Here is a 144,179-nt window from a genome sequence, read left to right as displayed (position 1 = left end):
ATCTAAAGCAATAGAAAGCAGATTAGCGGTTGTCTAAGAATAGAGATGGAGACAGGATGGATTGAAAAGACCTGAGGAAATACTAGAGGCTGATGGAAATATTTGGTACCTTGATTATGCTGCATGTACACAGTATGTAAACTAATCAAATAGTTCCTTTTATATATGTGGTGCTTTTTTGTTTTGAAGATAGACTTAATTTCCTTTTATTCTTTTTATTGTTTTTTAGTTAAATTCCAGTGAGTTAACATATAGTGTAATATTAGTTTCAGATATATAATATAGTGATTCAGCATTTCCATACAATACTTGGTATTTATCACAAAAAGTGTTTCTTAACTGGACTATTCATTTTAGGAATGTTGAGTTTTATAAGTACTGTATAGATTTTGGATACTAACCCTTTATCAGGTATGTCATTTGCAAATATCTTCTCCCACTCCATAGGCTACCTTTCAGTTTTGTTGATGATTTCCTTCATTGTTGCAGAAGTTTCTTATCTTTTTTTTTTTTAAGATTTTATTCATTTATTCATGACAGACACACAGAAAGAGAGAGAGAGAGGCAGAGACACAGGCAGAGGGAGAAGCAGGCTCCATGCAGGGAGCCCGACATGGGACTCGACCCCGGGTCTCCAGGATCAGGCCCTAGGCGGAAGGTGGCGCTAAACCACTGAGCCACCCAGGCTGCCCAGAAGTTTTTATCTTGTTGACGTCAGAGTAGTTTATTTTTGCTTTTGTTTTCCTTGCCTCAGGAGGCATACCTAGAAAGTTCCTATGGCCAATATCAAAGAGGTCACTGCCAGTGTTCTCCTCTAGGATTTTTATGGTTTCAGGTCTCACATTTAGATCTGTAATCCATTTTGAATTTACTTTTGTGTATAGTGTAAGAAAATGGTCCAGTTTCATTCTCTTGCATGTGGCTGTCCAGTTTTCCCAACACCATTTGTTGAAGAGACTGTCTTTTTCCCATTGGATATTCTTTCTGGCTTTGTTGAAGATTAATTGGCCATATAGTTTCAGGTTCATTTCTGGGTTTTCTATTTGTTCCATTGATCTATGTGTCTATTCTTTTTTTTTTTTTAAGATTTTCTTTATTTATTTGTGAGAGACACACAGAGAGGCAGAAACACAGGCAGAGAGACAAGCAGGCCTGATGTGGGGCTCGATCTCGGATCCTGGGATCACGCCCTGAGCCGAAGGCAGATGCTCAACTGCTGAGCCACCCAGGCATCCCTATGTGTCTATTCTTGTGAGTACCATACTATTTTGATCACTACAGCTTTGTAATATAATGTGAAGTCCAGAATCGTGATGCCTCCAGCTTTGCTTTGCTTTTTCAAGATTGCTTTGACTACTTAGATTCTTTTTGTGGTTCCATACAAATTTTAGGATTATTTATTCTAGCGCTGTGAAAAATGCTGTTGGTATTTTGATAGGGATTGCATTAAATCTGTAGATTGCTCTGGGTACTATAGACATTTTAACAATATTTGTTCTTCCCAGTCCATGAGTATGAAATGTCTAATGGAGTTTGTGACACTAAACCAGCCCTGCAAGAAATATTAAAGGGAACTCTTTGAGTGGAAAAGAAAGATCTAAAGTGAGAAAGATAAAAAGGGATCAGAGAAAATATCCAAACAATGACAAAACAAGTAATAAAATGGTAAAAATATATATCTATCACTAATTACTCTGAATCAAAAGACATAAGGTGTCAGAATGGGAAAGAAAAAAAAAACAAGACCCATCTAAATTCTGCCTAGAAGAGACTCAATTTTTTTCTACTTTTTTGAAAATATTTTATTTATTTATTCATGAGAAACACAGAGAAAGAGAGACAGAAGCATACACAGAGGGAGAGGCAGGCTCCATGCCGGAAGCCCAATGTGGGACTTGATCCCGGGACTCTGAGATCATGTCCTAAGCTGAAGGCTCAACCACTGATCCACCCAGGCATCCCTAAGAGAATCATTTTAGACCAAAGTCATCAGCAGGTTGAAAGTGAGGGTACGGGGAAACATTTATCATTCAAATGGATGTCAAAAGAAAGCCAGAGTAGTGATACTTACATCAGAAAAACTAGAGTTTAAAACAAAGACTGTAATGAGATAAAGAAGGGCAGTATATCATAATAAAGGGAAAAAAACAATAAGAAGATCTAAGAGTTGTAAATATGCACCCAACAAAGGAGTACGCAAATATATAAAAAGATTCATAACAAACATAAAGGAACTAAGTGATAATAATACAATAATAGTATGGGACTTTAAAACCTCACTCACAGCAATGGATAAATAGAAAACAAGGATACAGTGGCTTTGAATGACACACTGGACCAGATGGACTGAACAGATATATTCAGAGCATTCCCTCCTAAAACACCAGAATACACATTCCTTTCAAATGCACATGGACATTCTCCAGAACAGATCACATGTTAGGTCACAAATCAGGCCTGAACAAATACAAAAAGACTGAAATTATACCATGCATCTTTTCTGACCACAACGTTATAAAACTTAAAGTCAAGAAAAAATTTGGAAAGACCACAAATACATGCAGGTTAAACAATGAATGGGTCAACCAAGAAATAAAAGAAGAAAAATTTTTAAAAATACCTGGAAACAAATGAAAATGAAAACACAACAGCCCAAAACCTTTGGGATGCAGCAAAAGCAGTCCTAAGAGGGAAGTAGGTAGCAATGCAGTCCTACCTTAAGAAGCAAGAAAAATCTCAAATAAAAAACCTAACCTTACACCTAAAAGAGCTAGAAAAGAAATGCCAAATGAAGCCTAAAACCAGCAGCAGGAAGGAAATAACAATGATTAAAGCAGAAATAAATGATAGGGAATAAAAAAAAAACCACAATAGAACAGATCAATAATATATAATATATATTATGCAAATTTTATATATTGTACTCTGAAAACCATAGAACAATGATGAAATAAATTGAAGATGACACAAAGAAATGAGAGACATTTCGTGCTCATAGATTGGAAGGACAAATAGTGTTCAAATGCAGCTTATTATACATAACATGTCGATAAAGTTGTAAAAAAATATGCATTTGAGATCAAGGAGATACAAAATTTTTCTCATCAGTTAATGCAGAATTAAGATCCTTCACTCACCTCATGCCAACTCCAGCATCTGTCAGACTCCTTAAACAACATTAATACTCCTTAATTTACTAGTGGCTGACATTGGCTCTTGGTGGTATAAGTTCATCACCTGTCCTCTAGAGGTCAGCCTTGTTCCAGAAAAATAACTCAAACTGGTAAACATACTAGCTCACCTGGACTGTGGGAAGTAGCCTTAAGATGTATTGGAGGAAGTGTGTGTATGTGTATTTAGTCTTGCATCAAATAAAAAACTGGTGTGTTTTGGTATGACAGCCTCCTGCCCCACCACTGTCCAAAGAAAGCGTACCCCTATAGTGAGTAAGTTGACAGACATTCAATGGGAGGAGAACTCTTTAGGGAAGCCTAAAAGGGATCTTAAATTAGGAACTTTTGGTTTCATGCAGATGTTAAGCCAGAAGTACCTTGGAGAAAACAGGCACATCTAGCTATTTGGGTTATTTTCTGCCAGAAGGGATGTTGGAACAATTTAGTAAAGAACAAGTATTCATTGAAGGTTGACTGTGTACCTGGAACAATGGTAAGTACTTTTATATGTGCCACCATATTAATCTTTACAACAACACTCTGAAGCTGGTGCTAGTCTTCCTATTTTTACTGGGGAAGCAGAGGGCCAGAGAGGCAAAGTAAGTCTCCAAATTCCCATGGCAGTGGAGCCTGGCTTCAGGCCCTGGTCTTGCTACCTTCAAAGCTTAATTATCACTGAAAGATACTACATTTTTGTTATTTTTTTCTTTTTTATTTAAGTTCAATTAGCCAACATAAAGCACACACTTAGTTTCAGATGTAGTGGTCCTCTCAGGCCTTAACCCAAAGGTAAGGCCCTAGCAGATTTGTTCAGTAATATAAGCAATTTCAGGCTATGGCTGATGTTTTGGCATATCCCACTAAGGGGGCACACAGTGTCATTGAATATGTTATTGAAAGGCTTTATCAAAAGTAGTGATGACAAGTTGTTTGAATTTGCAGATGGCAAGAATCTAAGAAGAATAGTTTGGAAAATACATTCAAGTATATATCAAGTCCACAAATATAAAATTTAATAGGGATAGATTAAAAAAAAAACCTTGCAGACATTTGCAAGAGCATTATAGAAAGAGGATTTCAGCATTTGAAAATGAGGCAATATTTTTGAGGGTGTGGGTCCATGATTACCACATCCTACAGGAGACTGATGGACCAGACTAGAAAGGGCTCCCAGTCAGGCTATTTGGAGGAAGCAGGAAAAGGGGTAATACAAAACAAAAATTCTTTGATTTCCATCGTACAGAAATTAGAACATCCAAGACAAGGGAAGGAATTTGGAACCAACTGAGACCCTGATCAACCAATTGAGATCCACATCAACACAGATGGCCTATCAAGAATGGTATTGTAGGGCTCCAGATTGTCAAAGCAATTGACTCTTTATTTTCAGCTCAAGTCTGATCTCAGAATTGTGAGATCGAGTCCTGCATCAGGCTCTGCTCTCTGCTTGAGTTTCCCTTTCCCTCTCCCTTTGCCCTCTCCCCTCCACTTGCTCTCTCTCTCTCTTTCTCAAATAAATGAATCTTTAAAAAAAAATGACAGAACTCTGGAATGCTCACTTCTTAGTTCTTCATGGAGCCAAGATGATGCTAAAGTGCTGGTCCACTTCAGAAATCTGCTAGGGCCACAAGATTGTTAAAATGACACATAATATTTCCTATAGCTTAGGATCATAGTGGTCAGGGAATCTGGCTGTATAGTCTAATTCTTCCCAGGTCAATCTGGCTGATAGTATGTTCTAGTCAAGAAGAGCCCCTTCTTGGATCAGGCAAGCCTCTAAAATCCTGATTCCTCAGTTGAGAGCTTTGCCCTGAATGATCTGAATCTCTTTATTCCTTTTTTTAAAAAAAATCCACAAACTTGGCAGCACTTCTATTTCCTTTCTGCGGCAAAGATGGTGTTGTGGTTAAAGAGAAACTTAGGGACAGTCGGGACGTTAGTAATGTCTGGAGACATTTGTGACATTTGTGACTGTCACAGCTTGGGAGAAAGTGGTGCTACTCTCATCGAGTTGGCAGAGACAATGGATGCCACCAAATCTATATATCTCTCAATGTACAGGACGATCGACCACAACAAAGAATCATCTGGCAGAAAATTCCATTCATGTTGAGGTGTGAAAACCTGAGTCAGACCAGGCAACTCCTTCCTGGAAAACCATTTGAAAAGTACAGATGCAGTGAAGAAAACACTAGGGGTCAGTAAAAACTCATGAAATGTCACTTCCTAGGCAATTGTCGCCTTGTTAAAAAGAGTCCCAAACTGTTTCTAAAACAATTTCTGTATGGATTTTAGGAAGTAAGTAAATATATTGCAGTTTCTGAGAAGCAGGTCTTTCACTCTGGGAGAATGATTCACAAATAGGCAAAGTGAGGGAAAACCCTGCAGGGTTGGATTTGACTTTGATACATGGCTACCAGAGGGAATGCATGAACATATTGTATTGTATTATATTATATATCATAGCATATATCATATTATATCATATCATGTTAAATGTTTTTTGCCTACCTAAATGTCTTAGAAATGAAGATGCTCATAAAGCAAGGAGTACACCTGGCACCCAAATCTAGTTCTCTAAATACCACTCTTTACTTAAAGGAATTAGAGATTCTCAAAGAACTGGCTGATTTCAGGAACAGGACAGGGAAAGTACAGGATAATCCTGAGATACCTTATTGGACTAAACAGTAAGGAAGTACTCAAAGTGGGATGAGGACATGTCAAAATAACCTGGTGTTGGCCATCTTCCAATGGCCAGATTTAGGGCAATTTGTGCATGATAAAGAATAACAAGCTAATGGATAAAATATCTTAGGCTAATTTAAACAAGGGACAAATTAATGAGAGAAAATATATTATTATAGATATATAGTAGCTACATTCCAGCAAGAATCATAAAAGTACATTAAAACCACTAGTTGAAATGAAAAGTTATGGAGAAGAGCATATTCACTATCTCAAAGGATCAAAGGATCATCCCATAGACATATATAACTTTTTTCTAGATTGTATAGTAGATTTTAAAAAGGCAATATTTCACAAAGATTATTATAATATTCAGTTGCTTTGCCACCTGGATGGATTCAAGAAGCACTAATAAAGAGAAAGCTACATACACCAGCACTTCTTAGCCTGGGATCCATGTACAACTTTAGAGGTCTGGGAAATTGTGTGAAACGTTTTGTGTGAATGATGCAAGTGTGTCATTTTATGAGTAAAGATCAATAGCTTTTATCAGGGCAGCCCTGGTGGCCCAGCAGTTTAGCGCTGTCTTCAGCCCAGGGCCTGATCCTGGAGACCCGGGATCGAGTTCCACGTCGGGCTCCCTGCATGGAGTCTGCTTCTCCCTCTGCCTGTGTCTCTGCCTCTCTGTGTCTCTCTCTGTGTGTGTCTCTCATGAATAAATAAATTAAATCTTTTAAAAAATAGCTTTTATAAAATTCTAAAAGGATTCCATAACTTTAAAAAGTCCTGTTAAATAGAGGACATCCCACTCACATATAGCTAATGTGTATTTATCACACATTTATGGGAAAGGTGTGTTTGCCAGTTAAAGCACTTTGCTTGATGAATGCATGGTATGCAACATTTCATTCATGGAAACTCTTAAAACATATTGCTTTCCATTAAAATTAAGCCATTGTGTCTTTTTCCCCCACCAGAAAAAAATTTTTTTGAATTTTCTTCTGTATTCATATTTCTGCCCACCACCTTATAGATGGGAGTTTTTTAATGATTTGGTCATTTTGAAGAATCCTCTTAAGAAGGCAGTCTTGGAGTTCAAGGGCTCTCTCTACCAGTTTGTTCTTAGAGCCTAAGACCATTAAAAACAACCACAGCAATAACTACATTTCCATTTCTATCATTTTCCAGTTATGAAATACAGAAAACTCAAAGTTTTTATCCAACTGAACTACTACTGTGCTAAACAGAGGGAAAATAATTTATGAGTATGATGAATTTTTGTGTTGTTTCTACACATGAAAATGAAAGTCTGTATACATTTTGGTTTAAATCAACAGGTTCTTTTTGCTACTCTTTCCTTTCTGCATGTGGGAGGAGGTAGGTAGGTTCCTGACAAGATACTTTACACAGAAGCAGTTTTCTCTTATTCTCACCTGGAGGCTACAATAATACTTTAGTAAAGGGAAATCCAGTCTTTATTCAGTGTTCTTGATCATTTTTCCTAAACTTCCCAAGTCTTGTCTGATTCCAGATTATGTTGATGGGTGGCTGTACCCACTTCATACTCCTGGATGATAAATATTTGGTTATTATGTGATAGCTATAATTAGAACAGGACAACATTTAAAGCTTCAACATATTATATGTGTGAAAATTCTCTTTCTTATCCCAATCCCTGTATTTTCTAAAACTAGCATATAAATCGTAACTGAAATGAATTTTTACCAAATGGCCTCAGCTGAAGTGGAATATTACAAGGCGGTAAACAGCCTAAGTAAAGTCTAGATGGAAAATGCTTTAAGAATGAGTTTTCCCCACTGCTTCTTCTTATTTATATACCTAAGTAGTCCAACCCAATTCCCTAACTAGCATGGCAAAATATTTGACAATAAAAATAAAATGTAAGATATATAACATACATATTAAATAAGAAGTTTGTAATATAACAATATATAATAATATAACAAGACTAAGAATGTGGATTCTTATTTACATATTCTACTAGAGTCTGTTGCAAAAAAAGAGAACTATACACAAAATAAATTCTGAGTTATCTTTAAAATCTGTGTGCTAAGTAAGGTATTAATATATGGTAGCTTCAAACATCTTTCCTCACTTTATTAACTAGTACTCTATTAAATTCAAGTCATTTGCCTCATGTCAGCCTTCTTATTTTATGTCTTCTCTGTGTCTTCATAGATCAAAAGCCCTACCCAATTTCAGAAATATGACTGCCAGCCTCCGACCTAAGCAAATCATGACCCAGATAAAATTATTACTTAAAACTGGAAGCAAATAAATGCTTTTCCTCTTATTTTTGTTTAAATTATCATCATTATCATTACTATTAGTATTATAACTTACTCCTACAGTTTTGTTGTTTCTATTAAAATTGCTCATCAGTATTATGGTAGAGTATATGGCATGGATTGTTAAAATTTTGTAGAATACCCACAGAAGTAGAGGGAGGGCTCTTTTCTAGAAAATTATATATGTTTCAATAGGAAACAATAAAATAGCATATGAATTATAGTCCATAGCTTTTTTGGTTTTCTGTTTTAGAAAAAAATCCTAAATAGAATATTTGCTTCTAAACAACAATTCACAAAAACATTTAAATTTTATTTCTCAAACGATATTATTCCCCATATGGAAATATACAGTTCTCTGCTCTGAAATTGTAATTACTCCCATAAAATTAGTTACAAGTGTTTACTCCCGATCCTTTGGCATAGATGTCTTGGTCTTAGATAGAATCAGGTGAAGCTATTTTAAGTGTTCAACTTAATGATTTATTCATTATTTTGACATGTATGTTCCCTTCATTCCTTGTTCGCAATTTTTGAATGTCAAGATCAAAGAGATTAATTCATGAGATACTTCATTTCAAATCTTGTTTTTAGTCTTATGCCAAATTTTTCTTAAAATGGCAGCATATACCTGCTACAACAGAGTTGCACAGAGAACAGCCCTCAGGCATTCTGCCCTAGAAGAATAGCTGTGTGAGGGAGCTGAGGTTTTCTGGTGCAATGGAATCTCCTTGTTGCTATGTTGAAGGTGGAGAGAGAAATCTTTGGGTGGCACCATGTTCCATATGGATGTTCATGCAATGGGTGATGGCTGTCTTATTGACTAACTTCATTAGTACTTTCAATTCATGGATAGACCCAAGTATAGGTGTATATTGAGGGACTGAATAAGCTATATACAAGGTGAGGCATATAAAGATGTAAAGTCTAATGAATAGAAATGAAATATTTTTATCAAGTATGAAGTAAGGAATTTCTTTGAACCTATGGTTCATGCCATTATGGAACTACATGGTCACTTTTGCTTTTCTATGTATATTACACACACATTTCAGACTCTTTTAAAACATATCTTCCTTATTTGAGGTAAAGACATTTTTCTTTAATCCATCTTATCTACTAGAAACCAGTTTTTAAAAGCATTTATTTTCAAAATAAATGTTTTTTAAAAGTAGTACTAAACAATATTTAGATTCCTAATTTTTAAAAAGATTTACTTATTTGAGAGAGAGAGAGAGCTCTCATGCATGCTCGCACATGCATGAGCAGGGAATGGGGCAGAGGGAGAGGGAGAGAGAGAATCTCAAGCAGACTCCCGGCTGAGTGTGGTGCCCCATGCAGGGCTCTATCTCACAACTCTAAGATCATGACTTGAGCTGAAATCAAGAGTCGGACGCTTAACTGACTGAGCCACTCAGGTGTTCCCTTAGATTTCTATTTTAAAAAATTTAGTTATGGATTTTTAGATGTATTCCTTTTTTCTTTTACACAGGTATTATCTCTCTCTTAATGGGCAAATATTTTTCTGTTTTATTTTGACTTGTCCTCATTAGGTGAAATTCACATAATTCTATTTACAATTTCTGTCTTTGGATGTTAGGAAATTTAATGTATTTATGGGTGGTAGTTAATTTATGTGACTTTTTGGTGTGTCCTGTATGCAACATGCTTATCTATACCTGTTTTCAGGAAATAGAACTTGTGATCTAATTTTGATTGCATGTATTTCCTTCTATCAAATGGATTGTATGCTGTTTAAAACAAAATATATTAATCAAAGGTGTCAAACTACTTATACATTCAGTAAAGATTTTATGATTAATCTTAACCTGTCACGCATTATAGTGAAAAGAAAATGTTTATTCTTACATGTTTGGCATCATTTAGTATCAGTTTGAGGAGGGAGTTAAGTCTATAAGGGAATTAGTCATATTCTAGTAGACCCAGAAAAATTTACTTCCCCGAGGGAAAAGCAGAAAGAAACATGGCTAACAGAATAAAAATGAAAGAGTAGAAAATGACAGAAAAATCTCATGAGACAGAGTATGGAAATGTGCATTGTGAGGGGTGAAGTGATGCAATTCGGAGGGAGAAGGCAGAGGAATTTGAGGAATAAAATAATGAATGTACAGTAAAGACACAACTACAGTCCCACACTATCCAGTCAGTATTGAAATGCAAGAATATGAAAAAAAAAGTCAAAATATTTTGAATTTTTGAAGAGAAAAAAATACTAATGCAGCAGGGCACCTGCTCAGGTAACTGATGATATAACCCAATGTAGAATTCAGAAAATACAATCAATGAAATCATTTGAGGACATATCCATGCAGTTAGCAAATTCATTTATGAAATTAATACTAAAATTATTTAGATATCTCTTCTTTTTTATCAATAACACTTTTTTTCATGAGTGAAACCAGTCACCGTATTAAAACAACAACAAAAAATTCTACTTGGGAGAGCAAGGGTTGGCATTCCATAATCCAAGGGCTCCCTCCAGCAAAGTTGGCTTCCACATCTTCGAGAAGCATGTCCCTGCAAGAAAAGGCTTTGGAGTTTTATTTACACTAGAGATACAATAGTTTAGTACTTAGCCTCTATACATTCTGTTTGAACTAAAGATGAGACTCTTAGAATGTTATTTTTTTTTTAGAAAACATTTCACAGAACTGTGTGAGTCCCACTTTCCCCAATTATACTTTTTTCCCTTTTCTTTCTTTTCTTTTTTTCTTTTTCCTGCATAATCGATTATAGGCATGGACATACAACTTTTAAAAAGAAGAAAAATCTCAACATTACAATGAAAAAAAAAAACCCTATAGTTAAATTGTTGCTCTATGTTACTATATACCTTGTCCTTCCTCCCCACCTTTTATTTATTACTTCCTTGGCTTGTCCACCATTAATTGTCTTCTCATACATCTTTGGCTGCTTCTGACAGTACTTCATTTGGAAACTATGATGACTCAAATGTCTGCTTAGACAATGGAAGGTATTTACAACAAATTCTGGGAATGTGTTATTAGGGTGCACCAACCACAGAGGGTGTGCAAAGTGACTCGATGGAAAACACTCTAAGCAACTAATAAATTCTTAATAGTACAACATCACCAATATTTCCTCAGTGGTTACACATTACAGAATTTTTATTCAGTCCTGTCAAAATAATTGCTATATCTAACCTAAAGCAATTAAAATCTAAATTGGGAGGTAGTGGAGATTGAGAAGCAATTTCATTACAATGTATCAGCATCACTGGAATGATTCACCTGATATGAGTTTCCAATTAAATGGATTAAGGGAAGTGTTTAATATTAGGTTTATTATATCAATAAATTTAAATTCAAATGGTAAAGCTAAAAAAACAATGCTCTGACATGAGCAAAGGGATTGAAGGAGTTGTCCCCAACTCACTTAAAAGGAGAGATACAATTCAAATTTTAAAAATCCAAGAAAAGTGTTCAAAACCATTTCTCTGAATCGTTCCCATCAGATAAAAACTAGAAATGCAGAATGCCTGCAAAATGACACCACAGAGGTAAGGAAGGGATTGGCATTAGATAATCAAGCCTGCAGATAACATGAAGAAGGAGCAAAATTAAGAGGGAGGAAGCAGAGGGACACAACACAGGAAGGGAGGCCCTAAAGAGCATTCTTTGTGCAGGGCTCCCAGACAGCTGTGCAATTTTGGCAGCATGTAATTGTATTATTTTTAAAGATCTATTTATTTATTTCAGCGAAAAAGAGGGAGTGCACAAGCATGGGGAGGGGCAGAGGGAAAGAGAATGAGAAAGAGAATCCTCAAGCAGACTTCTCACTGAGCATGAAGCCTGACACTGGGCTCGATCCCAGGACCCTGAGATCGTGACCTGAGCCAAAAATCACGAGTTGGATTACTTAATCACTTAACCTACTGAACACCCAGGCACTTCTATAATTTTAAAGTTAACAATTTATCAAGCCCTTACTTGTGTGTTAACTTGTGAGTCTCCCAGCAGCCTACTGAAGGAGACAGACTTGGAAAGTCCATTCTGCATAGGAAGGAGATTGAGCTCCAAGTGGTGGGGGCCTCCCCCAAACCCTGTTGGCTTCTCGATGCCCAGTTGGAATCTCCGACATGGAATCCTGGGCTCTTTCCATTCCATTCTCAGGGTTCCCTGGTGAGGGACCTGAGATGATGAGCACCTAAAAGCCAGAAGAATGAAGAGTGTGATGAAGAGAAGTGGAAGCTATGTGGAGACAAACACAGGAAAGAGAATGAGCACACTTGCCTATGCAATGATTTCAAGTATGAAACTTCTTTGTCAACTTGAAAATCCTCTATAAATGTTATTTCTAAATTGTACCCATGCCCACAAGAAAGGAAAGGAAGGAAATGCCTCCTTTCTGTTCCTCTCTGCTTCATTTTCCACCACAGAGGCCCTGACTCTGAGTCTCACAACACAAACCAGTAAATAAGTCTGGGTGGATTGTGGTCAAGGTCTGGGGTCTCATGTCAGACTTTCTGGGTTTGAAAATCCAGTCTGTCACTTTTTATTTCTGTGTTGAGTTACTAAGCCTAAGCTTCAGTTTCGCATCTTTAAAATGGAGGAAACAGTAAGTCCTGCTTCTTAGGGGTTTGATGAGAATTACATGAAGTCACACGTGTGAGTGCCTGGCACATGCCCAAATAAATCATCGTAGGGCATTTCTACTTTCTTCCTTTTATGACCCCTCTATAAATAGTACAACATGTATTATAACTGCACACTATATGTAAGTTCCTACCCTTTTCTCTCATCCACATTAAAAAGACTCCTTTGGAACATGACATCCTCTGATTTTGATGACATAAATTATAATTCTAGCCTGACCAACTTACTTTTCTACCTCGACTCAAACCAACATTCTTATTAGGCATCCATAGAGATCAACGCAACATCTGCAAATGATTAGAATCAAATAATCTTACATTTGAAAGAGATCTCCGAGGAGGGTGTCTCACAGCATTGGCAACACCAATAAGCACCCACTTGAGAAGCTCTGTGTCAGTGCACCTCTTTATGAAACAGCCAGGCTCATGGTTGCCCAGCTAAGCTTGCAAGAAAGGCCCTTCCCATTTGACCATAAATCTCCTTCCCTGTAATTCCCACCTATTCATTTTTGTTCTCACTCGGGGAGCTACACAACATTATCCACTCGTTCTTCACAGGGCCACAAAATATTGTAGGACAACCAACACACTCCCTAATGCAGGGCCTCTTTCCTCATTTGCTTTTCACAGGGCACCTTCTCTGGCTTCTCCTCATTCCAGTTGTCCTTGCGGGGAGGAGATTTAAGTGTTTTTGTAGCTCATTAGATTTGAGGGGATGGAATCTATCAGGAAGTAGGCTGACCAGACATCAATCAATGCCATCTCTAGCAGTAAAAAAAAAAAAAAAAAAAAATTGTTTTGCATGGAATTGACATCCACCATATACTGCCTCCAATCAAACTCATTTACGAAACCAGGAATGACTGTCTTCATGCACAGAGATGAATTAATGTGAGGTATCATTATAGGAAAAAATTGGTTGACCATGAAGACCTACTAATTCCACCCTTTCCCTCTTTAAGATCATTTTATCCAACTATGATTGTACTTCAGAATCTGCTTACTTCTCAGAGATCTTAACATTACTCTATATGTTCCAATTTTATGACGCATACTAAGGATATTGAAGCACACCACAAGGTACTGACAATGTAATCATGTAGCTTATAGTAGATGGATGCCATTTCACTGAACTTTCATAAGATTATCAAATTTGAGAGCTGAAAGGAACCATAGGAATCATTTACCGTAACGTCTTCATAGTGTGTATAAAGTGAGGTTTGGAGATATTAACTGCTGAACCCACAGCCCTGTAGTGAGTTTGTGGCAAAAACCATGGTCAGATTTCAATGTCACCACCTATAGACTCGGCATTCATGCACTGTCTAACCATGGGAAAGGAAGTCTGTAAAAATAAATCTATCTAGCATTAATAATTTTAATTAGCTGTAACTCAAACCTCATTTATCAGAAAGGTTTTATTTTGTCTGTCTTATTTTTCTTCACAGCTCATAGCAATCACATTTCTTATGTTGAAATATATTTTTATATAAGGACTGAGATTTTGATTTTCACCCATATTCATGGTGCGTCTGAACAACTTAAACATCAAGCCAGAAGAGGCTGAGAGGCCAGGGAACTGGGCTATCATGGCATCATAGACATGAGTTGCTATGAAATACTGAGCAAATCATGGCTTGGTCTCCGCGTTTCCTCCCCCTGATGGGCTGCCAGTGTCTGAGGATCCTTGCCACCAGGGATGAAGAAATGTTGAAGGTGAGGATGAGAAGTCTGTAGCCAGAGAGAAACAGGTAGGGACAATGTGAACTTGGAAGATGCATAAAATGCAGAAGAAAAGGAAGAAAGAGAGGAATTTAAAGAAAGCTACAGGGGAGAGATCCTTTCAATGCTGGGAGCAAGAACACACCAGCACAGTGCGGTGCAAAACATCCAGGTGGGGCTCAGGGGAAAGTACCTGAGAAGGAAGCGCAGGGAAAAGCCTAAGCATTGAGTTTGTGCATTTAGGCCTCGGATGTTGGTGAAAATCAATTTAGTTGGTTGGCAGCAGGGCCAAAAGAGATGTCAGTGCGTAGTATTTTTTTTAAAAAATACACATAAACCGATGACCAGCTGTGAGGGATGAAAGAGGAAATGTGCATGGCTGCTTTGAAAGCCTAAAACTTATACAAGTGGAAGCGGCAAATCCCAGTGCAAGGGCATGTACTTACTTCATTTGGGGCCTCTGCTTATTTTTTTAAGTGGACATCGCACTGCATTAAGTAGTTGTGCAGGTGCTCATTTTAAAGCCCCAAGCCTTCGGCATGGAATCCTCAAGCAGTGCCTTTTCTTGTGGCTCTGGCTGCGAAGGCCGATGGTTCCCCTGTCCCAGGCTGATATCCTCACTGCAGAGCACGACGACCATGCTCAGGTGGCCCTTGGTGGCGGTGGGCATTGCGAGGACCTGTGCCCAAGGCTCCCTTACAGAGCCAGGTCTGAAGTGTTGTTGTGGCTGCATTTTCTGCTCTGCTTTGCTCTGGGGCTGTAGAAGGAAAAACCAGGAAAATGACAAAGCCAATTTCTTCTCGCTGTTCCATTTCAGGCATGGGAAATTCAGGCTCATAGTCATCCTCCATCACTGCCCATGTTGCGTGACCAAAACGAAATCTGTTCATCTTTCCGCAGAAATATCTGAGTGATCACTGTCGCAATGATTTGAAAGGAGGAGTCCTCTCAACAAAGCAGGCCCTGAAGTACAGAGTGTTTGTCTCTCAATATGTTATTTTCACTCAACTGTATGTGTTTGATGCCCAGAAGCAGTTAATTCACTTCAAAGAGCCAGGGAAAATGCACCAAAAGATCTTATCGGTAAAATTTTTTAAAAGTCAAATAGGCCCTTTCAAGAACAGAACTTAGAAATCTTTCCAGATCAAGTAAAATGTGACTAATCTGGACTAATCTGTAGCATCAAGTTGCATGGTACAAAGCAGTCCAAAACAGCTAAGAATGTAGTGAAGTGCTAGGTGAGTTGCATATAATGAAGCTCCTTTAAGGAAATTTAGTTAAGACCCCAACCATATTTTATGTTTGTCTGTATGACAGACTAGGTAACATGACATAAAGATACCTGCATTGTGTATGTAAATCAAATGGACCAGATTTTACTGAGAAATTAAAGATTCCAATTGCCTAATTCTTTCCTATGGTAGACGCACCCCCTTTTGGGTATATTTACCCCTCAAATATCTCTCTATGAATCCTGCTAAAATCTCCACTGCATTTTCCTTATTCTGGGGTCCCCCAACTGGGCTGATCCTTGGAATGACCTACAGGGGCTATTTAAAAATGCAAATGCTCAAGCACTTCTTGCAAATCAGAATCATCAGGAAGGTGTCACTGGATTCTGCATTAAAAAAACCCATCAGCAATAAAAAGGAACATAATTTCACTCTATGTCTTATGACCCCAATATGTGCTGACAATATTCTTTAGAAAGAGAATACTAGATACTTCCAGATGTGACTACTCTGGCTTGAAGGTTATTTTCTTTTCCTTAAAGTCATTCACTATTTCTTTTGCATAAAAATGTTTTATTCAGAACTATAAACCCTCTTTATTTTTATAGTTGACTATAACAAAATTTAAATTGACCAGTAATTTCAGGCATTTGTTGCTAGTACATTTGAGAGAATAAACACATTTGATACTTTAGGGACTGAGTTATGCAAATCCATTATTTCTTATTAAATAACATGTCTTATTTTGGTTGCAGCCTGATATCTTGGACACCTGTGGGACACTAAGAAAAAAAACTGAAGAATAGACTGGAGGTAGGAGCAAGACGACATCTGAAACCTTTTTTTGTGATTGTGAATTGTTCAACAGTTTGGCTTTACTGAAGATCACACCCATTTTCCAAATGACCTGCCCATTAGTTCTGAAAGTGTTAATTCCTTGTTATCACCTACTTCATTTCCAGTTGGCAATAAGTGAATTGTTTAGTAATGATTTAAGTTTACCCCAAAGCCCAAACCTGCTTTAAACCTTCTCGAGGGATCCCTGGGTGGCGCAGCGGTTTGGCGCCTGCCTTTGGCCTAGGGCGCGATTCTGGAGACCCTGGATGGAATCCCACGTCGGGCTCCCGGTATGGAGCCTGCTTCTCCCTCTGCCTGTGTCTCTGCCTCTCTCTCTCTCTGTGTGTGTGTGTGTGTGTGTGTGTGTGTGTGTGTGTGTGACTATCATAAAATAAATAAAAAAATAAAAATTTAAAAAAATTTAAACCTTCTCGAGGTCTATATGTTATACTTCTTAATTTTACAACTTGTCATGCCAAAAAAAAAATAGTGTTTGTATTTTCAGGTAGGGTAAAAAAAAATATGGAGAATTTAGAAGAAAGGTTTAATAGCAAAAGCAACATTTTGTAAATTAACTCTGCTCTTGTTTGAGTATGCAGTTAGAATAGTTGCTTGCAAATTAATTACATGCCTAAAGCCAGAAACAATTCAACATATTTTAAGGCCAAAATTGTTGAGGATTACCTTGAAGAGTAAAATAAAGACATGAGACTACCTCATCCAACCTGAAAGCCACTGCTTTAGTGTGGTCTCTCTGAAAGGCACAGCTATGGGTTAACCAGCACTTGATGATGGGACGCTGTGAGGCTATTGGGTGACAAGAGGATCTGCATTTCACCTTTACAGAGAGAAACATGACTGATCAGTCATAGGATAGGAATTCTTCCCACTGGAATTAGATGAGATAGTAGATGTTATAAATGTGAAGACTCAGAACAGTCTGTGATGTAGATGAAGTATCCTTAAGAGTATTCACCAGCACCACCATTTAACAGATAGGAAAGGGATTTTAAAAGTTAGGAATCCTGTTGAAGTTAAAAAATTGAATTAATTCATATGATGATTGAGATACCCAGGAAAGAGATGGTGTAGAGATACTAACACATTAACCATTCAGCTTTGGGTTTCCTGTGACATTTCTCCTCCTCTTCTGTTGAAAACATGAATGTCACAGTAGGTGGTTTTATGGATCACCACTGTCATCTGACAATGACTTTCTGCTCAAATCAAGCAAAAGAGATCACTGGGAAATTGCAGAAGAAAGATTTTATGCTTTTTATGCCTCCTCGCTTCTCAATAGTAAAATTAATAAGTAACTGTCATGGGTTTTCATTTTATGAAAGGAAAAATGTCTTTAGATTATCAACAAATGATTTTGAAACAACCAGTTATTCACATGGAAAAAAGAAAGAGCCTTTACCCTTATTTCACCTCCTACATAAAAGTCAATTTGAGATGCATCATAAACCTGAATGTAAACACTAAAACAATTAATGGAAAAGAAAAAGTGAATACCTTTGTGACCGTAGGATAAGCAAAACTGTCTTAGAGAGTATACAGAAAGCACAAGCCGTAAGAGAAAAATAATGATAAATTGGACTTCATTAAAATTAAAAACTTCTGTTCATCAAAAAAACAGTTAAGAAAATAAATGCACAAGACACAGACTAAGAGACAATATTAGCAATATATGCATCTGACAAAATTATTTGTCTCCAAATAATTGTTAGTAAAGAGTTCCCACAGCTCAACAATCAAAAGAAAACAAGCTAATTGAAAAATCTTAATAAGGAAAGACATTAAGGGCTAAGAGACATATGAAAAATGATAGTCGATGTCATTAGTTATCAGAGAAATGTGAATTAAGGTCACAATGAGATACTACTATAGCCTACTGAAATAGTTAAATGAAACAGATTTATAACACTAAAATTGGAGAGGATTTGGAGCAACTGGAACTTTCATACAGTGCTAGTGAGAATGTAAATTGGTTCAATCTGGCAGTCCGGGTGGCTCAGCGGTTTAGCGCCGCCTTCCGCCCAGGGCCTAATCCTGGAGACCCAGGAACAAGTCCCACGTCGGGCTCCCTGCATGGAGCCTGCTTCTCCCTCTGCCTGTGTCTCTGCCTCTCTCTCTCTCATTCTCTCTCTCTCTCTCTCTCTCTCTCTCTCTCTCTCTCTCCTCTGTGTGTGTGTGTGTGTCTCTCATGAATGAATAAAAAGAAATCTTGAAAAAGAAATAAAATGGTTCAATCACTTTGAGAAACTGTCAGTTGTTAAAAAGTTAAACAACTAGACTAAGACCTAGCAATTCTACTACAAAGTACACAAGAGAAATTAAAGGATACATACACAAAATGTATTTAACAAAAATGTTCACAGCAACATTATTCACCATAACCCCAAACCAGAAACAATTCAAATGTCAATCACCAGGAGAATGGATAAACAAACTGTGGTATATTCGTACAAAGAATTCTACTTAGCAATAAAAAGCTGCTAACCATTAATATATCTAAAAATCTGAATGGATCTCAAAAATAATATGCTAGGGCAGCCCCGGGTGGCTCTGAGGTTTAGCGCCGCCTTCAGTCCAGGGCGTGAGCCTGCAGACCCGGGATCGAGTCCCAAGTCGGGCTCCCTGCATGGAGCCTGCTTCTCCCTCGCCGGTCTCTCTCTCTCTCTCTCTCTCCTTCTGTGTGTCTCTCATGAATAAATAAATAAAATATTTAAAAAATATATGCTAAAAGAAAAAAGCAGTTCACAAAAAGTGCATACTCTATTTTTGCATTTATTTAAAACTTTAGAACAGACAAAACTAACCTCTGACAATACAATCAAATCAGTGGTTGCTTGGTGGCATGAAGGAACTTTCAGGACGATGGGCATGTTTTGTGTCTTCACGTGCATTTGCCAGAACTGTCCAAGTGTACTTTTTTAAATTGGAGCATTTCACTGAATGTAAATTTTTCCTAAAAGAAGAAGGGAAGGAGAAGATAAAGAGGGAGAAGTCTTAGGTCTCTTTTGTCTTATTTTCAATCCGTGAGTTAATCTGCATCATGGCTTCTTCTAAATTATTTTTGAAATCCAAATTTTCAGGTTTTTGTTTATATAATTTTTCAGTATAGTCTAAATAATCCTATAAAGTGAGCAAAAGAAGAGACATAGCAAATAAATCATGATTTTAATACATTTACCCCATACATAGTAAAAATCATACGTTAATAAAGGCAGAAATATATAAAATGCAAGTATGCAGGACTAAGCACAACTAATAAAAATATATACATTTGTCATATTTGAGGCATATAATGAAGTAAAACTAACATTATTATAGGATGTTATTTCAATGACAAAGACACTTCTCTTTCTTTTCAGCTTCTGAGGGTACACAACATAATTAGGATAATCTGACAAGAGAATGAGTGTCCTCAGCAATTAGTGTCAGATATCTTAGGTTCTAAAATGTTAATTCCTTTTTTATTACCAATATCAAAATTTTGTCAGGGTTGTTGTTTTTAATTATAAACTATGTATCTGGGCTTATCTGAAAGATGATTAAACATGTCACAAATTAGCATCTGAAAATTAGAATGTTAACCCTTCTATATGAAATAAACACATCTATGAAATATATTGTATGTTCTTTATATAGCAATATCTATCTCAATATATATCTTTTTTATTTTCCTGCAGTTTTGAAAACACAAAGAGTGCTAGAATAAATTAAAGGAAAGAAGCAAAGGCTTCTACCTTACTTATGGAAACATGTTTTAACTCCCCAGGAGGAATGGATGGGCTGCTTCTGCAAGCATCCCACTTGCCATGTGGACTTGACTGGACGTATTGATTTCCAAGGGAAGTGCTTGAATGTGTGAAAGGATCTTTGTTTCTTGTTCACACTATGATGAAGTTAGAAAATACATGAACAGGACCCTTGGTATCACCCATTTATTTAGGTATCAGCTGAGGTTATTCAAGAGGATCTTGCATTTGCATTAAGACATGCAATTCCAGAAAAAAATGCAATCAAAGTCTACTAGTTCCACTATTTGGACATATTGGAATTTTTGCTTTTCACTGACTGTGTTGTCTTACAATGAGACCATGCTTGGAGAGCACGTGCCACGATGTGTCACCATCACCTCATGGGCATGAGGGACAACGTTCACTGAGCAGAGCTTGCCTGTCTTCTCCACAAGATCGCCCAGGGCACACATTCATATGGACATATTAATTTTAGTACAGCTGGCATCAGAGAAAATATTTTTGCTATATTTTGTAATAAATAAGAATTCTGGGCAATGAAATTTTATCTTAGTAGCCCACCATAGATAATAATGGGAATGTCACATCAAAAAACCTATAGATCCCCTTACATAAATGAAGGAATACATTACTTTGTTTTTTTAGAAATTACTAATGTTGAAAAGCATTTAACAATAAAACTTATAAAGATAAGCCATCTTTAGTTACCTTTCCAAAAAATAATATATTTATATATTTTGAGCACTCTCTATGACCCAGGCACTTCTACTGTCTGGGTAGCTTTTGGGTTCCATTATGAAGTCGCTCTGATTCTAAACTCCCTTCTGCACTTATTGTTCAAGGAAAGGAATAACCCTTCTTAGACTGTCTCTCCTTCAATGTTTTGACAATGTCATCATCTTTTGTTTCCAAAACTCAAAATGATAGTTTTAACACTGCATGTGCAGGAGTTTGACTATATGCGTCTATATTCTAGACTCAAAGGATATGTGGAATAAATAACCTGCTTTAACCTTATTTAACCTTAAACCTTATTTAACCTATTTAACCTTAAACCTTTATTCCTCATAGACTAAAGATAAACTACCACAAGAGAAACGAAAACAGAAATAGGAAATATACATACCATTGTGTTTAAAGAATTTGCAGTTCTTGTTAATTCATTCAAGTGAAGCACCTACAATGGGAAACAAAGAATTATTCTCAAAGGCTATTCAAATGCTACTACAAGAGACCACATGGTGCCATAGGAAATCAATGTCTTGCCATGAATGGTAAGCTGTTTACCTTTTATGAACTTTCTGTAATTCATTGCACCTTTCTCTTATCTGTTTCTCATTAAAGAAAGGTATTATTTCAAAGAGGAAAGGTGAGTTTGAAAACCAAAATCTTTCATCTGCTCTTAAGCAGGAGTCTGGGTGTTACAGCGTGAGGGATGGGGTGCAGGCACTAGGTGTGTATGTGTTTGAATATATATTTACCTTTATAATCACTGTGATAGAATGCAAGTTGAAGGTTTAAAAAAGATATTTAAGAATAATTCAGAATTGGGCACCTGGCTGGCTCAGTTGGTTAAGAGTCTGCCTTCAGCTCAGGTTATGATGTTGGGGTACTGGAATCGAGCCCCACATTGGGCTCCCTGGTCAGTGAGGAACCTGCTTCTCCCTCTTCTTCTGCCCCTCTCCCTGCTCATGCTCTCTGTCACTATCTCTGTCTTTCTCAAATAAATAAATAAAATCTTTAAAAAAATAATAATAATAATACAAGTTTATTCATTTGTGTTTTCACTTCATTTTGTTCATCCCTACATTGTCAGTTGTGAAACATAGTAGGAAGGCCATAAGTATTTGTTGAATGAAGAATGAATGTGTGGATTAATGACTGATCTTAACATCATTTGCACAGTTAAAACTGCTAGTTACTCACAAGCATGCAAAGATAATGATTAAATTCATATAACAGGTAATTACTGTCAAGTTATATTCACAAATAGTATCTGATTTGATGTTCACAGTATCCCTTTGAGATTCCAGTAGCTTCTATCATTTTCTCCACAAAGAGTTAATAAGCCTCCAAAAGTCCTATTGACTAACCCAAGGTGTAACCATAGTTTCTTAAAACCTTTATCAGAGAACAACTGAAATAAAGCATTGCAACTCTCTTCAAATATTTAAAGGGTGAGTACATGTAACCTGCTTTGTAGAAATGGGATAAAGAAGTAGCTGATACCGAGGAGGTATTTCAACTTTCTTAAAATACACGTGCAAGAGGACATAGTTTTTATGTATGTCTCTTAAGAAGATGAAAGGAGCAATGGTTATGGAGACGTAGACTTTAGCTCAAGGTTAGGAAGAACTTTCTACAATGTCGAACTTTCTAAATGTTTGAAAAAAGGCTTCTAGTAGGACTTTGAAGAACTGAGCAGCCTGCTGGTTTCCAGTGGAGATGGAAGCGTAGAGTGGAGAGTGAGCCCTTGCTGCTCTGAGCTGACCTGGCAGTTTCCCGTATCACAGGTCAGGGCTGTTCCACAATCCGTGGGCTCTACATGAGTGGCGCCCTCTGCTGTAGCTTCAGTGGCCCGCCTCCTCTTCACCAAAAGAGCAGCAACTGTGAGCATCTGGCTGAGTGTCTGAATGTTATAAGGGAGAATCATTAAGGGGATGAAAATATAAGGGATTTTTCTCCATTTTTGTAGGGCAAGCAGCAAGGAAAAATTTTGAATTCTTTGGTTCTTTGCTAACTCAGGCCGCTTGGCTGCCAGAAGGGACAATGAATGATTTCTGCTCCAGACTGTCTGACTTGTGCCCTCAGCAGTGGGCAAGGCCATCCCTCTTGTGGCAAAACCTGAAGCAAGCACCAGTGTAGATGGACCCCCCTCCTCCTGCCAGCAGGTCATCTCTCATTTTGATGGAGCGGTGACAGGAAGAGGTGACTCTGTACGTACTCTTCTCACAACATGTAAAGAGCCCTCAGCATCCTCCTGCTCTACTGTTTCTCCTCCTCCACAAACAAGGATTTATTGAGCACCTACTGTGGGTAAGACACTTCGGGACCTAGTCTCCCAATTCACGGAAATAGGATAAAATTGAACACAAGAGCTTTTACATTTAATTTTTCTTGAGTTTAAATATATCATTAAATTCAGAGTTTGACTCCAGCTTTTCAAATTCATTTCCACTTTAAATCCTGACTGGAGAGAAGCCTTATTCCACTAGTTAATCATTTCTTCTATAATAAGCAGAGAGACAATTAGGCATGTTGACAGAGGCCTACTAAGAAATATTTCTTCCAGTCACCCAGAATTATTGGCTGAATTAAAGCACTCATGATCTCTTTGAAAATGTAATTGTAGAGATTATAAATCCTTGAAAATATTCCTAATGGGACCCATAAGAGGAAGGCCCTGGGAGGATGCATATTAGTGAGGATGGAGGTGGGGACTCCCACTTTTGCTGTTGGTCAGGTTTGCCTCGCTGCGTGCCTCCCCTGTTTGGCCTCTGCTGTGTTCACTTTTCCCTTGCCCCTCAGAAGAGAGCTATGGGAAATCTTACCTTTTGAACCCTTTTTGAAAGAGCCAATTTGATAGGGAACCTAAAGTGAAAGTGGACATTTTACATTTACAGAGTTAAGCATCTATGGGCAATGTCTTCACAAGATAATCGGGTGATTGTCTTCCTGATGTGGCTGCAAGTATGACATACCTTTTCCATCTGAGATGCACTGTGGCCTCTGGTCCCAAAGTCAAGGGAGAAAAGTTCTCAGTGGTGTGGTCATAGCTCTTTTCGTTAAAAACAGCAAAGCAGAACTGTGCATTTGCTGCACTGAGTGAGCTCATTCTTTACCTGGGTTCTAAGATAGAAACGAACAGCATGTACAAAAATGTACATCAAACCACCACCGCATAGTGGTTTATTTCACTTTAGGGAAATAGTTACTTACATTTTATGAAATCAAAATGCTCTAAGAGAGTTTTATGGGAGCCAAAAGAACACAGATGTTGGAACAAAATGCATTTCCATCTCCACCACCTTCTAGCTTTATGACCCTGGGAGAGTTCAGCTCTTCCGGTAGCTATGTTCTCTCCAGTGCTGGCTAAGTAACAGCTTTCTTACAGGACTCATATGAGGATTACATCATGTAATATCGGTAAAATACTCAGGACTGTGGCTGCATAGAGCAGAAGGTCAGATATGTCAGTGAATATTGTCATTATTGTTCCTGTTAGTTTAGTTCACTTGGTCAGAGTAATGACAGGTCAAGGTTATAGCTTTGATCCCAGTAGACACATGACCTCACTGAGTCTTTCAAGAGTGCACAAAAGAGGCTTACTCGGTGAGAGAGTAAGGACACACGAGCCAAAATCCATTCACATCACTGGAGAAACATCTCAAAGTGCACACCCTCCCCCCATGGTGGGTTGGCAGTTCCATCAACATATGTAAGGAGAGTACTATTTTATATATGTTTTAAGAGCAGAAGAAATTTAAGTAAGCACATTAGAGTCCTAGAGAATTATTATTCCACTTTCTTCTCTAAAGCCTTCGTCAAATATTTATCAAGAAAGACAAAGCTCCCTGTTCTAGGGTCTGTGAGGATGACACAGCTTACTTGGCTTGACATCTTCAGGTGGCTGCTCATAACCAAACAAGGGGTTAGAAGCTCTGAATATTTCCAAGGCACCTGTGCAAAGTCCAGTAAACAGAGCATTCCTGGAAGAAGGACAGTCTACCATTCCTTCTTCATTCACTAAATTCTCCCTTGCCTTGAGCAGTGTCTAGAGGAATGAAGTTAGAGAACAATGGAGAGCTCTCATCAGCATTTTTGCTTCTACCTGGTGTTTGGTAGAACCAGATAATGGGACCTCGTATACTATAGAACCATGTTCTGCATTTCTGTGCCCTGTGTGGGCTACTTTGAAGAACCACCTGGAATCTATAACCTCTTGGGATCCATGTTGGGACTAGGATGAGGGAAGATCCTAGGGTGCAAAATTTAAGGATGTACTCACCTAATTGTGTTGACCTTCTGCTCATGTGGCTTGTCCCTGGCAGCGAGCACCACATTAAGAATGACCCACTCACTGAGCCAAATTTCAGAAAGCACTGTACACTCGGAGTCACACGGACACAGAGCTGGCTCCTAAGAATGAGTGCCTCCTTAAATTTTGCTCCTTTGGGAACCTGGCTTGCCTGTCCCTGCTCCTGGGCCTGCTTGGGATGCCAGGTCAGGGTTTTGAATACAGGAGGCTGCAGGTCTACATTTCTGGGGGCTGGGCTGTTTTATTGTACTGTAGACATCTTTAGGGGCTTCCATTAAGATTCACATCAGAGTGAAATTCTCCCTTCGTCTGTTGTTCATGTAAATGGAGTATCTCAGTCGAGGAAAGTCCAAATGTTTTAGGAAGATGCTTTCTTCATCCGTACATTTTAAAAGGGTAAAGAACCCAATGTGGTACATTCCCTTTAAAAGCACCTGAAAAGGGGGGGATCCCTGGGTGGCTCAGCAGTTTAACGCAGCCCTTGGTTCAGGACATGATCCTGGAGTCCCAGGATTGAGTCCTGGGATCAAGTCCTGCATCGGACTCCCTGCATGGAGCCTGCTTCTCCCTCTGCCTGTGTCTCTGCCTCTCTCTCTCTCTCTCTCTCTCTCTCTCTCTCTCTCGAATAAATAAATAAATCATTAAAAAAATAAAAATAAAAAATAAAAGCAACTGAAAAGGAAAACATGTAGTTGCTGAGTTTGAGTGAGGATACAAATAGAAAAGTCATCATTTTTTTTTCTGCTGAAGTATTTAACTTTACAATGTCTTGCCAATATCCGGAGGCCCAGAAGCAACTTTCCCAGCCCAGGGGTGTGGTTCCAATAAAACAGCCTCAATAGTTCCTACACAGAGACAATCAAGTTTAAATAATTTGGCTTGCTAGACAGCTGACATTTCATAGGGACCAGAAGTGTTACCACTTACTTAAAGCTACCACTCTCTTCCCATCAACATGGAAGTAAAGTCCTCTAAGACACCAGTGTATTTCTGTATGTTCTGGAAATGGAATATTCTGTGTATTCTAGAGAAAAATATGAGTCAGATGCGGTTCAAGTGCACAAGAAATTAGAATTAAGATTCACAAACTCAGATCTGTTCCTCAGAGTTTGCTAGATGCTGACCCATTGGGGTTTTTTTGCCTCCTCTCTCTACTGTTTGCGAAGTCTACCTCCTGGTAACCCACACAGACAATCTACAATCAAAAACTATGCTCTGGCTATACCAGTTAATCCTAATTGATTCCAAAGAATCTGAAAAATAGGATTATTCTGCTGAGGGGACAATTCGTTGAAATGGCCAATCATGGGTCTTGATAACAGAGAACCTTTAAATCTGACAAGCTTGAAATTTACCCTCTGCTACACATGTGAGTAACTTACTTGACTTCTCTGAACCTATCTATAAAATAGATCTCCTGTTATAAAATAGGAGTCATCTGACAAGGTGTTCGTGGGTGTGAAATGTGATAATACATAAAACGCCTCTAACTAGGAACATTATTCAATACTATCATCTTCTTGCCCCCTTCTAGGGATTATGGATTTAATTGAAGGAAGAGTCATAGATTTGAGAAGGAAAGCATTGGGTCCCAAAATTAATTCTACAGATGGGGAAACTGAAGTGAGCCTAGAAGGGTGACAGGGCTTACTCAAGTCCACACAGCTGGAAAACACCCAATTCACAGTGAACATCCTGTTTTCCTAACTCGAAGTCCAGTATCTCGTTTACCAGACAATAACACAACCTAGGAAAAGAGGATCTAAATGTGGCACCACATAGCATAGTTTCCTCTTAGGTATTGTAGCCATTTACCAGCAAATCTCTCATTCGGCCTCAGTTCAGGCATCATAAAGGTCCTCACCTTAACCTGGGAATAAAGATTGGTGACAGGAATGGCTCTCACCACTATTGGAAACCATGACATCAAAAGGCTCCTTCAGTGAGTATGAATAGGAGAAAAGAGAACCGCACTGCCTGGTTTTACATTCCTGCCCCCCTACCATGGTTCCCCAAACCATAGCACATCACGCTGCCCTTTTTCTTTGATTACAAGTAAATATTTTCTCCTATACTTTCTGAGACAAGCTATCAGTAGTTATAAAAATAATGTCAAAGAAGGTACAATGATTTAGAGTTGGCATTTTTACCTTGTCTTCAGGTTGGCTGAAATTCTGCTCTGTGAGCCCACGGCTGTGTTTGCAACACATGGATGCACAGAGTACTCAGCGCACAGAGTTTGCTCCTCTCATCTTCTCAGAATTTGGTTACACAAGTCATTTCTCCTTGCAATGTGAAGTGATTTAAAGTTTTTATATCAAGGGTAGAGAATGCGCCACCTGATATATGCAATATAAAATACACTGCTTCTCTGGTCAATGTAGTGACCCAAGAGATGTGGAAAAACTTAAACATTTAATACCGTAGATTTTATACAATAAATTGAGTGCTATTTCATAATCACAAAATATATTAGATGTTAAAAAAAACTAATTTTCCTGTATGTAATACACATACTCTCTACCTATGACAACAAATTATCAGTGTTTAAAAGGCAGAGAGGAGGCATTGTTGTCTGGGGACCTGGAAGTGGGTTTCTTCCCTTGACTCCTAAGATGATGAAATGTTGTTCTGTCTGGAATAGAGGCATCCAGGGATGGAGCAACCCAGGTTGAGTAAGGATTTCAAACATCTCAAGGCAAAGGTAGGCAGGATTCCCATGGGAAGCAAGTCACAGATCAGCTGCAGCTTAAACTCAGACAGAGACCCATCTGGTGTACTAGAGTCTGAGAGGCGGAGGAGACTTAGAGAGCATCTCTTCAGAGACTTTTAACCCCAACAATAAAGTACTGTTTACACTGTACTCCGGACTTCATATTCAAAATGGAAACGTGAGTTTTGCAAAAAATACTTCCCCTTGGGGTTAATGACGCATTCTGATATTTCCTATTTTCTCATTTTTCATGTTTTAAAAACTGGCAGCAATTCACTAAATTGTTTTTACGACCCACTATTTGGTTCTACCCTATGGCTGGAAAATGCTGATCTAGCCCAACTCTCTCATCTAGCAAAAGAGGAATCTAAGCCCTAGATAAGTTTAATATAACTAAAGGTCCACCTAGCACAGTGAAGAGACTAGAATGGATTAGTGTTTTCAAGTTATTTACTACCAAAAAGTAACTCATATAAAAGATAATTCTGGATATTTGTGTTCAACCATAGATTTCATCCGTATATTGATACTAGGCCTCCTGGTTGAGTTCATCTTCATCTGAATTCCCTAAGCATTTTTTATTTTAATTTTACCATTAAATTACTATGCTATAAAAGTATTTTTTGCTAAAAATAAAGGTACATATTTTTGCCTTTTTCATAAAGAATGCCCCCAATAATTATCTGGCATTAATTGGGTTCAATTAAAGTCAGATCCAGCCATTTGTAGTAATTCCTCTTATCAAACCACACACACACACATATATATACATAAAAAGCTTCTACTTTTAAAAAATGATATCAAACTACAAATATGTCCAAAGGAAAAAGAGGTTAATTAATGGAAGAAGAGGATCCAAGGCAACGAAAATGAGAGGGCAGGGGGGAAGGCAGGACTTAGGTCCTTTGTTTTTCCATTAAGTGACCACTGATTTGTATAGGTAACATAAAAACAGACACCAAATACAGTTACTACAGGACACAAATCCAAGAGTTCCCTTTATAAAACTTTATAATGAATTTTATAAAATCATTGGACACACTGGAATAAAAACTAGGATTAGGGTCTTTACAAAACAGAACTGTCAAATGCCCACCGTAACAGACCATTTGGCCGTGTTCGGCTTCACTTGGAGTGTGTAAAGGCAATGGTGCACAAGAAATGCCCCTTCGTTCCACTGGGTTATCAGATTCTCAGAAGGTAAAGGGAAGAAATGATATAACTTAATCACTTCTAACATGAGCAAGAAGCGTCCTGGATGCTCAGACCATATTCTCAAGAGTCAGCTCACCTCCAGGTTGCAATCCTCACTTCTGGGTAAAGATCTAAAAGGGATGCAGGAGACCTGGTGTTACTTGTTGAGGAGTGTAAGACCTGCGTAGGGACTCTGGAGCAAGGAATAGGGTCAGTGTTCTTTATGCTCTGGATAGAAATGAACTTTTAAATGACTCTTAAAATCTTCTTATACTCTCAAAGAAACACACCTTGAATCATTTTGCCCACCAATATAGAGAACTTCACTTCTCTCATATACAGTCCTCACGAGGATTTGGATTCAAGGAGGAGGAAGGGTTCACAATGAAAAAAAAAATTCTATCACCCTCACAGGACTTCATCTATAGATAGATGCTGTTCCCCTCAAGAGATCCAAGGAACAGATACTTTTAAAAAAGTTAATAATTCACTGGTTGGCTACTAACAGAACCAGGAGGTTATTTGCAGAGATGGCTGAGCATGTTCGATACTTCTATGGTATTATTACCTAAAAATGTAGTTAACAAAAAGAACATTTACTGGCTTCTCTTGCATATTAAGCCTTGTCTCTATAAAGACTCTGATGAACAGATGAGAGAGCGTGTGTGTTCTTATTGTCCTAGATGTTTAAATGGACCAATCACTGTATATGGTCACCCCTGGAACCCTAATTCCACAGAAATTGTACCCATCTAGTGGACCATGGCTCTTGTAGTTTTCTTTGTGTTACAGTGGATGGCTTCCACCCTGACTGCACTAACTTAGGTATATATAACAATGATTTTTAATCTAGCAGATCTATGGATGAGATTTAAGAGGTCTTTGAACTTAAATATGTATATGTAAGTTCTTATACATGTGCGTGTTTTGATACTTTGATTCTCAAAGGGAGCATTTACTTCAAAAAAGTCAAGGATCATGACAGTCAAGGCTCCCAGTGGCCTCACGCCAGGCACCCTGACACTTCAGCCTTCCGTTTCTCTGATGTCGACCCTCTCTGCTCTGTTGAATGTCACCACTAGACTGAATCTTGGGAAGTCCTTATATTTTGCCCTCAAATTCATTGTCACAAAGCCCTGACCCCACATTCATTCAAAGGCCACCTCCTAAATCTGTCGGCTTCATTCCCATGTGTCTACTCTATGACCTGCATTGTGGTCCAGACCATTGTCACTTCCCTGGTGGAACACTGCCTAGTTCTGCCCATTAACAGTCTAGTAGCACTCTAGCTCAGTACCCACACAGCAAACACAATCCTTCAAAATGCAAATTTGAAAGCGTCACTTCCCTCCTCAAAGCTCTTCCTGCCTAGGCACAAAACTTAGAACAAGGCAAACTCCACATAGTGGTGCCAGGGCCAGCGCCTGCTCCCCACTCCTCTCTGCCCACCTTTCACAGCCCTGCCCTCTGCATCCTGTGGCTGTCCCTGCAGCTCGCAGAGGAGCCCGTGGTCTTTCATCTGTGGGCTTTGGAACATTCTGGTGCTTCTACTGGACCCCTCCTCCCCTCTCCTCCCAGTCCCTTTACCTCTTCATTCCTACTGATTTGAGCTACAACAGTCCTTCCTCCAGGAAGTCTTCCTATCCTTCCAGGACTGGTTTAGAAGCCCCTTTCTTCATGCTTCCACAGCATCTCTGCCCTCGTTCATAGAACTTATCACACTGCTACGATTTGCAAAATTTGTGATAGTTCCATCCAGCCTACGACTCAAACACTTAACAGCATTGACAAGTCTTGTCTGAAGAGACACATGGTGGAGAGAAATTTTACTTTTAAAAATGGAATGTTTTAAAAATATCTAGAAAACATTTCTCCCCGTCTTCTCTTCCCCCTGCATGCTTTCCATTCTGCTCCCTTTTTTTTCTGCCTCCCAACGCACTGAATATATCAAGGTATATTATTTTGCTTTGTTCAAATTACAAGTCAGTAATAAAATTCAATACTTATAAAAGATTAGTCACTTTGGTTTCACTAAAGATTTTTCATGTTCCAAGTTCAGTGGTATTCTTGTTTTGGTTCACAACGCCACAGGCATGAGACAAGGAGAAGAAAAGAGTATTAAACGAATATCTCAGGACACAATTAAGTTCTGATAACCAGCACTTTGCCACTTTTAAGTAAGCTCACTGTGGCCTTCTCTTCTTCAAGATGCTGCGGGTATCTAAAGGAAAGATTATGCTTACAAATGCTGTTCTAGTCCTGGGTCTTTACAAATACCCAGATGTCTGTAAGGACAGAAATGAAATATTAGTGTCAAAAGATAGCCAGATCAGTATTGATCTGATCACATCAATACAGACACATATGCTGCTTTTCTCTGCTGTTGAGTAGAACCTATCAGTCAGTGAAGGGGTATGCAATGTGTTGGAGAGAAATTACAAAGTGAGCAGAAGATAACCATCCCTTGTTTCAGAGAATTTGTACTTAGGAGAGTTTATGGTTAAAAGAGTTTGTACCATCATTATCATTCCTATATAAACTCTCAAAAAGTTTATTAGGCCAAATAGTGTGTGGTCAAATTAAATCACCTAAATCATAAAAAGCATAAATGACCCAAATTGAAGCATATAGAGTCATGTAATTATGGATTTGCCCAAATTTATAAGAGGTGTGGTGTTTCAGGAAAGCCTGAGCTCATCAGAGACAGGTGGCGTCAGCAAGCAAGCATAGCAAAGAAGAGGTGAGCCATGTGAGGCATTGGAGCACAAGATGAGAGAACCCTGAGCAGAGCCAGGGCATAAGTGAGATTTGTGAGGTTCAAGGCAGCATGTTAGGATGGAAAGAGCACACATGATCTTAGGCAATTGCCCAACTCGCTGGCCCTAATTTTCCTTATGAAATGAAAATAACACTAATAGTCGTAATAGTTTCCATCTTACAGGATTGTAAGGAGAATTGAGATGAAGTCTGTGAAAACATTTTGTAAATGATAAATCAGTGGTGGTATTGAAGAAGATGATGACACTGCTCTTCTTCTTCCCTGAAAAATGAGTGAAAATGAGAGAAAAAAAAAGTTTCTTCCTGTTCCTGAAGAGACAGAAGATCCAACAATGCTCTTTCACTCACCTTAGAGATCTTGCTTTTTTATAGGCTTTGGCATGTGACTGGTGGAAAACATCATGCTCTCAAGGAGGGGCTGATGGGAGTGGGAACTGGTGCTGGCCAGAGTCTCTGCACTATGCTCTCTGGTTGTTTTGGTTTTTTTTTTTTCCTTTCTTGGAACCTAAAGGGAATCTATTTATTTAAAATAAGGACAGGATACCCACCATATGTCTGCCCTTAAAGAGCTTATAATCTAGCAAGCCATGAGCACACCCACACGCACATGTGTGCACATATAAACAGAATGTAGCAAGAAATTTGAGCATAGCTCTTGTAAAAGGATACCCAGTGTGTTTTATGAGTCCACTTGAATGGAGATCTTCCCAGGGAACATGAATGTGGTCAGCTGCTTGAATAATTCAATGGGTATTAAGCAAAGATGGAGAGAATGTGCCACTCAGAGAGGACAGGTTGAACAGCATGAAATAGTGGATTTGGTTGTCAATTAGTCCAAGATATGTTGAGCTCAGTCTTTGGCAGAGAGTGGCAAAACCAGGTGGAGGGGAGGATGTGGAAAATTGTCGAAGGCCTGAAGGGCCATGCTGGAGTTTAGACTCTGTCCTTAGGTGGTAAAGAACCATTGGTGTTTTATAAGAAAGTGACTTGCTCTGATCCTTGTTTCAGGAAGATAACTTGCATATATAGATGAAAATATGGAAAGCCTTATCACTTTGGGCTTAAGCGTGAGAGGGAAATACAAGTCACAAAAGGCAGAGAGAATAGATAAGATACAAACTACAGATGTGAACAGTCTAAACTCGAGCAGTACTGATGGGAAGAAAGAAAAGGAGATAAATTCAAGAGACGTTTTAGTGGTAACTCCAGTGAAGAGTCCCAGTGTGAAAAAGAAGAATTATATAAAGATAACCTTGATGTTTTGAGATGAGAGTTTTAGACAATATTTGTCCTTAATGAGAAGTGGGTCCCCAAGAAGATCATGCGGAAGATGGTGATGTGTTTTAGCTTGAGACATGTTTAGCTTTACTCCAGGACATTTAGGTGGACTTTTCAGGGGGAAGTCATGAATTTGGATGAAATTAAGCATTAAGCTAAGTGTCATCAGCTATTACAGAAGCCATGTGTTCAGACGGGATCATATATAGTGAGAATTTTGAGTAAGAGAAGAATTTTGGAAATACCTATTGTTAAAATAAGCAGATTGAAACACACATGATCCTAAAAGATAAAAAGTCATCTATGTATGAAAGGAAATTGATTTCAAGCTCAATGGCTTGATTTTCTACTGAAGTGGTCACTGAGGTTTCATTTCCACCCCAAGTCACACCCTTAGGGCCACCCGCTACATTTACTCTAAAGACACACTGAGTGCCTACCATACATTAAGTATTGTTCTAGGGATGTTGGGATACTAAACCAATCTTGCCCCCAAGAAGCCTGAAGCCCAATACTAAGAGAAGTTCAACAGATGTCTCTTTTGCTGTCACCAAGCCTCAGATATATTCACAATGTTCATGGGAAGCAAAAGTGCTTCCACAACAGCCCCAGTTTCAGAAGCTGTTCAGGCTTCTGGAAGTAACACCAAACTAAGCCTAGATCACGACTAGACAAGGTAGCCCTTCTCCGCATGAGCTGGGGCCCTTAACCATGGGGTGGACATATGGGCAGACCAAACAACTGAAGTTGTAGGGAAAGCTCACACCAATTTTTCCACACTACTTCCTCACTGACCAAACTCTCATTCTCCGTGTTGCTTGCTTCAAGCCTCAGCAGCTGTGAATTCTGCCAAGGCTGTCCAGAAAACGCTATCAGCAGTGAAGAGTGTCCATGCTTCTGAACAGCATGGTTACCATCAGAATGCATGCTCCTGTACCCTCTTCTTGTATCTTAAAAGTATGTCATTTTTGAATGGCAATAGGTGCGAATGGTTAATCAGAAAAATCAGTCCCTCAAACACACACCCACCCACCCCCCCACACACACACACCACTGCATACCAGTTAAATTTCACTGCCCCCCACCATAAATGTCTCTGAAAGGCACAATAGTTATTTCAGGTGTGGCAGGTTAGCAATTATTTTGGTCAGAAACTTCTACATCTCTCAAATCATGTCACATTAACTCATTCATACCATATTCACGCATCCCACATTTGTTGAAAATCTAGTACCTGCCAGGTCTAATATTATGCACCACAGGGCCATGTTATAGACTACTCCAGGTTTATTCAGTTCTTATTCAAGTGAAAGTCTTTTGTGATAAAAACATAATCCAATAGGCTGCTACTGTTTCTAAAATCCTGAGTGAGTTCAGGTTGGCCTATTGATTCTCTATTTTTTTTATTCTCTACTTTTGATCTGTCTTACAAAGTTACTTACACCTTACTACAAATTTTCATATATGCAAATCCTTTCCCTAATGAACTTAAATTTTAGTACTTAAAATTACCTTATGAGTCTACGTATCTGTTAAAGTAACTTTCATGTGTAACAAATTAGCAACATTGAACCAGATCAGATTTATATTTAAAAAATATTCTTTTTATTCATTGCTGATTTGTTTGGCCTAGCAAATAAAGGCTGGTGCCCTCACAATTGGTCAGAGAAAACAATCACACGGTACAGCCGTGTTGTATTTATTTATTCTGATAAACAGAGAACAAACTACACAGCTCATGAAATATATACCATAAATAACAAATGGCAGTAGTTCAAAGATACATAATATTTGAAAAACTATGTACATGTTAAGTCTCTACCAAGGGAAAAAAAAAGTCTATATCAAGGAAAGATGGAAAGACATGAACTTGAAATTATTAATGAAATATTTTAGTTGTCCCCCAAACCCAAATCTATATTTTTTGGCATCTAAATTCAACACTGATCTCAAATCGGGTGTGTGAAAGGAAGCTTTCTAATGTCTTTCTAGGTCAGCAGGGAAAGAATATCCCTCACACCTACATCCAGCAGCTGGACTTCCTTCGAAGCTCATCTATGATGAAACTGAGTAACCAGGATAACTATAGAGTTTCTGACAAATCTTTAGGGCTGCTTTGTCATCACCAACTGTTCCCAGACATGATGCTCAGCTCTGGGTCCAAGGGGCTATAGGGGCGGGGGAGGGGAGGGTGGCAAGATGGTAGGAATGAGTTGGGGCAAAAAGAGAAAGAACTTAGAGATGAGTGAGGCACATGGTAGTAGAAAGGTTCAAGCAGGGTCAGGACAACCAACCAGGTGTCCATAAAGGGTCAAGTTTCCAAAGTCATCCGCTGATCAATATGAGAAGAAAGTAAACACAAAGGAAATACCACGTGCTTCCATTACATTCAAATCTATTCTCCTGTGGTGGTTCCTTGACATGGGAAGGACTGCTATAATAGAAACCAACTGGATTTTCAAGGGCAAGAGACTTTGCCACTAAACAAGATGATGTCATTCTTCCTGATGATGAAGAGGAATGGGTGATCAGCTCTGAATACCCTGGACTCGGGGAGCTGCTTTTCTACGATGTTACTTCCTGTAGCAGCAGTGGCCTCTGTACCCTCCTCAGTGACCTCTATGTAGGACTTGTGCACCATTTTGGACACATACAGACGGCCTCCTGCAGCTATACCAGACAGATCAGCTCTGGATTCATCAAAGATGTCTTTCAGCCCCAGGGCTCTTAAATGGTGTTTGATTTCATAATTCTTCTCTATCTTGAATTGAGGAAGAAACACCTCAACATACTGAGAGCTCATTTTTCTTGGATTGGTCCACTCCATTAGATTCTGAAAGGTCAGCCTGTTTTCAATCTGCAGGAATATTGAAAAAGCAATTCAGAACCATACGCTTAAGAGACAGATAAAACACCAACCACAAAGATAGATGGTTTTCCGTAATTATCCTCTCCTGGATATTTGCATGTAAGAATGTCAATGGGTTCAGGGGAATCTGAAAATGGGAAATTATTAACACAGTTAAAGCACTCTTTAACAAATCATGTTTAATTCACTCTGCTATGACAAGGTGTGGCTTACTTGTATTTCGAGGCATTTCTGTTCTAGTCTGCATATGAACAAATATAGCCAAAGTGGAACAGTGGGCAGGTGAAGGAATTAGGGTAGCAAGGATCATCAGAGGGAGAAAGGAGCTCAGTGGTCATTTAAGCCAGTGTTTCTTGACCATTTTCCATCATGAAAGTAATAGGAAATGGTATTGTTTACATAGCTTGCAGGAATAGCCAGTGGAACCCCAGGGGGCCCAAGGCAAGGAGCCCAGAGGTCTAGCCTCCAGGGTTTATTTAGGTGATCTGTACCTTCCAGTACAATTACCTACACCATCTGGGGGGCTTGGGTCCAAGTCAACTCTCCTACTCAACACATGCAACAAGGGAAGCTCAAGACACTGTAAGGAAATGTGATGAATTGCCTGGCTGGGCACCTCAGTTACACAGCTATGAGCCCATGGCTCTCTTTCCAGAACCACTGCTGCCCCAAACAATTCACAAGTGGAGCTCACCAACTCCTGAATACTGACAATTGATCAGAGAGACTAGTCCAGACTTATACAGGGAAGATTTTTCATGCACATTATTTACAAATCTTATAGGTAGATATCTGTTCTCAAATTCAGTCTCACTAGAATCCTAAAGAGCTTTTCAGAGCTATCCTTATCAAGGATCTAAATTTATATAATCAAATTTTGTCTAATTTAAATTTTATGCATGTAAGTGATCCAGTTTATAGTTAATCTATAACAATTTCTCATTCTGAATTTGAATTTTTCCTCATTTAGCTCACCATAAAGCCAAATCCCCATTATTTAGTTACATAGGGTTATATAGGTCTGTAGGATAATGTAGGAATATAGATTTATACTAAACTGACCCAAACATCTTTAAGAAAATCTATTATGGAAAAGAAAAAAGTAGACAATGAGTAAAAGAACAAATCTATCTTTTGAGTTATCTGCTGTTTGTTTTATATGGGCTACTTTTTTCTACTACTGTAGATTATTTGGAATCAAAATCTAATTGTGATAAAGATTATCAAGTGAATTATTTTTTTAAGATTTTATTTATTTATTCATGAGAGACACAAAGAAAGAGGCAGAGACATAGGCAGAGGGAGAAGCAGGCTCCCTGTGGGGAGCCCGATGAGGGACTCAATCCCAGGAACCCCAGATCCTGCCCTGAGCCGAAAGTAGACACTCAACCACTGAGCCACCCAGGCGTCCCTCAAACGAATTATTGACCTAATATGAGTACCAATATTTTATATTGTTACTTTAGATTTATCAATAGCAACGTTATGACATTCCTCTTGCTGTTCATGTCAAAAAACACAATTACAATGAAACTAAATGAAAATCGTAATGCAAGAATTCTTACAACCTGAAATTTTTAAGTGGATGCATACAAACACAATCAATAACATCCTAAAAATCTTCTAATTCCCCAGTGGTGAAAGTGGTAGTAGCAACTTACTTGGGATAGGTCATTCTCAGGCAGCATTATGTACATGCTTATGCCACCATGATACTTGAGCTCAAGAACCTGCATGGGTGGGTCTCTAATGACAGACAAATTGAACTTCCGTTCTTGATGCATCATGGAGACTGCTTTCCCAGGACACTGAAAGTCAAGTTGCAAAAAAACTTTTATAAGCCCTCCTTATTTCATTTATACAATGAAAATGATGCTTCAATTTTTGGTTGTTCCTATAGATTTTTCCTGACCTGCTGCCAAGCAGTGGTTCACAGTTCAGACTTTGAGATTAACTGCCTGAGTTTAAAACTCCCAGCTGTGTAACTTTGGGCAAGTTACTTCACTTCTCTGTGCCTCTATTTCTTCACCAGTATAATGAGGGTAAAACTAATCTCTACTGCATAGAACTGTTGAAAAGATTACATGAGTTAATATACCTAGCACTTGGTACACTGCTTTGCACTTAGTGTTTTACCTGAAAATGTTTATATAATAAGTAATGAATAATCATTAAATCCCATTATAATTTAAAATGACCACCATAGATTTTTTTTTATAAGACTTCATTCTTAAATTTTGTGATTTGGATAGTACTGTCTGTATTTTACTTTTGATGAAAGAAAAATATCGAGAGTATTCATAGTAATATTTATCACTCATTCAGTGATCTTTTATTTCCACCAGCTCTCAGTACTCCTACGTCTCAAATTTCTGATGTGGAAAAATGCAGGAAGAATATTTCAATAAATAAAACTAATTTTAAGTTAACCTGAGTTTCTCTGCCTCAAAAGGCTGAGTGATTGAAAGAAACTTTTGAGATCAATTAGTGGAATCGCCTCATTTGTGAGGATAAGAAGGTCTATAGTGCTTGAGTTAACTTGACTCCAAAGCCTTTGATGTTTCTACTATTAGATTACTGTGTACAAATTGGTAACCACACAAACACACACACACACACACACGCACACACACAAGAATATATGTTTTATAAAAGTTGGTTAAGACTGACACTTGGAAATGTGTAACTTTACTAAATATAACTTCTTCCTTTGTAAAAAGACACACATCCTTGCTTTGCCTCAGGAAAATCATTGATATTAAATGACTAGAACTATCCACCCCACAGTTAGAATTACAAAAAACTAAAAGCACACTTTTGTCATATTTTCAAGTTGATGACATAGGCATCCAAATATTAGAATACTTTTAAATGAATCCATACTTTATTACTTTTCTAAAATTTGAATGTATTTTAAGAAATATTGACTTACGGGACACTTCCAGTCATGTACCATAAACTGCATTATCAGGAAAATAAGTTGTATTATAAGCAATTCACCATAAAGCACTGGTAAGCAGTAGAAGAAATAAGTAAAGAAATGAGGAATCCTTCATTTGTCTATATAAATACCATAATTTCTGCAAAGGAATACTATTGGCAAAAAAAAACTTCTTAAATTAAAAATATTTCCATACCTTGGGAGATTTGAAATGACAATTTAAGGTTTCATTCTTGCTGAAGGCCAACTCCCACTTGCCTTTGAAGTACACGGCATTCACCAGCACCATTACAGCAGAGGAGCTTATGCCATCTTCTTGAAAGACATTCCTGATTTTACCTTTGGACAAATAAATGGAGAAAAAAATGTTAATTTTTAATGTAATTTTTATTTTTTATATTTTTAGACTTATTTATTTGAGAGAGAGGCAGAGCAGGGGGAGGGGTAGAGGCAGAGGGAAAGAATCTCAAACAGACTCCTCACTGAGCATGGATCTCACCACTCCGAGATCACAACCTGAGCCAAAATCAACAAGCAGATGCTCCATTGACTAAGCCACCCAGGCACCCCATTAATGTAATTTAAAAAAAAAGACAAGCTGAACATGATATTTTCCTTATGACATAATTCTAATAATAAATGATATTAGTAATAATCTACGAACAATCACTCCATCCAGTACTCTCTGAACACTTTATGTACAGTATTTGGTTTAATCCTCACAAAATCTCTATGAGGCAGGCACTATTATTGTTTTCACTTCCTGTTGAAGAAGATGGAACACAGAGAGATGGAATAATTTATACAACATCATACAACAAGAAAGTTACGGCAAAAGGATTCCAACCCAGAAAGACAATTCCCCAAGGGCCCTCCTTGCTTGTAAGCACCAAACTACTTTACTGCCCCAATGAGATCACAGCCCTCCAAATATAATTCAACTCCATTCTGTTGGGCTAATTACTTCTTTCATTCTACATTAAGATTTTTGCTGGATGTCAAACCTACTCTTGATACTTGAATCATAACCATGAAAGGCACCGTCCTTGTCCTCATTGGGTTCACGGTCCAGCACAGGGGAGGCAACAACCAAACAGAGCCATACACATTGGTACTGCAGCCATGTGCTCAGGGTGCTGTAGGAGCACAGATTAGGGGCTCTCATCTCTGGCTTGACCTTCTGCTGGAGCTGAGGGCCAAGGGGAGGCAGAGAGAAGCTGCATATAGTAGAGGCTGTCTATTTAAACACACGGAAGCCTGGAAGAGCACAGCATATTTGGGAAAATCCTAACTCATTCTGATGTATTAGGGAAAGTAGTGGTTGGAAAGGTTACAGTCAGTGACCAAATAATGAAGAGCCTACATGTCTGGTGGTAACTTTGGATTATCCTGAAAGCAATGGAAAATGATTATTCAGTATTCATTGTAAGATAAGAAAGAACACCGTCATGATGGGTCAGATTTCTCTTTCAAAAGGACTGCCCTGGTATGTGTGGAGGATGGGGAAGGGGTGATAAGACCTGGGTGGGTTTGTTGGTATGTTGGCAGCATTTTGAAGTGTTCCCCCCAAATGAGTATTGAGAACAAATGCTTATCAAACTAAGAATAATTTTAACATATATTTGCATGAAAAAAGAAGGAAAAGAAATAAATAACTGGTCCAGACGGAAAAAGGTGTTATCAATCTGATACCCTTAAAAAATACACACTAAATAGAATTCCATTCAGTTATTGGGAAAAGCAATGGCACAGTGTTAGTTTGTGAATAGTGTATTTGAAACTTGTGGTGGCTAATGGTCAAAGTAATCCTCTACTGAGGTAATGATGAATGAACAAAAGGAAATTGAGACACTGTATTCTTGTTCCCAGTTGTAGTATGTTGAATGTTTACCTTTTAAGAATGCAAGTCACATGTTTCATATATTTGAGACAGAACCAGACTCAGCAAATACAGGTATATTGTTCTGAGTATAAATCCGGGTCAAGCCTTAAGTAAAGAAATGACCAGGCTTATAATCAGTTGATTATAAAATACCATATTTGTTTTGACTCAACCAGAACATCAGCTGGAAATCGGTTTTTAGATGTATGAAAGACACTTACCAATAAAGCAATGTATTTTTTCTGAAAGGTACTACCATTGCCACAAATATTATTTTGATAAATGAAGAGGCTTTTAAAATGAAAGATAAAGTATGCATCTTTTAGAAGAAGCAATGATATAAAAATATATTTCACATATAGTAGGATGTCATAAGTTCAATAAGCTTCTTTAAGAAAAAACAGCAAGATACTGGATTGATCATTATAATGAAATATTATGTTGTGGTCACTGAAAATAATGTTCTATAGTCTTCTAGTCTTTGTTCACTACACAGGTATAAGATATTGAGGATAACTGAGTAAATTAGTTCAGCTTGTCACTAATGGATGAAATGGTCATAATGAAGTCAATATTTGTTTCATAGGTTTGTTTCCCAATCCAATGAGATAATGTAATAGATAAGATTTCTGAAAAGTATAAAGCATGCAGATTATTAAGATACTCAGAACCACATTGTGGACAAATATGAAAGCAATTCTTTTTTATTTAATAATATATTTTATTTAACCAATACATCCCAAATCATTCCACCATATAATATATATAAAAAGCTACTGAGGATATGTTTACATTCTTTATTTCATACTTGTTCTTTGCAATTAGATAGTCATGAAAATTGCAAAGTAGTCTGTAAAAATGTGGGAGATAGAGTATGAAGAAAAAAATCTAGACATAGATGTGAACATAGGCTACAAACATAACTAGGTCAACTTATGTGCATGAGGCCAAGGACTAAAATAGATAATGGGAAAAGGGGGAATCCCTGGGTGGCTCAGCGGTTTCACGCCTGCCTTTGGCCCAGGTGTGATCCTGGAGACCCGCGATCGAGTCCCACGTCGGGCTCCTGGCATGGAGCGTGCTTCTCCCTCTCCTCTGCCTGTGTCTCTGCCTCTCTCTCTCTCTCTCTCTCTCTCTCTCTCTCCTCTCTCTCTATGTCTATCATAAATAAATAAATTTAAAAAAAAGAAAATGGGAAAAGGAAACTGTGATTTACTGAGGTGCTAAAATTGTGAGGAATTTTTGCTTCCCATTTTTCAATGTGATTAAAAAACATACAGCATCATATTTACCATCTTAACAGGTCAGTTGTATTAACTATATATGCCTTGCTGTGCATCACACCTTCAGAACTTACTTCATCTCGAAAAACTGAAACTCTAAATGCATCGGACAACTCTCCTTCATGCACCAGCCCCAGACCCTGATAACTGCCACTCTATTTTTTTTAGTTGAAGTACAGTTAGCATACACTATTATATTAGTTTTAGGTGTACAACATAATGATCCAACAGTTCCATACATTACTCAGTGGTTATCGAAGTAAGTGTACTGTTAATCCCCTTCACCTATTTCATCTCCCCCCCACCTCCCCTTTGATAACAACCACCTGTTTTCTCTGCATTTAAGTCAGTTTTTTGTTTGTATCTTTTTTCTTTGTTTTGTTTCTTAAATTCCATGTATGAATGAAATCATAATATCTGTGTTTCTCTGTCTTATTTCACTTAGCATTATACCTTCTAGGTCTGTCCATGTTGCTGCAAATGGTAAGATTTCATTCTTTTTATGGCTTAGTAATATTCCTTTCTATCTATCTATCTATCTATATCTTGATATATATATATATCAACATATATATATATATCTTCTTTATCCACTAATCTACTAATAAACATATGGTTGCTTCTACATCTTGGCTACTGGAAATAATGGGGCAATAGCCACAGGCATATATATATATTTTTTCAAATAAATGTTTTCATTTTCTTTGGATAAATATCCAGTAGTGGAATTCCTGGAGCATATTGATAATTCTGTTTTTAATTTTCTGAAGAACCTCCATACTGTTTTCCATAGTGGCTGCACCAATGTGTCTTCCCACCAACAGTGCTTGAGCAATATTCAATAACAGCAACTATTACTTTGGATTAGGAGGAACTGTTCCTTGCATATCTTACAAAAGACTTCCACCTGTATTTTTTAAAGATTTTTTATCTATTTATTTGAGAGAAAGACAGCAAGTGGAAGGGAACAGGAGCAGGTGGGGAGGGGCAGAGAGAGAGGGGGAAGCAGGCGCCCCCCTGAGCAGGGAGTAGGACTTGCGGCTCTATGCCAGGACCCTGGGATCATGACCTGAGCCAAAGACAGACACTTGACAGACTGAGCCACCTAGGTGCCCCAAAACTTCCAGCTTTAAACTTGACTATTGTTAGTATTCACATATCACTGACAAATCTTATAGAAAAATAGGGTTGCACTCACCATGTGTCTCATTTTCAACCCATTTATTAATTTTATATCTGGTATCTTCTACATCATTTGTAAAGTCAACTCGTTCCACTTTGGCATTGTATAATTTTTCAGCACACTCAATATAGTCCTATAAATATAAATAATTACAGTTCTATAAGTAATACACAGTTCTTATAGTCATAAATCACCATCAACTAAGCATATAAGAAATCTGTTTTTGAACTCATCTCTTCATTTCCACCATCTAACTCAAAGACTCATTCCTCACTCAAAAATGAGGAAATATGGCTAGAAATATGAGAACATGGCTAAGACAGGAGCTGGAGAACCTGAAACTGAATTTGCACAGCAAGCATGCTATTTGAACTTATGTTTATTAGGGAGAGGCTGATTAGGATTACATCTAAAGACCACTCCCTTGGCTTTACCACTGCTTTCTCACTATAAATACTTCAACAGTGTCTTAGCTTATCTTTCTTGCTTTTGTCACCCCCTTCCTACTGAAAACATTAAGAAGGCTTTCAGGCTACTTCTTGTACTTAAAAAAGGAAGCTCAAGCCCCTGGACTTTGCCTGCACTTGAAAGAAAGAAAAAAAAAAAGAAGAAAAGAAGTCAAGTTGATGAGAACAAGCAGAAAAGGTGAGCACTCCAAGCAATAGTACCCTCAGAGGAGTAGGAGGATCTTTGGACACTCAGAAGACCAACAGGAATTTGTGCTGATGGAAGCATGTGTAGAAGATGGAAATGGAGCCAGGGCAGAGGAAGAGCGTGAGTGTCTTGTTGCCCTTGACAAGGAGCTTTCATTTTATTTTAGAGTAAGTTATTTAAAGCATTTAAACAGAGGAATAATATTTAAATGTACATTTCATAAAGGGGACTCTGAAATCAGCACAGAAAATAAAACTGATTGGAAATAGAAGGACTTGTTAAAGTGTCCTAATAGTTTATCCTGAAGGATGTAAAGAGGTCCTGAACCGAGGCACTAGCAATTTCCAGGGTCATGGGGAAGACAAGACAAATGTTAGAAATGCACTAGAAGGTGGAACTAGCTCTTTTCTTATCCCCTACCCTTCCATTTCCTTCTTGAACCATTCAGACTCAAAGCCATAAGGAGGGGCGAATCTAGGTAGGTATACATCTCAGGATGGGGAGGACCACTGTGGCAGGGCTGGATGGCATAGCCCCATCACAGTGAGGAGCCATTCAGCACAAAGTTTGAGTGGCCAAAGCAGATGAAGAACACATTGCCTTGTCAGGGAAGCCCAGCTCTGGAATTCAAGTTCAGGCAAAGTCCTGAGGCATCCCTGAGGAGGGGAGTCCTTATGCAGATACTAGATCTTAAATAGTGTGAGATGGGCATCCATGTGGGGTGTCAAAGCACAAAAAAGTGGGAGTGACATCTCTGTGGTAGGCAGCTCACCATGGGGTGTGGGGGACTAAGTGGAGGGAGGAAGTATTCTCGTGGAGAAACAGCCTAACATGGAGGGGCAGATCTCTCATGGGATGAAGAAGGTGTTTTCACACTGGGAGGGGCAACAGCATCAGTGATAGGAGATTGGTTACATAGAAGGAGGTGGATCAAACAAGTAAATATATAAGAATAATGTCAGCCAGACTTCTCACTATTAGAGAAGAGAGATAAACAAACATAGGAAGACAGAAAACAAAAAAATGAACCCTGTGGTGTATTAATGGAAATTGGAGATACCAATAGGAACTCATGAGTTTCATTAGATACAAGTAAAGAGATGAACACGCATTTAATATATGCATGTATCTTCCTTAAAAAGAACTAGGGCTCCTGGAGAAATGGCTGATTCTAGGACTAAAACAGGAAAAGAAGATGAGATTGGAACATCTCATGGTGCCAGAGAGTGCTCAAATGAAGGGGGCCTATCAAAAAAAACACAGATGCCAATAGAAGAAATAATTTGAGCATGAAAATAATATGATGGATTATAACCTTTTGGCTAAAACAAAAGACACCATGGGTCCATATTGCTATAAATAAACAAACAAATAAATAAATACGTTTTCTCAAGAATGAGATATTTACACAGCCTGAAAGCAGTTCCCTACAAAATACTTAACAACAGGGGAAAAGGAGGAACTTCACAACAGTGAAACCCAGCATATCTGTGTAATCACATAATCAAAGATGGCAGGACAAGCAATGGGATAAATCAGAATCCTGCTGGTGTGCAATAGGGATAACACAATAAAACAAAACACTGGATGTTTCCATCAAATCTGGTGCAAGTGTTAGCTAATGTTATGGCAATAATCCTCGCACAATATATAAGTGTATCAAATCAACATGCCATACGCTTTAAACTTATACAATATTACATATCAATATCAATCATATTTCAGTCAAACTGGGGAAAAATGGAACTCTAATTATGAAGAAACATCAAACAAACCCACACTGAAGGGCATTCTAAAATATACCTGGCCTAAAACTGGACACTGTGAATATCATCAAAATTGTCAAGATCATGAAAGTCAAAACAGGCTATGAAATGTTCCAAATTGAAGGAGACTAAGACTAAAAGTGAGTCAACAACAGAATATAGTGCATGACTCTGACTAAATCCTTTGCTATGAGGGGATGATGTTGGGCTGACTGGTAAAACTCAAAAGGTTTGAAAGATAAGCTGATAAGCTGATACTAATGTAAATTGTTAACTTCCTGATCTTGATGGTTGTATCATGATTATTTAGAAGAATATCATTTTTTGTAGGAATTACATGAAACTATTCAAATATGATAAAGCATCTCAAATGGTCCAGGGGGGGAATGTTCTTTCTACAATACTTGCAACTTCTATGTGAGTTTGAAATTATTTCAAGGGACGCCTGGGTGGCTAAGTGATTGAGCATCTCACTCTGAGCCTTTTGCTCAGAGTGTGATCCGGGGATCTGGGATCGAGTCCCACTTCAGGGTCCCTGCATGGACCCTCTCCCTCTCCCTGTGTCTCTGCCTCTCCTCTCTGTGTGTCTCTCATGAATAAATAAAATCTTTTTTAAAAAAGAAATTATTTCAAAATAACTTTTCTTTTGAAAGTAGAAGGAAAACCTCTTAGGTCTTCTTTTCTGATGCACTATGAAGCTCCAGGAAAGGGATAAGTCAGAGTTGATCAAAATACTTGGTAAGTCATTCACTGAAAGAGAACCCAGGGGTTGGAGAATATGTGGGGACAGGAGAGATGGTGTGCTGAAGAATCCATAGACCCTGAGGATTTGTAGTAGGCAGGTAGAGAGATGAGCATAGCACTCTGGGTGAGGAATGATTCATCATACAGCCACAGAGAACTGTGGAGTTATGGAGGACAGAGTCAAGGAACTACACACTTTCAAGTTGATCACCTCTTCCCGGGTAAAAGAGTAGACTCAAAGTGTTAGAGGTCTGATAGCAGAACCCTAACGAACACCAGTATTTCAGAGATAAGTGAAGGAATAAAGATAAACAAAGGAAAATGAGATGAAGAAGAAGGTAGAAAACCAGGAGAAATCAATGCCATAGAAACTATGAGAGGGGAAAGTTTCAGGGAGCTCCAATAGTGTTGAATACTAAAGAGGCAGGTAAGACCAAAACTGCGAGGTGCCCATAGCTTGGTGTCCATAGCTTGGTGTCCATTGGAAGCCATCAGTCACCTTGGTAAGAGCAGCTTCAGGAGAATGTAGAAGGTAGAAGCTAGTGTGCAATAGCTAGAGTAGTGAGAGAGGGTGAAAAAAATGGATCCTGCCTAGATTTACCACTCTGAAGAAATTTGATTTTTCAAGTTTAGATTGTCAGACTGAGAAACACAAAAATGAGAAGAGAATCATGGGGTAACTTTAAAAAAAAAAAGAAGAGAAAAATTTAGAAGATTTGTCTCTGGAGCACATTTATATGCGAAGACAGTAGAGTGACGGAAGTTCAGGAAAAATACTGACGGAAACATATCACCAAGAAACTTGGGTGGGGAGTGAGGTGGCAAGAAGAAATGGAAAAATTATCCATTAAACAGTGTTCCCTCTGAAAATGAAGGGAAAGAGGAAAGGGAGCCGGGTGTGAGTCGGTGATATGGATCACCCATGATGGTCTCTGTTTTCTTTGTCAAGTAGAAGACAAGTGGAGATGGGAATTTATTGCTTAAATAAGAAAATACATTATTCTGTGGTGAATGTGCTTCTACCTGTAGAAGAGAAGCTGGAATACAAAACAACACAAGTCTAGGTTTTTTCTCTATATACAGTCTGTTCCGCAAACTTCTATCATATGTTCATCGTTAAGAAAGAGCCACACTGTGTCTCTTGAAAATTCTTCCATTAATTTTAAGATCAAATTGCCTATCCAGAACTAAAATATTTATCCTATGTATATTACAACATGTATTTTCACTTAAGTACTAAAGTAAATTCCTATTTTAAAAAGGGGGGGGAGCAGCCCAGGCGGCTCAGGGGTTTAGCGCCGCCTACAGCCTGGGGCCTGATCCTGGAGACCAGGGATCGAATCCCATGTCAAGCTCCCTGCATGGAGCCTGCTTCTCCCTCTGCCTGTGTCTTTGCTGCTCTCTCTCTCTCATTAATAAATAAATAAAATCTTAAAAAAAAAGTTTGAAATTTAAAGGTGCTTGTGCCAAGTATGGAAAGTCTATTTTTGAGGTGAAGACGACAAACGATTGTAAAATTAGGACCGAGTCAAGTGTTTGATCTTGGCCAGGCAGACAGCAGTGGGTGTGCGGGTGGTCCCTTCCGCTGGCTAGTCACCCATGGAGCCCAGAGCAGCAGTTCTGAGGAGCACAGGGGTGTCACCCTGAGGTCTCGGGCTATCCCAGATGACCCAGACATCCACCCACACACCGGAAGGCCATGGTTGACACCCTGTTGCTGTCGTAATTCTGATGACCAGGGGAGACAGGATGTGTGCTGAAGAAAACCCAGGGACATTTCCACCAAATCCCATGGCTCCTGGTCCTCACCTGGGCACCCATAGCCCTGGGCCCTTCTCCTGCCCCAGGACCAACTGGATGGATCTAACGTATCAGAGATCTAGAGCTCATGGCACAGAACTAGTTGAAACTGAGGGTGGCCACAAGGGTTTGTTGGGAAACTGAGAGAGGCAGAAGAGCTTTCAGTAAGTGTTGGGAGGAATGAGAGAAAGAAATTACTGAGCACCCAGCTGACTGCTGGGCAGCACAGAGAACACCTAGCAGGGCTGGGAGCCAGTGGCATCATGCTGGTGACCACACACAGACACACACACAGCACAAGTGTCGGGTAGTGGGTGGCCAAGGAACAGCTGCTGGGGGAAGTCATGGGACTGATCCGGATGGGGCTTTGCTGGGGGAAAGAGAGAGCTGATACGTTGAGAGACGACAGAGAGATTAAAAAAATTGCATAACTCACTGCAGCTGAAGAACAGGTAGGGTGGGGCTGAAATAACGAAAGAACAAGAAGCATGGAATGATGTGGCCACTGACAGGCAACTCCAGTTGTAGATTTCAGGAGTGCAACAGTTCTGGGCGTTGATGAGTTTCAGGGTGTGGCTTGGGCATTTGTTACTGTAGTGGTATAGAGGGAGGGTCACTGTGAGCACCGTGACTGTGCTCACAGCTGGGTGTCCTCTTCAGCGTCCCTGGGGAACCTTCAGTTACCCGAGATGATGGCAGAGCTGGGGGGCAGGAATGGCATTCACAGAGGTCCGACCAACCAAGACAGATGTAGCACAGATTTGGGGAAGAGGGAGGAGAAGGCAACAGAGATGGTGGTTGGGTCTTCTACATACTTTTTTGTAAAGACAATTCATACATTATTATTATCTTTAGCAATTCTGTTGGACTCATCCATACTCAAATATGAGTAAAAAACTGTTACACAACAAAAGGAAAAATACTTGGGAGATGATCTATCTTTGCACTGGTCTGACAACCGAACGTTGACGACAATAGTTACATTTTCAGTGCAAAGTAGTTTTTAGAGTAACTAACTGTGTTTATAAAGGTTTGGGACGGTAGAAATGGCAGTGTCTGTTTTCCATGTTGGTGATCGGATGTCACCCTCACCGCGCTGGGTGCACACACTGAGTGCCAGATAAAGTAACATGGAAATGTGCTATAAATAGTAACATGACATACACATCAACCTCCAGGTTAAAGAGCTAGCAGTCCCTCAGGGACTCTGCAGCATGTGTGGGAAAAGAGGCACAAAATGTGCAGCTGAACACAGAGGGTGGCCCCTGTAAAGCTTCGGTAGGATTCCTTTGGAGAGATTAAAACACAAAGTGGCCTCATGCTTCAGACTTGGCCAGCTGCCAAAGGGTTTGGGAGTGGTGTAGGAAGGCAGAGAATCCGTGTGGGTGACTGGAGAGACAATAATGGCTGGGTGGAACACAGACAGCTGGCCAAGAGGCAAGTGGAGATCAGCCCAGAGATGTCATGAAGCAAAGCTCTGTGGTCGTCTGACAAGTGGGGAACTCAAAGGGAGAAGAAGCACGCCCAGAAAATCATGGCCCTTGCATCTGCTTCAATAGTACTAACCTGCCTGGTCGCCCCAGCGATGGTGGCTCTAAAGCGTGGGTTGAGCCCAGTGGCGTGTAGGGTGTGGTCTGGGTCACACTGGTCTTTGGGTGGTGAATGCAGTGATAACACAGACACCACAAAGTAACATGAAAACTCGCCTGCTGACCTCGAGTGAACCAATCCTCTGCCTTCCGCTCACTTCCCTGCTGCTGCCTGGCCTTATCCTAAGTCCCACACAAGGGGCCCTTGGGTCAGTGATCTCACCGCAACGTTACTGTTGGCAGGACAGATGAAAGCATGGCTGAGAACAGAGGGGGGGACTCAGCCCTGGGGATCCACAGCCATCCCAGGAGACACGAAGCTCAGAGGAAAAGCTGTTTCCTCTGCTGCCCACAGAAAACCCTAAATGGGTTGCTTGCTCCTCCCACCCGGTTACAGCTCCGCATCACCGCCAGAGGACAGGGGTTTGGAGCCTCGAAGTCTGCTGACCCTGAGTATGGGGATCACTTGGCTCAAGTGAACTGCACTCTGAAAACAGAGTGATGAAATTTCGAAGACATCTGGGAACATCATTAGCAGCTATAAGAAAAAAAAATCTAAAAAAATAAAAAAGAAAAGAAAAAGAAAAAGAAAAAGAAAAAAAAATCTCCATTGTAAGGCTCCCTAGAAAGACACAAGTCCCTTTGCAGACAATGGATTGAACGAGACTAGTGTCCAGAGAAGAAATCACCTGTGATGCAGGAGACCACACTTACCTTATGAAAGTCAAACACTTTTTCTGCGAAAAGACCATTGACAATGCTGAGCTCGTAATACCTATGGGATGTGTTTATATCAGAGAGGACTCTTTTCAGTTGAGATTGAAGTCCTGGCTGTTATTAAAAAGATTCATAAAACTGTATTACAGGACTGCAAATATAACTGCACTCTTACTTACACAAGAAATAAAACATGTATATTATACCAGAAAAGAATTGAAAAATTATGATGCTTGTAAAAGCAGCAATGCTACCTATATTTACAATTTCTGGCCCTTTCTCATAATAGTATCTGTAATCAACATTAATTAAAAATTTTACCAAAATAATTAACCTTAGAACAAAATTGTTAACAGCAGATAATGAATTTACCTTGTATGTATACTAAATAGTTCATTTTACCAATATAAATTGGCTGTGAATATCAAAGGATAAATGCAAAATCTGCCAAAATCTGACCAACACACACACAAATATTGGTAAATTTATAATTAACAAGTAAATTATCAAAATTCGTACTTAAGATGCCACACTGTGGAAATCTGAGTGAGACATAGTCCTTGGCTTTGACAGGACACTAAGCATAATTAACTACATCGGTGAGATGGTAATTTCTCTAAATTTAATCTCACATTCTTTTTTGGCATGTTGTCTTTACCTGAGTGTTAGAAGAGCTTCCCCATCCTGACGCTGTGTTGAAGTGAAGCATCTGCAAACGGGGAGCAAGGAAAGCAGTTAGGTCCTGCTCGACAGTAGGGGACCCCACAAAATAAAGTTAAGGAAGAGACTTCATAGTCAATGATTGTGTTTGTGTGTGTATTTGGAAGCACACAGGGCACACGTGACAGGTGCAGCCCCCCTATTGACTTGGTTAGGACACAGATTATTCACTGGGGAAAGTGCCACAAGCTGGCAGAGGTAATAAATCGATGGCTACAAAATGGATTGTGCTTGATAGTTATTTTGGTTTGCTCATTCTGGTGGAGCAATTTAACAGTTACTCACTGATTAAACCTAGACAAGGATCAAAAAGAATCAAATAAGAAATTTTATTTAGCTACGTGGTGGGCAAGATTAAGGCTAAATACGTAGGCATCAAGACATAAAAGGGAGACGTAGTTACTGAATATCTAGGAAGTCCTAAATGTGAAGCTAAATTGGGACTTGAGAGATGTAATTTAAGATCCTGCGACTATTTGAGGAAAAAATAAAGAAGATCCTGCGATTATCTGAAATTGGGTAGTTTTAGGTTTTTCCTTTTCCAACGTGGCTTTCCTAATCCTATTATTTTAATAATTGCTATTCTGCTCAAGCTTTAATTTTCTATTGCACTTTACCTGAATTTCCCCAGGCCCTTACATCCACAGGTTCTGAAATGCAAAACAGCTTCTCTCTTAGGAAGTGATAAGAATATACTATGTATATGGTGGTCATTTATGCAACTGTCTGGAGCAAACTGAGTGTGCGCTGCCTCCCAGATACACCGAGACAGCTAAGATTTTCTGTAGAAGGGTGTAGGTTTAAGGGGTCATATGTGCCATATTTGAAGCTAGTGGGAGGTAGAAGTAGGGAAGTAGGGAGAAGGGGTGAAAGACCACTTTGACACTGGGTAAAGAAATCATGTATGGGAATTTAATTAAGTCAATGCTGCTATCAGTGCCTCTGTGGGAGCAATCAACTTCAAGACTTCAAACCCCTAACTGACAGCACCATCTTATTGGCTAGGAAGAAATGGAACAGCTCAGTAAGACATATGAGATCGTATGAAGACTAGGAGTGTCACTATTAGTCTTAATAGGTCACAGAGAATTGGAACCTACCTCAGTTTCTACATCCTCTTACTCTAGAATAATAATTAATATTGAGGTAGAGTAAGAGATAAGGCAAAGGCAACAAGGCAAATCTTATCAGATTAGTAGTCAATTTAAAATTCACTGATGGGGTCTTTGCAGGCATTGAGACACCATCCTTGGCATCCAGATATCATCCCGCCCGCCTCCAAGCTCTATGCCATTGTGGAGCATGAAAAATATCAGGCCCCTTTCTCATTTTGCCTTGGCATTAGATAGACTGGTATTTGGGAAAATTCAGAAGTACCAGAAACATAAAACATCATGGTATAGTGTCAGGACTCAAAAATGCTGTCTTTTCAGAACTAATTCTTTTGAAACCAAGTTTATAGTTGGTTTAACTCTTGTGAAACCAATATTATAAAAAAGTATATGAATGCCCAGAAGTCATTCTTGTGAAGTTTTTGAAAAAAGCTTCAACAAGTATAAATATTTACTATCGTTCTTTGATCATTTCTAATTTTACTCTATTTTGATAAAATCTAGTTGTCTCTTCTGATATTCCTAATTGGCTTTTAGTAAACTGGACCGGTACAATATTGAGGTGATATATATATATTTTTATATTTTCAAAAATTCTAAGCTATTAGACATTTAACAATAAAACTACCATGACCAGGGCACCCGGATGGCTCAGTGGTTGAGCATCTGCTTTGGCTCAGGTCATGATCCTGGAGTCCTGGGATCGAGTCCCGCATCAGGTTTCCTGCAGGGAGACTGCTTCTCCCTCTGCCTATGTCTCTGCCTCTCTCTGTGTCTCTCATGAAAAAATTAATAAAAATCTTTAAAAAAAATAAAAATAAAAACGATTATATTAGTGTAAGCAGAGGTGTTTCTGTTTGCTGCCAACCCTGTTTTACCAGAAGTTTCACCAAATCATTTTCCATAAGCTATAAAACAAAATCCATGAGGTCACTAATTTAGAAGGGGGAAAAAAGGTTTCTTAGTCTTTATTTTACTTGGTTTTTGTTTTATTATACGAGGGCATTAAGTTGATTTAAGATGTGGAGTTGGGAGAGGTAGTTTGAATAAGAATTTTGAACTTCGAACAGTTACTTGTGGATATCTGTTTCCGGCCAAGAAGATGTGGATATGCATTTCTTGAAATACACAGTACATCTTTCAGCTAGGAGACCCTGCAAAAACATGAGAGGTGACGCTACACTGGGTATGGGAAGCCATACCCCTTACCAAGTACCACTTTTGCCTGGGGCCTTTGTATCACGTAGTGGTCCTGCCCTAGCTCTAGCACCTTATCATTTTGATAAAGACCTAGCTATATTTTTGCCAACTTATTTCTTGAAACGATAATAGAGCCTGTCTTTGGTGTTTCAAAGCTGTGACATATACTCCTAGTGTTTCAGTCTTAAAAAATAAATAAGACTTAGTTTTTACTCCAAAAATAAAATAAAATAAAACAAAAACCATTATATCAAAATAATGAAGTAGAGTAATATTAGAGCTAAATGAAAAAATATTGTCCTGAACACAGGACCTCATAAATAAATAAATATATTTTTCTTCTCTTTCACTTAAATGGCAAGTAGCTGGTATGTCACTTTAACTCCACTGAACCTCATGTGTGCCAGTTCTAGATTTCAATACTATTATCCTACTATTATCCAATAAAGGAACCAGGGCTTCACTGAGAGTAGGTAACCTGGCCTGTCTTGAGCCAAGAAAATTCAGGATAGGCCCAGAACACCATGTTGTCAGTTAGCAAAGATTTAATCATCTGTAAGGATTTCTTTAAAATGACAAATTTAAAGAGATTTCTACTGGCCCAACTGTGACCATCTGAGCATCAAAAGCAAAAATGACCACTGATCCATGGTAACACTTAAGAGAGACAGATGAATGGATGCCATAAATTATAAATAAATTGATTGAGGCTGGATTTCTCTTTTATATATATACCAGTCAAGTGCCAGGTATTACAAGGGATAGGATTGGGGGGCTGTAGGGGAAGGCTAACAATTTCCAAGAAGGAATACTGCAGACAACTAAATATTTGTACAAATGAATTATATGAGTGTTTCGGTCTCTACAGTTGCCATTTTCTCCCCTCTTACATGTTTCTTATAGGAAGTCATAATAGCAAGGGTTGTAAGAAGTAACTCAGGAAAGGTACAGAATCCACCAGTGACAGTAAAAAGAGCAGATCCTGGTAGGAAAGGCTCTTTGAATTCACTGTGACCCACCTCCCATGAGCTATTGACCCGAGTTCACATGGCAGCTGGGGGGCAAGGAGACCTCAAGAAATGAATCAGGCAATAGCCTGAGAATGTTCCTAAACTGAAATCATACAACAATAAATAACTGCCTTCTGTTGTGTTAAAGGCGTGGGGTGTGGAGCCGATCCATCTTTGTCTAACATATGGAACAGGAACAACCTGGAGACTATCTTAGGTGGATGCCACCAAAGCAACCCCCACAGTTTACAGGTAAGGATCCTGAGGCCCACACGGGTGAACTAATTTTCCCAAATCAGAATTTGGATCTAACTTTCTAACTCGCAGGCCAATGATCTGTTTCCATGACATCAAGTTGCCTTACTAGGTTCTAAAACATTATGTATTTATACTAATGAATGAATACATTTTTATGAGTTGCTAAGTTTTTTCTTTCCCAAAGGCTTTAGATTTGTTGATCAAAATCCCAACTTTAAAATAACTGAGGCTTTTCAATAATGTACTTAGGGCTGCATCTCAGTTTGGCGGCTTTAAGGCAAATAGTTCTCAGTTGTGGGTTGATTCTACTTCGTGGGGGACATCTGGCAATACCTGGAGACACTGTTGATTGTCACGACAAAAGAGAGGTACACTAGTGGGTATCTAACGAGAAAAGGCCAAGGATGCTGCTAAGCCTTCTCCGGGGCACAGAAAAGCCACTCACAACAAAGAGTTATCTGCCTTAAAATGTCTGTAGGGCCAAGGTTTAGAGACTCTGACTTAGGATATCACCTTGAATTTGAAACATAGCTCTGCCACTTACTAGCTAAGATGGTATGGGAACACACAAAATCCGGGTAATAGTACCTACGTCAGTGTTATTGTGAGCAGCAAATAAGGTACCCATGGAACCTATCCCACAGCCTAACACTGATGAAGTCCTCAGCAGTTAGTTGTTATCAGCTCATTAAAGGTGTTCAACATACTGCAACTGGGAATCACTCCAGCTCTTGGAAAAAAGGCATTCTGAGACTCTGCGGTTATTTCCCTAGCAACAAATATTCAGTGAGCTATCCAGAGGGAGAAACAAATCACCCTAGCTTAAAGTATCTGCACGAACAATCTTCAACAAGTGCTTAGTTGTGAAAGGTTGCAACGCAGACAATCTTCCCCTAGCTCTCTTTTATGAACTAGAATATGGGGGGAACCAGCGGGCAGGAAGGGATGATAAAGACCAGCCTAGGCCTGGCATCTCACCTGCTACTGAGCTACTGCAATTCCATGACTGTTTCACTTCCCTGCACAGCATGGTTCAGGGTAGTGTGCATGGGTTAGTTAAAAAGTACTTTCTAAAGGTGTTGATGACAATGTGATAACCGTGCAGGCAGGCTGCTATTATCTGGAATGTACTATTATGTCTTTGGTACCCAGGTCACTCATATTTAAAGTGGGACTTCATTGGTATCTTCTTGTTCTTCTTTCTTATCTACTTGACTACTAATTTGTTTATTAGGCAGTGGTTTCCCAAGCTTTAGTGTGCACCTGGGGAGTTTATTAAACCACAGATTGCTGAACTCCATCCCCATGGTTCCTGATTCAGTGGGTCTCAGGTGGGGCCCAAGCATCTGCATTTCTAACGAATTCTCCAGGTGATGCTGATGCTGCTGGTCTAGGAAATGCATTTCGAGAACCACTATACTAAAGAAAAGAATCAAAGCGACAGTTCTGAGTATGTTCCTGCTGTCTCTCATATCAAAAACAAGTGCTACGAGCAGTGAGACTTCTTCACACCCGGAGAGGGACTCTTTGAGATGTCTTCATTTACATGGGACCATTGCAGTAGAATATGCTCTTGTAGGAAACAATTTGCCCTAAATGATTAATTGCAGAAATCATGGGTGATGGCATAATGGAGACTGACCTTATCAATCTGGGAAACACAATCACCCCGTGCGCCCAAACGGACCAGGGCCAGGGCAGTGAAGATGCTCAGGGAAGAAAAGAACACATTTTCACTTCCTTGATTGTTATCCATCTCTCTGAACAGATTGAAGCAAAACTCTGCATTTGCTGCAGCAAGAGAGGCCATTGTGGAACGAAGTGCCGCCTAGAGAACAAAGACAAATGGAATGAGTTCCAAGGACATTTTGGGTGATATGATGGTTTTTTAAAATCATTTCTTTTTATATTTGAAGCTTCATTTCTTCAGTCTTGGATGTAACCGTCAAATAAGTTAGAACAAAAAGAAAAATTTCCCTTGGTCCAGTATCCTTGTTACCAACACTAAAACTATCTCTTCTGTCAACAGCATCATGAGACACTCATTTTGTTTTACACCAAAACTCTTTCGTGCAGTGTTTCTATGTTTCTGCCTATGTTCTCCCACTCATATCCAGGACATATTTCCAGTTCTCCTTGATGTGGCATTTCAATCATCAGAGGCATCTGAGAGTTCTGTTTTCAACTCCTAAGCAGACATATTCCTGGGTTCTACCATTAATCACATCACCCCAGCTTTCTAAGCTGAAATAGAGCAAAAGTGCTCTTTGCACTAAAACAAAGATTAGAACATTAGACAGTCTATTAACAGGACTATAGTCCTTGCTTTCTAAATCTGTAATTTTAAAAAATGTTAACATTTGGAGATTTAACACATAATTTCCTTCCTTCTCTCCAGAATAGCTGCCATACATGTGCTTAGAGTAATCATATACCTTAACTCTTTTTAAGACTGTCCTAACTTCAAATATTATGGATCTTTGATCCTGTATTTGTTATTTTCACACCATTTTCTAACTTTTTTTGGAATGTAGAATGTAATTAACCATATTACATATCACAAACATGCACAGGACTTTCCAACACAGAGGTCTCTCTTACTGGAGAACCTGAGGTATAACAGCAAATTTACAATCCAGGATGAAAATGAGACTGTCTTCATATTCTTGATAATGTTTCTGAAATATATAGGGCTGCCACCAGCATGAAATTCTTCAACAATCCGCCTTAGCATTTCTTTGCAGACTTTTTCCACAATACTCAAGTGATCCCAACACCAAAGATGGGGTTGTCTCAGACTGAATGAATTCATATGGATCCTCTAAATTATTTTCCTTGAATGTTTTGTGATATTATGCCTAATGGAGTGGCAGGTTCTAAGAGTCATGGACCCTTATGGAACCCAGTCCTAACCCCAACCTTGTTGGTAACAGTTGTGTGACCTGAGTCAAGTCTTTAACTTCTCTAAGCTTCTAAATTGCATCTTATTAGGTGAGATGATTAACCTACAGGACAGAAAACTGTGTGTCCTTCCACCCTTACAGGTGTAAAAAGACCACACCATAACATCAAAGCATTTGGGAGTGGGAGGTGGGAGCAGGTACGGAAAAGGAAGAAAGTCAAGAGGAGGGAGATATTCATGGCTTGAAAGAATAATATTCTAAAATCGCCATTGTGTTGATTTTGTTGAAGTCACAAAAACTTAATGCCTTTCAAAGTTACAAATGACATTAAAATAAGTTTTGAATTTTTATTTTATCAAATGGAAACTTGAGCTTAAAAACAAATGAGAAACAACCCTAGTATATAATGCCTGACTCATTGTGGACAGTCAATGAATTGAATGAAACTGCTCTATATTCTTTATTAACTCGTAATAAATTCGTTTTTCCTAAAAGACCACAAATTGGACATTTCCAGAGTGTTCCTGAGGAATTGTATTCTTCCCTTTGGAATTCCAAGCCCTGAGAACATCACTGAGGCACAAGGCCATAAATGATGCTGTTTTGCAAGGTCAATTTCATCTACTTTCATACAGGTCCCACTCTTCAGTTATGTCCCCAGAAATACAGGGTGAAAAAATCATTCACACTCCAAACCCTCTTCAGTCCAAGAAAGAACATCTATGGTTTATTAATAATTATCCAGGAAATTTAATGATTTCATATCAAGTCCATGAAAACTAGAGGGATGAGTAGTGGCCGCTGTTATTGGAGAACAGGAGAAGCCCCTTCTAGTAAAGGAGAGAAGGAACCAGAAAAAGGAGAGGACACAGGATGAAAGATGGAAGGCAGCTTTATCCAGCGAGTGGTATGTCAGGGACAAGGCCTCCAAACTTTCCAGGGGTTCAAAATCACATTCTACATTGGAAAAATAAGTACTGCTTCTAAGAAAATGTTTTTAAATGAAACAATTGAAATTAGTGAATATGGAAGTAAATATATTTAAATTGAAACATTATTGACTTTTATATTAAATTTTGTACTCATTAGAAGTTTCTTAATTTTGGAGAGAAATTGTATGCTACATTCTCTGTCTTCAAACAGTTTCTAAGACTTCATATTGTTTGCTGAAAAGCATAGTAAATGAAATTAATCACTCTTAGGAAAGTAACTTTAAAAGCAAAATTGTAATAATCATTTCCAAATATTTACAATGAAAATTATGCCTCATGGAAGATTGTGAGTTTATTTCATATATTCTATATAATTTATTTGATATATTTGATATACTATATTCAATGTAATTTGAATCTTTAAGACCTGCAAGATTTAAAAATGACGCTCTCTGGGGATCTACCTGTGTGGCCCAGTGTAGTCTGGAAGTTACTTGGTTAGTATCATATCCCAAAGTACAAAATTTCAATGTACTTTTCTTTGGCCAAGTCCCAATTCTTGGTGCTTTACAAAAGTATCTCTTACTGAGGCGCCTGGGTGGCACAATGGGTTAAACGTCCTACTCTTGGTTTTGGCTCAAGTTGTGGTCGCAGGGTTGTGGAATCGAGCCCTGTACTGGGCTCTATACTCAGCACAGAGTCTGCTTGGGAGAGAGAGAGTATACTCTCTCTCCCTCTCCCTCTGTCCCACCCATTCCACAGCCTCTCTCTCTCTCCCTCTATCCTCTCACTCTAAAATAAATAAGTAAATCTTGAAAAAAAAATTTAATAAAAAGTATGTCCTACTATTTTACCCTCTGGGCAAAGGGGGAGCCCTTTCATGTTTTTAAAAATCATTCCTTCAATCATTTTCTATGTAATAACCACAAATGTTCAAGTTCTAATTTTTTAATCATCCTGGTAACTTTTCACAAAGCTATCATTGTACTGAAGAAAAGAGAAACTACACAGGAATTTGCTCATTGAAATAACTGAGTACACATTTTTATGAGTTAGATAAATTTTATGGCAGAGAAACCATACTAGACAAACAAAAAAAAATGATCTGAAACTTTCCTAGACCGTATAAATTCTTAAGCAATGACTTTTAAAATGATAAACGGTACTATATCATAAGTCTTTAATATTCCTGTACAGGCATGTTTATGCACTTTGAAAAAAAATACCAAATAGTATGTTCCACTTCACATAATTGTTTTTATCTTTCTCTATGCTGGTGTACTCCAGTTCCCAGAATGAAAGCAAGATTCTTTCTTTCTCTTTTGATATAAAATCTAAATCCCACTGGCAAATAGATAAACAATATTTTAAAGGTGCCAAATTGAACTCCAATAAAAAAATATACAAAATTTTTAAAAAAATTTTAAAAAAGATGTTACTTTTTTTATGTTCCTAAGGTTCCATCAGGTGACAGATTAATAAATATTAGCATTAATACCAAAACTGATTTTCCTTTCTCCTCTAATTACTTTTTATTGCAACTTTAAAAAAAATAATAAACAAGTACCAACAGAAATAAATTAAGTTCAAACAAGCCATGCACAAGTATCCAATAATTTGCGTCCCAGTTAAATAACTAAACAAAATGAAAAAGGAAAATAAATTATATTAAGCCACAGAAGGCATCAGTATGATACCACCAAGCATGCCATTGTCCAGACATTGCAATGAAGGAAGGTTCTTTTCAAATCAGGAAAGAACTTGGCTTCAGATTAATTTTTTCATCCCACTAAAAACATACTATATTCTTACATTCTTTACACAAATATCTTAGTTTAAAATACAGATATGTAATTTATGATTTGCAAGTTAACACAAATTAACAAAGATTCATGAAGGTTTTTAAATCCCAAATGTCCGACTTGAGGATCTAATACCCCACAGGAACCCAAAGCTTATTTGTTTACTTCTGGTCTATTTAAATTTAAGAAATGTTTTACCCCTTCCTTCCTAGAGTCAACATTTTTTTATGTCAAAACAAAAGAATACATACGTTCTCACTAAATCTTTTTTTAAAGACTAACAAAAGGCAAGAAAAATAATTTTGAAATAAAGCATGGGAAAAGCTAGAGACAAAACAAAATTTAAAAAACATGAAATCATAATGGTATTTTATGGACCTAAGCATACTATACCTGATTGATAAATTATGTGCCTTAAATGATCAAAATATTACCTAATCCAAGGTTATCATCTGTACAAGGAAAAATAATCCTATTTCATGGTACATTATTGAAGAAAAATAAACCTGTATTTACTAAATTAAATAAACATTGGGGGAAAAAACGAGTAACTAATATCGAGCATGCTTAATTTTTATTCTTATCATAGAAGTCAAATGTAATGCTATCAATAGTTACTTCTCTACAGAAGTATTTTCAAATCTTTCCATTTCTCTTAAAACCTGGTTTCAAATTTTGATAAATCCCTAAGTAGACGAACACATTGCTATGTGATTTTTAAAGCTGAATTTTAATCTCAAAACTTAGGTTTTCCTATGCTTTATTTAAAAATCACAATCTGTTCTTAAATAAGAACACTGGAAATATAGAATCTAGATTTGTACACAATTCCCCAAGTGCTGTTTTACCTATTCTAGAATGGAATATGATGTGTTCTACTTGTCTCCGATCCCCTGCATAGGGGTGCCTGCCCTTCTCCCCATGACACCACATAAAGTCAGCCATAGACAAGCCATAAGATAGAGAAGCTGAGGGCAGAACTAGGCAATGATTTTGATATTGTTTGATGAGTTCAGACCCTCAGGTACAGAGAAACAGCCATTGTTCTCTCTCTCTCTCTCTCTCTCTCTCTCTCTCTCTCTCTCTCTCTCTCTCCCTCATTACTCTCATTCAAAGTGTCTGGCCAGACTTTAAGTTGTGGGCTTTAGAAATATTTACCTTACTCTCTTCATAGAGGAAGTTAGCAGCTGGTTGGGTGAGTCTGAAAGAGTTCCTTGCATTACTCTGAAATATAAAGCCTCTGACTCAGACACTCCCTACTTCCTTTTGTGATGACCATGGAAGTTTTAAATAATGGCATTAAAATGTAATTATGTTAAGGCCCTTTATAAAGTAAATTAAGAGAAATGTGTAGCACATGAGCTACAGATCCAATTCAAAGTAGTCAAAATAGATGTTCTAATAAGTATAATTTAGCATGAAATTTTAACTTGATATTAGCATCACATAGTATTTTTATGTAGTATATGTAAATATTCATATATTGTGCTACACCTGGTACTTTTCTTTTTTAAAAAAGATTTAATTATTTATTCATGAGAGACACAGAGAGAGAGCCAGAGACATGGGCAGAGGGAGAAGCAGGCTCCCTGCAGGGAGCCTGATGCACAGAATCAATACCAGGACCCTGGGGTCATGACCTAAGCCAAAGGCAGATGCTCAACCACTGAGCCCCCCAGGTGCCTCGGTATTTTTCTATATGAAAGGCATGCTTTTCAAATTCAATCACTGGTTTTTGTTATTGCTGTTTGCTGAATTCTACTTTCTCCTTGGATTTTGGTATCTAACAAAGCCTCAGCTTCAAGGATTCATACTCCAAGGTGTGTAATACTGTCACAGGAGGTCATCAGTGCCCCCCTCCCAGAAGGAGAGGGGGCAAAGAGCTGGGGGACACAGTGGAGGAAGCAAGCACTGCACTGGCTAAGAGATGGGATTTCTGTGTTTGAGGACAGCAGGTGAGCTCACTCTTTTTGCACTGGTTGGGTTTTACTTTACAGTGTTTCTGACTTTACCTTATACATTAATTCCTACAAGCATCTGCCCACCTTGCCTTCATTTTAATTGCATGTTTTAATGCTAGAAGGGAATATCCTGATCATTTAAATCCCAAATGTCCAACTTGAAGATCTAATACCCCAAGGGACCCCAAAGCTTATTTGTTTATTTCTGGTCTATTTTAATTTAAGAAATTTTTTACCCCTTCCTTCCTATCCACTCTAAGGTCGATATCCTATCAGAGGGCTAGATGTGTTTGAACAATACAATCAAGGAGAGACCTACCTCCAGCAGATGAATAAGCTAGTGCAGAACACTGAACACTAACAAAAACAAAATTCAAAAAATATATATAATTATTACCTCAAGAGAAAACAAAGATGACACAGTGAAATGTATATGCTACTACACTTTTTGGCTCAGCCGTGGGTAATATTCTCTTAATTGTAATGATTTAAATATTAAGTATTGAGCTAAACAAGGCTATTGATAGATCTCTGCAAAGATGCTAGGAGGAAACTGTCGGTAGGGGTCAGGTGGGAAATAGGTTATCCAAGAGGCACATCTTCCTTCCATGAAAGGAAGTTTACAGATAGTCCTTAAAAGTAAAATGTAAAAAAAAAAAAAAAAAAAAAAAAAAAAGCATTAGCATGATATTTAGATGTCTGGAGGAAGATACAAGCCAGAATTAATTAAAAGCACTTGAGATTGGAGATATGTCTACACCCATGAAATCACCCCGCAGTCAATCATATTTCAATCAAGTGGTTTTAAACAACAAAAGCATTGAGAGTTGTTTTTCCTGTTATGTGAGAAGCAGGGAGGGGGGCAGGGTGAAGAGGGCACTGCTGGTCTATTTGATCAGCTTTGTGGTCTCATTTTGACTCCTCGTTTCTTAGATCACGTATAAGCTTGCATTAGATGAAGGATAAAATACTAGACCTAGGGTTAAGTTCCAGCTTGGCAACCCTATCAGCATGTGACCTTGAACTGATAATTTACTTACTCTGAGCCTCCAATTTCTTATCCATAAAATCAGAATTCAGATCAATTCTATTTTTATTTAAAAACATATGAACAGGGACACCTGGGTGGCTTGGTCAGTTGGGCATCTGCCCTTGGCTAGAGTCATGATCCCAGGGTCCTGGGATTGAGCCCCATGTCCAGCTCCCTGTTCAGTGAGGAGCCTACTTCTCCCACTCATACTCATGCTCTCTCTCTCTCTCTCTCTCTCTCATTATAGGGTTGCCAAGCTGGAACAGAGATGTATCTCTGTCTCTCTCTCTCAAATAAATTAGTAAAATCTTAAAAAAAAAGTCCCACATGAATGTATGTGTACACATATAGATGCTATATACTATACCATATATACTATGAAAACATACCACCATAGTGCTTAGTGTAGGATAGGCCCTCAATAATTTTAATTCCCCTCCGTGCTTACTTTGCCCTTGCTATAGTGTATTACATGTGATTACATACAACATAAAAAGTAGGATCGCCTCAACTGTTTTTTATATATCATTTTACCTTCTGGAATCTGGGGTTTTTTGGGCTACTATCCCTCTAGTGTGATAGCACCATCCTTCTGAAAATAACACAGTGATAAATAATACAAGGAGATTTTCATCACAGGACGAATGGGGACCACTTTCAGGAATAATGGGCAGTTGGGAGTGCAAGCTCAGTGTTAAAATCTGGGGAGGGGACATCTGTTGGCATGGAGGTTGCTACATGAACAGAAGAACCAGGGTGCTCGGTTGGTTCCAGTTTGCCTGAGACTTACCTGGTTTTAGTGCTTAAAGTCCTATATCCTGAGACCCCCTTAGTCCTGGTGGGATGCCCACTGGGACACATTTCCCCCCTCTCAGCCACAGTTCCCAGACCATTGCTTATCTAGCACACCCCCAAAGTGTGCTCCAAACCAGGTCATGGTCATTTAATTCAAACTATCTTGAGACACACAAAATGTATTGCTGACACCCAAAATATGTCCTCATCTGCTCACTGATGCCTGAAATCACCATGACAAGACACATGGGGTCTCCAAGCCACAGTCAGAAGTAAAGCACAAAGCAGCCCGGGTGGCTCAGTGGTTTAGCGCAGCCTTCTGCCTGGTCGTGATCCTGGAGACCCGGGATTGAGTCCCCATGTTGGGCTCCCTGTGTGGAGCCTGCTTCTCCCTCTGCCTGTGTCTCTGCCTCTCTCTGTCTGTGTCTCTCATGAATAAATAAAACTCTTTGAAAAAAAAGTAAAATACAAAAGAATACACACATTATGATTCCCCTTATGAGACGATCAGGCCAAGCAAAATTGAATTTTTAAGGATGTTTACATAGGTGGGCAGACTATGTTAAGGAATAATGACCTTTATTAGCTCTTACCTCTTAGGAGGAGGGAAGGTTTTGTTCGTAAAAGGATGAGGAGGAGGCTTCCGAGATTCTGGCAATGTTCTATGCATATATTGAATGCACTTTTATGTATCCAAGTTACATTTCATAATTTTAAAAAGTCGATTAAAATATATAAGGGAATAAAATGCCTCAGAAATAGGATCAAGTGCATTGTATATTAACTGATAACTCATCTACTCCTGAGGGCAAATTTTGATGGAGGATGGGTGGGCGGGGGGCCTTGAGCTTAAGATAAACAGAGTGGCAGTGAGGTAAAGAATAGGATGCCAAATGAAACTGGACACCAGACAGGCATGGTGCATGCTGGGAGACCAGGGGTCTCAGTGTTCCCTCCAGCAATCCCCAAACCTAGCAATCCCACCAGAGAAGGCACCTGGAGAAATTTCAGGCTCTGCATGTGATCATTGGCCACATTGGCCTTCTTTCTTGAGATTTAGCAGTGAGCTTAGCTCTCACCTACAGTAGCAAAAACAGGAACAACCTTTTAAACATGCAAATCAGTAACATATTCACGCCAGCATCCTGGTATACATACACAGTGATGAAACTCTGATCTCCTTTCTGGAAGCAATGCATTCTCACTCATAAAGAAAGTGTTTCCACACCGCTCTGGACTGTTCAGTCCTACGTATTTTCCCAATGCACTTAGGAAAGGGACAGAGAAGAGGCAAGTGGAAAGCCTCATTGACCACTATCTAATTAAAAGAAACAGCATTTCTCTTTTAAAAAAAATATTTATTTATTTATTCATGAGAGACACAGAGAGAGAAAGGCAGAGGGAGGAGCAGGCTGCCGGCAGGGAGCCCGATGCTGGACTCGATCCCAGACCCCGGGATCATGCCCTGAGCCAAAGGTAGATGCTCAACCACTGAGCCACCCAGGCGTCCCAGAAACAAGCATTTCTAACCAGAACTTTTTCCCTAAAAACTTGAGAATTAGGTTTTAAAGACTGTCCATAGGTGTAGTCTACACCCTTCCTGCTCCAGCACCTGCTTATTGATGTGTAGATTTTGCCTGTGGGATGGTTTGCCTGTGACTCAGAGTAAGCACTGTCCCTAAAGAAGTTAATAAGCGTTTAGCCTTTGCACCAGGTTTCAAAATAGTATCTGACTAAAGCGGTCATTATGGGGTTCACTCAGTTTGTACACGAATCAGATTTGAAGGGGTAATCTGCCCAACTCTCTTCTTTATAATGCCACTGATTTTAATGTAAACATACAAAAAATTTCAGGATCTAGAGTATTTACCAGCCTATCTCAAAATATACCTTCTATTTGTGAGAAGGATCATCAGTAAACCAAAGTTAGACAGCAGGGACTCCATGAGTTTTGGTTTTTTTTTTGTTGTTGTTGTTGTTTTTTCTTTTTTCCATGAGTTTTGTATAAAATCTTATTGCAACTTCTCATTGATTTCTTGTAGTCTAATTCCTTTCAACATTATCCCGTGAAGATGTGCTTAGCATAAGAGCCTAAAATAGAGCTTAATACAATATTTTCATCACTTCTCCAACTCAGATGTTCATCTGGACTTCAAACTATTTTAAGTGGTTTCTTTTTGTACCGTCCTCCATCTTTCTCTCACTTACTCTTTATACCAGTTTCTTTTTTTTTTTTTTTCTGGCCTGGAATTTTCCAGAAATGTATCTGTTGGGTTTGTAATCTCATGTGGCTTCTCCAGATGCTTACCTGAACTGAGCAGCCCCAGAGAGAAGCTGAAACTTGGGGTGTTAGTTCATTCTTGTTACCCAGCCAGACTCTTCTCCACCCTCTGATCTGGCAATGGAAAGCCACATCTGCAACATCTTGATCCTCCCTGCTATAATACAGGCTACATTTCATTGAAATGGGTTTGCCCCTTGATGAGTGGCCATGTGTAGGCAAAGGTAGGTTAGGATCAATTGGTTGCTGACAACTTTGCCATTAGAACATACCATACAGGGGCACACATTCCAGTCCCAGCACTAGAATCACATGGCTGAGCTCTGTGCTGTACCCACATGCATCTGCTGTGCAGGGAAGGAACCGCAAACCTAGTTCTGTGGGCTGAATGTTTTCCAGAGGATAGCCAATGCTTACCCAAAAGACTGGGTCTTCTACTCTAAAAAGCTATTGGAATCTGAAGAGGCCATAATCTTAACAGTGGCTTATCAATTTTATATTTTTGTTTCTTTCCATGTAAGAAAAGGATCCAGCTAGCTTACCCAAAATCAAATAGTCATTGTTCACTTCCATGATGGTTTATGAGTAATGTAATAGTAGAGAAAAATAAAGTCATAAATAATCCTTGACACTTATTTTGATTTAGCAGTTTCAATAAATTTTCTGATGGAAATGATTGTTGTTAATACAGAAAACAGGATTACAAGTGGATTTCCTATTCTCTGCATTCGGAGTGCATGGAGCATGTTTAATTCCATATCCTTTCTATCATCCGCCTATTGTAGGCATAAAGTACTTTCTAGTGGTAAAATAGCCAGTAGGTAAAAGGTAAGGGATCTATGTGACACATAAACTGGATAATCCTCCTGGAATTATCAAGAGTCAACCATAATTAAAGTCTCACCAATGTTTTCTTCTCCACTTTAACTCAGACAACCCTCCTACTACTGTGTTTGCAATAGTCTATTTAGAACTAACTAATCCCAAAGTGACACATGTCTGAGAAGGAAGCTGAGCCACAGGAACTGGCATGTTATATCAATTCTCTCTTGCCATACAATGATAACCCAAATTTCCATAGGTCTTAACAGTTCATGAGTACAGATGAAGTCACGTGAATCATAAATTTGACTAAATTTGACTGTCTCTTGTCTTCACTTATTTACCCAGGATTGAAGCCTGCTATGATGTTTGAGGGTTCCCAAAGAAAAAAGTCTGCTTGTTGGCTAAAGCCACCATGAGCCTTCCATATTTCTCTTCTGTTCTGGTACCTTGATCAACATCCTCAATCTCCCGGATCCTTGAGGATCCCTCATCTTTGCTGCTGCTCAATGAAGGAACACCGGTGTCCCCACCAGGAATACTATTTCCTGGTGTCCTCACAATTGTCAAAGGGGAGATCAACACCTTCATTTGGTCCAATGAAGAAATGGGAATAAGGTCTCTTCTTCACTCATATTATACTTTATGACAAAGCACCTAGCAGAAATGCGTCTCCCAAGATTTGTCATCTCAACAGTTTTTTGGCGGATGCTTATCCTTGGGACCAGGTGAAAAACAGAGATTTTTCTGTTTTGTTTTGTTTTGTTCATACATGGTACCCATAAATACCCACACACAAACATCCTTTTGATAGACTCCTTGCTTCAATTAAATTATAATTATAAGTAAGCACTTTGGGGAATTACCAAACCATTATATGGCCCAAATATGTCTACATTTTCTTCACTGTTACTACTGAATTTTCTATCTTTAACATTTCATATGAAGGCTTTATCTGGAGCATACTCTCCTATTACTACCCTCAAGTGAACTGCTAAGCATATCTTCTCTTCGAAGGCATAAATTAAAGTGAATAAAATGCCCACCTTTCCAATCAGAAGGCTGTGGAATAAAACAAAGTAATCTATCTAGACCCAAAATCATTCCTCTTTCTTCCTTCATGTATATGACAGTGTCTGGTATTATACTCAGCCTTAAAAAAATGCTATTGAATTAATGAAATGACCTAGGGTAAAATGTTATGACAGAAAAGCAAATAAGTGAGAGCTCTGAGGAAGAAATAATTAATTGAAAGTAGGAGTCTTTGTAGGCCTCACAAGTGAGCAAGCATCTGATCTGGATCTTGAGGAATGAAGAGGAGAAGCATTCCAGGGAGGGAGAACAGCCCGAGTAAAAGCCCATGGAAATGAGTGTACATGATGTGTTCTAGAAATAGCTGGCAAATACCTAGTGAAGTGGTGTGGAGGAGTGGAGGTATGGCAGGCTTTGCTGCCTGGATGGATGATGATGTCATCAACAGAGACAAGGAATTCAGAGGATACGGGACAGAAGAAGAAGAGAGAACAGGTTCTGTTTTTGATGTATTGAATTTGAGATGCCTATAGGACATCCAGCTGGAAAAAGTAGTTGGAAATTCAAGTCTGTATATGAGAGAAGTGTTTGGTGATATACATGCTAATTTGGGAGTCTTTGACACCTAAATGGTAATTAAAACCAAGAAAGAAATTACCAGACAAAGGGTCCAGAGAAAGAAGAAAAAAAGCTCATTGAGAAGGCCCCCTGAGAAATTTCTACCTTTATGAGAAAGGCAAAGCAAGGATCCAGGCCCCTACAGGAACTTTTAAAAACCTGGCATTATGCTATGGCTAGAATTAAATATTTGAAGAAGAATCAAGTAGCATGGTTACATGACTTTTCTGCAGTAGCAGCATGAAGCCCAATAGCAACACAGAGAAAAAAATGGTTGGGTTTTGAATTATAAACGCAGACGAGGTGGATTTGAATTTAGTGTTAATGAGAGTGTGGTTGAAATGCTGGATCATGAAGTCCAGGTTCAACAGAGCATAATACAGCATGAGCCTCTTCACAATCTCCCAGAGCATAGAGATGATTTCAGAACCATGGACATCGGCACATGGGGCTCCAGCCCCAAATTCCTGTACCTGCCGCAAGCACAGTGAACCTTGGCAGGCTACCTAGAAGGTGGACCGTAAGATTTTGCACATCATTATGCTGGAAGGCAAGATGTTATAAGCATGTTTAATGGGAATTTGAGCCACACAAAGATCAGTAAATGTGACTGGGGTAAAGAGCTCAAAACTCTGAAGTGGATCCACTCTAGCAGGTAACAAGGTCCACATGTGCTCAAAGAAGCGGCCTTCTGAGGAGGACAAGAGGCTAGATATTAGACAGTATACCAAATGGATGTCAAGCCAGGGACATTGTGGGAGAAAGATCACGAATAGGAACTAAGACCCCGATGCCAAAGTCCTCTAGAGCTCTAAGAGTCTGGCAGATGGGAAATAGCCAGGCTTGGAGAGAAAGGGTGGATTTAAGTGTTTAGAGTTTTAAAGGAGAAAGGGCAATAGGAGAAGATGATAGAAAAATTCTCTGAAGATGTTGGTGGGGAGCCAGAGAAAAGCTCTTATCTTCTCCTCCTGGCCTCAGACAAGGAGTTCATAGGAAATAAACAGCTTCCACTTGAGAAGGGTTTGAAGCAGGTACTAGGAGTAAATTCAGGATTATATGAAGTATGGGTTGAGGAAGCTGTGACCTCTGGTTAAAGCTCTGTAGTTGGGCTAAGAATACACAGTTTCTGCAGTGACAGAAAACTAATGGAAAGGGTGTTGGTCTATAGTGGTTCTCTACATGTTCTCTATGAGGAGTAGCCTAGGGATTAATGCCGATTTTTCCAAAGAACAGAACAAAAACTCTTGATCATGTGCCTTCTGATAGACAGATACTAAAGTAGGAACCGTAAAGGCACATACAAGGAATGAAAAAAAAAAATCCCTGTCCTCATGGAATTTTCAGTACACTTAGAGTTAAAAGACATTAAAATGCATAAAAAGAATGAGAAATGCAGAGTGTATGGAGTTTAAGGAGGCTGAGGTCCTTGCAGGCTGAAGCCGTCGTGATGGCAGCAGGGATGGGGAAGAGGGAGCTGGGCTCTTTTAGAATAAAGAGAAATGGGAAGGGTCCTCCAGGAGAGGATGTTCACATCAGAAAGACCTGAAAGCATTAAAAATGCTACTTTATTAAGGATTCGTTTCAAAAATCACCCCATGTTGCGGCCGAATGAGAAAGGTGTAGAGATGAAACAAGGGGCAGAGATGAAACCAGACTGGCCACTGCTGCTTACTGTTGAATCCGGCTGGTGGATACGGGGTTTGTTGTAGACTCTTTCCCCCTTTTCTGCATATGCTTCAAAAACTCCACAAACGGTAAAACATAATTTAAAAGTTTTGATTGGAATGACAGTCTATGAAGAGAGCAATAGTATACAATTAAATCAAGTTACAAGAGAGAGAGAGAGAGAGAATAAACAGTGCTGAAAACCAGAAATCCACATTTCGTGTCCTGACCTCCTGAAGGTGAAGGAGACCAGTTTGGGTGCCTCACAATGTTCATGTGCGGTCACGTTTGAGAGCTCAGCCTGCAGGAGACCCCTGAGGACTGCATTTATGGATTTTCACTGTTCCCTCTACCGCATCACACCCATCATCATCTTCTTCTTTGTCACCAAGTGCTCCTTAGTGAGCTCCCAGAGCAAGCAGGCAACACTCCACAAGGTATACCAATAGTCTAGACAAGAGCAGCCTCCCGGGGTGCCTGGGTAGCTCAGTGGTTGAGCGTCTGCCTTTGGCTCAGGTCATGATCCCGGGGTCCTGGGATCGAGTCCTGCATCCGGCTCCCTACAGGGAGCCTGCTTCTCCCTCTGCCTGTGTCTCTGTGTCTCTCATGATTAAATGAATGAAATCTTGAAAAAAAGATCTGCCTTTCATTTCAGGTTTATTTTTTTTAAGATTTCATTTATTTATTCATGAGAGACACAGAGAGGCAGAGACAGAGGCAGAAGGAGAAGCAGGCTCCCTGCGGGGAGGCTGATGCACACTTGATCCCAGGACCCAGGAATCATGACCTGAGCCACCCAACTGCCCCTCGTTTCAGGTTTATAGTCTTCAATCCAGTGCTTGCTGACTTCTCACTGGTGGGCTAGCAAGGATTCAGTTCTATTGAATAAATATGAAAGGACAGATCAGCCCGTGGAAAGGCAGAGCAAGAGGAGAAGCAAGAGGAGGAGAAAGGGGAGGAAGATCTGCAGACCTCCCAAATGCGTGTTCCCCTCACTAAATGGTCTCCTATTTACTGACGTATGAATTTTTTTTAACCTTTTCTCCATCAAGTTTCTCTTTTCACAACTGAGATGGGGAAAACCCCTGGTTACAATACCATGACGACTCTTCCTTTGAAAAGCAATGAATTCATACTGCATCCCTTCTTGCCTCTTCCTCAGGAACACTACTTTTGGAGGTTATTATTAAAGCCCATCAATAAGAATAGCAATAAAACATCATGTAAGGGAAATTTCCTACACATCCTAAAATAGATTAGGATTTAAAAAAATAGATTAGGATATTCTCTGTAAGCTGAAGTCATTTGCATTTTGTTTTGCCAGGTGTTTTTGTTTGTTCTGAATTGCCGACATTGAAATTTTAATTCAAACTGTGTTTACCGTATCTAATCCTCTGATCTAAATTATCTATTTGACTAAAACCTTGCAGCAGCAAGTTCCATGGCTTAATTTCATGGTTAATTCATCCTAAATGCTTTGAATGTTAGGTCTATTTTTATTTCTTAGTGTATTCTCTGTTGTTACACGATGGGCAGGGCACAAAACAATTCCATTATTCCACATGTCCTATTTACATGTCAGTATTTACCCTATCTTTCCTTCTGTCTCTACCTCTTCCACTTTCTTCATCCCTCTTTTATTTAGAAATGAATAATCTTAGCTCTCGCCCAGCCATAAATACAGTGATGGAGTATTCTCCTTAGACATTTAAATGAATGCAGTCATTGGAACTTTCTACAATCTCTTCTCATCAGAATTTCAAATATCGGAGGCCTTATCAGTTTTCACTCATTTGTGCCAAGTCATTTCATCACGTCGTCATGGCCACAAACAACAGAATAATGAATGGTAGTTTTCCAGAGAACTGAGTCCTCACTATTGCTTATTAGTAACCTTTCCTATTTGAGCTCTTTTAGTTCTCTGATATTTATGAACAGACTGTGACAGGGAGGTTACCCAAATAAAATACAGTTCTAGTTTCTTTTTCCTTTTAATTTTGTTTTATAGAGATTGTGTACATGAGCCCTCAAGGGGGGTATAGGAGGAGGGACACAGAGAGAGAGAAAGAGAGAGAATCTCAAGCAGGCTCCACACCCAGTGCAGAGCCCATCTCAGGGCTTAATCCCACAACCCTGAGATCAGGACCTGAGCCAAAATCAAGAGTCAAGTGCTTAACTAAGCCATCCAGGCACCCCCAGTTCTAGTTTCTTAAAAAGCAAATTAGAGTCCACTTTTCCATCAGAGAATGTCAACTGCCAAATAAATGCAATAAATGGTCCTTTTGGATTTCCTGAATTATTTTTTCACCCCAATTTGAGTATCATCATATTTCATGGAAAATATTCATTTATACATTATAATTAATATAATCCCAGTTAATTAAGCTTTGATCAATTTACTCATGAATGTGCCCACAATAGCTGGCAGCCCATCAGTTCTTATAAGGGCCTGTGAGAAACAGAGAATCCCATATGATCTCATAGGAAACTAACATAAACCAATTCAACACGGAGTTGTTTCCTCACTATTTTGGGAGTAATACTTTCCCAACCCATGCAAACCCTTAAAGAGGGGTGCCTTTTTGAGTGGAGACGTCAAGCATATAGAGATTCTGGTCTTTAAATAAAAAAACTATGTATGGGTATATGAAACATAAAGAACATATTAAATGAGTATAAACTAATGGCAAATCTATGAAGATAAAGGAAATATTAAAACATTTATTATTATCATTTCATTTAAAATTGTGTTAATTTAATTATGAATAAAATATAAACAAAAGTAAGAATAAAAACTGGGACCCCTGGGATCCAGTCTGTGCAAAAAGTCACATTCAGAGAAAACACAAATCCCATTCCATTTACTTAGGCTTCCTTAAAGAGACCATTCTAAGGATTTCACAAAGCATGCCACATAAAGAAGTCCCTCCTAGATCCTTTTTAGATATCTCTTCTCATCCCCAAACTTTCACTCATAGCAGTGACTAAATATCCTTCCTTACATCACAAATCCTGACCACAACTATGCCCACTTTCTATTCATCCCTTCCTCCTTTGTACAAGTTCGCACTATCCCCATCCACAGAACACCTAATGACATGAGACCCACCCACTCCTCCCAGCCATGCAAAGTACATATACATCTCTTGGAAGTTCAGCTTTTTTCCCATTCTGACTACATTTCATGAGACTATCATCTCCCTTTGTTCTGGTGAAAAGCAGTAACATTCTGTGTGTGTGTGTGGGGGGGTGTATGTAGAGAGCAATGAAAAAAAAATAAGGTCAGATGCTAAACAATTTAAACAACATAGTGAGCAGAGTAAATCTTAATGGATATCTACAAACTCTATACCCTGATACTAGAGGACACACTCATCTCAAATGCCCATGGCTTATCCACAGAAATCCATCGTATTCTGGGTCACCAAGAAAGCATCCGTCAATAACCCCAATAAGGGAAAATAGTATAAACAATCCCTTCTAATCACGCTGCAGCAAAACTAGAGTTTAACTAACAAAAACAAGTCACAAAAGCCCCTTCCACATGGGTAGTAAAAATCCTCCTATTCACTCCTGAGTAAAAGGGAAAATTGAAACTGAAATTACAAAAACAACAACAACAACCACCACCACCACCTCATTGACAGTGGTTTCCAATTCTAGTCATACCTTATTCCTTTTTTCCCTACAAATTACAACTAAAATCCCTGAACAAAAGCCATAAAGGAACCATGAGAAGACTCTGAAAGGGGAAAAAAGAAGGAAGAATAGCTAAAACTTCAGGACTAGAGGTTCAATGTAGTGTTAAATTTTCCGGGTTTTTATCCTCCTATATATCCCAGCCTAAGTTTCTTTTTTTTTAATAATAAATTTATTTTTTATTGGTGTTCAATTTGCCAGCATACAGAATAACACCCAGTGCTCATCCCGTCAAGTGCCCCCCTCAGTGCCCGTCACCCATTCACCCCCACCCCCCGCCCTCCTCCCCTTCCACCACCCCTAGTTCGTTTCCCAGAGTTAGGAGTCTTTATGTTCTGTCTCCCTTTCTGATATTTCCCACACATTTCTTCTTCCTTTCTTACTCTGGAACTCTTAACACAGGTAGGAAAAAAATGTTTAAGCAAAGCCTGTTCTCTCTAGCCAGAGGTCTAGGAAGAAGGTAGCCCTAAAGGACCGAGCCCTTTAAATTCTATCCACCTAAATAGACAAATGTCATGAGAGAAGTAGCACCCCTAACCACCCTCCCAACATTGGTGCAGTTGTTGCAGAGACAGAGGGGTGAAACCATGGTGAATATCCCCACCTTATACCAGCAGTGTGACATGCCTGTCCACTCACTGGTGGTGGCTGCAGACACAGATAATAAAATCCTACTCCTTCCTACTTGCACTGAGAACACAGTCTGTGAGGTAGAATCTTGTCAACTATCATCACCCTGAAGGAAGTAAAATGAAGAATATAATAACCAGCAAACAAACAGCCCCCCCCCAAACTAGAGAGTTTGAGGAGGATCACAAAGAGGCAGGACACGGAGAAAAGCATTCTTCATATTTGTATATGAAGTCCCAGGCACACCCTTGTTCCACTCATCTGTAAAACTGAACAGAATCAATAAAGTGAATATTCTGAGAAGCGAATTATGGTGCATTCCACATAGGCCTCTGGATAATGCAACAGTGGGGCAGACCAAAATAGCACTGCAAAGAGTTTTACAACTAAATTGACATTAAAACCACAGCCCACCAGAGTGGCCTACAATGTACTCTCTGATCATAAATGTATTAAAACCTACAAAAACAGATTTAAATGGAACCAGAGTCTCATTACATAATACTCAAAATGTTTAGGTCTCAATAAAAAATTAGTCATCATACCAAAAACCAGAAAAATCTCAATTCACATGACAAAAGATGATCGATGGATTTCAGTATCAAATGATAAAAGTGTAGGAATTCTAATAAGGATTTTATACCAGCTATTAGAAAATGCTACAACTAGCAATCTCCAATACTTTTGTAAGAAATAGAAAATAAGTAAATATACAGGTAGATGCAGATACATTGGAAAATCTAGATGAACTGGATAATTTCCTAAAGAAATACAGATTACTAAAATTCAGTTTGAGCTGAGAAGCTTAAACAGACTGATTTCCATTGGAGAAATAACATTATTAAGGACCTACTCCACAAAAATCATCAGGTATAGATGGTTTAACAGCAGAATTCTACCAACTTACAAAGGCCAGATAGTCCTAGGACTCATTATTCTAGAACACTGAAAAGAAAGGAAACTTCCCAATTCCTTCAAAGAAGGAACACTGAATGATATCTAAAACAGATGAGGACAGTAGGGTAGAGAGGAGACATACATCACTCATGAATATAAATGCAAAAATACTAAGCAAAATATTAACAAATAGAATCCAATAGCACATTAAGAAAACAATACATCAGTACATTGTGGGATTTATTACAGAGGAAAGGTTAGTTCAATATTAGGAAATTTACTACTATAATACACCATATTAATAAATCTAAGGAAAAAATATCATGATTATTTCGATATATGATGAAAAAGCCACTGACAAAACTCAATACCCATTTCTGATTAAAAAAAAAAGTTTAAAGTCCAAGAAAAAAAGATGCCCACTCTCTCTGCTACTACATGTCACTGCACTGAAGGTGTTAGCAAATTCACTTAGACAAGAGAACACAATCAGACGAATAAGAGTAGACTGAAAAAAAAATCCTGTATTTTTAGATATTGTAGTAGTGTATCTGGAAAGCCACAGATAATCAGTTACAAAAGCAAATCAAACAAAAGAAATTCAATCAAGTAGCAGGCATTAAAGAAGCACACGAGAGTCAAAAGAAAGTCTACGGTTGCACCCAAATACCTGTGGAAAATTAGAATACAATAAAGGTAACATCCCATATCAATGGAATAAAGATGAATATTTAGATAAACAATCCTAGGAAAAGTGGGTAGTCATTTAGAAAAAAAGATAAAATCAGATCCATATCTCACCCTACACACAAAGGAATAAACTCCAATGCATTAGAGACCTAAATAAAAGAAACTGAATCATGGAAGTACTAAAAAAAAACTATTGGTCAATTCCTCTCTAACTTCTGTGAAGAAAAAGGTTTTCTAACAATGACTCAAAATCCTGAGACAATAAAAGAAAATATTAATAAAGTCGACTAAAAAATTAAAATTAATGCACGTCCGAAAATACTGAAAAACAAGTCAAGCTATAGAAAAACTGACAACATACATCGCAGATAAAAGGCCAACTTCTAATACGTAAAGAACTCTTAAATGTGAAGGGCAAAGGACCAAAAACTTGGTAGAAAAATGTAGAAGAGACATGAACAGACAATTTATTTTTTTCAGACAATATACACATAGAAAAAATGTTATTTTTTAAATAGACTATTTTTTAGAGCAGTTTTGGCTTTACAGCAAAACTGAGTGGAAGGTCGAGATTCCCCACATGTGCTCTGCCTCCATTCAGATCTAGTCTCCCACGGAATCAACATCTGCCACCTGAGTGGTACATTTGTTACAACTGATGAACCTACAATGACACATCATTATCACCCAATGTTTATAGTGTATATTAGAGTTCACTCTTGCCGTTTTATGTTCTATGGGTTTGGACAAACGTCTGATGACATGTAGCCACCATTACATAGAATTACGCAGAGTAGTTTCACCGCCCTAAAAAATCCCCTGTGCTGTGCCTACTCATCCCTCCTCTCCTCTCCACTCCTTTTAAAAATTTTTATGCAATTAAAAATATGTGATTTTTTTCTACTGCCCTTATGTTTAGAAACTCGCTCTTTGCTCTGAGATCCAATACCTAACTACCCGTGTCTCCTGCTAATTTGTTTCCTTCTATCATTCTTTTTTATAAAATGAAGATCTACATATTTAATAATAATAACCAATTATCCTATTAGTAGTATCTCTTTAATCTCTCTTGCCTGTGTGGTTCTCATCCAGCACAAGCTAATTTCAAGTATGTAACAGTCTATTTCTGAGTTCAATTCCATGTCATTTGTTTGTCTGTTTATTTTTTGTCAATTAAAACTGTTTAACAAAAGTGTATTTCAGTATTTGTTAAGGCAAGTTCTTTCAAAAAATTCTTGACCATTTTCATTCACTTGAATTTTCTACGAATCTTAGAATTATTTTCCAAGAAAAACACCCCACGACAGAGTACAGTGAAACCAATTACTCTAATTTTTAAAATATGAGTTGCATGTCCCATAAGGAGAAAAGCCTTGGGATCCCTGGGTGGCTCAGTGGTTTAGTGCCTGCCTTTGGCCCAGGGCATGATCCTGGAGTCCCAGGATCGAATCCCACATCAGGCATGGAGTCTGCTTCTCCCTCTGCCTGTGTCTCTGCCTCTCTCTCTCCCTCTCTGTGTCTCTTATGAATAAATAAAATCTTCAAAAAAAAAAAGGACAATAGCCTTGGTTCTTGGATACAGTCACTCCTGGAAGAATAGTGTAAGAGGACACTTCCATCAGCAGCTCGGGAGAAGCAGGAAAAGAGCATACATGCGATGTAGAAAGAAGTGGGGACAGTCAGAACTCCAAACAAGCAGAGACCTGACTTCCTCCAAAGGCCAAACTATTCAATCACTCCATATTTATCTGAATATGAATCAGACAGATAACAAACGTGGCTTTGTGAAAGCTCCAAACTCAGTGTCATTGGGGTACAAGCTACAGAAGAATAGAGGCAGCATCTCCTTAGATGAACTAACCAAATCTGCTTTCACATTACTCTACTTCAGACATTGGGACCAAGGCTGTAGGTCATTGAGAAAAATTCATCCAAATGTATCAGATCATTCATCACTCATCAGAGTCCATGTCTTGGGAGAATTTTCTTTTACCCTGAAGGTTGGTTAAGTTTCACTCTTGGGCTTGCCTTCAATTCAGTTCATACCACGTAAATGGCATGCAGTTTCTGTTTTCATAACTTGGGAAATACTACACAACTGTAATCATATTGTCATGCAATTCTTTATAGTGACCTATTTAGAAACACAGGTCAAACTTGTTCATTACTGGGTTCCTTGACCTGGAATATGTTCCCAAGTCATGGAATTCTCAAAGCATGGCATGGTGAAATGACAGAATTTAAGTCACCAAAAATTAGTCCTTCATTTAGTAAAATAATTTAGTGCATGTTCAAAGAACATGATCTTTAACAAAGGAAAACAGATAGTGTGCTCTGCCCAATGGCCACCGATTTCTCCTTATGAACCCAAATCAAAGGTATCACTACAACTTGCAACTCACCTACATTATGATTCTTTAACCCCAAATCCCTTTCTCTGATTCTCTTTTAAAATGTGCTCTACATAAATGCTTTATATTCCCATAACACCTTAAAATTTGGACAAGTAATCATCCTTTATGTCAAGCATCTGATGATTTTGAACATTACCAAATTTAGTTCTGCTTGTGACTTCCCCAGAATTATTTTAAAATACAATAAGCCTTTTTTAGAACTACTCATAAATTTAAAGTGAACTGTTTACCAATTTTTAAAGCAGTAAAAATTAGACCACCTCAAACATAAAATCATTTCAGGTTGAAAATTTTTAAATATTTAATAACATAACAGAAAGCCTGTAGTTCTGTTTATTCTAGTGACCAGATTACTTTCTGGAAGCGATCTTAGTTGTTTCTATTTGTTAGCATATTATTTATGCTTATTCAAATAAAATAAGCACTAGGAGAGTTTGAAGCACAAAGTTGCATGGAGAAGACAAAGATTTCAACAACTCCCTATAGCAGTTCAGAAAAATTACATCAACATTTTGATAATAAAAAGCAGAGATTTGTGTGACATTCATTAGGATGACCAGTCCCCTTCTAGAGCTAGATTTTCATCCATTCTTCAGCTCCTTTCCATAATTACAAAGCGAGTCTGTGACTAACCAACCGTATCCCCAGAGTTGTAGCTGGACCACAATAGTTGGGCCCCCTCCCCTTTTTTTCTGATGGAATCTAAAAATAAGGATATGACCTAACTTCAAACAAATATCATCAACTTCTTTTTTTTTAAGATTTTATTTATTCATAGAGACATAGAGAGAGAGAGAGGCAGAGACACAGGCAGAGGGAGAAGAAGGCTCCAAGCACCGGGAGCCCGACATGGGATTCGATCCCGGGTCTCCAGGATCGCGCCCTGGGCCAAAGGCAGGCCCTAAACCACTGCGCCACCCAGGGATCCCTATCATCAACTTCTTAATTCACAATTATCTTCTGATGTTATAGGCATGAGAGTCATTCAATATTTATTTTTAAATGTTCTGTTATTATATTTATACAGTTGTCTTATGATCAAATATGTGATGATTGAAAAATAAAATTAATATAGAACGTGCCACTGAATGTAGTGAAATATTTCATCATATTAAGTGACTCTTCTCTTCCTAAATATTCATATATGGAGAGGCAAAGATTAGTAACATCCTTACTTTACATAACCATTTTAAAAAGTAATAGTGTTCATAGCACTTGGTTGTAAAGAGAACAGATGCTCAACATAGAACAAATGAGTGTCAAGTGTAACAAAACTCAGGCCTCTAAATCTCCTACACTTTTCCCTGCTCCACAGCCATCTTCTTCAGAGGTGGGTAGAAGTCTAGTGGGGCCTATACAACACCCTCAGTATCCTTGGCTGGCTCCTTCTATTTGCTTTGTGCTCTAAATTCTGATCCCTCTTTTCCCACTCTCTCCAGAAGATCTCGCCCACTCCCATTATTTCCATGGTCACCCACCACTGGGGACTCCCAAAGTTGCATCTCCAGATGAAAGAGCACCTTTAATTCCTATATTCCAATGTCTACTAGACATCACACAAGCATTTCAAACCTCTCACCTACAAATCTGCCCTCATGATCTTTTTCCAAACCTGTTCTTCCTTTCCAGCCTTCCCCATCTCAATAAATGGAAGCTCTCTCAGCCTAGTGGTTCACTACAAAATTTTGAGGGTAATCTTTGATTTCTCCATCTCCCTCATACTTATGCAATCCATTCCCAAGTGCTACTGCTTCCTCCTCCAAAATATATCTCAGATCTGTCTGCTTCTCATCATTTCTTCATGGACTACCTTCATGCAAATCACCATCATTTCTCATCTGAACTCTGGCAATATAGTTCCTAACTGCCTTCACCTCTTCCACTCTTGCCTCTCCAATATGATCTCTAACATCATCCAGGACAACTGTCTTCAGACATAAGGTGGATCATGTTACTTCCCTGCTGAGAGCCCTTCAAAAACTTTCCTGTATTCTTGATCTTGCCATGATCTGGCCATGTCCACTGTCCACCTCTTCTCTAATACTCTCCTCCTCACTCCTGTTATAGGTTGAATTGTATTCTTTCCCCAAAAGATATACCTAATTCTTAACCCCCAGTAGAGGTGAATATGATCTTTTTTGGAAATAAGATTTTTGTAGATTTGATTAAGACTCTCAAGATGAAATCATTCTGAATTACCCAGGTATGTGCTAATCCAATGACTAGTCCCCTTATAAGACAAAGGAGGGTGATATTTCAGCCACAGAGACTCAGGGGGAGATGGCATGTGGAGAGACAGGAATGATGCATCTACAAGGCAAAGAAGTCTAGAGCCACCAGAAGCTAAAATAGGCAAGCCAGGATTTTCCCTAGAGTCTTCAGAGCAAGTGTTGGCCTTGCTGACTCTGATTTCTAATTCTCATCCTCAGAACTGTAAGACAATACATCTATATTGCTTTAATTAAGCCACAAAGTTTGTGGTGGTTTGTTATAGCAGCCCTAGGGACCCGATGCACTCCCTAAGCTCCAAAACAGTGATATTTCAGTTATTTAAAAGAGTAAGCTTTTTCCTTCTTAAAGATTTCTTACTGCTATCACCACGAAGAAATATCTGGCATACATATCACCTTTCCAAAGAGGACTCCTCAAAATGTAATCTGAATCAGGCCCTCCCTCCTATACTCAGAGACCTTCCCTATAGTATTTATAAGAACTTGTGACGATGTACCTATGTATTTGTTGAATGTCTGTTTTTCCTTTACACTTTATGCTCCATAAAGGCAATGTCTGTGTCTGTTATATCACCACAATAACCTCTATCTTAGCAGACACTAAAGATAGTCCTTCAGTAAATTACAGAAATAAAAGAGGACTAAACAATCTCCTTTTGTTGGTGAGTATTCTGAGAAGTGGCTCTTCCCACATTGAGTCAGTTGAAATCCACCAACCATATTAAAGTTAAATGTTAGCTGAATACTGATAAAATGAATTCCATAGATATAGGATTAAATTAAATCAATATAATATTTGAGATGAAAATGCCATTACAAGGGAAAAGACTTCATCGTCAATATTTGATCTGCTGGAGAACAAACCGAATTGCCTGCATGCACCAACCACCAGGTGTACTGGCTGAGACAGCCAACATACACAATTCAAAACCATGCCAATGAAAACCATGCAAATCGGATCCTTGGCACATGCAGCTTTTCATGAATGTGCCTGAAGCTAGGATCCTTAATATATACAATTGTGTCCCATTTCCTTTCAGCCCATAAATATGTCTAGGAAGCCACTGTGTCTCCTGCTACTTGATACACATACCAATGCACATAACAATCTATAAGTCAGATTCAGGAATGGTGTAGTATCTTGGGCAGGTATGATGTGAAACCAAATACAAAGACTATACCACCAGAGATAAGAGAAAAACCTCACAATCTTGTTTCAGGAGGAAATTCCAGGGATATTTCCACATTGTACACAAAACCAAAGAATATTAATGATAATATAACTTATTTTAATAAGGTTGCCCATTAAAAAAATAATAATAAGGTTGCCCATTCAAGTCCTTCATTTAGTGGCTTTTTTCCCCTTCCAGTCAGTAGTTCATTCATCTATTCATTCATGTGACAAATTTGCATCAATAACCTACTAGATGCTGGGCCTTATGCCATACAGTGGGAATACTGTGGTAGGCTAATTTTTTAAAAATCCTGTCTTTGCCTTCAATGAGCCCAAAGTTTGGGAAGGAGAAGCTTTATGAGCAATTATAAGGCACCACGAAAAGTGCCACATGGGAGTACTGTCTGAACAACCAGGAAAGTTCATTGAGAACTAGAGGAAGCAGAGAAACTTAGCAGAGATAAACTGGAACTGATCAGGTCTGGGGGAAGGGGGGCAGAAAGGAAGCCAGAGTCACACCCAGGAGGGTTCAGAGACAACAGAGAACATGGCAGGCCCTCAAGGCACCCATGGAGCTAGCGGTCAAAGGCAGAAAGAAAATGGACCTGGGGTGGCAGGCATGGGGGGAGAAGGAAGAAAAAAGCTAGGGAATGAAATAAAAAGGAAATCAAGATTTTGAAATAATCCATCCAGTTGTGAAAGCTAAAAGATGATACAGAGGTCTTTGTGTCATGTTTCTGTAAGAAGGAAAATATCATATTGTTTCCCAGGCATCAATTTTAGTAGGCAAGAGTCAGTAATGTTCATACAACCTAGAACATTGCTTTTCAATCTGCCGATTACAATCCACTGTGGGAGATGAAATACATTTAAGGGATAGACATCAGCATTAAAAAAAAAGAAGAAGAAGAAGGGTGCCTGGGTAGCTCAGTCAGTTAAGCATTCGACTCTTGATTATGGCTCAGGTCATGATTTCAGGGTCCTGAGACTGGGCTCAGCAAGGAGTCTGCTTGAGATTCTCTTTCTCCCTCTCCCTCAGCTCCTCCCTGCCTTCCTCTCTCTCCCTCCTCTCTCTCTCAAAATAAATAAAATCTTTTTAAAAATGAAAGGCAGTAGTATATGATACAATGGAATAGGATAGGACACATGAGAACAGACAAATAGAATAAGGTAGATCACAGAGCACTGCTCACAATAAGAGCAAGAATTATTTTGTGTGTGCACACATGCATGTGATCAGTAACAATTGCTTGATAGCCACTGACCGAGAAGTGGGTCCACACTCAGTGATGACTCTGATCAAGTCTTAACATCCCTTAGAGAGCTTTCTTAAATATTTAGGGCTTAATACTAAAACTCTTGGACCCTAGCCACAATGCAAAGTTCTTGCTCTTTGCTGTTGAGTGAATTCGCACACTGTGAGGTGGCCTTTGAAGAAGAGCTGGGCTTGGTGCCAAAGTGGAGAGTGGGAGCCTCACAGTGGCTGTTCATCTTGATGAGACGGTAAGATGCTAGAAGGGAGTGGGCCTATCACACCCAGGCACCAGGATTTCCATGAGAGTCTTCTCTATGTCACATATACCAAAAATCCAGATGATATGAGTATCTATCTGTTCATGAAAAGGGGCCCAGGCCATAAAGAAGTATTTCCCTGTAACTGCTCCTAAAACACCTCTCCACAGTCAACCACAATCTCTCCAGGAGCCAGATGCAGAGCATTTGAGACCAGAGGATAATGGCCAAGTCCTTGTTATTTAGAGCCAGTTTCTAAACACTGGTTATATTTCTGAGTGCTTCAGTGAAGCAGGTAGCATCTTTAAGAAAGGAGCTCATGATTTTTTTGCTTCCCTTTATATTAACTAATCTCTTCTAGACAGTAAAAATGTGTTCACTATACAATTTAAACCCCATGTGCCACTTTTCACCCTCCAGGAAATGCACAAATATCAGAGGAAAAAGAATTAATCTCTGTGGATGGTGTCTGGCTCTGGGTGTGGCCAGGCAGTAAGGACCATTCCTAGGCCTGATACTACTAAACTTTCCAGGGATCTTTATCTGTGAACATTTTAAAGTCACACCAATCATGCCATTTGTTGCTTGCTATGTGGACCACAAAGTTAGCAATCGGAGTTGTACAAAGTGTTGTGTATGACAGGGTTGGGGCAGGTGCTATGAGAATGTGGCGGTGTGACACTGACACCAGGCTTGAAGAAGCAGTTACTAGAACATGTGGGCAACATACCCTCCTGGTAGAGCCACCTGTGGTTGAGGGATGAACAACAAACAAGAAAGGATCCCTCGGAATCTAAAACTTGCCAGAAAGGCAAATAGCCTGTGAACTTGAAGGGAGCAATATTTGCTAAGTGTGGTGCCGAGGATTTACAATTATGTGAAGGATTAAGCATTGCACTTTAGAAGTTTGGAGACTGTTTATTTCATCAGGAACTCCTGGGAGCAGAGGTTGGCAAAGTTCTTCTGTATGGGACCGGAGAGTAAATACTCTGGGTATGTGTGCCATATGGCCATCTTTCACAACTCAATTTTTTGGTTGTAGCATGAAAGCAGACATAGCAAATAAGTAAACAAATGGACATGGCTGTGTTCCAATAAAACTTTATTTACAAAATCAGGTGGCAAGCCTGTTTTGGACTGAGAGTTAAGGTTTGCCGACTCCTACCCTAAAGCATTAAATGGCCCTCTGGAATCAAACATAAGACTAAGGACTTTGGCAAACCACACAATTGATTCTTAACAGACCTCTATGCAACTTTATAACTTAACACTATTATACCAACTAAATCTATTAAAAGATAATAACAAATGAGGCCATCTTTTGATCTTCACAAGCACTGATACCACTATTTTATTGTTATCCCTATTTTTCAGCTGAAAATTAATCTCAAGCTATTCAGTTACTTTTCCAAGGGCACACATGCTGTATTAGATAGAATTTATACACAATCATTTGGCTCAATAAAAATCAGGAAATCCAAAATCTAAATTGTTGCCTTGCAGCTAATTTCCTAGATGAAAAAGATGAACTTACTATGTTTCTAACTCTTAACGTTGAACAGAAACTTTCAAAATGATAATGGAGACCACTATGGGAAGAGGTAGAGAATTTGAGAAAGACTTTGAGTTCATGGTAATGCCAACTATAAAGAACTAAGAGTCCTTGTAAGTTTTTCCATTTCCTCACATCACACACACACACACACACACACACACACACACACACACTCACACTGAGTCCACCCGAGATTCTGGAAATAGAAAAATCTAAAATGTAGGAGGAAGCCACAATGCCAGGCCCAGCACCCGGAGGGAACTAATACCTTCTAATCTCTCAGAATCTTCTTCACCAGCTTCTCAAAAAAAATACTGACCATGGAAGCAGGAACCTCTGTTTATCCTCCACCCAGATTTCAACTGGAAGGCAGTGGAAGCCCAGACCCACCTTGTCATATGAAACGAACATCTGCATGGCTTTCACAACCTTTAGCAGGAGACCAAGTTGGGATTCTGTTAAGACTGTGATGTTGTCACTGGATCCCTCTACAGGTCCCCCAGGTGTGGCTGGGAGCACGCCACTCATAAATCGGTTCTCTGTCCCCCATGAAGAGAGATGGCCATCACCGCCAACCACTTTGCTGAAACATTTCATACACTCGCCCCACATAATGATTTTATGGGACCTGACACACAGCAACGTTCATAATCGGAACCTTAACAGGCAGCAACATGTTGAGAAAACAGCTCTGGTCTTTACTTTGCATCCCCTGAGGCATGCTCTCATTACATAACATCTCGTGCACAGACAAGAGAATCCTCCTACTTGCACACTTCAAAGGTTCGTGCATAAATATTCATCCCAATGAATGCTGTCCCCATTTGTTTCCACCTTTGGTGATGGGTAATAAGGTATTGGTCAACCACTACAATGGCCTTTATACAGAACTGTATACTTTTTATTAGTGATGTGACAATTCTTTTTTTAATAATAAATTTATTTTTTATTGGTGTTCAATTTGCCCACATACAGAATAACACCCAGTGCTCATCCTGTCAAGTGCCCCCCTCAGTGCCCGCTACCCAGTCACCCCCATCCCCTGCCCTCCTACCCTTACACCACCCCTAGTTCGTTTCCCAGAGTTAGGAGTCTTCCATGTTCTGTCTCCCTTTCTGATATTTCCCACTCATTTTTTCTCCTTTCCCCTTTATTCCCTTTCACTATTTTTTATATTCCCCAAATGAATGAGACCATAAAATGTTTGTCCTTCTCTGATTGACTTACTTCACTCGGCATAATACCCTCCAGTTCCATCCATGTCGAAGCAAATGGTGGGTATTTGTCATTTCTAACAGCTGAGGAATATTCCATTGTATACATAGACCACAATGTGATGTGACAATTCTTGTCTATCATCGAATAAAGATTTTGAAAATTCTTCAAAGTGACCATCTATTAAGCACCACTTGCCTCACTAACTCCCCTTCAAAATGATACTCTGGCCAGTGAATTTCGTTCAGTCAACCCACAAACTCCAGTGTCTGCCATTAAAACAGGCTAATTATATACCAAGGGGACCAGTACAAAGGAACTCGGATCCTTCTCATCTTATCCCTGATTTTTGTTCCTATTCATGCCTCCTCCCACCCCAAATTTTTCTGAATTCTCAAAGGGAAAAAAAAACTTTTTAAAGGGGAGAAATAAGAAGCAGTAAAGAAAAAAGTGTTTTTGATCATTTCAGAAGTAGGGGAAAAAAACCCAGGAAGCCTCTAACTATGGCCTGAAATGCCACCTCAGTGTCACGCTTCAGTGTAAACACTGTGGGTGGAAGGAAGTTCCTAAGATATTATTCCTGCCTCTCCCTAGTAGTCCACACTTTGTGATGGCTGGAGATACTTGGAAAGAGCTTTGGGGGAGAGGGCACGGCTGCAGGAGGCTTTCGGGACAGATGCTCAACCTCCTTCTGGCAGAAGGAGAGAAGCCAGTGAGGTCGACTGAGCTGGAGGGAAGGGCTCAGGTGCAGACAGTCACTGTCCTTGTGGCTCCAGCCTCTCTCTCTGGACGGCCTGGAGGACCAGCCTTATGCCTGTCTTTACTCCTCTGGGGAACATTCGAAGACCACAGGGCTTGTCCCTATCAAACATGATCCTGGAACTTTTATCTCTTTGCAGGTGTTCCAGGGAGCATCACTCATGGCAACATAACCCAGCTCAGGCAGGAAAACATCATTTCTTTAATTCTCAAAGAATAAAGGAGGAAATCTGTGTTTGCTTTGGAGCAAACCCAGACTCCATCTTCATTCATGAAACATGAAGAAAAGAGCACATTTGTCTAGTCTGAAACTTAGGTTTAATTCCACCCCATGTAGATCTCTAAGCATTTTTCAGACAAATGGGAGACTTACTACCTCTCTTTTAAGAAAAACTTCCAGAATAGTTTTACTTCATCCCTGTTGAGGAATCAATGTTATTTTATTTATCGGGGCACCTGGGTGGCTCAGTGATTAAGCGTCATGATCCCAGAGTCCTGGGATTGAGTCCCAGACTGGGCTCCCTATGGTGAGCCTGTTTCTCCCTTTGCCTATGTCTCTGCCACTCTCTGTGTCTCTCATGAATAAATAAAATCTTTTGAAAAATGTTATTTATCAGTATAAATATAAGCATTGAAAACCCTATCAGACTTTGGATCAAAATCTTCCAGCTACAACTGTGATTAAATGCAAGGTTTCCTGCTGTTACTATTTCTGTTCTCATCACAGGTGTTGGGGCCTCACAAATACAAATAGTCCTTTTCCTTCCTCTCCTCTGTCTCATGCTTTATAGGGGGCCCCATGAGATGCCCACTAGCTAGTTGATCTTTACTGAATGCAAAAATACGAGCAGAGATGTCCAGACTATAAATTACTAAAGAAGACAAAATTTAGAGCACAGAGATATTCTAAAGCTCAGCTGTACCCAGCTTTGGATTTTTTTTTTTTGAGAACTTTTGATTCTGAATAAGTTTATCAAGTACTCAAAAGCACCTAACATTCCTAAAACCAACATCAAGCTCAAGTCTTTCCCCATTGTTGCTGAAGTTGCCAAGTATCACTGATAATAATGAAAATATCATCAGTCGGGAGTGTCTAACACCTAGCAGACTTTGGGGGGGAATTTTTATCAAGTATTATTGTTTCTAGCTTTTGTTTTGGATCTGGGAGCTGATAGGCAACTAGTCATCGGGACAGGTTTAGATCATTTGCTGTTAAAAAAAAAAAAAGGTAGGGGACGCCTGGTTGACTCAGGGGTTGAGCCTCTGCCTTCAGCTCAGGGTGTGATCTCAGAGTCCCCGGATCAAGTCCCGCATCAGGCTCCCCGCAGAAAGCCTGCTCTCCCTCTGCCTATGCCTGCCTCTCTGTGTCTCTCATGAATAAATAAATAAAATCTTAAAAAAAAAAAAGGTAGAAAAGACTGGCTGGTAAATTTCCATTCATTCATTCACACCTTTACTCAGTACTATTGTTACACCCAGGGGATGGGAAATCCAGATGCAAGCGTTAAGTATATTCAGTGTATAAGTTATTATCTCTCAGAAGCTTGGATTTATTCAGCATTTGGTAGGCATTTTTCACATATGGTAAAGAACAAAGCTGATTTTCTTTTATCTGATATGTTGGCCAATGTGATAGAAATTGCCATCCACTATCATTCTAATCTTAAAATCACTCTACAACCCTGATGAGAGTAGAGAATGGATAAGGGAGTTTATGATGCCTTCAGGGAAGCACAGGAGACAGGATTTCACCAAGCAAGGCATTGTCCGACTGCCAGAAGCCCAGATGCTGGAGGTTAAGTTGTTATTTTGAAGGCAGATGAATGCTCACACAGACAGCCCTTGGGGTTGTCGATCCTTTTTAGTGTCTGAGAATACTCTAGAATAACCCAGCACGTATAAGAATACCACTTACCTCCTCCCACTGCAGTGCTGCCACCTGCTCTGCTGGGCTCAGGTTCTTCCTTCCTCCTCCCCTCCTGAGTCCTCACTCCTCCCACCTCATCTCTACCAGGATCCAGGGAAAGTTCCCCAGAATTCCCACTGGCTCAACCCTTGAGGGAGAGGCTGGCGACAATCGCTGCAGTAGTGACAGCAATGCACAGAAGTCTCTCCCCTCTCCCAGGCTGCTCTACAAAGAAAATCATGGAAGGGATACCCAGGAGGCACACCTGTCCAGCTCGGGAAGGCACAGGGCATCATCCCCCTGCTCAGCAGGAAGCCTAGAGCAGTGCCTTGGCATCTGTTATTCATGCTACCATTTTATCATGAGCACGTCAACCACACCAACCACAGAAAGAAAACATTCTAAGGACTCTCCTTCCACATTCCCATCTAAACTGTATGTGCCTGGATGTAGGGCAGGTGATCAGCTGAGAGCCAAGAGCTGGAGCCAGAAGAATAGAACATAGGGAGGGGTTAAATATGAGGGTAAGCCAGAGCCAAGAGGGGCCAAGCACCAGGTGCAAAACTTAGACAATCCTGTCCTCTGCCCAGGACTGACCAAATGCCTGGGCTTTAGCAATTCTCATGACAGTCATTATCTAGAGTTCAAATGGTGTCCTGAAAGATGAAGTGACTCAAGTCCCAGATCTCATGATAAGCTTGCAACGCATGAATGGTTTTTGCCAATAACAGATGGCAATGGGCAACTTTGAAGAAAAGCTGACGATCCACTACACAGCAGAGACCATATAATCTGAACCAAACAGCAGGGTATGTCTTCTGTGAAGTGCACTTTGGATGACAGACCATAGAAGGGTGTGGTGTACTGGAAATTCCAGCTCCTTGTACCCACGTGGCCTTTGGCAAGCTCTATATGTCCTATTTGTTTGTTTGAAAAATAGGGAGAATTTTAGGAAATGTATAGTTGGGAGGATTCTAGGTAACATATGCAAAGTACTTAGTATATAGTAGTCACTTAATAAATGCAGTTATTATTGTAATAACTGATTGAGGCAGCCCTGGGAAAATCCAGGATGTATGAGAACTGTATGTATACAATTCTTTTATTTACATATTACCTATTACTCAAGGTCCACCTCAAAATCTTCCCATTTTCACCGTCTTTCATATTATCACGAGTCCATATTGATTTTTTTCCTTCTCAATAATATGCTTTCATCATATATTTTACTGGATTCTCTCCACTTTTTATATATAACTTTATATTGTCACTTCTAAGTCACTCCTACAAGACCTTTTCCTGAGCAAGAAAACAAGCCATGCTGCCTTAAAATCCCAAAGATGTAATACACTGTAAAAAACCTGGTAAGCACTTGAGAAATATATGCTAAGTTAATTGTGGTCCAAGTGGGATTTTGGGTTGGCCATGACTATAAATATCCTTCATACGCATGTGGACATTTCTTAAATTATCTTTTGGAGAAGGTCTTTTCGTATTTGCGTTTCACCATGATCTGTATGGAAAATGAAAATCCTATTTATGTCACAAAATTACAGTCGCTTTGTCTTTGTTGTTAAATATAGCCATGGCCCTGTGACGGTGGAGCATAGAGATGCAGAATCTGTGTGCTGAAATAAGGAGACTTCCCTGTTCATGGTAAATACAGTCAGCCACCATCAGCATTTATAGAACCACTTCTATTCTCTATTTCCATTTATCTGCGTTGGGGATACTCAGTCTCCATCTTACTGGATGCCCTGACCCATGGGTTAACTGCCAGATGGGGAAGCGCAAGAACCGCAGGCAGCACGGCATGATAAGCTATCTGAAGGTCACTAGTCCTTTATAGAAACAACATCTCATGCATCCCCTCACCACACACACACACACACACACACACACACACACACACACCTACCTATGGATACAGGAAAAGTCATATACATTGTCAAGGCTAGACTTAGGGTATAAGTATATCCCTTTGCCTCGTCCCTTCCCATTCAAATGCCCAATGCCCCTCTAAATCTCCCTTTTGTTTTGACTCCTTCCCCACTAACAAAAGCTGCTCTTAGCACAAAAGCAGTGATATTTGTCATTTCTTTTAAATCTCAATCGGTTTATTAGCATCACTTTTCCGGAGAAATTTGTACTTGGACATCCAATTTTGGAGAGAAGGGTTTGTCCCTCCTTAAGGGATTCCAACATCAGAAGTAGGTGGAAGGGCAGCCGGTTTAGCGCCGCCTGGAGCCCGGGGCGTGATCCTGGGGACCTGGGATCGAGTTCCGCGTCGGGCTCCCTGTATGGAGGAGCCTGCTTCTCCCTCTGCCTGTGTCTCTGCCTTTCTCTCTCTCTCTCTCTCTCTCTCTCTCTCTGTGTGTGTGTGTGTCTCTATGAATAAATAAATAAAATCTTAAAAAAAAAGAAGTAGGTGGAAGAGTTTTGAAGACATGGCTCACTATATTCTAATGTACTGACTAGTAAAACAGTTTTAAAGCTGTGGGGAAAGATGAGATTTGAAAACATTTAATTCCCACCCCTCATCCCATCCCCAATATAATGTTAATGGAAATTACATTACATTCAAAAAATTAACAGGAAAAAGTACATCATTGATGGTAGGGAAGAGAGTTATTTAAGTACCAGAAATGTCAAGGAAAGATAGCCAGGGTTCACTTGCAAATCACCTCATGAGGAGCAGTGACTCAAAGGGAATAAGTTGATAGGGCCCTGCACTCCCCTCCTGAACATGAAAATAGAAGAAATAAGTGAAAGAAGATGATCAGGTGGCATGACCAACACAGAATGGCTTCACATGGATCCTCTTTTGTTCCTGGGACTGGTGGAATTGAAAAGCAGAGTGGGGATCCCTGGGTGGCGCAGCGGTTTAGCGCCTGCCTTTGGCCCAGGGCGCGATCCTGGAGACCCGGGATCAACTCCCACGTCAGGCTCCCGGTGCATGGAGCCTGCTTCTCCCTCTGCCTGTGTCTCTGCCTCTCTCTGTGTGGTGTGTGACTATCATAAATAAATAAAAATTAAAAAACAACAACAGGGGATCCCTGGGTGGCGCAGCGGTTTGGCGCCTGCCTTTGGCCCGGGGCGCGATCCTGGGGACCCGGGATCGAGTCCCACGTCGGGCTCCCGGTGCATGGAGCCTGCTTCTCCCTCTGCCTGTGTCTCTGCCTCTCTCTCTCTCTCTGTGACTATCATAAAAAAAATATTTAAAAACAACAACAACAATATATTAAAAAAAAAAAAAAGAAAAGAAAGAAAAGCAGAGTGGCTGAACAAGGAGACAAGGGCAGAAGGCCCCTAGAAGGGGATTTCTTGATGTGAGAAGACAGGTCTCATAGTGAGTAGCTGCACTACAAAAATGCTCTTAAAACCCAGGGGTACCAGGGACACCCCTCCGAGCTGCTCCCGGGGCCCCGCAGCCCCCTCCGCGGAGCCGCCGCCGGAGCCCCTCCGAGCTGTTCCGGCCCCGCCGTGCGCGCTGCAGCCCTTAGGGAGCTCGGCGCACTCTCCCGGGGCGCAGGTGTCTGTTAGTGTCCCCGGGAGCCCGAGGGCATCCCCGCCCTCCTGGGTCCTGCTCCACCTCCCTGCGAGCCCCTTTCCGCCCGCCCGGGAAGGTTGGTGCAGCTCCTGCTCCTCCGGGACGGGGCTCTCCTGTCCTGGGGACACTCGCCCCGGCCTCAGCCCGGCTCCTCGCGGGGCCCCTCCCCCTCGGAGGCCTTTTGTTCCTTTATTTCTTTTTCCCCGTCTTCCTACCTTGATAGAAGCGCGAACTCTTCTCACTGTAGCGTTCCAGCTGGTCTCTCTTTACATCTCAGGCCGAATTCGTAGATTTTCAGGATGGTTTGAAGGTTATCTAGGGAATTTGGTGGGGACAGGTGATTTGGGGACCCTGCTCTTCCGCCATCGTGCCCTCCCCTCAATCAGTTTTAGTACTTTTTCCACTTTATACTTCCACTGGAATATCTGAGAACTTCCTGTTGAAATCTTTTGCACATTTTTATATTGGATTGTTTTTCCTTTTATTATCGATTTATAGAACTCCTTTATGTATTTGTATAACAGATCTTTGTCATAACTATTTATTACAAACACTTTCTACCAGTTTGTGGCTTTTCACTCTCTTTGATGACCAGAAAGATTTTAATTTTAATTTTAATGAAATCTACTTATCAATCTTTTTCTTTATAGCTAATGCTTTTGGTGATCTGTTCAAGAAATTTTTGTCTAAACCAAGTTAACTAATAAGATATTCTCCAGTGTTATCTTCTAGAAGTTTTAGTGTTGAATCATTTTCCGTAAGAACTATAATCTGTCTCTCTAGAATCTATCTTTGGAATGCTGTGAAGTATGGGTTAAACTTCATTTGTTTAAAAGAAGTATGAATATGCATACTCCCTCCCCTTCCTCCCTCAGTTACTGGTGTCTTTGTTTTAAATCAAGATCAAATTGGCTTTTCTGTATTGTCTTCTGTATTCTACTCTCCTGTCTGTCAGTCTATCCCTGCACTAATACCTCTTTGCATTTCCCTAGTTATAGTTTGCCCCCTGCTAATGTAAAGCTCCAACTTTGTTTTTACATTTCAACGTTGTCTTCTTGGCCCTCTTTATTTTTATATAAGTTTTAGAATTAGCTAATCAATTTACAAGTATATACACATAAGACATTGCTGGATTTTGTTTAGAATAGCAAAACAAAACAAAACAAAACAAAAACAACCAACCTATGGAAAAATCTTAGGAAATTTACATATTTCCAACATTTAGTTTTGTAATCCATAAAGTATGCTCTGCCACATTCATTTTCTTTTATTTCTCTCAATTACATCTTTTATGCTCTGTGAGGAGGTCTTGATCATTCTTTAACTTTTGGATCCCTTTATAAGTGTCACTAATATTTATATTTGTTAATTCAGCAATGCAAATGTCAGGGCAGAAGATGAAATTCAGTCATGGACAAGCCTGCTAGGGAGGACTCATGCTGTCATGTCTCTGTTTTGATTTGTTTTGCTTTTTTCTTGTGATGGTTACTGTTTTTCAAAGCCTTGAGGTAGGTGCAGGATCCTCTGTGGTCGGATATCCAATACATTTTTGGGCAGAAGAATCCTATTTTATTTGCTGATTCATAACAAAGCCACCCTGGGAATTCACTCTTCAGCGTTTTTGCCAATAATATCTTAATATAACTTCTGGTATCCCTGTTTTTTTTTAAGATTTATTTATTTATTCATGAGAGACAGAGAGAGAGGCAGAGACACAAATAGAGGGAGAAGCAGGCTCCTTTCAGGGGGCCCGATGCGGGACTATTTGCTGTCTACAAGAGACTCATTTTAGATAGAAGGACACCTACAGCCTGAAAATAAAATGTTGGAGAACCATTTACCATTCAAATGGTCCTCAAAAGAAAGCAGGGGTAGCCATCCTTATATCCGATAAACTAAAATTTACCCCGAAGACTATAGTGAGAGATGAAGAGGGACACTATATCATACTTAAAGGATCTATCCAACAAGAGGACTTAACAATCCTCAATACATATGCCCCGAATGTGGGAGCTGCCAAATATATCAATCAAGTAATAACCAAAGTTAAGACATACTTAGATAATAATACACTTATACTTGGTGACTTCAATCTAGTGCTTTCTACACTCGATAGGTCTTCTAAACACAACATCTCCAAAGAAACAAGAGCTTTAAATGATACACTGCACCAGATGGATTTCACAGATACATACAGAACTTTACATCCAAACTCAGCTGAACACACATTCTTCTCAAGTGCACATGGAACTTTCTCCAGAATAGACAACATACTGGGTCACAGATCGGGTCTGAACCAATACCAAAAGATTGAGATAGTCCTCTGCGTATTCTCAGACCATAATGCCTTGAAATGAGAACTAAATCACAGCAAAAAGTTTGGAAGGACTTCAAACACGTGGAGGTTAAGGATAATCCTGCTAAAAGATGAAAGGGTCAACCAGGAAATTAAGGAAGAATTTAAAAGATTCATGGAAACTAATGAGAATGAAGATACAACCATTCAAAATCTTTGGGTTGCACCAAAAGCAGTCCTGAGGGGGAAATACATCGCAATACAAGCATCCATTCAAAAACTGGAAAGAACTCAAATACAGAAGCTAACCTTACACCTAAAGGAGCTAGAGAAAAAACAGCAAATAGATCCTACACCCAGGAGAAGAAGAGAGTTAATAAAGATTCGAGCAGAACTCAATGAAATCGAGACCAGAAGAACTGTGGAACAGATCAACAGGACCAGGAATTGGTTCTTTGAAAGAATTAATAAGATAGATAAACCATTAGCCAACCTTATTAAAAAGAAGAGAGAGAAGACTCAAATTAATAAAATCATGAATGAGAAAGGAGAGATCACTACCAACACCAAGGAAATACAAACGATTTTAAAAACATATTATGAGCAGCTCTACACCAATAAATTAGGCAATCTAGAAGAAATGGACGCATTCCTGGAAAGCTACAAACTACCAGAACTGGAACAGGAAGAAATAGAAAACCTGAACAGGCCAATAACCAGGGAGGAAATTGAAGCAGTCATCAAAAACCTCCCAAGACACAAAAGTCCAGGGCCAGATGGCTTCCCAGGGGAATTCTATCAAACGTTTAAAGAAGAAGCAATACCTATTCTACTAAAGCTGTTCGGAAAGATAGAAAGAGATGGAATACTTCCAAATTCGTTCTATGAGGCCAGCATCACCTTAATTCCAAAACCAGACAAAGACCCCACCAAAAAGGAGAATTATAGACCAATATCCCTGATGAACATGAACGCAAAAATTCTCAACAAGATACTAGCCAATAGGATCCAACAACACATTAAGAAAATTATTCACCATAACCAAGTAGGATTTTTCCCCGGGACACAAGGCTGGTTCAGCTCTCGTAAAACAATCAATGTGATTCATCACATCAGCAAGAGAAAAACCAAGAACCATATGATCCTCTCATTAGATGCAGAGAAAGCATTTGACAAAATACAGCATCCATTCCTGATCAAAACTCTTCAGAGCGTAGGGATAGAGGGAACATTCCTCGACATCTTAAAAGCCATCTACGAAAAGCCCACAGCAAATATCATTCTCAGTGGGGAAGCACTGGGAGCCTTTCCCCTAAGATCAGGGACAAGACAGGGATGTCCACTCTCACCACTGCTGTTCAACATAGTACTAGAAGTCCTAGCCTCAGCAATCAGACAACAAAAAGACATTAAAGGCATTCAAATTGGCAAAGAAGAAGTCAAACTCTCCCTCTTCGCCGATGACATGATACTCTACATAGAAAACCCAAAAGCCTCCACCCCAAGATTGCTAGAACTCATACAGCAATTTGGCAGCGTGGCAGGATACAAAATCAATGCCCAGAAGTCAGCGGCATTTCTATACACTAACAATGAGACTGAAGAAAGAGAAATTAGGGAGTCAATCCCATTTACGATTGCACCCAAAAGCATAAGATACCTAGGAATAAACCTAACCAAAGAGGTAATGGACACTACGTACTTTTTAAAGATTGTATATATTTAATCACGAGAGACACAGAGACAGGTAGAGACATGGGCAGAGGGATCCCTGGGTGGCTCAGCGGTTTAGCGCCTGCCTTTGGCCCAGGCCGCGATCCTGGAGTCCCGGGATCGAGTCCCACGTCGGGCTCCCGGCATGGAGCCTGCTTCTCCCTCCTCCTGTGTCTCTGACTCTCTCTCTCTCTCTCTCTCATAAATAAATAAATAAATCTTTTAAAAAAAAAAGTGACACGGGCAGGGGGAGAAGCAGGCTTCATGCAGGGAGCCCGATGTGGGGCTCGATCCCGGGACTCCAGGATCGCGCCCTGGGCCAAAGGCAGGTGCTAAACCGCTGGGCTACCCAGGGTTCCCCAATATGAAGGATCTGAACCAGTGCATGCGGGCAGAAAAATGTGAGACTCCACAAAGGAAAGGTCCGACTGACGCTTGAAAGTCATCTTTATTTATCCACGCAGTACACAGGCTGGGTTTCAGGAACGAGGCTGAGGTGGGCGCTGAACACTCCGTGTGGCGATCATCTTCTCCCAAGCTCCGCACTTGAGCACTGTGGAGCGCGATATCGCTCTGCACCCTGACGTGGTTCAGCCTGCGGTCATCACGTTCCGGGCTGACCCAGAGAGGAGATCGTGGGCATCAGAAGGAAGCCCCCGGGGAGGGAGGGCGACCTGGGTTCAAAGTCCGCGGGGCCTGGGCCAGCACCCCCCAGGGGCTCAGCACACGTTCGTCGGATGAAAGAATGGATGTTGTGGACATGGTTACATGGAGAAGCAACAGCAAGCGCTCTGACACATCCATCCTAGAGAAGCTGTAAGATGAACTTACACAATTAACTGAATGGATACAGTTTCCTCAAATTTACCAGGAGGGCAGAAGTTGGAGGTATTTGAGTGTGGCTTCCCCAGTGTCCCCACATTGGGAGTGGCGTGGTCTCATGTTCGGGGTGGGGGGGAGCTATGCTATTGGAGTGGGGGGCAGGGGGCCCTAATTTACATTGGGGCTGATGGAGCTCTCTCAGGCTCAGCTCCCCTTGTGGAGGTGGGGCGTCCCCACTGGACCCTTTGGTCTCCCAGTCTGCTCTCCCGGGGTGATGCCCCACAGGCGAAGAGAAGCTCCAGTAAATGAGTTTTTTACTAAGCTCTTCCTTCCATCCCTCTCTCCTTCCTTCCCTGCTTCCTTCCTTCCTTCCTTCCTTCCTTCCTTCCTTCCTTCCTTCCCCCTCCCTCCTTCCTTCTTTCTGTCCCTTCTTCCTTCCTCCCTTCCTTTTTCTTGCCTTCCATCCACATCTCCCTCCCTCCCTTGCTTTCTTAGAACTGAGCTATTTACTCCAATCCCTCTGCGGCAGCACTGTGGCAGAGCCACCTGCCCGGACTAGAGTTGTAGAAGGGTTGAAGGCCACGTCTCAAGTAGAAAGGTAGAAAGGCAAGAGCTATGGGAAGTGGGCTCTTGTGCTAAGTCTGGTATTTTCTAGGAAAATTATTCCTACCAGTTCTTAAAGGAGTCATGGGTATTCTTGGCTCTTTTGCCTGTCCTTGCAAAGTATCATCAGCTTCTCACGTTTCCTAAAATTATGTGTTAGAATTTTGATTGAGATTCCACTGAATCTATATATTGGTTTATGAAGAGGATTTTCATATATATATATATGAAATATATATATTTAGTATATATATGTCTCATCTGTTTATTTGATGCTATCCTCTGGAAAGGATATGGATGTATACTTTCCTTCTAGGCTTTGGTGCCTGCCATTTTCTGGGATTCAGAGGTTCAAGGGTCAGAGCTTCAATGACAACATAATGGGGGGGCCCCCTTCTTTTTTGCAGGAGGCATTTCTCAAAGGCAGAAAGTCCATTTCCACAAATCCTAGGGTGCAGAACAATAGAGTCTTGGAGGAACCAGACCAAAGAACCTTTAATCCTTCTATGTCTATAATAGGGGTCTTGTGCTCTGTGTGTGACTTCTTAGAGGTCACCCATTCTTACATTCACTTTCATCCAGGGCAGATCAATAGGACTCACCCGTGTAGAGATCAGATGACATGATTTCCACTCACTCTTCTCTACCTTGTGTCCCTCGTCTTGCTGTTTGCTCTGTGGTCACAGACCAAATTCCATGGAGAAACCAGTTATAAAGGTAGAACTCATTCAGGCCGGCTAATTAGGAAAGAGAGGAAATAAACTGGTTTTCTGGTAAAGATGATCTTGCTAAAGGTATCTCTGGCATCTGAAGGCGATTTACAAGGAGGAAGGTAACATACAGAGAATAGTACGGTAACCATGTTGTGGGAGAAAACCCCATCATGGACAAGGCTTACCCTCCAAGCTAAATGTTGATTGGCATTGTCTTGAGTTCCCAACATTCACGAAGTCAAGCTCCTGGGGATCGATTGTTCTGGCAATTCTGGATGATATCAGAACCATCCCACTCACAGGGAAATCATCTCTCCAGGATAGGATTTGTGAATCACGGAGGTCTGGTTGGAGTTGGCTGGAATGTTGGGGAGGATAAGACTTTCAAGTCTATGAATGGCTGGAAGGGGGAGTAGGAGCAATGAAGGAACTGGAATAACGGGGAACAGGAGCGAGAAAAAAAGAGCGGGGGCTGGACGTTTTGGAAGGAATAGAGCCAGATTTGGGTGGGGAAACCTGTAGGTTAGGGCGGCAAGGAGGGACAGCACTATGAATAGGAGGGAAAGAGATAGGCTTATGAGTTGAGAAAGGTGGCCAAAGCTGGCTGAATCTGGTGTTTTGTGGACGAAAAGAGTTACGCAATAGAGGAAACAGGATTGAACAATGACAGGAGAAAGGAATAGTGTAGACAGAGGAAGCCCAGGGTTGAGAGGAGGAAGGAATGGAGTGGGTAGGTGGAGCCTGGAGTCCAGAGGAAGAAGTAATAGAGTGGGTAGGTGGAGCCTGGGGTTGGGAGGAGGTAGGAATGGAGTGGGTAGGTGGAGCCTGGGGTCCGGAGGAGGTAGGAATGGAGTGGGTAGGTGGAGCCTGGGGTCGGGAGGAGGAAGGAATGGAGTGGGTAGGTGGAGCCTGGGGTCGAGAGGAAGAAGTAATAGAGTGGGTAGGTGGAGCCCGGGGTCCAGAGGAAGAAGTAATAGAGTGGGTAGGTGGAGCCCGGGGTCTGGAGGAGGAAGGAATAGAGTGGGTAGGTGGAGCCTGGGGTCGGGAGGAGGAAGGAATGGAGTGGGTAGGTGGAGCCCGGGGTCTAGAGGAAGAAGCAATAGAGTGGGTAGGTGGAGCCCGGGGTCGGGAGGAAGAAGTAATAGAGTGGGTAGGTGGAGCCCGGGGTCGGGAGGAAGAAGTAATAGAGTGGGTAGGTGGAGCCCGGGGTCGGGAGGAAGAAGTAATAGAGTGGGTAGGTGGAGCCCGGGGTCTAGAGGAGGAAGGAATAGAGTGCGTAGGTGGAGCCTGGGGTCGAGAAGAAATCCGAGGCAGCTTTTTTGTCATTTCTCCAAACGGCGTTTGGCTAGTTACTCATCTTGACCAAATGAGTAACTGGACAAAGGTCAGACTTACCCCATTATTTATGTCCCACGCCAGCCCTCACGTCATCCCCTGCCTCAATGCCCATTATGACATATGCGTGCCCCTCCCTCTGGGCCCCTCAGCAGGCTCACCAGCCAGGGACATGGCCCCGGGTGGGAGGTTGGAGAGTGATCCCAGGAATTAGCAGACAGAAGAAATGCCATAGGAGTCCCTAGGCCTTGGGAGAACATGTAGTTTTGTCCCTCACTTGGCAAAGATCGATCAAAGGGCTGTGCTGCACTCAGGGGCTGGGCACCGAGAGGATGCATGGGAAGCAGGTGTGGTCAAAGTGGGAAGCGCATGCCTCCAGCTAGTTAACTTACTCCCTTCTCCAAAGCCCTCGTACATCACTTAGGTCACTCCATGAATATCAGTGATATTATTAAGAAGTCCAGGTGAATACCTGGAAAACTTCCTGTTTCCTTAGACGGTTTCTTGATTTCCTGTTTCTTGAATCTCCTGGCTTTAACTGTAACCTGGATTTTCCTTGAAAATACTGCTTCCTTTGCATATGTCTTAGATAGGTACCCTTCCTCCCAAACTCTACAGTTCTTCGAGGTGTGGATGTAGAGTTATTTCCTTGTTTCTTCTGACACCTTCAAGCTATTATTCCTCTTCTTCATTAGGAAATCTCTTGTTCCATAGAAACTTTGCTACTCACCATTTCCCTGGCACTCCAGATCTAGATACCCGTTTTTTTCTATGAAAAACTTGTGCTTATCTAAAAGTCTTAGTCTTGAGGCCATCATCTTTTTTTATTAAAAATATTTATTTATTAGAGAGAGTAAGCCAGAGAGAGAGAGGAGGAGAGAGAGTGAGAGAGAGAACAAGCTGGGTAGGGGCAGAGGGAGAAGTAGAAGGAGATTTCCCACTCAGTGTGGAGTCTGACATCGGACTTGATCCCAGGACCCCAGGGGTCATGATCTGGAGCAGAGGCAGATGCTCAACGCACTGAGCATCCCTGGCACCCCTTGAATCCATCATCTTGAGTGACGTCAGTGTCCATCTAGATGATCCTGTTGAATCTACAGTGTCCATGTAGATTCAATGCTTTGGCTTCTCCTTTGATTCCTTTATCAATAATATCCACCCATCCATTCTACCTTAGCTGCTTATGGCCATACCTGGTGTTTTCCAGTACCCAAGAATTATCCCACTTCTGAAACCATGTACTCATACATTGCATTTTCTGACTACTACTTCCTGAGCTTACAATGTAATCACTGAATTGTTCCTACTTCATGGGGCCTACAACCACTGACTCTTCCTTTCTTCTTATGGATTCTGATTCCTGTTATCTTGATTTCTCTCCTCACCTACTTCAGAATCTAGGATTCCTAATTTCAATGATTTTCTTACCATAGTCTGTGCTCTCTTGCCAGATCTTTTTATTCTGCTTTCTTGGGCAGAAAATCCCCAGAATGACAGATTCCAACAATTTGACATTCTGATGTTGATGAATGCTGCTGAAAAAAATGTCATACAATGAGGAAGATACAAAATAATACCCATGATTCTCAATACCTGTAAGACTGTTCAAGGTGAGAATTTTTTTAGAGTTAGAGAAATATGTGAGACAACCTTGATGCACGTCAATAAGGACTTAGGCAAATTGTGGTGCGGCCATGAGAAAATGCTCCGCATCACTTGCCATCAGGGAACTACGAATCAAAACCACAATGAGGGGGATCCCTGGGTGGCACAGTGGGTGAGCGCCTGCCTTTGGCCCAGGGCGTGATCCTGGAGACCCGGGATCGAATCCCACATCAGGCTCCTGGTGCATGGAGCCTGCTTCTCCCTCTGCCTATGTCTCTGCCTCTCTCTCTCTCTCTCTCTCTCTCTCTCTCTCTGTGACTATCATAAATAAATAAAAATTTTTAAAAAAAAACCACAATGAGATCCCACCTCACACCAGTGAGAATGGGGAAAAATAACAAGGCAGGAAACCACAAATGTTGGAGAGGATGTGGAGAAAGGGGAACCCTCCTGCACTGTTGGTGGGAATGTGAACTGGTACAGCCACTCGGGAAAGGGTGCGGAGGTTCCTCAAAGAGTTAAAATTAGATCTGCCCTACGACCCAGCAATTGCACTGCTGGGGATTTACCACAAAGATTCAGATGCAATGAAATGCCGGGACACCTGCGCTCCGATGTTTCTAGCAGCAATGTCCACAGGAGCCAAACTGTGTAAGGAACCTCGGTGTCCATCGAAAGATGAATAGATAAAGAAGATGTGGTGTACGTACACAATGGAATATTACTCAGCCATTAGAAATGACAAATACCCACCATTTGCTTTGCCGTGGATGGAACTGGAGGGTACTGTGCTGAGTGAAATAAGTCAATCGGAGAAGGACAAACATTATATGGTCTCATTCATTTGGGGAATATAAAAAATAGTGAAAGGGAATAAAGGGGAAAGGAGAAAAATGAGTGGGAAATATCAGAAAGGGAGACAGAACATGAGAGACTCATAACTCTGGGAAATGAACTAGGGGGGGTAAAAGGGGAGGTGGAGGTGACTGGGTGATGAGCACTGAGGGGGGCGCTTGATGGGATGAGCACTGGGTGTCGTTCTATATGTTGGCAAATTGAACACCAATAAAAATGAATTTATATTAAAAAACTAAAAATAAAACTGATTAAGTCTATGCACAAGCTGTTTCAGCCCTGTACACGTACTCAGCAGAAATGTGTAGACACATGTGTCAAATTAACTGCATATTGTTTCTCTCATGCTTTGCATCCTATATTTTTAGTGCCAAATCTTGGAGATCCAAAGAGTCCAGTCTCTCAAATTCAAGTATATGCAAACAAAAGCTTGACTTTCAAGGCTATTGTATAGAAAATCCATTGAGGAACCTCAGCACTGTTCGATAGCATACTCTTTCTTCATGAAGGCAGTGCACACAGAAAGCCTAGAAAGTGGATATTAGACATCAAGGGGACATATAACCCTCAGATATTATCTCCAATTATCATCTGATACACTTAAAACTTATAAAGTAAGCCAACTGAAAATATACAATAAGGAATTATTTATACAAATCCTGCTATATCCTGTAAATGAATACTAGACTGTTCTTAAGAATTATTCAACGTATATTAAGTACACAAATCAAGTCTAACATGACATATGTAATATGATCCATTTTAAAGTAGAAATTTAAATACATGTGTATATATATATGTGTGTGTGTGTGTGTGTGTATATATATACATAGGAAAATCCTGAAGGATATTGGCATAATCTTAACAAAGATTAGAGTTAAGGGAAGAATTAATGAATTTTTCTTTATGATTACCTATAATTTCTAACGTTTATACCACTGAGTAAATTTTGGTAAATGTAATGTCTACACCTTCAATGGATTTAATTAAGAGGGGAGATCCTATTCCATTAATTACTGTTAAAGTTTGCTCCCACTTTTTTTTCAGAGCACAGTTTCTCACTTTAAAAATATCCAAAGTGAGGTCCAGAGAGTCCAGTTGGGGAATTTAATTATACATCAGTAAAAAATTTTTATCTGAACCAGTTAATAGGTAGCGGATGTACAGTATATTCACATTCCACTGTCTCTTAACCACACTCCATTGTAAGTGCTATGGAGTCTTAAGAATGAAAAATAAGGCCAAGAGTATAGTGATTGGGCCAAATGGGTAATAGAGTAATGTAGAGCAGAAGGAGATGCTAAAGTTGGTGAGCAAAGTTTGAGGATATAGAAGATTTACATTGTCTCCAAAAACTCTCCCCAAAGGTATTTATTAACTACAAAGGTATAAAGAAGTAACTACAATGGAGAAACCTAGTAACCATCACATTCTCTAAGTGACCAAGGTAAACGTAACCAGCAATAAAACATATCAACATCCTGAACACCCACATGTGGTGCACAGACAAGGATACAACATCAATTCTTCTGATTTTCTTACCAAAAATACATTATCTGACTCCAACTAGAATACATTGGACAGATCCAAACTAATGGACATTCTGTAAAATGATGGATCAACAAAAACTGCCAAGGTCATGAAACAGCAGGCAAATTAAGGAACATTTACAGAATGGAGAAGACTAAGAAAAAATTGTGAAACCCTGAGTACGGCCCTAGAACAGAAAAAGGAGATTAGTGGGAAAAAATGGGTAAAATTCAAATAAGGTTTGTAGTCTAATTAGTAAGACTGTGCCAAAGTCAATTTCTTATTCTTGATATCTCTGGTAAGGTAATGGAAGATGTTAACATTAAGGAAAAATGAGTGAGGGATATGAAGCAACTCTTTGTACTGTGTTTGCAACTTTTCTGTAACACTAGCATTTCTTCAAAACAAAAAGAAAAATGAAATCCTTACAACATGAAAAAAAGAAAAAAAAACAAGTATTTTTGAGTCCTAGCTATAAGCCAGATACTGTCCTAGTCATTGTCATGAATGAGGCAGCCAAATGCCCTGCTGATTTATATACTTTTCGTAGATACTGTAGACATTGAACAAATAGAACAAATGGAACTATTAAATACAAATTGAGGAGTGCCTGAGTGGCTCACTCACTTAAACACCTGCCTTCAGTTCAGGTCATGATCCCAGGGCCCTAGAATCAAGCCCCGGTTGGGCTCCCTGCTCAGCGGGGAGTCTGCTTCTCCCTTTCCCTCTGCCTGAAGCTCCCCCTCCTTGTGCTCTCTCTCCGTGTGCCAAATAAATAACTTTAAATAAATAAGTAAATAAATACAAATTGAAAGAAATTTAAGGAATAGAAACTTAATAAATATTTATGATGCCTAAATGAAATAGCCCATAAACTATTTTACCGGTAGGATACAAGATGAGATTTACAAATTAAATACTGTACATCCAGCTCCCTCCCACCGCCAAGTCTGCCACCTAGTGATACGAAGGGAACTGCAGCAACACATCTAAGGTCCTTAAGCAAGTGTCAGTTGGCTCAGTCTACAGAGGAGCTAGGGCAGAAGCAGAGTTAGAACCCAGGCCTCTAAATTGCCAATGTAACCCTCCCCCCAACTTTCACAAATGTACCAAGTAGCATTATAACAATGGCACAGAGGACAAGACATAGACTCTGAAGTCAATCGGCTTGGCCTCGATTCTTGGCTCTGTCACCGACAGTGGGACCCTTAGGCAAGTTCCTGACATTCTCTAAGTCTCAGTCCAAGTGACCAAGTGTCATCACATATAGTTGTGGGGATCAAATTGGTAAAATATTTAAAATGGCGCCTGGCATATAGTAATATCTCAATAAATATTAGTTCTCATCATTGTCATCATGGTCTTACACAAGCACACATTATGTTTTATATGCATCTCATGTTATTGTGTCACCCACCAGGAGGAGCCCAAGGCACACTAATATTGTACCTTAGTGTAAGAGAGGTACCTTAGTGTAAAAACTGAATAAAATTTAGCTGTAATTGGAAAATCTGGTTACATTAAATAACACTATGAAACTTTGTTTTAGAGATCCCAGAAGACTCTTTACCATTTTTAACAATTTTACTTAATTTGAATAGTGTCCTAACAAACTGGCAGCCAGTAAACTGTTCAGCTCTATTATCAACACCTTGTACTCAATTAGACAGGTTGGACTTTCCCTCCTTCTTTCCCTCCCACTTTGCAATGGGTCAGCTGACTTCAGTGGTCACAAGTCTCCTAAACTGTGGCTTAGATATTCTGGGGAACCCAGCTCAACACAAGGTGTATCTTGGGGTGCCTGGGTTGCTCAGTGGTTGAGCATCTGCCTTCAGCTCAGGGCGTGATCCCAGGATCCTGGGATCAAATCCCACATTAGGCTCCTTCAGGCAGCCTGCTTCTCCCTCTGCCTGTGTCTATCTCTATGTCCCTCATAAATAAATAAATAAAATCTTAAAAAAAAAAAACAAGGTGTATCTTAAACCATCTCATGTGGGAGTATACAGGCTCTTTTATCTTCACCTCCTTTATCAGAAGAGACTTTGTATGCAGAAATAAAACATTTTTTCCACATTGTTGCTTGAGGTCACCTTAATTTAAGTATAGAACAATCCTATTAGAATTGTCAGATGTGCTCTGCTGTGGGCCAAGTTCACTGCATTAGCCCCCATTCAGCATATATCACTCAGATCAATGAATGTTCTTCACTTTCCAAATCAAGAACAGAGTAAACACAAGAACATTGAAGTATTTAAGGAATTAATTCCTTAATTGATTCAACTGACATTTATTGAGCAAATATTATGCTCTAGGCATTATTGACATTGAGACAACAACAAAAAAGATTTTTTTAAAAAACAGCCCTTATAAACTGCATATACTAGTGAAGAATGTCAATAAACAAATAAATAAAATATAAACAAGAGTGATAAATGCTAATGAGAAAAGCAAAAGAGAGAAGAGGGATTGTGAGTGTGTAATGAGGTTGCAAGTCTGAAGGCTGATATCTGTAAGTGAAGACTAGGAGAATGCCCAGGGTCCCAGAAGGACCTGCGGCCCTCACAGGAATCTGGGTGGTATAGGCATGTATGAAGAAGTGATGAGGGAGCCCGCTGGAGCCTCTTTGCATGAGGACCCAAAGAGCACCCTGGAAAGAATTCATATTCAGGAGGACAGTTGGGGTATCCCTGACTCAAGGACCAGGTTTAGAGATAAAGGGCAATTGTGCAAGCAGCCCTCCTATATGCGCAAGTCATGTTCCTCCCACACTAGAGCCTGAGTCCCAGGGCAAAAAACGTCTGATGGGAGAGTCCAAATATCCTCTGCATCATCCTTCAACAAGACTGGGGGAGCAACACAATTCTGTTTGGAATAGTGGCATGGGACATGGCAGATAGTGAGTTTTCCAGCCCCAACTTCCACTATGAGCACTGCATTGCCTCCTCACACCAAATCCTTGGGCCCACTGGACAGGAGCAGAGGTCCAGGAACCCAAGGATACTTAATCTATTGCAGTTCTGGACACAGCACCAACAGAGGACGGCACTTTTGTGGATCTACTGGCAACATCACAGGTGGCTTCTATGGCACTGGAGAGGGAAGCAGACTCCATACTGAGCCAACCACAAGGAAGGGAATAGTGGGGAATCCCAGAGAGCATTTGGAGCATTATGGAAGTAAGAGGTGAAACTTGAGGATCCACAATAACCAGTGAGATCAAGTGCAGAAAGAGTGTGTTAGTCTGATGTATGCTCTACAAGACCTTACAAAGATTTAATTAACAGAAAGCAATATTTTAAAAAAATTGTAGACCACATGTAGAACCTGAAATCCTGCCAAATCCCAGTCTGGTGAATGTCAGCCGACAGCCTTATTGCCTCTTAACACACAGTCTTTTCCCACATTGATACTTAGGGAATTCTTGATGGCTGGGGGATTCTTGGCATAGACATATCAGAGCTATTGTGGGTGACTCTGACTCATGTCCACATTACTGGACAATTCCATCACCCAATTAAGCATCTTAATGACACCTTCGCTGTCACACCTAAATTGTCAAAGATGCTATCTACATAAAACCAAAATAAACCATGAGCAGTCATTGTGTCTGCACCTCTAAACTCTGCTAGTTCTGCCAAAATGATTATTAACATGGAAAAGTTTCCTTTGTGATGTATTTTATGTAGCTTATAATCTGTCTTTCCCATTATAAAGATGGCCTTGTGGAAGCCCAAGTGATGCTTCCAGAATGCAAAACTGAGCAAGTCATTTTCCTCAGAAGAAAGTCCTCATTCCCTGAAATGGCTATAGGGCTCGTGGAGCCCCCCACTCATCACTCCATCCTCATCACTTGTCCTCATAACAGTCTTCTCACAGTTACCTAACACCCAGGTGTCATCACTGCTCTGAAGTCTGTCTTCTCTGTTTATGAAGACAAGTACTGTGGCTTTTTTGATATTCAATAGATAGATAGATAGATAGATAGATAGATAGATAGATAGATAGATAGATATGGCTTAACATGGGGCCTAGAACTTAGTAGGTGCTCAAGAAATATTTCTTCAAGAAATGAGCCAGGATATCAATGAATAATGAAATGACAAGAATCTTTTAAAGCCATTCACTCTTGGACAGCAAATCTGGTGTTGGCTGGAGGTATACGTGACTATTTGGGTCTGGTTGAGGGTGGCTCAGTGCCTCATTGAGCTCTGCTTTCTCTGCCGCCACAAAGAAGAAACAAGTGCCACCAATGGAAAGAAATAAAAGGAGAAGCTTATCTCAGAAGAAGACAAATAAGGAGTAAACCCCTGCAGAATGATCCTACAGCAAGAAGAAGGATGGTGCCCTCAGGAAGAGAATCAAAGGAACATGGGACACTAAAGCAAAGATTGAGAGCTGGTCGAGCATCAGTGTTATTGTTACCAGAAGAACTGGAGCCTCCTACCAGCAGCTCTTTCTCTGTTGCCGTAGGTAACTAACAGCTACTCAATAGGATAACCTCAGACCATGACTTAATATCCAGTAATTTTAAGGTAGGAAAGCCATATACTAATCATCCAAACCAGGACACTTTAGAGCATGAAATAGGAAACTATTGATTATTACACAAGGGCAGTAGAGGTAAGCCAGGCATGAGCCAGTCCTACCAGGATTATAGTCACGCCATTAATCCAGGACTTCAAGGACAGCACAGGGAAGAGCAAGAATCCTCAATGCAGAAATCTGAGTAGGGATTCCCCCACCCAAGATGGTCTCCACTAAATCTTCATGCCTGCCATTCCATTATGCTCCTGAAAATTTCTGAGAAAAAAATGAGAGATTTAGAAGTAAAGGGGAAAAAGCTATACTTACCAGTAAATACACAAATTTCTCACTGTACCACTATCCAGGTGGTGATTTTTTTCATTTGGTCTTTTAATTTTGAACTATTTCACATGGAGGAGGCCACTCGGATCAGAGAAACCCAAGAAAAGTTTGATGTTCTATGCTCCACTGATGCACCATGACTCCGGTTGTTTTGATGCTATTTACTGGCCGTGGGGTAATACCTGGCTTCCCGGGGCATTAAGGTGTGGATATGAACTTGGTTAGGAAAGCAGCAGTTTTGTCTGAGTCACTGTCACACTGTGTATACCAAACACTCATCCGGAGGCTCAGTTTCTTAAAATAAGAAGGGGGAAAAGACCACTGACAAACTCAGAAAGCTTTAAAGCATGAAAGGGAATAAAACTGACAGAAATAAAACAAAATACTCTTAGAAAACATCTAAGATAAAAGTAGGCTTTTTGTTTTGTTTTTGAAATCCAGGTAAAGGAGATCTTCCTCCCCGCTTCCTTTTTTTTTTTTTTTTAAGATTTTATTTATTTGTTCATGAGAGACACAGAGACAGAGGCAGGCAAAGACACAGGCGGGAGAGAAGCAGGTTCCATGCATGGATCCTGATGTGGGACTCGATCTCAGGACCGTGGGATCACGCCCTGAGCCAAAGACAGATGCTCAACCTCTGAGCCACCCAAGCGTTCCCCCACTTCCTTTTTTATTTTTATTTTTATTTTTTTTCCCACTTCCTTTTTTAAAAAAATTATTCGTCTTTAAGTTTTGGGGGAGTGGTTTTAAGTTTATAGAAAAATTGAGCAAAAAGACTTCCCATGTACCTCCTTTGCTGCCCCTCCCAAATTCCCCATTATTAACATATGGCATTGGTGTCATACATTTGTTAAAACTGATGAGCCAATACTATTATTATTATTATTAGTTAAATTGGTAATTACTTAAATACATTGTTATTAACTAAAATCCATAGTTTACATTGGGGTTCACTCTTTGTGCTGTGCATCCTATGAGATTAGAAAAACATATAAGGACATGTCTCCTCCAGTACAGTATCATATTGAATAGTTTTATGGCTCTAAGTGATGGACACTTGGGTTGTTTTCCTGTCTTGGCTATTGTGAATAATGCTGCAATGAACATCGGAGTGCAGCTATCTCTTGCATATACTGATTTCATTTTCACTAGATATGTACCCAGAAATGGGATTGCTGAATCATACAGTAGTCCTATTTTTAACTTTCTGAGGAATCTCTCTACTGTGGCCAGTAATGAATGGTTAAACCAATTTACCCTCCCACCAACAGTGCATAAGGGTTCCTTTTTATTTATATCCTTGCCAACACTTGTTCTCTCTTTCCTTTTGGACATCACCATCCTAACAATGTGAGGTGATACCTCATTGTGGTTTTGATTTGCATTTCCCTGATGATTAGTGATGTCGAGCATCTCCTCATATACCTGTTGGCCACGTGGATGTCTTCTTTGCAGAAATGTCTATTCAGGTCCTTTGTCCATTTTTTTTTTTACTGAGATATAACTGATGCATAACATTAGCTCTTTGAAGAGTGAAAATAGCTGTGTTCTCCCCATCCCAGCCCGGGTGCCCTAAAAAGCTCTTGGCTCCATTCACCAAGAGGCTCCAGATCCTGATTCCAGCATCAATCCAGCTCTGCTTCTCAGGGGCTGATTTAGTCACTGAATCCTCCTTTCCTAGCCCAGCACCTACATAGTGCTTCTGAAGGCCCTTCTGTGAGAAGCATGCTCTGCTGTGACTCTAATGATGACCATCAGCTCAATTCCCATTCCTCCAGGAGGACTTTGGGGTTCCAGGACAGCAGCCTGGGAGTGGGCACTCATTCTAAGTCTTTTTAACAGATGGAGGCCAGCCCAAGTGAGTGTCATGTGGCTCTGCGATGGTCATGCCCAAAGTGCTCAGTCTACATGGTACCTCTCTGCTCTTGTGCAGCACATGTCAGGTTCATGTCAAAGGACCCAGCATTCACTGGACCGGTACTATTCATTGTCTCTTCACGATGTTTAAAGTGAGAAGTAGATGCCAAGATACTCTTATTTTCCCCCACCCATCATTGTTGCTTCAAGTCTCTTCACTGTACTACACTTAACCCACTGTGCCCAGGGACTACCGGGTAATTCTGTGAAGCAGGCCGAGGTGGCTTCTTGGCTTTCTGCCGTGTGACAAGTGGGCTTATAAAGGATCAGTAGGGTAGCAGGTACAGCAAGACAGCTTCTTTATAACATCTCTATTATTAAAAGTAAAGTCAGCCCCATCTTTCAGTGCCCTGATGGGAAAGGAAAACAATCACCAGCTGACACTACTGTCAATAGTAAAAGAGGGTGTCCCAGCACCTCAGGAGGAAGCTGTGGCTGATTTTGGACTGCCTCTTCTAAGACAGTTAGGAAAGGGAGAATTGAAGGGCTCCTCTGCTTTGCTCACATCTCTGAGAAAGTCTGGAAGGAAGCATTTACCAAGAGGGCACTGAGAAGGCAGTAAATGTATGACAACCATTATTATCTGATTATCACCTCATGTTATCTTGAAGAGAAAATAAGGAGGATTTCTTTTTTTTTTTATAAGGAGGATTTCTTTTTAAGAATTAGCTTTTTAAAAAGAATTTAAATAAAAATCTTTTTAAATAGAACTCTTATTGATTTGCTTTTTGCTATTTCTGAACTTTTACTCATTGAGGAAAAAAAATAGAGAGGAAGGAAGGGAGAGAGGGATGCAAAAAGAAAAATCTGTTTTTCAATTTAGGGCTGAAAACACCTGGCCAATAATTCTGTGAAAATGTTCACTTAAATAGACCTCTCCTTATTCAGTCTCTTTTCGTAAATCATTTAACTGCTGTGGTACATTAAAAATCTTTAAAGAAGTGAAAGCAATTTATGTATTTATTACAGTGAATACAGAATTTTGAACTAAAATTCATGATGTTGTACATGCAAGGAAAATTATATTTAAAAATCGAACCAAAGTTGAAGCCCTCAAATTGCTTTTCTGAAGGTAGATTCCTCTTGGTCAAGAGATCATAGAGACATACAAGTCAAACAAATCTAACCCTTTAAATTTAGTCTCCTTGACTTGATTGTCACCCAGATATCCTTTACATGAGGCCCCAAAGATAACAGAACCAGAGAAGCTTTTTCATAAATGTACCTTCTTCCATGATTTCCATAATCTTAAGGTCCACCAATTCAAGGTCTAAGTTGAGAGAAAACCTAGCCCCATTTTGCAGATGAGCAGAGTGAGGTACAGAGGTGTGTGAGGGATGAACTGCTGTTAGTCATGGGTTTGTCCCTGCCCCTCCTCTGTGACTCTGAGCCTTGCTCAAGCCTGCTTGTTTAAGGGAGAGGCAAGCTTGCCACAGAAGAGGATCGTGTTGGTATGGCTGAGTCTTATGAAGAAAAGGAAGGGGTGGTTTGCCAGGAACCGAGCCCGGATGGGGAGTCTTTTCACAACAAAGCTGTCCCCAGTGGCTGCTGCCGCCTCTGTGCCCTCTTCATTGACATCCACATATGACTGGTGGATGACCTTTGATAAATATAGGCCATCAACTGGTGATATTCCAGAAAGATCAGCTGTGATCTCATTGAAGACATCTGTCATGCCCAGAGAATTTAGCAGGGACTTTAGCTCATACTTGATTTCAAGTCTGAATCTGGGAATGTGGACTTCAACTTCCCTTTCCACCATGTTAGCAGAGCTGGTCCACTTGTTAAATGTCTTCGTGTTCAGCTCCTTCTCTATCTACAAGGCAAAACACAGATGAGCCCATAGGAGCCAAACGTGTATAAAATGCTGTTGGTTTTATAATTCCTTGTGTGAATGATTCAATGTATTGCTTTCTTTTCTACTTTGAAATGCACTGAAGTCCTCTCTGAAAAAAAAAAAAAAGGAAAAAGAATCTCGCACTTAGCCACATCTTCCCTGTTCTATCGTCTACCTTTTATCCATGTTTCATAAGTCAACGCCTCAAATGTGTATCCTATAGTCCACTGCCTTAACTCCCTGTAGGCTTCACCTACATCCCTTTCTTGCCTCTGGAGCCCTTGTGTCTCCTGGATGAATTCACCATTTCTTCTCGGTTCTCAAACCAGAAACTGTGAATCATACCCCCCATCATGGACTCACTTCTCCTTTGGCTGTTGTGACGCCCAGCATCTCTTCATTTCATTCTGCTTCACTTTTCTCTCCTTTGCCCCCTACTGTCTCCACTCCACTACCCCTGAAGCTCAGCTCTACACACTCTTCCTGCCTCCACCTAGCCATGCAGCCTCACAACCCGGCTTCTCGCCCTCCACCCAGTGTCACAATTTTGTGTAAGCTCTCCCCTTGGGCATTTGAAACCCTCCAGCCAGCCTTCTGGCAGGCCAAATCCCATCATTCAACTATAAAAGCTGAAAACTTTTTGTCACCTTCACTCCATCCTGACAATATACAATCAGACATAAAGTAAAGGTGGTTTTTCTTCATAACTATCTTTTCCTTTTGCCTCTCTCTACCCTAATCCAAGTTACCATGACTTTGTGATGCAAATCTGTTTCACAATCTCATATGTCTCAGGCATTTGCATGAGCTCTTCGCTCTGGTTAGAACAATGGGGCACCCTAATTCCACCTATTCAACTTCTACTCCTCCAGTGTGTGGCATCAAGATTATGAGGAACTTTCTTTAATCCCCTCATTCTCTACTCTCTCTACTGCCACAGGACTTTTTGCTGTGTATTATGGTACTTATTATATGATATTTATAACTCTGTGCTGGAACCACATGTTTGTGTTTCAGAACCCACTAGAATTCTCAGCATAGAGTAAACATGCAATGTTTGGTATATGAATGAATAAACAAACAAATGAATGTATCACAAGATGATAAAGACCACTTCTAAACTGCTCCCAAAATGCTATCTGTGCTTCCAAATATCTTCCCATGGCAGCCCACCACAGGCACCCAGGGGTCCAAGGCCCTCTGAATTGGCCACAGCAGTATCCCATCTATTCTCATGGCCACAGCCATGCCTCTCTTCCTAGAGGTCCAAATGCATACATCCCGACCCAGGTGTTCCAAGAAGCCTTCCCTATCCCCCAACCAACTGTGCCACACTATAACCTCAATCAGGCACTCCCTGACTTAGAAACCTCTGACTGTGGCCATCCCATCCGTGGGCAAGGGCAGCTTCCTCAAGATCCCAGAAGCACAGCTGGTCTCTTAAGAAACTGTTTCTCCTTCCTGCAGAGCATGGGAAGTCCTAGCAAGGCCAGGGAGGAAGTGCAGTCGCTCCATATTAGTGGCTTGCCTGCTTCTCTGCTGGGTAGCCTTGGCTGCAACCAGGAAGAGGGTATTAGACCCAAACTCCTGCCACCATCATGACCTGTCCTCAATGTCTGTGGCACTCATTTCCCCCCACAAAACCAGAATGGTAATAAGGATGGTTAGCTCATGAAAGCATTTATATAAAATGCTGGAAAAACTCAATGGGAGGAAGATGGTTTAAGCAGATTTCTGTGGACTAAGACTCTAACGAGCATTACAAGCTCATTACCACAGAAAGATGCTTCCCAAATGTCAAGTAAACCGTAGGTGTGGTATTAGTACAAGATGGTACTTTTGCCTCCTTGCGCCCTCTTTTATTTAAGAACAGATTATTCCCCCAAAATACACTGTCCTGAAGGCAGGGACCAGAGTCCCTATCCCCTCTCACAGCTCCTGGGCCAATAAATACCACTGAACCTAGAGTGTGACTGAATTAGGAACCGAGCACATCAGCATCATGGGGTACACATAGTTGGGAAGAGCAGGTACAAGCACAGATGCTTTCTCACGTGTTAGTATTCTTTACCTGTTCTAGACTGGCTGTGCCTGCTGGAAGCAGAATAATCATGCTTAGTTTGTTGTTAACATAGGGCAGCTCAAGAACTTGCATCTGCGGCTCCTTTATGAAGGCTAATTTATATGTTCCAGTTTGATACATCATTTCCACAATTATGCTTTTACCCTATTTAAAAACAAAGGTTATAATTAGGTAGACTAGTTCTATATGTGCATGTACAGGTATGTACACTGATTTTTTTGCCTAACATACAGTTCTGCGTTAACACTAAAGGCATGGATAAAATATAAACAAGTGCCCCCATATTACTTTTCTCTGTGAAGGTTATTTTTTTTATTTTAAAATAAGTCACTGTTAGAGCCTGACTAGTTCAAATAATACATATCATCACCTATACATAAAATACATATGTATAGTAATAAATATAATAATAATAATGTTTCACCAAAACAAAGCCAACATTTAAAATGATTTATGTGGAAAAATGACATCATGGGAACATTTTCCTTTTTAATCCAATTGGAGACTGTCTAGGAGAAAAATAGTATAGTTTTGTTGTGCTGAGAAAACAGCCTACAGCATGTGTGGAAAGCATGCATGGATAGGGGAACAGTGAGGAGAGAACAGGTTCTCTTCTCTGCCACGGCGGCCCCAATGCTCGAAGGCTCCAGTTAGGTGCCCTGTGAGAAAGGTTACTGTCACCTCACGAGGAAAAATGAAAATAAAATTCAGAGAGAACACAATCACAGAAACCTATGGAAACCTAGACCAGTATTTTCACTAAAACTTTCTAAATCATCCTTTAATAATTATTGCATTCTTCAGAATTTATCATCAGTCTGAAAACAAAATACTTACCTCATTTAGCTGAAAAGGCATTTTAACTGTCTCTCTTTCCTGAAACTTATTTTGCCATTGTCCTTTGAAATATATGGCATTCACCAGGACCATTACACAAGAAGGGTCAATTGTTCCCTTTCCAAAGAGGTTTGTGACTTTTCCTTATAAAAACAAACAAACAACAACAAAAAACAGTTAATGTACTTGGATTTGAACTTGGGTTTATTGATTATAGAGTTGAAAAGTTACTAGAAATTTGGAACCATTTCTTTTTTATTTTATTATTTTTTATTTTTATTTTTATTTTTTTTGGAACCATTTCTTTTTTAAGACTAGTTATAAATTTGAGATGCCAGGAGAACTGCTTTATCTCCTGGCCATTGAGGCTGTCCTTGTCAAATGAAGTTTATGTCCAAGAATTGAATGCTTTGTTATTTCTAATCAGAAGATGGCATCCAATATACTAAGTAGTTAGTATAGTAGCTAATGACCAACTTGTCTTATACCTAGTTATATCCAATGCTTTCCTATATATTACTACTTATTTTTTAATTTTAATAATTTCTATGGCTTCCTTTTAATATTTATCAAGCTTTATACTTTCCAGCAACTCACCACATCCAAATATTTTAAGCATTCAAAAGATTGATTCATTCTTACAATGTACTAGCAATTAGTGTATCACAAGTATATACCAAGACTTAAAGTAAATACACATTTGATAATCAGAATTTATAAAAATATACAAGGTGTATCTTACTTTGTAAATATACCAATTAGATTGAACACCAAACCCTCTTGGTGCACTCTGGTGCACTGCAATTTATAAAACCTTTTTGGAACATAATGTATCAAGAGGAAACATAGGGATATCTGGAACATCAGACTCTAAACTTAAATCTTTTCACTACTGTTCTAAGTAAATTAACAGATCCGAAAAAATTGTAGACCTTTCCAAGCATTTTCTAACATAATACAAAGAATTGAATAAATACATATTTCAATCTAGTCACCTATTACTAAACTTGAATAACATCCATCAGTCTGTCATCAATAAAATACTGTTGAGAGTTCATAACTGGTAAATGAAATAATAAGATACAAATATGTTAGAAATGTGGTCTTTAGGCTCAAAGAAGTATTTATTTTATATTACTGACATGCTCTTCATAAATGCAATTAGCTCTAATTTAATATTTAGATATTATTTCATCCTAATTTTATTTCTCAAGGAATCAAGGAATAAGACTGTCTACATTCATGAACCTCAGAAACTACTGGTACAATGAGTTGATGGCACAAGTACCCAGAGAGAGATTATTTCAACATGGGAATTTGTATATCTCTGGTGGGACAGATGTACTCTAAGGACAAAAAAGAACTGTAAAAAATATCTTAAGCTACTGTTATATTTTATTAGTATTGTTATTTTGAGGTCGTGTTTATGTTGGATGATGTGATTTTGCAATAATATTGGTGACACTGGAATCTGGGATTTTGGACACAAGATAAAAGAAAAATAGGTATAAGGGGGGGTGTTAAGTAAAACTCATATGAGTCTTAATTTTAACTGGTCATATCAGTAAGAAATTAAGCTGTATTTAATCTGAAAAAAGTATTCACTGAGAAGGCCTATAAAGAATCAAGCTGGTATCAATGAGTACTCCTGTACCCAGATTACGGTCTCTAAATATCATGTATCATTAAAATGATCCAGGATTCCCTCAAGAAGCATGAAATTCTAGGTCAGGAGTAGGACATGAGCTTGGAACATCTGGTCAAATTGGAAACAAGGTAGATATCAAATTCTTCCAAGGGCAGTGTCAAAAGGACTTTTGACTCCAATTTATAGTCCCATAACTAAAAGGGGACAGTAAATTGAAATATCTCAAAATATTTAAATTTATGAATTCATAATGATACTTTTAAAAGAAAACTCATTGGCTGGGGCCCCTGGGTGGTGGAGTTGGTTGAGCAACTGACTCTTGGTTTCAGCTTAGATAGTGATCTCAGGGTCATGAGATCAAGTCCTGCATCAGACTCTGCACTCAGTGCAGAGTCTGCTTAAGTCTCTCTCTCCTTCTCCCTCTGCAACAACCTCCACCCCCCACTCGCTCATTGTCAAATAAATAAATCTTAAAAAAAAAAATAAAACTTGCTGACTAGAAAGAAAAAAGTTGTTTTGGAGCTGATATTGAAGAGAAAGAATCTAGCTTTTTTATTGTTTTTCTAATATTAATTTCTTTGTACTTAGAACAACCAAACACTTTATGAGAAATTTCTCATGTAGAAATATTCCAGCTTATAAAGAATGCAAATATTGGAATACTGTAACTTTAAAATCCCTAATGAAATAATGGATGTAAGCAATTATCATCAGAGGCCACTAACATAAAAAAAAAGGAGAGGAGGCATCCAGACATTCTTTCTTTCCTGATGGAAACACAACACCTCCAATGAAGAATATCTGTCAAAAGTAACAAACAAACAAGCAAAAATCACCAGAATCTTATCAAGTTTCTAAGTCTAACTGCCAATTTATGAGAAATATAAAAACAGAGAACATTATTAAATGACATTTCAAGGGGTAGTCATCATCATCTAGACTATGAGAAAATGCAGGAAAGTATGAGAAAAAAGAAAAGGAAATAACTAAAAGCTCAAAAGAGAAATTATTAAAGTATAAAAACAAATGTAAAGAGATATCTTTGATAGTGCAGTTTATAACAGACCAATATCCCTGGCAAGAAGATAAGGAAAGCTGAATACTTTTTTTTTTTTTTTAATTCTACACTGGGTTGTTTCTGAAGCAACTGCTAAACATAAGCAATGGAGAGGTGAAAATCTGAACAGAAAGTGACTAAAAGAGACAGAGAAGCTGAGTAAAACTGTCAACATCATAAAAGGGTTGGAAAGACCAAAAACAAAGTTCAAAGAAGCAAGCAACCAACACTGAAAGGCTAAAGATCCCAGCGATTGGGAGAAACATGGACACATGAGCTCAACAGAGAGTTCTGAACAATTTTTCCCTCAAGGTCTAACGAAGTTTCAAAAGTTGCCCCAAGCTAGATTAGGAGAAGAGAGTGAATACTAGAAATTTAAAAACTACTCTTGGTCTCTCAGTGCTAAAGAAAATATTACTAAAGTTCAGTATCTGACAAGGTGGTATAGGTGTTTCATAATAAAGAAAGGACCAATCCACTGAGAAGATATGGCAATTTAATATCTATGCATCTAATAACACAGCTTCAAAATATGCACAGCAAAACTGGACATGACTAAAAGGAGGAAGAGAAAAATCCACAATCATAGTGGAAGATTTTAATGCAGCTTTCTCAGTAAATGATTAAAAAAAGTGAATAAAAATAAGCAAGGATATGCAAACATAGACATCAAAATTAACAAAGTTGGCCTGATAAAATTAAACATCTCACCCAATATCTAAAGAATATACATCTTTAAGTGCACATAAAAATTTTATCAAAATCAAAACATTTGTTTTACTGTAAAAAAGTCTCAATAAATTTCAAATAATTGAACGATTATATTCTTTGGTTATAACAGAACTAAAACTCAATAACTAAAAAAACAACTAGAAAATAGCCAAATTTTTGGAAATAAATGGAACATTTCTAAATAACCCATGATTCAGAGAAGAACTCTCAGCGAAAATTAGAAAATATCTTGAACTAAATTATAATGAAAATAAAACAAATGGAAAATTATGAGATGGATTTAAAATGACACCTAGAAGCAAAGCCACTGTTCTAAATGCACACACTAAAAAAAGATCTGAAAATCAACTGTTCATCTCAAGAAACTAAAAAAAGAATAGCAATACCAACATAGTAAAAAGAAGGAAATAAATGATAATCATAAATATTAATGTAATAAAAAATCTTTATTAGAGAAAATACAAGTTGATTTTTTGAAAAGACTAAAAAACTACAAATCCGTAAGTCTAATTAAGAAAAAAGAAATATGAAAAAAAAGAAAAATGTACAATTTAGATTTCCAGAAATAAAATGACAATACTATATATCCATAAGACATAAAGAAGATAATACTAGGCTATTATGAGCAAGTTTATGCTAATACATTTGAAAATTCAGATAAAATGGGCATATTCCTTGCAAAAACTTACACAAGAAGACAGAAAATAGAAATGGGCCTCTATTTATTAAAGAAATCAAATCTCTAATTAAAATTTTCCCACATAGAAAACACCATGCACAGAGGGCTCACAAGTGTGTTCTTCCAAATATTTAAAGAAGACAAATGCACACTAACCTTACATAAACTCTCTTTTGGAAATCAGAAAAAGAGGAGAAACATTTACCAACTAGTTTCATAAAGTGAGTATAACTTTGATACCTGAACTGATACAAAAATAATTCAATAAATAAAAAACTAAGGTCAAATCCTTTCATGAGCATTGGTGCAAAATCTTTAAGAAAAATATTAAGAAATCAAATCTAGAGATAATAAAGTATAAAGCAAAAAGTATAATATACCATGACAAGTTTGGTTTATTCTAGGACTAAAAGTTTGGTTTGACATTAAAAATCAATTAATGTAATTCACTAAATTAGTATAAAAAAAGAAGAAAAATCATACCTCAATAGATACAGAAAAGACTTTGAAATACAATATGGTTAGTCATTTGTGTCAAAAATTCTTAGCAAACAAGAAGTAGAAAGAAACTTCCTTAATCTGAAAAAAATGTATTCATATAAATACCTGCAACAAACATTATACCTAAATATATATTATTAAAACCATTTGGGGATCCCTGGGTGGCGCAGCAGTTTAGCGCCTGCCTTTGGCCCAGGGCGCGATCCTGGAGACCCAGGATCAAATCCCACGTCGGGCTCCCGGTGCATGGAGCCTGCTTCTCCCTCTGCCTGTGTCTCTGCCTCTCTCTCTCTCTGTGTGACTATCATAAATAAATAAAAATTAAAAAAAAAAAACCATTTGGAAACAAGCTAGAAGTCCAGAAACAAGACAACATAAGGACGCCCCAGTATCAGTACTTCTGTTCAGCTGCAGTCACTAGCCAATAAGAAAAGAAAAGAAGCAAGAAAGGTTGAAGAGGAAATGACTGTATTTATAGAAAATCTAAAATAATAAACTAGAATTAAGAGAATTCAGCAATATTAACATATGAAAGCCAATTATATATTTCTACATGAACAAATAAAATTTAAAATAATTGGTACTAGGTAAAATTCCATGAACATTTCAAATATCTGAAAACCATTTATCAAAAGACATGCAAAACATTAACATGGAGATACACAAAATGTTATTGAAAAAAATTAAAGAGGACCTACACAGAGATAAACTCATGGAAATGGATTGGAAGCTAAATATTATAAAGATGCTGGTTCTCTCCAAGTCTATAGATAAATATATATCATTCCGACTAAAATTTCAACCAGTATATTTAACAAAAAGTGACAAGTTGATTTTAAAATGCGTATGGATTTATCACTTATGGTGATATCATATGTGATATCATATATTTTGCCTTTCTCAGTCTAACTTTTTTCACTCAGCATTAATACCCTCTGGGTCCTCCACGTTGTCACAAATGGCATGGTCTCTTCCTTTTTTATAGCTGCATAAAACAACAACAAATGAATAAAACAAAGAGCAGAATCAGACCTACAAATGCTGAGAACAAACTGATGGTTGCCAGAGGAGAGACAGGCTGGGGGCTGGGCAAAATGGGTGAAGAAGAAAGGGAGATAGAGGCTTCCAGTTATGGAATGAATGTAAGTCAAGGGAATAAAAAACACAACATAAGGAATATAGTCAATGATATTTTCATAGCTATGTATTGGAATAGATGGTAGCTATAACTATGGTGAACATAGCATAATGTATAAACTTGAGTCATTATGTTGTAAACTTGCAACTAATGTAACAATGTGTGCCAACTTACTTAAATATAAATAAATAAACAAAATATATATGGAATGCAAAAACTCGGGCAAAGTCAAGGCAGCCCCAGAACAGGATCAACATTGGACTTAACACTTCCAGCTATCAAAACATACTGCAAAGCCACTATAATGGTGGTATTTTCATGAGAATAAATAGACAAATGAAGCACACTGAACCCAGAAACAGATTCACACATATGTGGTCATCTGATTTATGATAAAGTTTACATTGTAGTGTAATGGTGAAAGGATCATCTTCCCAATAAATAGTGCGATGTCAACTAGATGTCCATGTGGAGTGAATGAATGAAAAAATGAATGAAAAAATGAATTTTTTAATGAATCTTGACTAGAGTGAAACAAAGCTTCTAGTAGATAATTATACAAATATTTTCATGAGCTAGGAGTGCACAAAAGATTTATTTAAAAGTATGCCAAGGTACTGATGATAAAGGAAAATATTGATAAATTTTACTTCTTTCTTTCAAATTAAGAACTTCTATTCATCAAAGGCACCATTAGGGGGAGATACAAAATGGTAGAAATTACTTGCAGCACATATATTCAGTAAATGCAAACAACTCCTAAAAATGTATAAGAAAAAATCAGGGTGCCTGGGTGGCTCAGTTGATTAAAGCTCTGCCTTTGGCTCAGGTCATGAGCTCTGGGTCTAGGGATCCAATCCCCCATAGGGCTTCCTGCTTTAGCAGGGAGTCTGCTTCTCTCTCTTTCTTCTTTTACCCCTCCTCATCATTCTCCCTCTCTTAAATAAATAAAATCCTTTTTAAAAAATGTGTAAGAGAAAAACAGACAAACCATCCTTACATATGGGCAAAAGATTCAAATAGGCACTTTATAAAGGAAGATATGAAGTGTATGAAAAATGCCCAATGTCTTCATTCATAAAGGAAATGCAAATTAAAATTAAACAATCTACGGGACACCTGGGTGGCTCAGTGGTTGGGCACCTGCCTTTGACTCAGGTCGTGATCCTGGGATCTGGGATCAAGTCCCGCATCAGGCTCCCTGCAAGGAGCCTGCTTCTCCCTCTGCCTGTGTCTCTGCCTCTCTCTCTCAGTCTATGTCTCTCATGAATAAATAAATAAATCTTTAAAAAATAAAATTAAATTAAGTTAAATTAACTACAATGACTAAAGTTAATAAGACTTAACAGGTGTTGGCAAAGTTGAGGAATAAATAAAACTATCATTAATTTCTTGGGCAAGTACATTAGCAAGCCACTTTTGAAAACATAAGTACCAAAATGGTATATATATACCTTGTATTATCAGCAATTCCATTTCAAGGTATCCATCCAACAAAATCACATACAATATATGTACCAAAAGATATATATCGTAATGCTTATAGCAGCACTATTCATAATAGACCCAAACTAAAAATGTCCCAAGCATTCATTAAGACTCAGTAGACTGGATTAACATATTTAGGTATTTTAAGAGAACAAAACTGACATCAATGAAAATGAGCAAATCATGCCATCCTGTAGTCACATGAATGAATCTCACAAACAAAAAACCTAAAAAACCCTAAATATATATTTTATGATTCCAATTACATGAAATTTTTAAATAGCCAGAACTAATATATAATAAAAGAAGTCAGAGAAGTCTTAATGTTTGGGAACAGGGTGGGTTAGTTTCTGGGAGGAGACACAAAAGTGGCCTTGGAGTGTGCCCTTCTCAGTAACCGATGTTTTATTTCTCTGACCTGGTAGAGGTGGAAGGAGGTTACCTGAGGGCATTCACTTTTGTGACAATTTCTGCTTTGTGATAATTCATCGAACAGCAATTATGAACTTTTGTGATAATTCATCGAACAGCAATTATGAACTTTTCCATAAGTACATGTATTTCAATAAAAAAAAAGTTTACTTTAAAAATCAAGATGTGGGTCCTGGGTGGTTCCACTGGTTAAGCATCTGCCTTGGGCTCAGGCCATGATCTCAGGGTCCTGGGATCGAGCCCCACATGGGGCTTCCTGCTCATCATTGAGTCTATTCTCATTCTCTCTCTGTCCCTCCTTTCCCCTTGCGCTCTCTCTCTCTCTCTCTCTCTCATTTGCATGTGCTCTCTCTCAAATAAATAATAAAATCTTTTTAAAAATTAAAAAAATACAAAATAAAAATCAAGATGTAAGAAACATACTGACCAACTACAAAGTATAAATATTATTTGGGTCCTGATTCAAACAGAAGAGACAATTGGGGAAACAGAAAAACTCACTATTTGTTAATATTAAATGATTATTTTTAATTTTCTCTATGTAATAATCGTGTGGTGGCATTTTCTTTTAAATAACTAATATTTTTGAGAGGAAACAACCTGACAAAAAAAGATGGTACCTGGGATTTGTCCTGGAAGAGGTAGTGGGCAAAGGGTGAGGTATAGCTATAAGATTGGCTTTGGGTAATAAATCCTGCAGCTGAGGGGTCAGAAAAGATTCATTATATTATTCTATTTGTTTTTCTTTAAATCTTAACTAGATGTTTTAAAATAATAAAATGAATACATCTTTAAAATTAAATATTTAACCTGCTTTAAATAAATATTTGACAATTAGAAGGTTTATTTTAAAATCGTGAAAGGTAGATTTAAATTTCATTAAATTTAATTGCAGAATGTACAACACTCTATAAAGTAGAAAGAGCATTCTTCTCATTCTCAGAGTCACTTGGCTTAGCTCCCAATCAGGACAAATGACTGTAAAGGACATTTACAAATATTCCAAAATACTCCCCCATTTCCTCCATCCTGGACCTGCCTATGTTGGGTCCTGAACTTCACCCAGCTTCCTTGTCAGCACTGACTCAGGGAGCTTATCAAAACAGTGTGAATGAGGTTGGGAGACACATGTGGGATTTACTCTTACCATTAGTTTTACTTTCAACCCAAGCATTAATAGTTTTCCGGGTTTCTTCTGGAGACTGTTCAAAATCAACAGTTTGCGGCAAAGCTTGATACAGTTTCTCAGAACAAGTTAAATATTGCTGTAAAAGAAAGAATAATCACACAAAAATAGTGTAAGGGAAGCAAAAGCTTACAGCTCTCTGTGTTCTAAAATCTACAACGGAGATAAAAGCAGCTCATGTATATATGTCTGGAAGGAAGCAGAAACCATATGTACTTATTCATAATAAAACAAATGGATTTAAATAAAGCTTTCCAAAAGGAATGTTCAGAAATTCTGGTTGCTTCTTCCATCTTATCACTGGCATTCTTCATTCTAAAATGCTCAAAGCAAAATGGCAAGTGGCAGTTCACTCTCACTACTCTGTCCTCTCGAAGCAGACAAATGGGAGTTACTGCCCTATGTTCTAGATTGGAAAACTGAGATCTAGAGTGATTACCTGAGTAAGGATCAGAGTGATTACATTTTGCTTGTTTGAGGTCTAACGGAGAGTTAGGTCTTCCCACAGTGTGTGTGTGTGTGTGTGTGTGTGTGTGTGTGTGTGTGTGTATCAACCTCCCCAAAAGCCACTAGAGATAAAATGATAATAATATTCTCTGTTGTATGTAATTGTACGTAATTTTCAACTTTATATAAAATGTGAACAAAAATATCTTAAAAAACTATTTTATTCACCTATACCATCCAAAGAAAAATAGTGTGCAAATCTAGTATAAAGAACCTAGCCCTCCTTTTTTAAATTTTTTTTAAAGCCTAGCCCTCCTTTTAACCAAGTTCCCAAATCCTCCCCCCCACCATATGATATTCTGGACTTATCACTGATATTCACCCATGGTCCTTAATTCCTAGATATGGCAACTTTCCACTGCCTCACTGCCAAGGCAGCAGCCAAATTTACACGGACCCAAATGAAACTACCTGCCATTCCATTCTTGAGACCTTGGGAACATACCTCCTATAGTCCAGCAGGACCCAGAGCTCCACCATGAACTGATTAGGATGATATAAGACTTACAACTATGGCAGGTATGAAAGTGGCTGCCTGGAGTTTGGCTTGCCATTTGTTTAACTGGGTTCTCTTGGCCCTAAATCCAGTATAGAATAAAAAGAAAGCTTGATAACAGCAAACTCGGAGCCTGTTGTCCTCAGCTGGTCCAACTGTGGGTGGAACATGCTGAAGTGACTGCCCTTAGCCCATGAGATGAAAGTTTTTCCAGAGAGAATCCTGGAATAATAATATTTCATGCATGCAACAGATTATGACAATCCTCATGATACTAATGAGGAGCTTCATGCTTCAGGAATAGATAGGATCATCATTATTCCAAATCCACACTTCTTTGTTATTTATACCCAGATCACTATTTTGGGGAGGCAGAGGGGTGAGAGGAGTGTTCTAATTTCAGGAACCATCACTATCCATCCCTACCACTTCAGCAGCAGGTACCCCATAAAATATTCCCTCTATGCCTTTAGGACAGTAGAAGGAAATACCTCCAAAATACCTATAGTTTGGGATGGGCTACCCCAAGCTGCAAAAATTCTGACAATCAACTATAAGACACGGAATGTGTTACCAGACCAGAGAAGAACATTAGACATTCAGGACTCCATCCTGCTCTCCGTCGGCTCAGATGTAAATAAAACAGGTCAAATAAAAATTATGTCACTCCAGCTAGCATTCCACCTCAATCATAGCAGGATGACACAGCAATTAAAACAAGATGATAGATTTGGTCAAGGGTCAGATTCAGGCTTTGCCATTTAATTATCTCTGTAACCTTTGTCAACTGGACTTTTCAGAATCTGCCTCACAACTCTAGAATGGTAATTTTGTACTTATATATATGTGACAGTTAATGTGATAATACCTGTAATGCATTAAGTACAGTGAACAGCATACAGTAAGCACTCAATAAAACTGTATATTACAATACTGTTGGGAAATGTTATAGTGTTAGAATCTTGGAAGCTAGAAAGAACTTAAGTCTAATGCTCTCATTTTAAACATAAAAGTGACCTGTGCAAAGTCATATGTCTAACAGGGAATAGAATTCAGATCTCTTGGCTCCCAGTCCAGTGCACTCTCCAGATTCTTGGTACCCTGCCATCAAGGACCTTTGAAAAAGGGACAGGAGATGTAACTCATTTTTCTTCTGATCCACAAGAGAATTCTTAACTACTTTGTTTTGTGCTTCATCCATGACCTTGCTTCTTGGACAACTTCGGTGGTTTTTGCAGAAATAAAATTTTTATGTGATATTTCACAACTTTAAATGGGAGTTTGGCAAAACCATTTCACTGAAACTCTAAGTCAGCTCAAATTTAATCTCTTAAAGATGAATTTCATGTAGCTCTTCTCACTCTTCACTTATTTTTTGGTCTGGAATTTAGAGGATGCCAAGAGAGCTGTGGGCCAGCATTCCATATGAACATACCTGATGGAACACCATCGCCGTTGTCCCGTAGAGTCTGTTGGCCATGCTGAGGGTATAGTTAGAGTCTGGCTGGTTGATTTGAGAGAATAAGACTCCAAACTCTGAGTGAATCCTTCCAGCTTGGCTGCACTGAAGCATCAGTAAACAAAGAATGGAGTATTAAGTTGCTTGATTTCTTGCCATTAGAGGGTTATAAATAGTGTGAAAACATAAGGAGAGAGCAAGGTGATTGCCTCTGAATAAAAGAGTAGAGAATACTAACAAACAAGGAGTAGGAGAGTTTAAAGCATGTTCCTTCTCTAGATTTCCTCTAGCACACTAATCTCAACACTCTGTGACCTTACTCCCACAGATTGTGTGCAGAACTGTAAGCTATTGCAAAACACACAAGTGCTTGCTGGCCCAAATAGGTTAGTCCAGAAGCACAAGTCTTCATAAAGAGATTGCAGTGGGGTCTTCAGGATGATGATCCAAGTTATATTGCTGTCCCTGTACCTATCGAATCATCTCTTCTCTATCACACTACTTTCAATGTCTCAGTTTTCTATGAAACCATGTAACCAGACACTTCAGCATTTCAGTGACCTGACCTCACTCACCCATCTGACCCTCATGGGAGCAATTTTGTTAGACCTACAGTTTTGATGCAACTGAACTCAAGGACATTATAGGGGTAGGCCTACATTTCCTAAAGCAAAGTTTCCCAAATTACGAGCTTTCATTTCCTCACAACAAGCAGGGTTCTGTGAAGCAACTATTCTGTGAACCTATATGCATTTACGTGTTTTCCCAATCAATCATGGTCAAACACACTACCGTCTTCATGTGCGACTTCTATGTAATTTTCATGTCAGAAGGAATTCTCCTACTAGAAAAGAGCAGGGACCATGGTCCCAGGCAACATGGGCTGGGCAGCCTCAGGCCCTGTTTTCCTGGGGGTCTAATTATAGGCAGACATCAGGGTCCTTTCTTAGTGCTCCCACTGACAAAAAGCTACCACTTTTTGATGAGGCTGGCAGACTCAATCCCATATTGAGATTTATGGCACAGTCCATAAAAGAACATAAAGTTTGAGCAAGGATGATAATAAATCATATGATAAAATCTGGGGGACTTGATCATTGTTACCATCATTATTATCACTGTTAACTCTATAGGCCATAGTGATTATCAGGAAGACCAAAGGAGTAGACCAAGCGAGACACTGCTAGCTCCCTTAAGGACTAAAGAGAGGCTCTGCTCCTTAACCCCCGTACTATAATTTCTTGGTGCTCTTCTGTTAGAACATTTGACAGTTCAGCAATGATATTATCATACCTTAGCTGAGTCCTTGAACTCTGGTTTTAGTGACTGTGTCATATGATTAAAGTGAAGTACCTAGGAAAGAAAAAGAGGGATTGACTGGCATCAAAAGCAACAGAGTATATAAAAGTGAATATTTACAAGCATCTCTTTTTCCATTTCAGATAAAGACCAACAATAGCTAACATTTAGTGATGTCATATTCTAAGTACTGAACTAAGCCTTCATGTATCTTACTGAACTCTCAACAGCTTTACAAGTGGATACTATTATCCTTGTTTCATGCTAGAGAAACTGAGCACAAGACAGATATTCCTCCACCACCCTCTGTCAATTTCCAGGGACAGAGCTCTTATCACAGGCTCTTCTGCTCCCTCCTACCATCCTCAGGCCGCTCACTAGGACAGTGCCCATCCAGGGTCATGTAAAACGTTACATGGTGTCCCTATACAATACCTATTTTGAGAGAAAGAAAATCATGAAAGTGCATTAAAATATGGAGTAAAGAAATAAAGGGCAAATGACAGTACAATATGTAAGTATCCTAGGGCTGTGAAGCGATATTCATCTAACTTTCCACAGCAATTAAAAATACAACTCCTAGCTCTGGGAAACGAACTAGGGGTGGTGGAAGGGGAGGAGGGCGGGGGGTGGGGGTGAATGGGTGACGGGCACTGAGGGGGGCACTTGACGGGATGAGCACTGGGTGTTATTCTGTATGTTGGCAAATTGAACACCAATAAAAAATAAATTTATTATAAAAAAATACATACAATGGAACAATCACTATACATCTGCCTGTGTGACCTGAAAACTTACCCCTTTTCTCCTAGTCTCTCTGTTTCCCCATCTGTAAAATGGGGATAACAACCCCTACCTGCCACACAGGACTCTTAGGAACTTCAAATGTACTGATGAATAATTTTTAAAACTTGAGGGCCTTTAAAGTATCATTAAGTTTTTTGTTGTTTTGGGTTTTTTTTAAAGATATTATTTATTTATTCATGACAGACACACAGAGAGAGAGGCAGAGACACAGGCAGAGGGTGAAGCAGGCTCCATGCAAAGAGCCCTATGAGGGAATAAAACCCAGGAATCTGGGATCACCCCCTGAGCCAAAGGCAGGCGCTCAACCGCTGAGCCACTCAGGCGTCCCCATTAAGTTTTAGTGCAGTTTACAATTCCAGAGGACAAGAATAGTACCACACATGTGTTCTCTGTAATATTTAAATCACTGGAAAAATAAACTCTAACGTACACTGCAGAAGTGTAGGTGTGAGAGCACTGATGGCAAGGAAGAGACTGTGTTGCATGTATTAGGATATTTGTATTATAATTATTACATTATTTATGCCATTATTCATTTTTAAGAAATATTATTTCCCCAGATGTTTCTTCTTTCACAAGATGGAAGAATTTCTAGAGATGTGACTATTTGGCTGACCCAGAGGGGTGCATGGATGACCTCTAGGCCATGAGGAAATCTTCACTGTGTTCCATACCTTTTCCATCTGCTCTGCACTGTTTCCTCTGGCACCAAGGAGGACCATACTTAGAGCATAGAGCAGGCTCAGTGGTGAAAAGAAGATGTTATCTCCTACGTTGTTACTGTTCAGTTCTTTGAACACATCAAGGCAAAATTCAGTGTTTGCTGTGCTGAGAGTATCCATTTTATGCTCAACACTACCTGAGAACAGATGGGGGGAAAGATCTCAGAATATCACTTGGAAGTACAGATAATCTACAGAGTTCAATTACTACATTTCATGAATATAAAAGTCTGGGCACACTGTTTCATGAAAAATTACATATTCATTGTTTTTGAGAGATCTGTAAATGCTGGAGGCGGGAATTCACAGTAGTTGCAGATTCTAATGAATGGAAGATCTTATTCCTTTCGACCCGTAATTCAAAGCTGTCTCAGTGCCATTTGTGTACATTTAACATTGTTCTGCAGTGAACAATGAGAAGGAATCGGGTCTTTGTGCACTCACTGTCTATGCTGTTAGACCTCCCTCATCCTGGAATTTGTATAGAAAAATTCTTGAGCTACACAAGTTCAGCCAAATGAGATGCTGCCCCACTAGGCTGCCCATCTTCATGGCCTCACAAGAGAAGAACACTTTTCTCTTTGTGGATACCTTCAAATTCTCCCCAGATGGCACAGTAAAAAATGGATTGCCTGCTGTTCAGCCCTTCCCCTTCCCTTCCCTTCTGTGCTAAGACGACACAGATCTCATGAAGCAGCTTTCACTTAGGCATGTACTTCAGAGGAGGTTTCATGCTCCCCCGGCCCCAGGAGCAAGCCTTGATTGGCTTAAGTCAATTGAGGTAATTGTCTATCCCTTATGAGTGACTAATTAGGTACAGATTTTAAGTTATAAATTCTGAGGATCTAATGTACAGCACGGTGACTAAAGTTAAAAATATGGAAATGATGTACAGTTCAAAGTTGCTGAGAGTAGCTCTTAAGCATTGTCTCTCTCTCTCTCTCTCTCTCTCTCACACACACACACACACACAAAGTTAACTATATGGGGTGATGGATATGATCTTGGGAAACATTCCACAATGTTTATGTGTATGATATCATCACATTGTACCCTTTGAATATATATTTGTCAATTATTCCTCAATCAAGTTTTGGGGAAATAAGTAGAATTTTAGGATTGGAAGCTGCCATGATTTTTGCCAGTAAGTACAAAAAGTCACTGCAGGACTTCTAGAAGAGGCCTTCCTTTGATAAAAGACTCTCAGGCCAGCCCTCTTCTTCCTCTCAGGGTTGTTGTGTCTTCATGTTACTACTATCACAACAGCTATTGTGTGACCATGTGTGATGTGCCAGCCCCAAGAGGCTAAGTCAGATGTCAGAGAGGAAAGGTGGACAGAACCAGAGTCTTTGTTGACACACCACTTAGTAGACAGATTAAGCTACCCCAAATCTGTCCTACCTTGGGATTTCTTGTCATGTAAGAGGAGGTTTCCTTATATTTTAACTCACTTTGGTTGAGTCTTTTGTTACTTGCACCTAAAGGCATCCTAACTTACTTTAGGGATTTCTTTATACACCCTTGTTTGCCAGGAACTGATTATCCACCTACCTCACATTCACACATTTCTAGCACAGCTACATCTTTTCCCTCATTTAGTCCCCCCAGCAGTCTGAAGTACTTCATTCTTCTTCCTCTCGTCTTCTAGATTACAGCTGTGCACTCTTGTAGAATCCAAGTCTAGACCTATATTCTCCAGGCTATTATGACAGATGGCCAGTCTATTATCTCTGCCTGGGGAATACTTATTTCAGTTACTAACTTGCCTTGTTTTCAGCCAGGACATATCTGATCTGAGCTTGCTGGAAGTGTGTTCTCTGGGGTGTGACTCTGTTGGTTACTGATTTAGGCATTAGTGTCACACCTCTCACTAAAACACAGTGCTTTGTGCCTTCAGAGCCAAACAAAGCCAAGCCTAGGGTGAAGGAAGGCCTCAGATCTGGGGTGGGGAGGAGAGTGCACAGCTCAGCATTTCTCAGGCAACAAGAGACTGAAAGGAAACGTGTTACTTGTGAACTTTCAAAATAATGACCTACCAAATTTATATGGCAAAAAAAGTGATGACACATCCCTGTAACTGAAACTGGTTGTCCTAAAATAATCATTAAGGACTAGATGCTACCTATTCCAATCATCAGACCACCCAGCATAATATAATAGAGCCTAAGAGTCATATTATAACAAGCCTGGACTGTATTTTTCTTTTCTCTATGACAGTTTTTTTAAAGGTATAATACAAAGGTTTTGCTAATCTTATTTAATGAGAATACTAACATGTGCCTTTAAGAGGACACTGTTCTTCAAGTTAATTTTAATACAGCTCTCTGTAACAGCTCTAATAATAACAATATCCTTGAAAGCTCTTTATTTAGTTATTTTAATAATGGTTTCAATTTTGGTCCAATAATAAAGCATGTCCAAGCCATATGCTCTTCATGCTGATTCTAATGGAGTTAGCTAATGGAGTCAGGTTCTAGAATGCAATTTCAGACTTCAGACTTATAAGTAAATGTAAATTTATTCTTCTTAAAACTATGTCACATTGTCATTATAAAAAGCCTGCCTGCATGTCAGAGTTCCAGTAGCCCTACAGTTTTGGGGGCACCTAGGAAAAGAATGTGAAATATACTGACCACCTATGGGAGCACTGCACTTTTATATTAATGTTTGTTTCTTCTCTGTTTTTTAACCATAAGCATAGAGGACTGAGTAACCACACCCTCAGTTCTTGGCACAGTGATCACTGGGCCACAATTCTCTTCTTTGCTTATTGACTTCAACCCAATTCATTTCCTTTCTCTTCCACTCCCATACGCAACACTTACAATTTGTTTAAAGTGTATTCTTTTATTTACATGAGTCCTTAAAAATATGTTTCCTTACTTTATGCATTTTTCATTTTCATAAATGAGCTTACACTGAATTTTTTTTCACTGAGTACTACATTTTTAAGACTCATCCATGTTACTCGGGAAACATTATCTGTTACTTGTAAGAACTGTGTTTTCATGCCTTCACATTTTTCCTATCCATTCCCCAGTGACAGACAACCATATGGCCTCCTCCTGCACACCATCATCAACAGAGCTATGATGAGCATCCTCACACACACACACACACACACACACAACACACACACACACACACACACACACACACACCCTTACACACCTGTGTGAGATTTCTCTGTAAAGGAAATGACTGAATCACAGGGTTCGTGTATGTGCCAAGCACTGCATACATTATTCAGAGTTTAAGTCCTACAGGATGGGTCATATTACCCAAGTTTTCCAGAGATAGCAGTGAGGGTTTGGGAATTCACATATCGTAAGTGGTGGAGCCATGATTCAAACACAGGTCCATCTGTTCTGAAACCCATGATCTTCCCATTTGCCACTGGATTCTACTCAGATAAGCTTTTATTTGAGGTAAAATGGCTTTATTTTTATGGCATTACCATTATTATCCCTATAAGAATAGCGTCTTACTAGAAAAATTAAGAAATTTTGTTCAAGATACAAGGCATTAATAGGCTTATTCTGATAATTAATGGTTATTAAATATAGTATTATTTCTCACTTCACAGTAAGATCTAGCTCTTCATGCATTTAATTCACAGAACCAAGAAGAAAAGCTTTCGGTTTAGATTTTTCTCAAAAATTATTGGGAATATATACTTAGAATTAATGCATGAACTTTGGTATTTGGCACGGTTATTTGCAAGACAGAGTTTTCACTATCATTAACTTAGCTCTTCAGAGCCCTACTTTCATCATTCACTTTCCAAAATTCCACCCCTCTGGCTGTTAGCACAAGAGTGTCCATGTTATTCTGGTGTTCAACGGATTTTATGCAGCAACCTTAATTGACCATTTCCTCTACATCTGAGTAGTTGTCTCTGTGAGACACTGAGACACAAATATGTGGATGAATTTACAGATTCTTATTCACTGAGTATGTTAATCTTCCTCCCTAGACTTAGCGCTCCTTGAGGGCAGGGAAAACCTACCCGTGAAATCATCCATGTCTTGCACAGTCACCCAACAATGGATGTGTATTAGAGAAATCAGCAGTATAAATATTTTACAATTTCTACTCTAATTAATATTATGCAGTCAGTTTCAGAAAAAAGGATCCCATGAAGACAGAAGTCCCAAGAAACTCAGAATCCTACTGCAGGTGCACAGACCCCAGAGAAAGCCCCACCTAGGAAGTGAGAGGAAGCTGAAGTGCCCCCAGGAGTAGAAGGACTTTGAAGTGAGCTCCCAGAGAAGGAAGGAATTGCAGAAAAAATTTTAGTGCACCTTCCTGTCTATTTTTAGATGGAGAAAAATCCCTCCTAAGCAAAAGGAATATGCCACCTGGAAGCTGTCATGGGAGAAAAACAGGGAAAGGATGTCCAAGGTTGCAGCCCTTCTAGTTTAAGAAGGATTTCTGGAAAAAAGAAAGCAGTCAGGAAATGTGAGGAAGAAACATGTCTTAAAGGGGATACCGTCACTAAAATTTTGTGAGAGGACAGAACACAGTAGGCATTCTTCCCAACACGTCAGGTCATTCATAGGCCACTCCAGTGCAGTTCAGATCTTCTAGGAACTAAGAAAAGGCTCATCCTGCAGAGACCAGAACCATGTGTAACTCTGTTCTGAGTAAGTTTATTAGTAAGGAGAAAATATCAACAGAGATCTATTTTGCTAAACCAATCAGAGGTTTGAAATTAAGTCAGCCTGCCTCAAGGATTTTAAAAATGTATATCCTCACTGTGAATGTATTAACAAGCATGTATTCATCGAGAGATCAGCAAAAGTCACACTCAATCAAAGAATAATCTTCACCCTCATTTAGCTCATTACACACCTGTCCAACTGCCATATTCTACTGCTCTTATCTTGCTCCTCTCGGACAATAAGCACAGCTGAAATAACGAAGTACAGAAATACTTCTCTTTACCTTTGTTGCTTTCCAGGGTGAAGTGGACAATCTGGCAGGTGAGATGGGAGCTGTGTCCCTGGAGAGGAAATTTAAAGCCTTCACTTTTTGCCCCTCCCTTTCCATTGTGTCCTTAGTGATTCAGCTCTACATCCGCCTGGCAGAAAGGACAGCCCTGAGAAGGAAGTCCCTCTAAAGGCTACCCAGAGCCTGCCACTGTGCATCCAGGAGACTCCCAGAATGGCCAGTGCTTTCTGGAGAAGTGCCTAATTCTTAACCTCCTTATGCCCTGCTAATGAGGAAACATCTGCCAGTCTAATCTCTATTTAAGAAAATAAGCTCTCTTTCTAAAAAGAATAACTGTGGCACGTTCAAGTTGGTAGTGTCACATTCAAAGTTCCAAAGATTTCTGTTTCAGTATGTATGCATGGTACACAGTTATTCAAAAAGAAAGATCCCAGCAGTGACAGAAAGATTCTAGCCATGATGGATGCTTCCTTGCCTGAAGCACAATCATCCCAAGATTTCCCGAGCTCTCCTGCATGGAGTGTATGTTTTTGTGTGGAGCTTCTCCTGGCAGGTAATTCCTATCCCATAAAAAGGACTTAACAATGAGCTCAAGCAGAATTTATTCTGTGGTTTCAGTTTAAAAGCTTGGTAAGAGCAACAAGCCATCCTTACCTAAAGTGAGTTCAGAGGTATGATTCAGCCCCATGCAAGAAAGATTATAGATTAGGGGTAGAGATCAAAGCTGAAGACAGAAATTGTTTGGGCTGTGCAGTAGCCAGAATCAGCACTATGAGACAAGCCTAGCTTCCCAGAGGCTATTCTTACCCATGTAATACACAGCCCAGCCTCTTCAGGAGGACACCATTGCCCAAACTTACTATGATGCCAGATTGCACTATATTTATGACAACAGAAAATCCTTTATGGCCAGTGATTTTTTTGCACATCCTAGGTATGCAATATGTTCTCCTTTAGTCCAACTCAACCATTCTAGGGATGCCTGGACTGGTGCAGTTGGAAGAGCACAAGACTCTTGATCTGAAGGCTGTGAGTTCAAGTCCCACGTTGGGTGTAGAGATCATTTAAAAACTAAAATCTTTAATTAAAAAAAAACCTCAACCATTATAAAAGAACAGAACCAGAGGAAGTAGGTTTAAAATTACAGCCCTATGAAAAATTAGAGAGAAAGACAAACTATGAGAGACACCTAACTTTGGGAAACAAACAGAGCTGCAGAAGGGGATGTGGGTGATGGGATAGGGTAACTGAGTGACAGGCATTAAGGCGGGTTCATGATTAGGTGAGCACCAGGTGTTATATTATACATTGGCAAATGATATTTAAATAAAAAAATTAAAAAATTACAGCCTTAATATCCACTATGCCTATAAGATTCTCATAAAAATAATTATATACAACTAATCACACAGAGCTAAAAAGAGTCCTAAATCTTTCCAGCTTTTTTTTTTTTTTTTTTTTTTTTTTTTTGCTCAGAGCCAAGTGTTTTTTTATGTGAGCCCATTCTGACTGGGAGTTTCCATCTCTTGAAAGCTTCATATCCATGGTTAGGGCCCATCCTCCCCCTCTTCGGCTCATTTTTATCTCCTTTCAGATCTAGTAAGAAAAAGACTTATTTTCTTAGCTTTCTTGCTATCTAAGAATTGAAGTGATCAAAGAAGATCTTTTTCCCTTAGTTTAGATGGAAGGCCTGTTATTTCCCCCACTAAAGAAGAAGTTATTGTACTCCATTTGATTTTTCCTCCCCCGTAGAAGGCCATCCATTCACATAATACTCTGCCTCCCTTTACTCTCTCACCCACTCCTCCTTCCCTAGTGTCTCAGCCTGGATTCTCGGAAAACAGAGCCTTAGACAAAGTCTTGCGTGTCTGGAATTAATGCAGGCAATGATCTCAGGGAATAGAACAGAAAGCAGTGGTACAGGAAAAGAGGGAAAGCTTATATAAGGGTTGTTGTAAGTTGACCACTGGTACCTGATCCTGTGGACCTTCTAAAATGTATCTCAGAAATGTCCACGTAGAGGATAAAGGAGGGAATCATTTATCTACCAGCTTTCATCCCCATTGATCAAAGGTGACCTAATGGCTGTTAATGCAGGTTGAACTTGTACACATGTCAAGCATGCGTATTCCACACCAAAGCATCAGAAAAGCCCTGGAGATAGAAGCAAGAGGTAAGCAGAGGTATCAGGCTGCAATGTACAAAGGCATTCAAGCCTGTGCAGAATTGACAGCCTTACTAGCCCCTAGATTAGAAAGTGGGACAGCACTTAAACAGGTGTCCAACACATCTAACCCATGACATTGCCCGTGGGTGGGTTTCGGAGAGAAGCTGCCAGGCTCCTCAACGTGAGTGCTAGCTATCCAGGAGAAGAGCACACTCTGGTCCTTTCCTCTTCCCAAGGTTCTTCCTGGTGCAGTGCCCCACATTGAGGGTCCAGTAATTTCTATGACTAGGTTGTATGTCTGTCTAATTCTGCAGACTAGAATTAAAATCTACTGCTGGCTCATACCTAATCCTGTCATTCAACATATCCTGACCTGTAATAAATATTGTGTCCTCCGTCTGCCTGAGTTCTTCAACTTTCTCTCACTATTTTTCAGGACTGAGGTGAGGTAAGAGCGCTCTTTATTGGATCTCATAGCCTAGGACATTAGCATGGGCTGGAGAACAGAGTACACATGCTGGATTTCCCTCACCATGGGCAGGCCATCCTGATGATGGCCTCTATCAGAAGTTATAGGAAAATTTCAAGAACTACCCTAGAGGCAACCAAGAGGGCATAAGAATCTTAACAGAAGTTGCTTTGATGGTGTTCCCAGGGAAGAATCTAGGCTGCAATACATTGCAGAACCTATTAGAAAAGAACACACACTTGAAGAGAAGTTGTGACATAAGAATGCTAGAGGAAGCAAAGCTGCAGAACTTTTTACCTGCAACTTTAGCCTACTGTAACCAGGGAAAAAACAATGAATGATAAGTACAACCTTCCCAGAGGAAGGAGGTCACAAGAGCAGTCACAAGAGCAGTGGAGCCAGGACCAGCTCTTTGGTTTCAGCAGAGATAACAAGTGAAGGGTGAGTATGAGTATACAACAAAGAAGCAAGAGATTTATGGTGGAATTGAGAGGCTCTGCTGGGATGGAAAAAAAAAAGAAAGGAACTGGACAAAGTAGATCCTGTTTAGACTGAGTTCATTGTTCTTGGGAGCTTAGCATAGAAGAGAGGGTGTGGAGGACTTTGGAAGCACCTGCTCTATGTGGGAGATAGAAAGGGATAGAGAATGTTGACTTCTGGAATTTTCATTTGCATTTTTTCATACCACTTTGTAAAGTAGCCAAATTTAGCAAGTAAAAATACAGGGTTCTTAGTTATATGAATAATTTTACAGTATATCTCAAGCATATGGAACAAATTTATACTATGTATAGCATATATTTCCAGTAAAGAAAGCATTGTCTGAAATTCAAATTTAACTGGGTTTCTGTATTTTGTCTGTATTTACCTGTATGTGTGTGTATATATATATGTGTGTGTATATATATACTCCTCCTCACATGAGAAGCCTGGCAGCTTCTCTCTGAAACCCGCCCACGGGCAAGTCATGGGTTAGATGTGTTGGACACCTGTTGTGAGCCACTTTACTTGCTGTGGAATTGAGCATGTAAAGTGCTCAAATGTGTGTGTGTGTGTGTGTATATACATTTGACATATATATGGCATATATATGACATATATATATTGACTATATATATTTATATATACATTGACATTTACTTGAACTAGACACAGAATTAAGGTCCACAAGGCAGCCTGATGCAGATTTGGATACTAAATGTATGTACTGAATAAAGGAAAAAAATAGACAAGTGGTTATTGTTAAAGAAAAGACAGAAAAGTTGATAAGCAAAGTTGATTAAAAAAAGCTACCCAAGGAGATATAAGGTGGCAAGATGCAATGCAGGTAGAAGAACCAACTTTACACAAAATGAGGGATGCTCCTTCCCAAACATAAGAGTACAGCAAAAAAGGATGAATACATATTTAAATAAATTTGCATGTAAAAGTTTTGTCTAGCAAAGACCCCACCAAAAAGGAGAATTACAGACCAATATCCCTGATGAACATGGATGCAAAAATTCTCAACAAGATACTAGCCAATAGGATCCAACAACACATTAAGAAAATTATTCACCATAACCTAGTAGGATTTTTCCCCGGGACACAAGGCTGGTTCAACACTCGTAAAACAATCAATGTGATTCATCACATCAGCAAAAGAAAAACCAAGAACCATATGATCCTCTCATTAGATGCAGAGAAAGCATTTGACAAAATACAGCATCCATTCCTGATCAAAACTCTTCAGAGCGTAGGGATAGAGGGAACTTTCCTCGACATCTTAAAAGCCATCTACGAAAAGCCCACAGCAAATATCATTCTCAATGGGGAAGCACTGGGAGCCTTTCCCCTAAGATCAGGAACAAGACAGGGATGTCCACTCTCACCACTGCTATTCAACATAGTATTGGAAGTCCTAGCCTCAGCAATCAGACAACAAAAAGACATTAAAGGAAAAAAAAAAGACATTAAAGGCATTCAAATTGGCAAAGAAGAAGTCAAACTCTCCCTCTTCGCCGATGACATGATACTCTACATAGAAAACCCAAAAGCCTCCACCCCAAGATTGCTAGAACTCATACAGCAATTTGGTAGCGTGGAAGGATACAAAATCAATGCCCAGAAATCAATGGCATTTCTATACACTAACAATGAGACTGAAGAAAGAGAAATTAAGGAGTCAATCCCATTTACAATTGCACCCAAAAGCATAAGATACCTAGGAATAAACCTAACCAAAGAGGTAAAGGATCTATACCCTAAAAACTATAGAACACTTCTGAAAGAAATTGAGGAAGACACAAAGAGATGGAAAAATATTCCATGCTCATGGATTGGCAGAATTAATATTGTGAAAATGTCAATGTTACCCAGGGCAATCTACACGTTTAATGCAATCCCTATCAAAATACCATGGACTTTCTTCAGAGAGTTAGAACAAATTATTTTAAGATTTGTGTGGAATCAGAAAAGACCCCGAATAGCCAGGAGAATTTTAAAAAAGAAAGCCATATCTGGGGGCATCACAATGCCAGATTTCAGGTTGTACTACAAAGCTGTGGTCATCAAGACAGTGTGGTACTGACACAAAAACAGACACATAGATCAATGGAACAGAATAGAGAACCCAGAAGTGGACCCTGAACTTTATGGTCAACTAATATTCGATAAAGGAGGAAAGACTATCCACTGGAAGAAAGACAGTCTCTTCAATAAATGGTGCTGGGAAAATTGGACATCCACATGCAGAAGAATGAAACTAGACCACTCTCTTACACCATACACAAAGATAAACTCAAAATGGATGAAAGATCTAAATGTGAGACAAGATTCCATCAAAATCCTAGAGGAGAACACAGGCAACACCCTTTTTGAACTTGGCCACAGTAACTTCTTGCAAGATACATCCACAAAGGCAAAAGAAACAAAAGCAAAAATGAACTATTGGGACTTCATCAAGATAAGAAGCTTTTGCACAGCAAAGGATACAGTCAACAGAACTAAAAGACAACCTACAGAATGGGAGAAGATATTTGCAAATAACATATCAGATAAAGGGCTAGTCTCCAAAATCTATAAAGAACTTATTAAACTCAACAGCAAAGAAACAAACAATCCAATCATGAAATGGGCAAAGGACATGAAGAGAAATCTCACAGAGGAAGACATAGACATGGCCAACATGCACATGAGAAAATGCTCTGCATCACTTGCCATCAGGGAAATACAAATCAAAACCACAATGAGATACCACCTCACACCAGTGAGAATAGGGAAAATTAACAAGGCAGGAAACCACAAATGTTGGAGAGGATGCGGAGAAAAGGGAGCCCTCTTACACTGTTGGTGGGAATATGAATTGGTGCAGCCACTCTGGAAAACTGTGTGGAGGTTCCTCAAAGAGTTAAAAATAGACCTGCCCTATGACCCAGCAATTGCACTGTTAGGGATTTACCCCAAAGATACAGATGCAATGAAACGCCGGGACACCTGCACCCCGATGTTTCTAGCAGCAATGTCCACAATAGCCAAACTGTGTAAGGAACCTCTGTGTCCATCGAAAGATGACTGGATAAAGAAGATGTGGTTTATGTATACAATGGAATATTCCTCAGCCATTAGAAACGACAAATACCCACCATTTGCTTCAACGTGGATGGAACTGGAGGGTATTATGCTGAGTGAAGTAAGTCAATCGGAGAAGGACAAACAGTGTATGTTCTCATTCATTTGGGGAATATGAATAATAGTGAAAGGGAATATAAGGGAAGGGAGAAGAAATGTGTGGGAAATATCAGAAAGGGACACAGAACATGAAGACTCCTAACTCTGGGAAATGAACTAGGGGTGGTGGAGGGGGAGGAGGGCGGGGGGTGGGGGTGAATGGGTGATGGGCACTGAGGGGGTACACTTGACGGGATGAGCACTGGGTGTTATTCTCTATGTTGGTAAATTGAACACCAATAAAAATTAATTTATTAAAAAAAAAGTTTTGTCTAGAATGTTAATTCCTTATGGACAGAGACCATGTTTTTTGCTAAATGCCTGAAATTTGGTAAGTATTCAATAACCATTTGTTAAATTAAACCTCTCATCTTTTTATTGCGTGGAGAGGAAAGGGGTATGTTTCAGACTGAGACGGGGCAAGACATGAAGGTCTGGAAAAGTGGATCAAGAAGACATAAAAGACTTTCTCACTGACTCCCAGTGAGGCTGGAACCACACATGATTTGCAATATAAAATGAGACTGATATTCTAACAGGTAATATCTAACAGATATTCTATTTTGCTGTGGTTTGTAAGTTCCCACTCTAAGGCTTCCTGAATCCTTGGAATGTAATCATCCAACCAATCTCCCTTTTTTTTTTTTCCAAAAGTTTCAGTTTCTGACAGGACATTTCAAAAAATCATGACTTTTTCAATGAAACTAGAACTCTTACTTTCCAGGACATAAAGCAGCTCTTTCAAAAGAAGGCATGTCATGTGAAAATCAAGAGTTGTGAAAACAACACCTAGGGCACTTTCCTAGCTCTTGACAAAGACCTAGTTGCAACAAAATGGAAAGAGCATGAGGCCTAGACCCAAGAAAAATAATCAACAATGCTATTGTTTTATATTCTAGTAGACACAGAAAGAGCCTTTCAACTATAAAAGGCAACTTTAAGTACTAGAAAGATGGATCCTTCATCTCTGGATAGGCCTCCATACTTTCATCTATATGCTTGCAATATTTCCTCAGGTAAGTCAAGAAGAATTCACTACTTGAAACATAAACGAAGAAAAAATTGGTCTAAAAACTCTTGTAAGTCTCATCACAAGACCCTAGTGAGAAACTCAGCAAGTCCTAGATTGGGGGAAAATATTCACAATGCATACACCTGAAAAAGTGTATGTATATAAAACACACAAACACCTACAAACAAAAAAAAAAGCTAAAGAGAAATAAATGGCCAATATTCCCTGACATAAAGCAACTCTTTTAAAAGAAGAGTGCTTTTTGAACATTTCGCTGAAGAATGTGTATGAGTGGCCAAGAACCACAGAACAAAGTGTTCAATATCATTACTCACCAGAGAAATGCAAAGTAAAGCACAAAGACATATCATTTCATACCCACTAGAATGAGTGCATAAGAAAGACTGCCTATGCCGAATGTTGAAAAAGACGTGGAGCAATCAGAACTCTCCTATAGGGCTGGTTGGGTATGAAATGGTATGGTCACTTGGGGAAAGGGGCCAGATTCTTGAAAAGTGAAACTTGCATCTATCCTATGATCTAACAACTTCTCCTCCGAATATTAATTCAAGGGACATGAAAACATGTTTCCACCACAAACCTTTTATAAGAATGTTGACAGTACCTTTAAATATAAGGGCTAAACACTACAAGGTCAACAAATCTGTACACTAGAACACGACAAAGCATTAAAAAGAAGCAATTTACCAAGACATAACAGTAACGCTGGGTCAATCTGAAAAGCATTATGCCAAGTGAAAGAAACCAGACCAAGGGAATAAAAAAAAAAAACAACACAGGCGTACGGTAAGTGCATATGGTAAGCACAAAGAGTAAGAAAAATCAAAACCACAACAGTGATTGTTCCTCTTGGGGCAGGGTTGACTGGAAAGGGGCATGCACCTGAGTGCACGCAGTAGTCAGAACTGATTAAAACTGACTGCTTTGAACACTTCACTATGTGTAAATTATACACTAATAATAGTGCCCTGTTTTAAATTAAACTTTGCATTTTGAAATAATTGTAGGCTCGCTCACACAGTGGTTGCTAAGAAATAATATAGAGAGTTCCCCTGTATACTGTACCCAGTTTATCTCAATGATAGCACCTTGGTACTACTTAGTATGTCACAGCAGCATACTGACATTAATAAAGTCAAGATACAGAACATTTCCACCACAGGAATTCCTCATGTTGCCCTTTTAAAACTATACTCCGTCTACCTTAGCCTCATCCTTAGGCCCTGGTAAGCACTAGTCTGTTCTCCATTATCTGTTTTATCATTTCAATAATGTCATAGAAATGGAATTCTGCAGTATGTAGGCTTTTGGGATTGCCTTTTTTTTTCAATCAGAGTAATACTCTGGAGCCCGAGCCATATTGTTGCCTTTCTCAATAGTTTGTTCCTTTCCAGTTCTGAGTAATTCCCATGGCATAGATATACCACAGTATGTTTAGCCATTCGCTGGTAGGAGGACATCTGGACTGTTTACAGTCTGTAGATATTACAAATAACAGCTGCCGTAAATATTTACAGACA

General features: G+C 39.4%; 2 protein-coding genes across 4 annotated transcripts; both read right to left on the bottom strand.

Moving 5' to 3' along the window:
- Nucleotides 1–35,048: 35,048 nt before the first annotated feature.
- Nucleotides 35,049–86,280, bottom strand: LOC129495388 (serpin B7-like). Of its 2 annotated transcripts, none has more exons than XM_055302838.1 (8): nt 86,127–86,280; nt 56,736–56,921; nt 51,452–51,502; nt 50,791–50,907; nt 43,539–43,656; nt 39,372–39,514; nt 37,896–38,042; nt 35,049–36,222 (listed from the first exon to the last, which is right to left on the bottom strand). In XM_055302838.1, the coding sequence occupies exons 1-8, from the start codon at nt 86,262–86,264 to the stop codon at nt 35,824–35,826; spliced, it is 1,299 nt and encodes a 432-aa protein (XP_055158813.1). In that variant the 5' UTR covers nt 86,265–86,280; the 3' UTR covers nt 35,049–35,823. The 2 variants fall into 2 exon arrangements, with proteins under 2 accessions (XP_055158813.1, XP_055158814.1); XM_055302839.1 differs by lacking the exon at nt 86,127–86,280 and adding an exon at nt 61,889–61,920.
- A 26,083-nt stretch (nt 86,281–112,363) lies between these two features.
- Nucleotides 112,364–135,331, bottom strand: LOC129495503 (serpin B11-like). 2 transcript variants are annotated; one of them, XM_055303071.1, is made up of 8 exons: nt 135,277–135,331; nt 130,282–130,466; nt 128,795–128,854; nt 127,478–127,606; nt 125,001–125,118; nt 116,179–116,321; nt 115,330–115,485; nt 112,364–113,237 (listed from the first exon to the last, which is right to left on the bottom strand). In XM_055303071.1, the coding sequence occupies exons 2-8, from the start codon at nt 130,447–130,449 to the stop codon at nt 112,818–112,820; spliced, it is 1,194 nt and encodes a 397-aa protein (XP_055159046.1). In that variant the 5' UTR covers nt 130,450–130,466; nt 135,277–135,331; the 3' UTR covers nt 112,364–112,817. The 2 variants fall into 2 exon arrangements, with proteins under 2 accessions (XP_055159046.1, XP_055159047.1); XM_055303072.1 differs by lacking the exon at nt 135,277–135,331 and adding an exon at nt 135,184–135,269.
- Nucleotides 135,332–144,179: the final 8,848 nt, after the last annotated feature.

This window comes from Nyctereutes procyonoides, unplaced genomic scaffold (assembly GCF_905146905.1).
Source record: "Nyctereutes procyonoides isolate TBG_1078 unplaced genomic scaffold, NYPRO_anot_genome, whole genome shotgun sequence".
NCBI classification, from domain to species: domain Eukaryota; kingdom Metazoa; phylum Chordata; class Mammalia; order Carnivora; family Canidae; genus Nyctereutes; species Nyctereutes procyonoides.
The sequence above is the reverse complement of the archived record's forward strand: the minus strand, read 5'-3'. Positions and strand labels throughout refer to the sequence as shown.

Excerpts from the sequence above, each read along its gene's own strand:
- LOC129495388 (XM_055302838.1), bottom strand. The coding sequence starts at position 86,264 with ATGAGTGGCGTGCTCCCAGCCACACCTGGGGGACCTGTAGAGGGATCC. Across the intron at positions 51,503-56,735 it reads GTGTTTCCCAGATTGATAAG|ATGCTTCACTTCAACACAGC; the intron begins GTCAGTCTCCAT and ends CCCCGTTTGCAG. Across the intron at positions 39,515-43,538 it reads GGTTGAAAATGAGACACATG|GTAAAATCAGGAATGTCTTT; the intron begins GTGAGTGCAACC and ends ATTTGTCCAAAG.
- LOC129495503 (XM_055303071.1), bottom strand. The coding sequence starts at position 130,449 with ATGGATACTCTCAGCACAGCAAACACTGAATTTTGCCTTGATGTGTTC. Across the intron at positions 125,119-127,477 it reads CGGCGATGGTGTTCCATCAG|CAATATTTAACTTGTTCTGA; the intron begins GTATGTTCATAT and ends TTTCTTTTACAG. Across the intron at positions 113,238-115,329 it reads GCACAGCCAGTCTAGAACAG|ATAGAGAAGGAGCTGAACAC; the intron begins GTAAAGAATACT and ends TTTGCCTTGTAG.